The 131,919-nt window shown below is 45.6% G+C and overlaps 1 protein-coding gene across 1 annotated transcript; it reads right to left on the bottom strand.

The window, feature by feature from the left end:
- Positions 1 to 15,472: 15,472 nt before the first annotated feature.
- LOC144757626 (olfactory receptor 6Q1-like) lies at positions 15,473 to 116,105 on the bottom strand. The gene is made up of 3 exons (XM_078646390.1): positions 115,545 to 116,105; positions 28,628 to 29,554; positions 15,473 to 15,718 (listed from the first exon to the last, which is right to left on the bottom strand). Exons 1-3 carry the CDS (start codon positions 116,103 to 116,105, stop codon positions 15,473 to 15,475), a joined length of 1,734 nt encoding a protein of 577 aa, XP_078502516.1.
- Between the last annotated feature and the right edge of the window lie 15,814 nt (positions 116,106 to 131,919).

Raw genomic sequence — 131,919 nt, forward strand, 5'->3', positions numbered from 1 at the left:
TCTTCCTCCATTCGTTGTCCTGTTTCCGACAATACCATTAGTCTTCGGTTCCTCTATCTTAATACTCGGTCCTTGGTTAAGCACCAGCTAGACATCTTTTCACTGCTCTCCGCAGAAAAACCTGATGTATTCCTGATTACTGAAACTTGGCTGCCCGGGTATTTTAGCAGCTCTCCCTTCTGAGTATTATATTTTAAATTTGAACTGGTGGGTTAGACTATTAGTGGCCCCTCTGCGCGCCAGGCGCCATCAGATGTCACACTCCCCAATTTGGACCCTACACTGCATTCTACCCTTGATGGGGGCGGGGGGCGGGCATGAGAGCTGCTATGTTCCAACTTGTTGTGCTTGTCACATGTGGAGTGTCGCTCCTTTATGAGCAAGGGATCTGTGCTAGTGGACCTGTAACTAGATGTGTGGGCTGCGTCCCGGTCCACCACGACGTTCTATGTACTTCCCTGTAACTGTACTGCCTGGCTTGCCTTCTTGATTCTCGCTTGCTTATTGCTTTCCTTTTTTTTGCTATAATGTGTATTTTTTGTTTTTATTGCACTTTGTTCATTTCATGGCTTTATGATTCACCTATGTTTGGAAAAACCGGCACTTTGTATTACTGATCGAACCGGCCAGGACTTTCTCGCTCCTACTTTGCTTTTTTTCACCATTGCTTAGTATGCTGTCATCCACTGGCTCACACGTATTGTTCTGGTTTGTTGTAATTTGCTGTACATTCTCTTTTGGTGCTGAATAAAGTCTTTAAAAAAAAAAAAAAAAATAAATTTAATATTTTAAATTTGAACCGGCCCCCAGGAAAATCGGGCGGGGGTGTTGCTGCTATTATACATAAGAAATTTAATTTTACAGCTATGACTTCACTGGAATTGCCAGATGTAGAAAATATTGCCATTTCACTTGATTCTAATATGGGCTCTTTTGCTCTGGTGCTTATTTACCGTCCCCCTCAGAATATGCCTTCTTTTCCGCGTTCTTTAAGTGAACAAATGGCCAAGCTTGTGATGAACTATACAAGGGTTCTACTGATAGGGGATTTGAACTATTGGTTCAATGACGATCGACATTGGACCAAATCTGGTCTCACAATCTTACATTGTCAGTACCCCTGATATCTCCCTGCATCTGGTCGGACCATCATTTGGTTGATTTTACTGCCAGCCTCAATGGCAGGCCAAAGTCAACTAAGGTGGCGGGAGGACTAAAAAGAAAGTGGAGAACTATTGATAAACCGGACTTTATTGATACTCTGGCTGGCGCTCTCCCCACCTTTAATCCCAACGTTAATGCCATGGAAACTAATATTGCGGACTGGCTCAGGCTGGCAAGCGATAGACACGCCCACTTTCTCGCTCCAGATATCATGAGGCTCATAAATGGTTTTCCACTGAACTAAAAGTTCAAAAATTTACTTTACGACAACTATAGAGGAAATGGAGGCACTGCTATAATACGGAAGACAGACATCAGTTTCTGCTAGCCCGCACAGAATACAAGAAGGCTATATTGAATGCTAAAGCTGCTTATTTCTCAGCAAGATTACTCAATGCTCAGAATAAAACCAAGGAAATTTTCAAAATCGTCAACGACATTAGTAGTGATGAGAGAATATCACCCAATCAGGTCCCCACTCAAGAGATGTGTAATTCTCTAAATAACTTTTTTCTGGAGGGGCGTGGCTTGTGCGCCGCTACAGAATGGCGGTCTGCGCTTAGCTCCGGCGAGTCGGGAGCCGTCAGGGAGAATTGCAGTTCAGCCGAGAGGAGAAGTGTGCCTATGTTTACCGTAAACGGCATCGGAATATGCCGTGACCAGGTTGTGCAGATTTCCGCTTGAGCATTTTCTATCCTGCACTTCATTTTCGCCACAGAAGCCTTTCCTCACTACGAGCCGGGTGTCCGCCATTTTATAGTTTGGTGGTGCCGCTCCGCTTTTCGTCATCTGACAGGCAAGGAATTAATTATCCTTTCCTTTGCTGAGGAATTGGGGATATTACTCCTACGACATTTTTCTGTATTTGCTTAGAGGGCTGTTTTCATGCAAGTTTACCTCGTTTTTAATTCATTTTTGAGACGATGGTTTGAGTCTCCCTACGACGTCCATATGCAGCAATGAGGATATGTACTCCATACCAGACCATATGGTGAGCTATTGGCGCTATTTAGGTGTCTTTCATCACTCAACGTGATACCTTTTACAGCGCGGAGTCCTTGTCTACATTTCTTGGATACAAATGGCCACCTTTTTGTGCTCTGCAACAGTAAATGCAGTTTTTTTCCTCAGCTATTTTGTCTTATATTTTGCTGCATCTTTGTGAAACTCTCTTTTCACTATGTCCCTGCCAGTCTGCCACTAAGGAGTATTTTTTGGTCCTAGTTATTCCATCTTGTTTTCTATCTGTTCCATTTTGACTGTGTGGCAATGGTCCTATTCTGCTTGTAATGCAGTTTTGTATTTTATACTAAGGATAATTGCGTGTTTTTCCTTCCGCTCTTTGGTTGGCTCTTTCTGCTGAAACCTTATTAATATTTTGAGTCATCCGGATTTCATAACTTTTTGACCCTATTGCTGTCTTTAATGGCTGACAACATGGGCCTCTCTCCTAAGCCTAAAGACTCGAAAGGCAATCTAAAGAGGTCTAAATAGACTTCTCCTACCATGGAGGTAGCTCAAAAAGAAGCTGGTACCACGTTGGACACTATTTTATCTCGATTGAATGCTGTGCATGATATTGCACAATCCACTAAAACTAACACTGATTTACTTCAAGTCGAGGTTGCAGCTATTAGAAGTGATTTCAAGTCTTTATCACTTTGAGTCTCGACTGCTGAATCTCGGATAAGTAATGTGGAGGATACTGCGCAACAACATTCGCGGTCAATGCAACAGATGGAACGCTCTATGGCGGCGCTGAGGAGGGATCTTACGGAACAAGAGGATCGTAACCGCAGAAGCAACCTTTGTATTTTTGGTTTGCCCGAGGATGCGGAAAAGTCAGCGCCCTCATTATTGGACTTTTTATATCAATGGATACCTTCTGTTCTGCAGATTTCCTTTCAGAAGGATTTTGAAATTGAACGTGCTCATCGAGTGCCTACCTTTCGACCCAAATCTTCACCTCACCCCAGGGCAGTGATTTTTAAACCCATGCAACATCAACATTCGGAGCAAATTTTAGCGCAAATGAGGAAGATTAAAGCGGTCACATGGGAAGGTCACAGAATTTCGATTTCACAAGACTTTGCTAGGGATACTGTTATTAGGCGGAAGGGTTTCCTTAACCTGCGTCGAAGACAGCTCAACATGAACATTCCGTTCTCTTTTGCTGGTCCCTCAAGATTTCGCATCACCTTTAAAGGTCGTACTCAACTTTTTTATGTACCATCGGATCTTTCGACCTTCTTGGACAATCAGATGGAGTCTCAGATGGATGCTTCGCCTTCTCCTAATCCATCTGGTTCCTGAATCTGTGGTGACATAATGCTCCTTATGAGGCCTTTTTTGGGTTTGCATGCTTGATTGTTTAGATATTTGCCAATGCAATGGTTTTCAGGATTCTTGTTTGCATATGACCATGTCCTTACCTTTTGTTTGTGTTACAGTTTCAGGGATTTGTTTTTTCTTGTTTCTCTCATATTTTTATTTATTTATTTATTTATTTTTCTCAATCTATGTTGTTTGGTCTTATTGCTGTTATTTTGATATTTTCTGTCCTCTAATATGTGCTTTCTTCTTTTTTCATCTCTTCTGTTCACGTAGTTTTCAGGTTATTAATATCTTAATGTCCTTTGTTGTGGCTCTTTCTGTTTGTTATCTCGTCTTTTAGTTTCGTGTGAATTGGGTATTTCTTTTGTTTGTCAGTTCTATTTGTGATCTGGGATTCTTGTTTTCATCTCTCTTCATTCCTATTTTACCTGGTTTCATAAATATTGGTTATTGTTGACTATGTTATGGTTTCACTATGTAGCATATTAACATGGTTGCTTAAATATTTCTACATGATGCTGAACTCTGAACTACTTGGCGTGACCTGTATCTATTTCTATATTCAGTAATTGTTCTTGATATCTATATTTATCTCCTTCTCTGCAAACTTTGGCACTATACTATTTGTTCTTTACCAATTGTTCCTTTGTTTTATTATATCACACTGCACATTCACTCTGCTATACTATTTGTTCATAGCTTGTGATGTATGCGTTAATATTTTTTACAGTTTCATGTACTTTTTTGTTGCATTATATCCATTCTTAATTGTTACTTGCTGTAATATTCAATTTAGGATAATACTTTTACTGTTATCAATTCTACTTTTGTATGTTTATCCTGATGAATTTGTGGTTTTGCTCTTTGGAACTATTGTTCCTTAATACTGCTGTTTTTCTGGTATTATCTTGCAAATAGTCTTTCTCTATTGCCTGTATTCCTTCAGATTCCATGCTCCTTTTTTTTGCTGCTCTTGGATTTGACCGATTCTTCTTTTGCTTCTTCCTTCCGTCTAACTATTTTATACTACTGCTTTCCTACATCATATCTTTATATCCCTCTCCACTATATTTTCTGGTCTTTCCTCCTTCTCCCATATATGTAATTCTAGTTTTTCATATATCTTTTCTCCTTGCTGGCCTTCGATTTTCCTTACCATGTTCCCTCCGCGTATGGATTTGGTCTCTTTTAGACCTCCCCTGGTGGGTTTCTTTCTGGTGATCTTTATGTTTCTTTTTTCTAGACTTCTTTCTTTTCCTGAATCTCCTGTTGGCACCTCTTATCTGTTGGACTGTTCATGTTGTTGGTTTTGCGCTGTTTTGAGCTCTTTTCTGTCTGTTTCTGCTTTATCTTCTTTATTATCAGTGTTTAGTGTTTTTTCAGTTTTTCTGTTTTTATGCCTGATTTGAACGTTTTGTCCCTTAATGTTCGTGGATTGAATCACCCGGTGAAAAGGGCTAAGATTCTAGTCTATTGCAAGCATCTCTCTACAGATTTAGTGTTACTACAAGAAACGAAAATTTCTTATAAGGAGGCCTTATTATTGAGGAAAGAGTGGGTTCTTGATGTGGCGTGTTCTGATGCTTCTGGTAAAAAGAATGGTGTGATAACACTAATCTCTAAAAACTCAGGTTTGTCTTTTGTGTCTGCAGAACATGATTCGAAAGGACGATGGTTGTTGTCCCGCCTTACTAATGGTTCTCTTGATCTTTATGTTCTGAATATTTACGCTCCAAATATTGATGATCCATCGTTTTGGCGGTCACTCACCAAGAAAATCTCTGAGGTTCCTCATAAGGGCAATCTAATTGTTGGTGGAGATTTTAATCTCCCTATGGATCCCATTTTGGACAGACAATCTGCTTTTAAATTCCGTCCTCCTAGAGCTCACACGCAGATGCGTAATCTGTGTGCCTCTGCCAATCTGCACGATCTATGGCGTTTACATAATCCTACTGGCAGTGATTTCTCTTTTTTCTCTTCGCCTCATTCTAGTTTTTCTCGTATTGACTATCTTTTAGTTCATTCAACCCTCTTACCAGTTTCGTCGTCCCCTTATATACATTCTATCCTTGTGTCTGATCATGCCGCAATATCCTTTTCTCTTCTCAATCTCTCTGATAAAAAAGAACCTCGTACTTGGAGGTTAAATACGGAGATTCTGCATGACCAGACTCAAGTTGCGGCATTGAACGAAGAGATTGGCGCTTATTTCTCTGATAATGATGGCTCAGTTGACTCCCCAATAGTCTTGTGGGACGCTTTTAAATGTACGCTTAGAGGACACATTATTAAACGTATGGCAAAAAGAAACGCTGATATTAAGAATCAACTTACTGTTTTAGCTGATGACATTAAGAGACAAGAATTTCTCTATCGTACTTCTAAAGATACACAATTACTCCAAACTATTAAAAATTTGAAGTGTGCCTACAACACTATTGTTACTAAAAGAGCGCACATTGGGGTTCAAGCGCAGAAGTCCAAACGGTTACTTCTGAGGAACCGTGCAGGTAAATTATTGGCGGCAACCTTGAAATTTCAGGACTTCAACCCGAGGTCGACCCAGATTTCCTCCATTACTGATAGCTCTGGTGTCAAGAAGTTTCAAACTAAAGAGATACTTGAGGTTTTCCGTGATTTTTATAGTAAGTTGTATACTCCTGTTAATCCATCTTCTTTTGAACACTGCCAACAATTTTTAAACACGCTTCCTATTCAGACGGTTTCAGATGCAGATGGTGTGAAACTGGGTAGTCCGATCTCTTCTGTAGAGATTATACATGCAATTAAATCTACACGTTCAGGTAAAGCTCTGGGTCCGGATGGTTTTCCCATTATGTTCTACGTAACTTTTCTCGCTTCTGTCGTTCCTCGTCTAAAAGTTGTTTTCGACACCTTTATAACATCAGGTGCGGTCTCAGGTTCTGCCGCTGATGCTACTATCGTAGTGATTCTAAAAGATGGCAAGGATCTCTCAGACCCTAAGAACTTTCGCCCGATATCCCTTCTTAATATGGAGGCAAAGATTTTTGCACCAATTTTGGCCAAACGTTTAGAATCCTTTATCCCGTTACTTATTCATCCTTCTCAGACTGGCTTTGTCAAAGGACGATTGGCTAGAGACAATATTCGTACCTTTTGCCATATTATTGGGAAGGCTAAATTATCTCCTCTCCCAACAGCTGATCTTGCCCTTGATGCCGAAAAGGCTTTTGATAAGGTTTCCTGGCCTTTTTTACATGCAGTGCTTTGTGCTCACAATCTGGGTGATTCGTTTATTAACATGGTTATGTCTTTATATGTACGTCCGAGAGCAAATATCAGAGTTAATGGTGCTACGTCTTCTTTTTTTGATCTTTGTCAAGGGACTAGACAAGGGTGTCCCTTGTCACCTCTTCTGTTTTTGTTGTCTCCTTTTAAGGTTAATTAATCTTCATCAGGATATCAAAGGTTTTCATTTTGGATCACACTGCATAAAAACTGCTTATGCAGATGATGTACTTATTTTCTCTGATGACATCGTTTCTGCCGTTCCTGCTATTTCGGACACTATTAATCTTTTTTCTAGTGTCTCTGGATATTCTCTCAATAAAGATAAAACGGAAATGTTCCCGCTTAATGCTTATTGTTTTCCAGCCCATATGGGGAATGCTGGTTTTAAATGGCAGTCGAAACAACTTAAATATTTAGGGATTTGGTTCCGTAGTACTCTTTATGATACGGTAGCTTATAATGAGACTCAAACTTTACTCAAGGTTCGTCAACTTTTAGATAAATGGTCTCCTAAATATATTTCCTGGTGGGGACGTATTCAAACTTTAAAAATGATGATAACGCCTATTGTTAATTTTGTTTCTTCTATGCTTCCTCTTAGGTTATCTTCTTCTTTTTTTCATGAACTTGATTCTCTTACCTCTAAGTTCCTCTGGAGCGATAAAAGGGCGAGAATCCCTTATAGATCCTTAAGGAAGCCTTATGATATGGGTGGTTGCAATTTCCCTGATTGGGAGAAATACCAAGTGTCTTTTTTGGCGTCTCAGGGTGCCCTTTGGTTCTCTCCTGATACTTCCCATACGCCATCGTGGATATTTATCGAACAAGAACTCTCTTCCCCCTTACCTCTATCCTCTTTTTTAACGACATCCACATTGTCTATTCCTTTTTCTCGCTCCATTATTTTAGACACCATTACAGCGGTGAAAATTGTTGACAGGAAAACTTCGACGCCAATTTATAAAACCATGTGGTCCTCTTTGTGGCGCAATCCTAAAATAAAAATTACTATTGATCCTCGCTTAATGACTTATTGGGCTAATAAAGGCGTTACACTGGTTCATCACCTTTTTGATTCAAATAAGGATCCGTTGCCGTTTTCTTCTCTCCAGCGACTTTTCTCTCTTTCTAATTTAGATTTTTATACCTTTTTGAAGATTAAAGTGGCTCTTGCTAAGCTTCATCTTGATCCAGTTTCTCCTACTGTCACTCTTTTGCAGTTTTGGCTTAGATCTGGTCATGTTGCTTCTAAAATTTATAAGTTTTTATCCTCCAATCCTCCTGCCTTAATTACCGTGACTCAACAGAAATGGTTACACCATTTTGATCATGATCCTACTGCGCATATTTCCTCGGATACCTGGCAGATGATTGGGAGGTTTTCTCTTCGTAATAAGGTTGCCCCATCCCTGATCCAATCTAAATTTTTTTCTCTTAATTTACTTCATTGGACTCCGGCACGTTTACACTCTCTTGGTTTTAAAGATGATGATCAATGTTGGAGTTGCTGTTTGGGTGCAGGTACCTATCCTCATACGTTCTTCGAGTGTACTTTGCTCCAACCTTTTTGGGATTTGGTCCATAAACATCTCATGTAGATCTTTAAAATTCAGTTTAAGTTCTCCTTCATTATGGTATTGCTGGGACATTGGGCCTCTCCTACTCCATTACCTTTAGATTCTTTAGATTTGCAACTACTTGACCTACTATTGTCTATTGCGGTGAAAGTGATCCTGATGGAATGGAAATCTTTTAACTCCGTTTCTTATCATACTTGGTGGGCATGGGTATCTTTTTTACGTGGAGCTCATACTTCGGTCGATGAGGCTCATCTTTCCCCTTCTATCTCTAATAGGGTTTGGAGTGCCCTTGATGAATATATGGATTTGGCTTCAAAAGGCTTAGTGGAGCAATATCCTTTTGTAACGTCTTTGTGAGTGTATGATTTTCTTTATTTTATTATTATTATTATTATTTTTTTATTTTGTTTGGAGCTACAGGAGATTCTTCCTTTCTTCCTTTCTTCCTTTCTCTTCTTTCCTTCTTCCCCTTCTCTTTCTCTCTTCTTTCTGTCTTTAGTTTTTTCTCTCTTTCTCTTTTTTCTTTTTTCTCTTTCTCTAATTCCTTGTATTTATCACAAGTGATACCTGTTGATCTCTATCCTGTTTTTTTTTCGAAATTATTCTTTTTTGTCTCTCTTTTATAATTTATATACGACATATCTGAATAAATATAGGAGACATGTTTGAACTTTTTAGCTGATATTCTCTATATCCTCTTCGTTTTGCTGTATCACTTTCTTATTGTATTTAAATTTGTATATGCTTCCTTGCAACTTAATAAAAATTATTGAACAAAAAAAATAACTATTTTCTGAAAAAAATCGCCACCATCAAGTCCAGTATTCCCCTTTCTATTAATATGGAACCTCAGGATGATATTCTCAGAAACTCTGTCACTATGAACCACTTCTCAGTTGTATGCCCTAAAATCCTGTCCGACCTCCTGGCCCGTGTTAATTCGGGCTCTCCCGATGACTGCTCCCCACTCTCCATCCTTAAGGATGTTTTTTCAGCTTTGCCGAATAGTATCCTCCCCTTCCTGAATGAATCCTTAGTCAAGGGGGTGGTACCCAGGGCGTTTAAGGACGCTACGATAGTTCCTCTTTTGAAAAAGCCCGGGGCAGATCCTCTAACCTCTTCTAATTATCGCCCCATAGCCCTTCTCCCATGCTTGGCCAAAATTTTGGAAGCCCATGTGGCGAGATGTTTATCGAATTTCATCGAACAAACGGTATCCCTGGAGCCAAATCAGGCAGGTTTTCAGCCTGCCCATTCAACGGAGACCGTAGTACTTGCGGTACTGGACGCGCTAAGAGCTAATTCGGATAGAGGAACCCCCCAAGCTCTGGTGCTTCTGGATGTGTCGGCAGCATTCGACACGGTCGGCCATAACATCTTGTTGAACCGTGGCGAACAAGCAGGTATCCAAGGCCCGGCTTATAACTGGAACAAGTCGATTCTTACAAGCAGAACGCAAGCAGGCTTATAACTGGAACAAGTCGATTCTTACAAGCAGAACGCAAGCAGTACATCTGGGCACTTTTATGGCACCCAAAGTTACTACCGCTTGTGGTGTCCCGCAGGGCTCATCCCTGCCGCCACTGCTATTCAATCTCTATTTGAGGCCCCTTCTGCACTCACTCAAAAATCGGAACGTAACAATCTTCAACTTTGGCGATGACCTTCAGTTGATCTTCCCCCTGGACTCTCCTAATGCTGCTGTGGAATTTCAAAACACCATGCTCCACATTTAGCGTTGGATGAATAGTAACCATCTGAAAATCGACCCAGGCAAGACAGAACTTGTGTTGCCTGGGAAGAGCGAGGAGTTTTGGGGACCGCATTTCTGGCCTAGTGAATTGGGCCGCCCCACTCTTCTATAAAAAGTCTAAGGGTTGTAATCAACGCAGACCTCTCACTTAGAGGACAAGTGGGTGCTGTGATTACCACTAGCCTATATCAACTACGAAAAATTAGGAAGATCGCTCATTTGCTGACTCGTTCAGCTCTAATCCAAGTGGTGATAGCACTGGTTCTTTCCCGCCTGGATTTTTCTAACTCCCTTTACATCGGTCTCCCCCAGTTTTGGCTAAAACGTTTGCAAATAGTTCAGAACCAGGCGGCCAGATTAATTTATAAACAGCCAAAATGGCACTCTACTAAGTCCTTGCTGCTCAAGCTCCATTGGTTACCCGTGGAGCAACGCGTGGCAGTCAAGACTGGCTGTCTTATTTTCAAAGCATTGCATTGCAACATTCCGAAATTCATTAATATGCTGATTAACAAGCATGTCCCCCGGCGCAACTTACGCTCATCTCATCTCCATCTTTTATCTGTTCCGATCATTAAACTCAAACATTATGGAGGTTGCAGGTTCTCCTATCTGGCACCCACTTTTTGGAACTCCTTTCCTTTAACAATGAGACGCGGCGACAATCTAGTTGTTTTTTGAAAGGCGCTTAAAACATGGCTGTTCGGGCTAGCCTTCTAAATGGGTACTTACACCACAACCTGAAGCATGATTACCGCCATGAAACCTTTGGCGACCGTGCGCTCTACAAATTACTGATAACATAACAACCCGCACCCGAGCCTGCAGGGAGAGATAAGGGGCCATGATCCGGGCTATCATTAATGCTCCCAGCCCGATTTTGTGTAGGACAGCCCGAAGGAAGGTCCAATCCACTTGAACGCTTTTTCTGCAACGAGTGATAGTAAACATGCAGGTATGTTCCAATGATGTGTCTTCCCTATAAGGTGTGCAATACGACGCACATTATCCGCTCCCTGGCGATGCCGGATGAAGCCAACCAGGCCAGGTAGATGGGGATCAAGTCGCTTAGCCAATATTTTAGTGTATATTTTAAGGTCCGTATTCAAAAGGGGTATGGGGTGAAACGATGAACAGAGAGTTGCTCCTTGCCCGGTTTGGAAATGAGGGCAATCTCCCCCAGCCCCATAGAGGGAGACGGTCCAGCAGTGTGGGTAAAAGAATTAAAAAGACGTAGTAGGTGTGTCTGGAGCTGTGGTAAGAAGAGGGAAGGCCATCCGGGCCTAGTGATTTTTTTTTTGGGCAGAGTTTTATATAGCGCAAACTAGACCCGAACCGCATCAGGTATCAGAGCGCTTTACATAGCACCAGTTACGTTACATGAGGAAGGACACACATTCATTTTAGGCACGGGGAGATTAAGTGATTTGCCCAGAATCACAGGAGGTTTTGGCGTCGTTACCGAGACTCGAACCCAAGTCCCCAGGTCCGAGGTCGAGCGCCCTAGCCGTTAGGCCAACTCCTCTCCCCAATTTTCCGAGGGGTAGATCCTTCAGAGAGCTTGCAAGCTCCTCTCGGGTAAGTGGTTGCTCCAGCTGCTGAGTGTGTTATTGACTGATCGGTGTCCAGGTGCATTCGTCCAGAATAGCTTGTACCCGGCCCGGAGGTGGTGTGGTTTCGGCATAGAGTACCAAGTAATATGTATGGAAGGCGTCACGTGTAGCCTCCTCAGTAGTAACCTGCGTGCCATCACCATTCTGGATGTTGGCTATGTGCGCTTTGGCAGCTCGTGCCTGCAGGACCCTAGCCAGGACCGTACCCACGTTTTCTTCCCCTTTGAAATAGCGTTGCTTCAGTGCTAGAAGAGCCCGTTCAGCTTTATTAGTTCGATGAGAGCGCAGTTGGCCTCGGAGATTTGCCAGGCTCCTGGTCCTCTCTCTCAAGGGCCTTGCTATCCCTAGAAAGGTTATTTTCCAGGACGTGCATTTCTCGTGCCCGTGCAATTGCAAAAGACTTGATATGGCCTCAGATCGTGGCCTTGAATGCATCCCACATTATAGGGAAGGGGGTTCTGGGGATGTCATTAGTTGCAAAGTAAGACTCAATTGCAGCTCGCATGCTCGCCACATTCACTGGGTCCCGAAGGATATGCGGAGGTAGGCACCAACGAGGGGCCCGAGGGATACATGCAGCCAGATCTCTCAGGAGGACTTCAAGATGGGCATGATCTGAGACAGAAATGTCGAACATTGTGGCCGAGAGTGACTTGCGATCAGGGCGTGGAAGATAAAAATGTGGTCAATACGAGAATATGAGTGGTGCACATTTGAGTAGTAAGAATAATCACGTGTGTCGGGAGAATGATAGCACCAAGAGTCTAGCAGGCCAAGGTCAGATAGCTGCCTCTTAAGGGCCGAGGACATAGCCTCTGCCCCGTGAAATAAGGCATCACTGCGATCCATTGCGGCATCCCACACCATGTTAAAATCGCCCCTTATGATTAGTGAAGGATCCGCCTGCGGTATATGATCCTGCAGGAGTGCCCGGAGGTACAGGTCCTGCACCTGGTTAGGTGTATAAATATTGCACCAAGTAAAGGAGCGGTGTCCGATCTTTATCCCTGCCTTTACGAAGCGACCATCTTGGCTACAAAATACTTTGAAATTCCCCCTGTCTGATGCCAGGTCTACAGAGTATCTCCGCTCCAGCTGTTTTAGAGGGGGCCATAGCCCAGAATTGAAACGGATAGCGAGGGTGGGCCATTCAAAGGACATCAACCTTCATCAGGTCTCCTGTAGGAGGATGATGTCCGGGGTTATACACAGGAGGTAGCGCCATATCTGGTGCTGTTTTTTAGGGGAGTTAAGTCCCTTAACATTAACGGACAGGATCTTCAGGCAAGGGACAGTAGCCATGGTTGTGTCAGGGTCTGGGGCAACCTATTATGCCATAGCAAGGAGCGGGGCGTAGCAATAAGAGGGAAGGACAGAGGGATGTCGCTCCCGTTGAGAGGGTGGTCATCGTGGGGGGCACCCCATCCCACCATAGGGAGAGATAGAGAAGAAGGAAGGGGGAAGGAAAAAAGAAGAGATTAAGAGATTGAGATATAAAAAATACAACATTGGCCAACAGGGCCTCAGTGTCCTGTTCCATTCCAGGGATAATCATGGCCCAAAGGCACAGGTCATCCCGGGGAAGTCACTCTCCAAGGAGGGGGGGGGGTTGATCTTCAAAGTTTAGAGCATGACAACAAGAGAGACGACCCTGTGCCATCAGCCCTGACTGTATGGAGCTGAGAGATCGCGAACTCGCAGAGAGGGCCACCGACTCATCGTTTCCAGTTAGCTGGTGTGAGCGGTGTGCCAGAGCGAAACAGGCAGAAGCTGTTGTGCCTTCCCCTTAATTACCACAGGAGCCTGGAGTAGGATTTAACACGTCTTTATTCTTATGTGCCTACTCGCAACTGCCTTCCCACTTCGGTTCCCTGCTCCTCCCTTTCCTGCTCCTCCCTTTCCTGCTCCTCCCTCGAGTCTATCCCAAACACTAGACTGCTGCACACGATACTACATCTCCCCCTTTCTTAACAAAAATAGAATTAACTTCAAACATGTTTATAGTTCCTTGACTGGCCGCACAGGTCTGCGGATTGTCCGCATGGGTCATGGACACGTTGCCGCTCCAGGCTTAGACTCAGTCAGCTCCTCAGGCGTTGGCAAGGCATGGTCTGTTGGAGACACTGCATTGTTTGAGCTGTTAGCTGCCTTGACAAGAATATCCTTGACTGCGGGAGTGCGCCTTTGAAAGTGCGAGACACTGTGTGTGATTCTCTGATTCTCAGATTCGTTGCAGTTTCCAATAGTCTTCCGAGTTATCCACTCACTTACAGATTCTGGCGTGATCGTGGTTGTCTTTTGTGAAGTGACGGTTGATGGCTCAGCTCGATAGCGGCAATCTGTCTTTCTTGGTAGCCCTCGTTCGACTGACGCTCGAAGAGTGGACGGTGTTCTGGTTCTCTTCCGAACATCTGCGTGAGATGTTACTTCCTTTTGTCTCTTCCGGTCGGGGGCAGCAGTGTCCTCTTGTTCCGAGTCGTGCATACCAGGCAGTAAGACACTATCTGACATGGGTGGCTCGGTTTGGTCTTGGAACTCATTTGCTGACCCTGTTTGTCTCACCCACTCCCACTCGCATTTGGGACTGGTGGACTCTTTGATCATCCGGGCACGTGTGTGTTTCTTCCTTATCCACCCATTTTGCCTTCCTTGCTGAGTGGCAGGATAGTCCTTTCTCACCCGGTGGGTGCTGTCCCGTATGTCTGGTTTCCTTCTGCAAGCGCGTTGAGTCAGCCTCGCTGACCCCTTCAGAGGTACCGATATATTCCTTATGTCTTGAAATAACTGTGACTGACATGACGTGTTGTATTGTGGTGTGATCAAATATTCTGAGTCATTGATGTGAGATGTGCTGGTTGACCGGAGTGACTGTACAGACATGCTTTTTGAATTGGAGGAGCCTTTTGCTGATTTCCCCTGAGAATGTTTCTTTGCGATTGTTTTGACTGGTACATTTCTTGAGCTGGTAGTCTGTGATGACATGCTCCTGGAGTCAGAGTCATCCGTGATACATTTTTGTGAGTGTAGCTTTTGAGGTGTGTTATTGCTGTGGATAGGTTATTTGCTAGCCACGCGTTTATTTCTTTGGTCTGGTCGTGGAGCCCTTGGTCTCGGTCCCTCTCACATGACATTAACTGTCTCTCCCCAGTTTTCTCATTGTCGCGGATGTCTTTAGTGCACATGCCTATCCCTTTCCGGTGCCTGAGTGGCTTACCACACCTCATGTGATTTGTTTCTTCTTCTCGTTTGTTGGGTACACTAACGGCAGTGACACTTGTGTAATGTGTCTTCCTGTTTGGTGCTTCTTCAGAAGTGTCTACAACATTTGATGGGCAGTGGGTTGCTCAAGTGTGTTCGTATACCGGTGTCCAGAGTTGACGTGACTTGTCCACTCGTCTGTATTTGGTCCTTTCCACATATCCATTGAGCAGACTGTCATCTGTCTCCTTTGTGTGGTCTGTCCCACTTGATGCTTCATCCGAATAGTTTGTAATGTCTGTTGAGTGATTCAATGACGACGTATCAGTGAGACTGTCGTAATCATCCTTCACTGCCTTTTGTATTGTTAACTCAGGGTGTTTCACGTCACTCGGTTTCTTCCGCTGTCTTGTCTCTATTCTGCCTTCGCCCTCCCTCTTTCTGGTTTTGATTGTTTCCTGGGCTTTCTCAACAGACATGAGAGACGTCTCCATTCTTTTATCTTCGTGACTTGCATTCGGGTGTAGTTCTTTTGCTGATTGTCTTGCTTTAACTCACGCTCCAACGTCAGCCCTCCTGATGATTTCTTTTAGCGAGAACTGTCCTTGAAGGATCTTGCGTTTTGTTTCTGGTTTTGAGCAACCTTCAATTACCCGGAGTCGAACTGCTTCCTCATCTGTGAATGTGTTGAAATGGCAGTGGTGCACTAGACTTTGTAGCCTTGTTATGAAGTTTGGTAATGATTCTCCGGGTTCCTGCCGTGCCGCGTTGAAGGCGATGCGTTCGTGATCCACGTCATCCTTTGTGTCGAAATGAGCACATAGCGTCTCTTTGAGTTTTTCATATGTCTCTGTGTCTTTTGCTGAAAAAGTTCTGATTAAGCGTCGGCCTTCGTGACCTAATCAATCAATCAATCAATCAGAACATTTGTATAGCGCACTGCTCACCCGGAGGGTCTCAAGGCGCTGGGGGGGGGGTCCGCTACTGCGCGAACAGCCAGGTCTTGAGCTGCTTCCTGAAGGCGAGGTGGTCCTGGGTCAGGCGGAGGTGGGTCGGGAGGGAGTTCCAAGTCTTGGCGGCCAGGTAGGAGAAGGCCCTTCCTCCTGTGGTGGCTCTTCGGATGCGGGGGACGGCGGCGAGGGCGTGGCTGGTCGATCGAAGCTGGCGCGTGGGAGCGTAGAAGTTGAGGCGGCTGTTGAGGTATCCTGGTCCTTGGTTGTGTAGGGCTTTGTGTGCGTGGGTGAGGAGCCGGAAGGTGATTCTCTTGTTGACCGGGAGCCAGTGCAGGTCTCTCAGGTGTCCGGAGATGTGGCTGCGGCGGGGGATGTCCAGGATGAGTCGTGCTGAGGTGTTCTGGATCCGCTGGAGTCTCTTCTGGAGTTTGGCGGTGGTGCCGGCGTAGAGGGAGTTGCCGTAGTCCAGCCGGCTGGTGACGAGGGCCTGGGTGACCGTCTTCCTGGTTTCGGTGGGGATCCATCGGAAGATCTTGCGTAGCATTCGCAGGATGTTGAAGCACGACGAGGAGACGGCGTTGACTTGTCTGGTCATGGAGAGGGAGGAGTCCAGGATGAAGCCCAGGTTGTGTGCGTGGTCAGTTGGTTTGGGTGCGCTGCCCAGGGCGGGGGGCCACCAGGAGTCGTCCCAGGCGGAGGGTGAGGATCCCAGGATGAGGACTTCCGTCTTGTCCGAGTTCAGTTTCAGGCGGCTGTTCAACATCCATTTGGCTACGTCTGTCCTCCCTTCGTGCAGGTTGGCTCTGGCGGTGGCGGGGTCGTTGGTGAGGGAGAGGATCAGCTGGGTGTCGTCTGCGTAGGAGATGATGTTCAGGTTGTGCTGGCGTGCGATGGCTGCGAGGGGGCTCATGTAGACGTTGAAGAGAGTTGGGCTGAGCGAGGAGCCTTGAGGGACGCCGCAGATGACTTCGGTGGCTTCCGATCTGAACGGGGGGAGGCGGACTCTCTGTGTCCTTCCGGCGAGGAAGGAGGTGATCCACTCCAGTGCCTTCTCCTGGATTCCGACGTTGCTGAGGCGCTGTACTAGGGTGCGGTGGCAGACAGTGTCGAAGGCCGCGGAGAGGTCCAGGAGGATGAGGGCCGCTGTTTCTCCGTTGTCGAGCAGGGCTCGGATGTCATCTGTAGCTGCGATCAGGGCGGTCTCGGTGCTGTGGTTGGCCCGGAAGCCAGACTGCGAGAGGTCGAGGGAGCCGTTCGTCTCGAGGAAGGCGGCCAGTTGCTTGTTGACGGTCTTCTCGATGACTTTGGCTGGAAACGGGAGCAGCGATATGGGGCGGTAGTTCTTGAGGTCGGTAGGGTCTGCTGATGGTTTCTTGAGTAGAGCGCTGAGTTCGGCGTGCTTCCAGCTCTCCGGGAAGGTGGCGCTGTCGAAGGAGGTGTTGATGATGTCCCGCAGGTGGGGTGCGATGACAGTGTCGGCCTTGTTGAAGACGTGGTGAGGGCAGGGGTCTGTTGGAGATCCGGAGTGGATGGAGTTCATCGTGCGGATGGTGTCTTCGGTGCTGATCGGGGTCCAGGCGCGGAGGGTGGCGGTGGGGGGCGGTGGTTCGGTCGTGGCGTGCGTTGGTTGAGTGCTGAAGCTGTTGTGTATGTCCGCGATCTTGTTGTGGAAGTAGGAGGCGAGGGAGTTGCAGAGGTCTTGCGAAGGGGTGATGTCGTTGTTTCCGGCGTTGGGGTTGGAGAGCTCTTTCACGATGTTGAAGAGTTCCTTGCAGTTGTGTGCGTTGTTGTCCAGTCGTTCCTTGAATGCGGTTTTCTTGGTGGCGCGGATCAGCTGGTGGTGTTTTCGGGTGGCGAGCTTGAGGGCAGTCATGTTGTCCGGTGTTGGGTCTCTGCGCCAGGTTTTCTCGAGTGCTCTGCAGTTCTTCTTGGAGCTCTTGAGTTCGTCGTTAAACCATGGGGCTTTCTTGCTGCCGGGTCTGCTCGGCTGGGTCTTCAGAGGGGCGAGGTCGTCTGTGCAGTCGCTGATCCATTTCGTGAGGTTGGTGGCCGCTTGGCTGGGGTTCGTTGTGCTGGTGGGAGGGTTCTTGCTCAGGGAAGTAGTGAGCTGGTCTGCAGTGATCTTGTTCCAGCTTCTGCGGGGAGCCTGTTGCTGGAGATGGTGGAGCGTGGTCCTTCTCTAGCTGAAGTGGATGCAGCTGTGGTCCGTCCATTGGAGTCCCGTGGCGTGGCTGAAGGCGATGTCCTTGCTGGAAGAGAAGATCGGGTCGAGTGTGTGTCCGGCGTAGTGGGTGGGGGTGGTCACCAGTTGCTTGAGTCCGAGGTTGGTGAGGTTGTCCAGCAGGGTGGTGGTGTTGCGGTCGTTGTTGTTCTCCAGGTGGAAGTTGAGGTCTCCGAGGAGGATGTAGTCGGTTGAGGGGAGGGCGAGCGGGCTGACGAAGTCGGCGATGTCCTCGCTGAATTGTGCGCGTTGTCCCGGGGGTCTGTAGATGAGGGTGCCTCTGAGGGTGGTCTTGGGGTTGACGTGGATCTGGAAGTGCAGGTGTTCGGCGGGTGCGAGGTTGTCGTTGGTGTTGGTCGTGATGCGGATGGAGTTACTGTGGATGATGGCGATGCCTCCTCCTGTCTGGTTGACGCAGTCCCTCCGGATGATCTTCTAGCCGTCCGGGATGGCGATGGCGATGTCGGGCGCTGAGGAGGCGTTCATCCAGGTTTCCGTGAGGAAGGCGACGTCTGGGTCTGTGGTGTCGAGCAGGTTCCAGAGCTCGACGGCGTGTCTGTGGACGGAGCGGGTGTTGAGCAGGATGCACTTCAGGTGGGTGCTGCTGGAGTTTGGCTTGGTGGGTGCTGGTGTAGCGTGGGTCCGGTTGCAGGTGAACTTGCAGGAGTGGCAGCTGAAGGGTCCGTGGGTGCGTCTCGGTGTGGCTCGGTAGCAGCGCGGGGTTCGGCCGGTGTTGAGAGCGTTGAGTTCGGTGGAGTCGTAGGTTCGTCTGGTCGGCTTCCGGCGGTGGGGGCCAGGGGTCCTGGCACTGGGCGCGGTCCAGGCGCGGATGGGCGCAGACGGGCTTACCTTTGGCGCACCTTCGGCGCTCAATCGGTGCTCCCGCTGGGCGCGTCCGCTGCGTGGTCGCTCAGGGGGCGTCATAAGAAGGGGGACGGGAGGGCGGGTCTGCTGGGTTGGGAGAGCGTCCGGGCCAATGGGCCGGTGGTGGGCGGGGCCGCAGGGGCCAGCGGCGGGAAAAGTGGCGAGCGGCCGGCTCCGCTGTGGCTGGGCCGCTCGGGGGTGCTGGGGGGGCGGCGGTGGCGGCAGGCAGGCGGCAGGCAGGCAGGCAGGAGGCTGGCAAGGAGGCTGGCTAGCAGGGCAGCAGGCGAGTGAGGGGGGTGACCCGACCTACAAGCTGAAGTAGCAATAGTAGACGTTTTCCATCCCTTCGCTCACCGGTTGTTTCAAGAAAGTCATCCAGTGATTCTAGCCACCTGTTCCATCGGTAACTCAAACTCTGATCGTTGGTCTGCGTCACTGGGGTGGTATTTCAATGCAGGGTTTAGATGTGTGTGTTTCTACTCTCACTGACATGATGATGAAATGTATAACAATGTTACAGGACTGTTCCCTTTTCTTCCTGTCTTCTTTTGCTGACCTCCCCTCGGACGATAGTCTTTGTTTGGTCGTTTTCTTTGGTTTTGGTAAGATTCGCTGCGCTCGGGTGACTATTGAATGTTGTCCGCCCCTGGCGCGACTGTCTCGGTATGCTTCAGTGAGTTAGACTTGGATCTCCTGAGGTCAAATGGCCACCATTCAGCTGCACCATGCGGGACTCGTGGCTCTGCGAATTCCCGCTTTCGTTTCTTCTATTTTTAATCATTTGTCTTCACGTGGTTCTGAAGTTTACTTTGGTACTTGCCTTTGCTCGTGCTTGTTCCATTCGGGATATGCATTTGCTTGTGTTTGTTGCATTCGAGGTTTGTACTGGCGTGTGCTTGCCGTGTTTATCGTTGCCTTGACTTGCGCTTGTTGCTAAAGTCACTTCGATTTATCACACTTCTTGTTGCTCATATCAGTTATTGATTGTGCACAGGTCGTCTTTGTTCGTTGCTTGCGCTTGTTTACTTATTCTTGCATTTACTCATGGTTGCTTGCATTTGCTCTGATATTTGCTCGTGTTTTCACCCTTTTCTTTGCATATGTTTCTTCACTTGTTCAGCCTCTTGCATTGGCTTGGGCTTGTTGTATGTCTGGTCACTTTTATTCCTTTCACCACTTGTTGTTTGTACTTGTGCTTCTTTGTATTCAGCGTAGTCTTCACTCGTTTTCTGTATTTGCTTGCTTGGGCTGGTTGCGCTGTAATTCATGCACTTGCCAGTGCTTGATGTCACAAAGTCTGCTTGCTGTAGGCTTTCACAACCGCCTGACTCTAAGATGGCCGACACCAAAATCTCAATGGGTGTCTATGGGCAGTGCCTGACCTTAAGATGGCCGCCGCTCGGGACACGTGGCTTCATGTAAGTCTGTACTTGCACTTTTATCTGTCTTCGTAATCGCGAAACTCGCTTGCCAAGTCTTTGAATCAAGCTTCCAGGCCTTTGGGACTCACCCTTGCACCGCCGATCGTGGCAGTTTGTCCCCGGGCGCTCTCTGGCTTCTGTGCCACTTTCGTGCCGTTTTTTCTTTATTTCCGGCCGTTTCTCCCGAATTAGGGACGCTCCGGGTGGCCCTTCGACAGTGCAGGCAACTTTTCTTCGGTCACCGGTCGTTGGATCCTGGGGCAGCATTCAGGCGCGGCGTGTGGAGCATTCTGTTTCCGCGCTCTTCACAAGCTGCGCCGACACAGGCTGCAAGCTCTCTGTTCTTTGGCCGTTCACGGACGGCAGGGGTCTCAGGCAATGCGGGCTTCGGTACTCATCCCACCCTCGTCGCCATTGTCGTGCCTTCCCCTTAATTACCACAGGAGCCTGGAGTAGGATTTACCACGTCTTTATTCTTACGTGCCTACTCGCAACTGCCTTCCCACTTCGGTTCCCTGCTCCTCCCTTTCCTGCTCCTCCCTCGAGTCTATCCCAAACACTAGACTGCTGCACACGATACTACAGAAGCGTGTATCCATTCTTTCAGGGTGTGGAAGGTCAAGAGCTAGCTGGAGAATGGCTCTCTTCCATGGAGTGGATGTACTGGATGATGTCCTGTTTTGCTTGAGAGGAAGATTGCTCTCCTGAAAGCAGAGTTCTCCTAAAGCGGCGTACTTTGGACCAAGACAGCTTTGTAGGCTCCCAGGTGTGGAAGGGTAGGCGTGTTGGGCTTGATGGCGGTGTGAAGTGCAGGAGTTGTGCCGCTCCCTGGAAGGATTGCACTATCCGGCGTTTAGACTCCCATTGAAAGAAAAGCACGAAGGGGTTGCCCCACTGATAACGGATGTTCAGACTTCGCAGCTTATCCGTCACTGGTTTAAAATCCTGGCGTCTTCGCAGCGTAGCAGGAGCAAGGTCTTGGATGATCTGTATGTTGGCACCATTGTAACTTTGAGAATTGCCTCCTTCTCAGAAAAAAGTGGACTCTGGTCAAAATGTCAGGGATAAGGCCCACTCGGCTGGAAGTGCCCGATACTCGGTGTGCCCGGTCCAAAGCCAGTGTCCTGGGGTGCCGCAGAGTCCTTCCCCGATTTAGTGCGCATCATCTTCCCTCGAGGACGAGCACTCTCTGGCTCCTGATAAGTTGGCAGAGTCTCGCAAGGGGATGTTGGGGGTAAACCAAGGGCACCCGCAGTCCCCCGGGTGTTAGGGCGCAGGCTCCCACAAAAGGCACTGTAGGCAGTGATCCACAGGCTACGAGGTAGTAGGGGGGACGATCAACGCTGCAGGAGTCGATATTGCCGCAAAGGCCTTGTTCCAAGGGAGGCCAATCGCCGCATGGCCAAGTCGTAAAGGCCAGAGCCAACGTGGGCCACACTCCAAGAGGGAGGTAGAGAGGTTGTTCGGGACTCAGGAACCAATGTTGGACTACAGTGTTCAAGGCAACAGGACAGGCCACAGTGTTGGGGCCACTAGGCGATGTGGGGTGAGAGAATTACCCACAGCTGGTCAGCACTGACCTCAAGGAGATAAAAAGGTGCAGAGAATCCCATACCCTGCGTGGTGGTCGGTAGTGGAAAGTCCCATCAGCCCAGGCCTCGCCCACCAGAGCTGAAGGCCCAGCAAAAAGGCGATCCAGCAACAATATGATTGCGTGCCAGGCCAGAAAAGTCAGGCACGAGGAATCGGGGCGCGCGAAAGGCCCACCAACAATGGAAGGCACAGTCACTAAAAGTCCCTCGCTCTCGGGGTCAGCAGAACACCCAAGAGCACCAAGAGCAGTCCACAGGGGGGTTTCTAGGTCACTGCTGGGGTAGGCCTCAGATAAGTCCAACGCGCTGGTGACACATGCAGCTAGCGAGGAGCAGTCTCCAGGGAATGGTTCATAGCGCCCTGTCGAAGTGGGTCAGTCCATCGGAGCCTCAGTGGGCAGGGGAGCGCCCACCCCTACACCTCACCTGCACAGAACGTCGCATCACGGGAGCCCCATAGGGAGGTGGTGTGGAGTGGGCAGGGAGAAATGCAGGTTTGCGCACATCCACCGACCCGCCAGGCCGTGGGGGCTCTGCTCACAGGCCGGGTCTTTGAGGGAACACAGTCAGCACTTCCAAGGGCCAGTAGTCGCCAGGCGCCCCCTTGGATTTCCGCTGGTCATCCGGTCTCGTCAGCCGGTGCAGGAGAAAGCCACTGCTTCAGAGGATCACAGCAGCTGCTTCCCGTGCCGGGTCTGCTCCGGGTGAGGGATAGGCCCAAGATGGCAGCCGCCGCAGGTGAGGACGCCTGAGTGTCCTTTAGTCCAGCTGTGCCCCTGGCACGATGAAGCGCCAGACAAGGCCAGGGGCTCCATTTAGGTCAACAGGATCACCAGCGGGGCCAGTAAGGGTAAGTGGCGGCATTTCGTGCTGGAGGAGGCCTGGGACCACAGAAGACAAGATGGTGGCCGCTGCCGTCGGGTCTGGCTGTTGAGGGCAGGAGGTCCGCGCCCCCACGACGGGTCGACCCAAGCAGCCGTCCGCTCTCCAGAAGATGCCCCAACTGCTCTGCTACCCTTGCCCCCCGATTTGCCGCGCCAACAGGGTCCCAGCTCCGCTCTGTAGGCGGCTAAAGGTGGGGGTTTACGGGAGCTCCCTCAGCGCGCGTCTCACACTGTTCGCGGTGAGACCACGTCCCCGGCAAGGGAATTTTTAAGGTTTAGGGTGGATTTGGGTTTTTGGGTGGCAAGTGAAGTTTGAGGATTTAGGGTGGGTTTGGGCTTTTGGGTGGTAATGGTATTGTTAGTGCTTAGTTTGGGTTTGGGGTTTTGGGTGGTAAGTGAATTTCTACGGATTAGGGTGTTTGGGGTCTTGGGTGTGAATGAAATTTTTTGGGTTTTAGGGTGGGTTTGAGGTTTTGGATGGTTTGTGCATTTTTAGGGTTTTTTAGGGTTTCTAGGTTGAAAGGGAATTTTTAGGTTTTGGGGTTTTTGGTGGCAATGGAATTTTTAGGGTTTAGAGGGGGCATGGGATTTTTGAGTGGCACGGTTAATTTTAGGGTTTATGGTTGGTATGAGTTTTTGGATGGGAAGAAGCTTTAAGGGTTTAGGCTTAGCCTGGGCAGTGAACTCAGCTCCGCTCGCAAAGTTTGCAGATTTTTCTGTACTCCATGTTACTCGGAGCTCACAGAGTTCCAAAACACTTGCGGAAAGGAGTTTGTTTCCCCGCTCATGCTCGTCAACATCAAGTTGGCGAGTGCGAGTGAGGAAAATCCACCTCCAGTAGAGAATGTTCCTCATTTGCACTCATTACCATCAAATTGGCGAGCGCGAGTGAGGGAAATCAACTTCCCAGTGAGATTTTTCAACGAGGGCAGTCAGATTTCTCAATGCATGTGGCGCATATGACCGCGATCGCTCGCATTGAGAAACCATCTGCTCGCATTGAAGAAGCTGCCACTCGAGTAGAAAATCTACTCGAGCGGCATAAAGGAAGCAGTGCCCACTTGCGCTGTGCATGGTGCCATGTGCGATATTTTCACAGTGTAGGCAAATACCTGGTCCTTTAAATTACAGTTAACTGTATTTTTCAATCGCCCTATGCCGCTTAGGGAGCTCTGCATAGCGCGGCAGAGTTTTCTTTGCACTTTACGAAGTTCCGCATATCGGAACTCCGTGGACTCCGCCCAGGCTTAGTTTAGGGCGGTTTTGGGGTTTTGGGTGGTAATGGGTATTTAGGGGTGGGTGGATTTTGTGTAGTTGCACTACACAGAATTCTGTGGAGTTGCATTAGTACTGTGTGGAATTCGGCGGAGTTTCCTGTGTCCTATTTAGTAGCAACAAACATAAATAAATATGCACCGTAGACCACAAATGAGATCCCATTTGCCTCCCGTCACAGAAACATCCCTTATTACAAACTTAGCATGTGCTTCCCACATGCCACCAAGCTAGCGCTACCCTCGCAGTACCTATTGCAGCCATCACACGCCCCATCCTCGAAGAGAAACACATATGATGAAGCTCGGGCCGCCACCTCCCACTGTGGATGGACTCTCCGATGCCTCGTAGTAAACAAACAATTGCTAAATCGGACCAATCATAGAGAACGGCTTATTCCCACTGTTCTCTCGCTACCAATCGCAAATTGATGCAGTGACCCAGCCAGTCCCAAACGTGATTGGTTCGGAGCTTCCGGTTAGTTAATCCCTTCAGCCAGATTACTGTAATCAATTTACTTTTGTCCTCACAAAAGTATTACAGGGGAGGGGCAATGGCTGAAGCAGAAGGAAGGGGAGCCACACTAGATGGAAAAAGGTCCAGTTAGAACACAGCTTTCCAAACTTTTCATGTTGGTGACACACTTTTTGGAGATGCATCATTTTAGGACACAGTAAGGCAGTGTAGCGAGCGAGCCCAAACCACCTAAGGGGAGTTCGGGGGGGTGCTCACTCACTCTGTCTGTCTCTCTCTCTCTCTCTCTCTCTCTCTCTCTCTCTCTCTCTCTCTCTCACACACTGTCTCCCTCCCTCTCTCTCCCTCTGTCTCCCTGTCTGACTCCGTCTGTCTCCCTCTGTCTGTCTACCTCCCTCTGTCTCTCTCTGTCTGTCTCGCTCCCTCTGTCTCCCTCCCTCTGTCGCCCTCCTCCCTCTGTCTGTCTCCCTCTGTCTGTTGCCCTCTGTCTGTCTCCCTCCCTCTGTCTGTCGCCCTCTGTCTGTTGCCCTCTGTCTCGAGCTCTCTGTCTCCTGCTCTCTGTCTCCCTCTGTTTCCGTCCTTCTGTCTCCCTCCCTCTCCCTCTGTCTGTCTTCCTCTGTCAGTCTCCCTCTCCTTCCCTCTGTCTCCCCTGAATGTCTCCCTCTCTCTCTCTCTCTCTCTCTCTCTCTCTCTGTCTCCCTCTGTCTCCTTCTCCCTCTCTGTCTCTCTCTCTGCCTCTCTGTCTGTCTCAGTCTCTGCCTCTGTCTGTCCCTCTCCGTCTCTGTCTGTCTCTGCCTCTGTCTACCCCTGTCCCTGTCTCTGCCTTTATTTGTCTATGTCCCTGTCTCTGTCTGTCTCTGTCTCTATGTCTGTCTGTCTCTGTCTCTCTCTCTATCTCACTCACTCCCTCTGTGTCTCCCTCCCTCACTCTATCTCTCTCCCACTCTCTGTCTCCCTCCCCCCCTCTCTCCCTCTGTCTCCCTCCCTCTTGTCTGTCTCCCTCTTGTCTCTCTCCCTCACTTTGTCTACCTCCCTCCATCTGTCTTCCTCTATTTGTATCCCTCCCTCCCTCTGCCTCCCTCCTCCCTCTGTCGCCCTTCTCCCTCTGTCTATCTCCCTCCCTCTGTCTATCTCCCTCCCTCTCTCTATCTCCCTCCCTCTGTCTGTCTCCCTCTGTCTGTCTCCCTCTCTCTCTGTCTCCCTCGGTCTGTCTCCCTCCCTCTGTCTGTCTCCCTCTATCTCACTCTCTCTGTCTCCCTCTCCCTCCCTCTGTCTATCCCGGACTACCTCCCCATGTCTCCCTCTCTCTCTGTCTCCCATGGTTTCCCTCTCTTTCTGCCTCCCTCCCACTGTCTGTCTCCCTCGCTCTGTCTGTCTCCCTCTGCCTCTCTCTCTGTCTCCCTCTGACTCCATCCCTCTGTCTCCGCCCCTGTCTACCTCCCTCTCTCCCTCTCTGTCTCCCTCTCTTTGTCTCCCCCTCTTTCTTCTTCCCTCTTTCTCCCTCTGCCTGTCACCCTCTGTCTGTCACCCTCTGTCACCTCACCCCAGCTTCCCGGGCACACACACAGCCACGCCTGAGTACTTCGCAGGTCTTTAAAAGACCATTTACTTGTAAATGAGGCTTTGTTGTGAATCGCCCAGCCCCCGACCCCCGTAGAGCAGAGTGTCTCAGAGTCCGCGCTGCTGCGGCAGACTCCGAGACACTCTTTCAAAGGAATGCCTCTTAATTAGCAGCAGTTATGTGCTAATTGCCCTTGATACTGGTGTCATGCTGCGACACACCCACCATTTGCAGGCGACACAGTACTGTGTCGGGACACACAGTTTGGAAAGCTCTGAGTTAGAAAGTAGGGGCTTCTGTGTTACAATTCCGAGGGAATGGTTAGATCTGGTGTTAAGTTGTGGAGAGTGGGTCTGTGCACAGAAATGGTGTAGGGTGAGGAAAATCGTAGTAATCAAATCACTGGAAGGGCCATTGGTAATGATGGGCTGCACTAGGAAATCAGTACTGGATATGTTGCCAGCTGCCTCAGTTACCCACCTGTGTGGCCAAAATCATGACCTTCTTGCACTTGCACAGCCCACCAATGAGCTGCTAGCTCAGCATGGTATAGCACACCTGATGCAAGATTGGTCACCTCAGCTGCTCGCTGTGCCTGCAGCACTGAGAGGACCTCGCTCATCCTGCCACTGATTGCAGATTGGCGGCACTTACATGCACCACAGTGAAGCACGGAATTGGGAAAAGTGGCGGAGTAGAATTGACTGCCCACCTCTAGTTTAGAGGGGGGGTGGGGTCTCTGGAAGGTAAGTGGTGTTTAGGGTCTGGGTTGGCTATGGCCTTTCGGATGGTAAGGGTGAATGCATGTCTGTGTGTGTGTATATGTATATCTTTATATCTACCTAATAATATATATATATTAACGTAATAATATATATGTTTTAAATCGCTTAAAAGTCGTTGTAATGACTGCGTTGTAAAGTCGTGTGGTAATGGCTTGCGTGGTTCCATCATACATCCGTGAAGTAGCCCCAAGCTGAAGGGAAGGGTCAATAACAAGGGAGCAGGACTTTAACCCCTTGGCCGTGGGGGTAATTCCCCCGCTGTGCTGGGTGGCGAGGGGGCGCCCACTGTGCCCCGGTGCTCGTTACGAGCTCAGCTCGTCCTGAGCCACAGTGGTCGTGTGCTCATGACGAGCTGAGCTTGTTACGGCCACACCCGTTTCCTTGGAACGCTCAGCACAGGCTCGGAATTAGCCCCGCGTACAAGCGTTGGAGCTGTTATGACGAGCTCAGCTCGTCATGAGCACACAGCAACCATGGCTCATGGTGAGCTGAGCTCGTCATGAGCATGGGAGGGGTTAATGCGCGGTAGGGGGAAGCTACAAGGCTCTAAGAACAATTCTGTCCCATGACAACATGTTTTAACTGTAGAAGAAAAAACAAGAGACAGCAGTTTTACAACTGCTTTGCGCCTCTGAAAGTTCAGTCTCTTTAACTGCTCCTACTGTGTATACTTGACAGCTGATAGTGTGCGCACACAGCAGGAGTTGTGAAAAGAGGCTGAAGTCAATCTTTGATTCTCCCTTGGTTCAGCCAAACTCTTCCTGGGGCAGATCATAGGAAGACCCAGTTTTGGTGGCTCTCATGTTGGTCGCTACTACCTGGTCATCCTTCCCCTTCATGTCGACCCATGGGTACTATTCGTGCTCTCCTACACTTTCAGCACCTAGTCCTAACTTCGGGGTATATTAGCAAGAAATTGCGTTATTTATCGCAAAACTTGCTTAGCGCATTTTTTTATAACTTCCTATCGATTCATATCTTAGTGGAAAAACTTGCTATTAGCAACGTTTTTCTCCATTGTGCTAAAATATCCAGCGATAGCGGCGAAATGCGTGAATATCGCTGGAAATCCAGCGATATTCACGCATTAGCGCCAATGGGGGCTTAACCTGACATTCAACCTCCAATTGGATAACAGGTGAGTCATCTTTTTAGCAGGCGTTAAATTCTTGCGTTAATTGCGCTTAGCGCAACTTTTTTTATCGCTAAGCCTGCTTCGCTAATAGTCGATAGCTGTGTTAGCGACTGCTTTCAGTCGCTAACAGTTTGGGTATGCCCACTTTGCATGTCATTAGCGATAAATATCGCTGACATGCAAAGTTGTCTCCAAACAGTCACTATCGCCTAAAAGCTGTCGCTAACTGCTGTTATTGACAGCTTACTAATAGGGCGATAAAAAAATCGCCGCTTTAGCGGGAAAAAGTGCTGCTAATGCGGCGATCACTCCCTTGCTAATATGCCCCTTCATTTGTTACTGCATACCCTGTCAAGAAAGAAGAATGAGGCATCTAGAATGTGGAAATTGTTTTAATGGGTGTGAAGTGGGGGGTTTTGCTTGTTTATTTCCATTATTAATCTCCAACTCTTGCCTTCATTTATTTATGGTGTTGTGTTGCTACTTTGCAGCTGGAAGTAAAAAGAATTAATTTTAATGAAAATCTTGACCTTCTAAGAAATACTTTGTAGAACGCCTGCTTTACCTCCTTGTTGCGCAAACTATATATCATGGGGTTAAAGAAGGGAATGACCACAGTGTAAAAGACTGACACAACCTTGCTCAAGTCCATGGAAAGGAGGTTGGTGACCCCAGAGTACACGAAGACCATTGTTCCATAAAAGATTACCACCACAGTCAGATGGGAGGTGCAGGTGGAGAAGGCCTTCAAGCGTCCAGTTGTGGAAGGAATCGCCAAGATTGTGGTAATGATGCGCCCATATGACAACGCAATCACCAGCAGTGAGCTGAGGAGCACCACCATGGATACCAAGATGTCCACAAGCTGTTTGACACGGGTATCACTGCATGATAATCTGAGCAGTGGTGAGGCATCACAGAAAAAGTGGTTGATGATGTTGGGGCCACAGAAAGTCTGTAGGCACAGCAATAGGATGGGCAAAGCTGGAGTGAGAAAGCCGTTCAACCAGCAGCATGCGGCCAGCCGTGCACACATACTTCTGGTCATGATGGCTTGGTAGCGCAGTGCGTTGCAGATGGCTGCATAGCGATCGAAGGCCATGGCTGCCAGCAGAAAGCACTCTGTTGCTCCTAGGAATACAAAGCCGTACAACTGTGAGATGCAGCCAGTGTAGGAAATACTCTTTTTGCCAGAGAGCATGTTCACCAAGAGTTTGGGCAGCGTTACAGATATGTACCCGATTTCTATGATAGATAGGTTGATCAGAAAGATGTACATTGGCTTGTGAAGGCGGTAGTCCCAGCATATAAGAAAGACAATGATGATGTTCTCTGTGACTGTCAAGATGTAAATGAGTAGGAAAACCAGGAAGAGAAAGATCTCGTACTCCCATCTGGTGGGAAAACCGACAAGGATAAATTCTGTCACTGTGGTTTGATTGGCTGTACTCCTCCATGTTGGCGATACCATCTGCAGAGTTTAGAAAAACACTGAGTCAGAGGTGTGAACATTGGGGACACAACGTCTGGTCTGTACACAGCTACATGCACATTTATGCTTGACAATATTAGATTATGGTCTAGCTATAGTGTCCAAATTTCAATTAAATGGTAAAAGGTGATATATATTTATTCTATTTACTTGGGATCATACTCAAATGGTGGTATACCTTTCACAGTGGTGGTACAATGATTGAACTGCCAAATAGGGCGGTAGAGCATTTTGATATCTTTGCCCAGAAATAAAACAAATCTCTACTACATTTGTCCAAATTGACAAAGTGGGACAACCTTTGTAGAGACCAGGATAAACACAACCAATCTCCCCAGTATCTTCTCTTCCCACTCCCACATCCCATAATGACCTAATACAATTCTACAATGACTTAGTAAAGAATACCACATTTGCCTATCAAGGAGATCATTTAGTGTCTGGTGGAAACCTAAAAATCTCTAATTTGTTGAGGAAACTATTCTTTGTGTATAACTAAAGCTGTCAAGAACAATACTCTAGCTTACATATGAGAAGCATATGTGTCAAAAAATACAAAAAAAAGGAGGGAGTGCAAGGACTGCTTGCACTGTTTCCGAAAGGCACTCCGATGGGAGATAGGACTCCTGAATTATAATTTCATCGCAAAAATTCATGCAATTCAAACAAGCGTAGTCAATGGTAATCTTTTTTGAAGATTCATTTAATTGATGGGTCACATATTATATCCTCATAGTGACTTTTTCATGAAACAATGCTCCAAATGTATTTTGTATTGACATCAATTGATCAATGCATCATCCCTATGTACAATCAGAAATAGATTAACCAAAGCTCCTTTGGCAGCTCATTTTATTACACACCAGCACAACGTGAGCCAACTGAGGTTCCTTGTTTTGGAGGTTGTCCCACTGAGAGCAGGCGTGGATAACAGGAAACTACTACTCCAGAGGGAAACCGTGTGGATCAAGAGACTTGATGCTTGTCAGTCCAAGGGTCTCAACGATAGAATTGAATATAGTTGTTTCCTATAATTTGTTGTTGTCCCAATGTACATACAGTTGTTCCATATTTCTTTCTGAACGTACTTGTCTCCATTTCACCCCTTTGTTTCTCATTCCACGTCCTATCACCCGATGTCGTACACTCCTCTTCCTCACTTTCTTTCTTTGTATTTACTTAATTTCCACCTTTCCCATATGGCCATCACCTTTCTTTCATAGTCCAGGTTGCACCTGTTCATTACCCTTCCGGTCACTTTTTTTAATTTTGGCTTTCCGGTTATTTTTTCCTCTACCTTTGATTTTTTATACTTTTTAACCTACTTTTTCTATTCCATTATGACTTTTTTTCAAGCTCTCTTACCCTTATTGCTTCTATCATCTATTCATTTCCACATTTGTTACCGTTCTTACAGTGATTGTACACCACGATTGACCATTCCATGATGGCCGCCACCATCGATTCCGAGTGTTTGTTTGTTGTGTTTTTTCAATACTCATAATATTTTATCACTGTGTGTAACCGTCTTCTACGTTGTATGAAATTAGGCCGCGGCCAATATTAGATCATGACTGGTTTAGTTGCGCTTCGGATATATGGGCATGCCTATCACGCTACTAACATTTGCGATAGTCCTTTGTTTACCTTCACTATCACGGTCGTTTATTTACTTCCGCATTCACCGCATTGCACACTAACCGTCGGCTACCCTGCGCGTCGCGTGTCGCTTCAGAGAAGATTTGGTAAGCCCTCATTTGCACGATCTTCACTTTTTAGACCACTTTTTTTTGCCGTGCACATCGTTAAAGCACTTTTGAAGCGTTAATTGGGTTTGGCTTTTCCGGTTTACTTGAGGTCTATTTTTAAGTCCAGTATTCACGTAATGGGCGTTTTTGGTTTACCGTCCACACCATTGTCATGGCTGTTACTGTCCTCACCTCACACTGGGCCAACCTTACACCTTTTTACTTTTTCAACCCTTCTGTAGTGTGGATAATGCACGTATAATTTTATCTGCACTTGGTTAATCGTAATACTCATCTCGTGGTCGCGAGTTCCCTTCCTGATACCAATTCATTTATTTACAGATCTTTTGCTACCCCCTGATGAAGGGCCCCGCCCGAAATGCATAGGGATGATGCATTGATCAATTGATGTCAATACAAAATACATTTGGAGCATTGTTTCATGAAAAAGTCACTATGAGGATATAATATGTGACCCATCAATTAAATGAATCTTCAAAAAAGATTACCATTGACTACGCTTGTTTGAATTGCATGAATTATTGCGATGAAATTATAATTCAGGAGTCCTATCTCCCATCGGAGTGCCTTTCGGAAACAGTGCAAGCAGTCCTTGCACTCCCTCCTTTTTTTCATAATCAACAGTCCTTACCGGCCGGAAGGGACTATTTCCTGGCACCCTAAAAGTCTAACCTCAGTCTATATTTTTCACATTGATGAACAGTTCTCACCACGAGTGCCGCCAGTCCTATACAAATTTTGATTGTCAAAAAATACAAAAACATATTGTTAGAAATTGGGTCTCTAGTTGGCAGAGTTATGCACCTTGTCCAAGGAGAGACCATAGACCTATTCATGTTAAGCTAGACACTAAAAGATAACCTGTTCTCACCCTCTGGTAGCTTGGCACAGAACAGTCAGCCTTATCTAAAGAGGCCCTTCAAACCTTGTACAAGACCTAAAAGACATCATTGCCCCATCTTGGACCACAATCATCAACACCTCCCTTGCCACTGAAAGTGGCCCTTCAACTTGGTCAAATCTCCCCCATTATTAAAAACTCTATTGCCGTTCCTAATGACCTAAACAATCTCCGACCCATCTCTAACGTCCCCTTTCTTTTTAAAGCCCTCGAAAAATGTGTCTTGGACAAACAAATACAACATTTCAACCTTCTGGACCCCCTACAATCAGGCTTCAGAAAAGACTGCAGCACTGCAACTTCCATACTAAACATTGTTGATGACATCCACCCCTCCCTTGATAATGCTGAGACCTGTCTACTTATCCTCCTTGATCTCTCCGCAACTTTTGATACTGTCAACCACTCTGCCCTACTTAATGTGCTTCGGCCTCAATGGTACTACGCACAAATGGTTTGTCTCCTTTGTACAACATCGAACACAGCAAATCAAAATTCTAGACTGTCTATCTAACCCCACTCTGGTCTCCCTAGGAGTCCCCCAGGGATCTATTCTCTCTCCCTCTCTCTTTAACCTCTTTAAGGAAGCCCTCACCTTTATTCTAAAACAAGCTGGCGTCAACTACCACCTCTATGCCGGCAACACCCAACTCTAATATAAGATTAAAACCCATACCGACATCATACACCTTAACAACACCCTCACTAAGATCCAATCCTGGTTCCAATTAAATCATCCCAAACTCAACCCCCAATAAAACGAAATAATTCTCTTCTCCCCTAACAGCCTGGATCTCTGACCTCAATGCCCTCAACTGCTCACTCTCTTTGTCCAACACAGAATAATCTCTTGGTATCTCAATCGATAATAGCCTAAACCTCAATGTTCACATCAAAAATTTGGCCCAATGGGCCCTCTTCACTCTCCGTCATCTCATGAAAATGAAGATCTTTCTCCCAACTGAAGACTTTAAATCAGTAATTAAATCCCTGGTCCTTTCGTGAATTGATTACGGCAATGCCATCTTCACCAGAATTCCCAAAGTCCACCTTGCTCCACTCAAATCTGTACTCAACCTGGCATCCAGGATCATCATTGACTGGAAACGCTTTGACCACATCTCCCTAGCCCTCAAAACTCTTAACTGGATCCCCATCAAAGGCAGATCCACCTACAAAAACGCATGCATTACACACAAAGTCCTCCATCAAAATACACCACGTACCTCCCCAAAAAACTCTGCAAAGTGGGCAGCACACGACCTCTGAGAAGCACTAATGCTCTCCTTCTCCGGAAATGCCCCATAAATCTGGAATGCCCTCACCAAAGACCTACAATGCAACCCTTCCTATACCAGCTTTAAAAAAGACCTAAAAATGCACCTCCTTAATAAATATTGGGGGTGTTAACCTGCGCCTTGAATTTGAGCTTCTATGTTATATATGTACATAACTCTTTGCTCTTCCTATCTGTTTTACGTGATATGTATAATCTCAAACCGTTTTCTCTTTTGTTTTACTTGTTGGTATTCAATGATGTTGTAATTTAGTTTCTTACCGTAACTATCTCAGTCATGTAAAGTGCTCCGATACCTCTGGGACTAGCCAGCGCTTTATAAACCTCTAAAACAAAAACAAAAACATAAATATATTACACCTATCACAAAAAGAGCCACATGTCCGGAACTTAAGTCTGAGGGGCATGTGTAATGGGACAACCATTCTAAGGGAGGGGGTTCCCTTTTAAGGACGGTTCCCCTCACACACCAAAGGTGTCATGCTTCATCATAGGGTTACCTCCTCACGTTGAAAGCCTACTCTAAAAGCGGGCTACAACCTCGCTGCGAGGAAGGAGCTCAGGGATGTTTTGTGGAAGAGCGGGTTGCTCTAAAACTGGCAGGTTCTGATTAGCGGATTGCAATTCCCAAGATCCTCCATGACAGGAAGTACTTAACGGACTTGCGCGAGCACTCGGTGCGAGTTATTCTGCTTCCGGAGTTCTGACGTGGATTTGATCGGCTGCGCTGCTCCAGAGGCTGATTAGCGGTGCCGGAGAATTGGGCACACTGGAGCGGTCTTTTCCTGCTTGTGGGTAAGATTGACGAGGATGGAGGATAGTTCTTCCGAGTTCCCGTACAGTACCTGCTTTTCCTTCGGAGTGTGGAGTCCGTCTCGGCTCGCACTGCCGTTTCCTTTTGGTCAGCTGTTGGGGGATTCGGAGCAGAACACGGAGGTGGTCGAAACCTCGTGTTGCCGTTTCCTTTTGGTTTTTGGCTGTTGGGAGATTATCGGAGCGGAACACGGAGGTGGTCGAAACCTCGTGTTGCTGTTTCTGACATCAGAGACTATTTACAAAGGGTGCTTGACAGTTGAGTCGGGAGTGGTGGACGCAACCACTATGCTGCTGGTTTTGACACTAACCGCATCTGTGTACAGTGGAACTTGATTACCGGAGCGGGAGTGGTGGACGCAACCACACGCTACCAGTTTACATTATATTCCCTTATTTAACGGAGCGGAAGCGGTATTTGCGGCTTCAGGCTTCCGTGGGCTATAAAAGGAATACATTAGTTATTTTTCATTTATAGGGAAGTGGTGTTTGGCTTAGTACATTGAGCTGATATAGTCTCAACTTGCCCACTTATTTACCATCTTTTGTTTTGTTCTTCTGGGATTTTGAACCTATCTGTTTATAGTGATTACCAGAATCCATGTTACAAAGACTTGCTTCTGCAGGCTATGGTATGCTATAGAGCACAAATTGATTTCTATATAATAGCAGGGAGTACATATATTCTAGATATTACATGTGATATTTTTCTTACCTTACTGGAACTACATTTATATACACTGCTTAGGCTTGACTGCAACAAAGGGTTATACCAATCATTTCACAGGTATGCAAAACTAGCGAGAATTCATGAGAGTAGGGGTGTGTGTTTGACATTAGTTATATTGTCTGCTATTGTTTTGTTGTTTCAGGTTCTTGTCCCTGCTGACCCTTCCCTTTCCTTTCCCTCGCCTGATAGCTCGAACACCCTGTTTGATATTCAGGGTGTTGATGACTTCAGGAGGTGGACCCTTATTACGACGTCCGGATCCTGCGGAGCAAGACCTGACAAAAACCCTAGGTCAGCACTGTGTGCAATAGGATGGGTGCAGTGCTAGAGGGAATTGTGAGTTAAAACTGGCTACAAGGTTAGCTCTGGCAAGCTTTATTCAGCTACCTCAGGCCAGGATTTAAACCAGAGAGCTAGTAATGCAACTGCCAACATTAGAGACAGTTACATCAGACAATGATCAACATGTTTCGGCCCGGGAACCTATAAGAGTGTCTTGGCCTTTATCAGGATGAAGTGACAAGCTACTGTAGAAGGTTGAGCAAACAAATAAAGCGTATGGAAGTACAAAATATATATATGGCGGTGTGTATTACTAAACCAGTGGTCCTGAAGTGCACTGCTGGAACCTACAGAAGTTAGGAAATAAGCTGCATCTGTCCTGGGCAATGTGCCAAAGGTACATACGCCAACCAGCCCGCCCATCATGGCGTGGATAGTATGGGTGCATTTCCCTCCAGGAGCTATTAATGTTAAGGGTTGCCTGGCCAAAAATAATTCAAAACCGTTGTTTTCCTGCAGTAGGAGTGTGGTGTGATTGTGTGTGCTTCCACTTTTATACGGACTTTCTCCTTCCACATCAAACCATTATCCTTTGCCATATGTATGACTTCCGTTAGTACTCAATTAAAATGCTCTACTATTCACTTAGTTTCTGGGTGATAAAGCACACATTTTATGTCTTATGCCACATTCAGCTAAAAATGCCTCCATCTCTTTAGAAACAAACTGTAACTAATTGTCTGTTAGCAGCATTGTAGCAATACTTTCACTTCCAAATGTTTCTCTCAAAAATGTTACTGCATATTTAGTCTCAATCCCTTGTGTAAAATAAACTTACGGACACCTTGAATACATATCCATCAAAACAAGAAAAAATGTTTCACATCCCTCCCCATGTATTGAGACAATAATGTCTAATGCAACCTCCTCCCATGGTCTAGTTTGACGTTCTTTAATCTCCATTGGTTGTACCCTAGGATGCATGGGTTTCTCTCTCAGAGCACACAACATGCATTCTTGAATATTGTTTTTACTTGTAAATCCATGCCTGGCCACCAGTATGTCATTCTCAGCCTTTCTTTACTTTTAGACATCCCTTTATGGCCACAATAAGCTAAAGTCATTAGTTCTTCTCTCTCTGTGCAGGAAGGAACAAGTCTGATTCCCCTGAATAGCAATCGTTGATTTTCTGGTAATTCATCTTTAACTCCCTAAAAGGTTTTTCTTTCCCTACTCTTCTTATTGTTATTGCCCCATCCAGATTTCAGTAAGTGCAGAAACTCTTGGAAAGTTTTATCAAATTCTGATGTCTATCTCTCTTCTGACACAATGGCCATACTCATTTCACAGACCATTTCCTGAATAAACTCCTTGTATCATCTTAAGTGTTTCCACTTTGAGTCTGCTCATCTGAGGACTCTATCCAACATTGTTATCTACTCCTGGAATATATTTTATTTTAAAATCATATTCCTGAAGAGCTATGTCTTTTTTGATAATTCTATTAGAAACTGTATCTATGCCTTTCTCTTTATACATCTCACATAGTAGTTGTGGTCTATTCTGGTTTCAAATTTGCTGCCCCATAGAATGTATTTTAGTTTTCTGACAGCCATACTACTGCAAGTGTTCTGACAGTCCATAATACTGCAAGTGTCTCTCTGTGACTATAGGTTTTCTGATCCTTTCAAACTACTTGAAAGAAACAGTATTGTACATTCTGAGCACTGCTGTAAAACTGCTCCAAGGGCCAGATGTAGATAAATCTCATTTACCGATTCATAAATACCGAATTTTACCGATTCGGTATTTATGAATCGGTAATTAAGGTGTAGGTAATAATTCGGTATTTTATATACAATCGGTAAGATTCGGTATTTACCGATTCGGTAAATACTGAAGCGGTATTTCCTATTGAATCCTATGGGCCTTGAAGCCATAGGATTCAATAGCAAATACCGAATCGGTATTTACCGAATTGGTAAAAATACCGAATTGCAAAGGGGGACAGGGTGTCACTTTGACACCCTGTTGCACCCCTGATTCAGGCTTGTGTGCCATGTCACACACATACATGCCCTTAGGGCATGTCTGTGTGCCACATGGCACAGGTGTACATGCACAGATGTGCATGTACACAGGGATTCGGTATTTACCATGCAATTGTATTACATGGTAAATACCGAATCCTGAAAGGCCTGAAGCACTGTTCAAAGTGCTACCTACATCTGAAAATACAGATTCGGTAATTTTACCGATTGGTAAATTTACAGAATCTGTAAAATATACAGAATCTGTAATTTTACAGATTCTGTAATTTTACTGATTCGGTAAAATTACCGATTCGGTAAAATTACCGAATCTGTATGTTTTTTGAGCCCCTACATCTCCATAGCCCAATACCGGTCGGAAACGGCCGAAAATTGGTATTTTCGGCCGTTTACGACCGGTATTGGGCTACCTACATCTGGCCCCTAGGGCCAGATGTAGGTCGCCAAATACCGGTCGGTAACGGCCGAAATCGGCCGTTACCGACCGGTATCTGGCTTTTGAGATGTAGGTGGGTCTGAATTTACAGAATCGGTATATTTACCGATTCGGTAAATTTACCACTTCGGTATTTTACCGAATCGGTAAATATACCGAATCTGTAAATCCATATGTAGGTGACACTCCTAAGAGTGCCCCAGGCCCTTCAGATTCGGTATTTTACCACCCAATCCTATTGGGTGGTAAAATACCGAATACAGGTGTGCATGCACATCTGTGCATGCACACCTGTGCCATGTGACACACAGACATGCCCTTAGGGCATGTCTGTGTGCCACATGGCACACATGCCTGTACTTGGGGTGCTAGAGGGTGTCAAAGTGACACCCCCTGCACCCTTGCAGGATTCGGTATTTACCGAATCTGTAAATACCGATTCGGTATTTCACATTGATTCCTATGGGCTTCAAGGCCCATAGGAATCAATGTGAAATACCGAATCGGTATTTACAGATTCGGTAAATACCGACTCTTACAGAATCGGTAATTTTTTACCTACATCTGCCTCCTTCCTATTTACCGACTCTTAAATACCGATTCGGTATGAGTCGGTATTTAAGAGTCGGTAAATAGGAATTACCTACATCTGGCCCGTAGTCCCTTAAGACTCACATATGTTGTAAGTACTGGATTCTTCTTGGGTTCAAATGTCTTCAGTTTAGGTGCTCCACTCAACTTTTCATTCACTTCCTTAAACTCTGCCTCACACACAGAGTCCCAATTGAAATATGTTCCTTTCTTGAGTAACTTTCTCATTGCTGATCAATTTTCTGCTAAACCCCACACAAATTTACGGTCGTATTCTGCCAGTGTGACAGATGCCAGGTAACTCAGGATACAAGGTGCATATTTTGAAGTATTTGGTATCTACATTAAAAGGTCTTATCCAGATAGATCAGATGCCATCATAGTTCACAAGATACCATCAATGTGAGATAACAGCAGTGCTGTACCACACACACAATCATATCTCCCTGTAATGTATATATTACAAGCAGTCACTTCCAAAACGTGTCTTCAAGGACTCACCCGAGGAAAGGTCCTGTTGGGAGTGCAGACATGCCATCAGTCACATCCATAGAATTTCTTCAAGTGCTCACCAGAGGACAGGTCCTGCTGGGAGTGCACACCTGCAAGCAGTCAGATCAATAACATGTCTTCAAGGGCTTACCAGAGGACAGGTCCTGCTGGGAGTGCACACCTGCCAGCAGTCACTTCCCAAAAGTGTCTTTAACGACTCACACAAGGAAAGGTCCTGCTGGGAGTGCACACATGCCATCAGTCACATCCATAACATTTCTTCAAGTGCTCACCAGAGGACAGGTCCTGCTGGGAGTGCACACCTGCCAGCAGTCACTTCCCAAAAGTGTCTTTAACGACTCACACGAGGAGAGGTCCTGCAGGGAGTGCACACCAGCAAGCAGTCAGATCAATACCATGTCTTCAAGGGCTTACCAGAGGACAGGTCCTGCAGGGAGTGCACACTGGCAAGCAGTTACTTCCATATTGTGTCTTCAAGAGCTCTTCAGAGTAGAGGTCCTGCAGGGAGTCATGTTACTCTACTAAAAGTGTGAATTAAATGCTACCAGGCAATCAATCAAAATAGTCTTCAATTTTCTAATTGGTAATTTTTATTTCCTTCTAAGTATTCTGATAATCATGTTTATTTCTTTTCTTATGATTTTAAAGTAATTTATTTTAAGCATGAAATCTGTTTAAACAGCTTTCTAGGCAGTCACTTTCTATGCCATGTTTAAATTTAATTCTGATCTGTCTTTGACTATGATTTTAACTAAACTTAATTGCTCTAGGAAGAAATGTATGGTGCTTATAATTACAACCATCCTGTTAGTTCAGCTTTTTTATTCAATAAAGTTAAATACTGTTGAAAATAAAGTAGTCATGTAATAAACCACAGTGTTATTTACACTCTCTGTATTGCCATTTCATTTTGTCCCACAATGTTATTACCTGGATCCCCTGCTGTGCAGTCACAGCAATGAGAGGACACATGCAATATATAGCTCTCTTTAATGCTCATAACATCAAGGGGTGGCCATTCCCTTTTGGGGCTGGGTCTCTTTAATTTGTGGATTTACAGTGTGTGAACCAGACCCAAGAAGTAATCTAATGTGATGAGTCAATGTGAAAACAGTGGAAATAAAACACAAGAGCTATACACAGCTACCATCAGGAGAAAAGAATGTTACTATCAGGAGACTAGACATGCACATGTACAGGTCCATGATACTAACTCAGAAGATGCGAGTTACTGACTGGTGTGGCTACATCATGTGGGTCAGCAGACCTCTCTTCTCGGGGTTACTTACCTGGAGTTAAGCTTAGAAATCTTGTTCTAATCGGAGGATGATTAGCTGGTATATGGAAGCCCTGACACCCTGGCTTGTTCTGGTGGCTCAGGGGGGGCTCTTGACTACTTCATGATAGGAAGTTTGTAGTATCCTGCATATATATTGTAAGGTGTGTTACAAGCCTCTGCCTGTGCTCTGACTCAGAATGTGGAGTTTGATGATGCCTCGGAATGTTGCGACTGAGAGAGGCAGAGTGAGTTGTTCATGGGCTGAGCAGCTGACAGGCAGCTCCTGGTGGGGCTCTGATCTACCACATATTTACTTGATGTTCTTTACCTTACGACTTGTTATCTACATAGTATAAATCATCTTGAATTACTACCTCCTGTGTGGACATTCATCACTACAAAGTTCAAGAAGTAGAGAGTCTGAGCTGGTTGGGAGCAGAAGCCTCCTAAGGTGGCGAGTGAGGTTTTCAGCTTGCAAGTGAGGGTGCGGGAATGAAGAGCCTTGCGGTACAAAAGGAGGTGGTGATGGACGGAGCATCTGAACCAATCAAACACTCACACCCAGTCAAGAGATCTGGGTTGAATCCGAAACCTGTCCCAGGATGCTTGATTCCGGTCCAGGGAAGACATGGCTTGGCAGTTCGGGCTGGACTGTTCCCATGAGGCACAGGGTCAGACTGATTTGCATATGGCCATGTCTGAACTCGGGTGGCAGAGTGGGCTAAAGAAAGATGATGGATTAAACCCGGGTCAGTTGACTGGGGGTGAGTGTTTGATTTGCTCAAACGCTCTGTCCATCATCCCCTTTTGTATCGGAATGAAGAGCCTTGGCCACTATGAAGGAAGTCTGGCTTCTAGTGACTAGGCTAGTTGTAACATGGAGTGTCGTCCTTCGTAGGGGATGGTATACTTTAGGGGTATCGACCAGAGATGAGTTTTCATATTCAATATTGGGGGTACCAGAGATGTGGCCACAGTTTTAAAGATGTCTTCTTGGATTTAATGTTTTAGCCAGTTGAGGAGATGGGTTTCATGTTGAAAATTGTAATCTATTGAATTATTGTGCCTGTGCTGATGTAAGCCGGTGGTAGCGATGCTTGTGACGGTCATAATGAAGTGGAGATTTCTGAGAGTATCATATTGAGGTTGAATGCGTGCAGTTGACAGGTGGTGGAGATATCTATGAGTGTGATATTGAGGTGGATATGTATGTGAAGGTTAAATTGAGTTGGAAATGTCTGTTAATCTTCCACTGAGGTGAAGATGTCTAAGAGTGTCATGAGGTGGAAAGGGTGATGTTGATGGCGGTGGGGTTGTGTATGAATGTCATATTGTGGTGGAGAGGGTGCAGTTGACATGTGGTACAGATGTTATTAAGGAGTAAAGAACAGGTGATAATATGTCAATGTCTATTGAGGTGGAGTGGGTGAAGTTGACAGGTGTTGGAATGGCTGTGAACATCATATTGAGGTAGAGGTGTATGTGAATGTCATATCGAGGTAGAACGTGTGCAGTTCGCAGGTGGTGGAGATATCTATGCATGTTATACTGAGGTGGAGATGTCTGTGAGTGTGATGAGTTGGAAGGGGTGAAATTGATGGTGGTGGATTTGTCTATGAATGTCATATTGAGGTGGAGATGTCACTGAGTGTCATATTGAGCTGCAAAGGGCACAGTTGATAGGCATTGGAGATGGGTTGAAGAAGTAAAGTACAGGTGATAATGTGTGTACGTCTATTGAGGTGGAGCGGGTGAAGTAGATGGGTGATGTAGATGTCTGTGAAGGTCATATTGAGGTGAAGGTGTGTGTGAGTGTCATATTGAGGTGACGATGTCTGTGAATGTCATACTGAGGTGGAACATGTGCAGTTGGCATGTAGTGGAGATGTCTATGCATGTTATATTGTAGTGGATATGTCTGTGAATGTAATATTGAGGTAGAGATGTGAATGAGCATCATATTGAGATGGAGATGTCTGCGAGTGTCATAATGAGGTAACAGATCACAGCTCAATCTCTACTCAATCTCTACATAATATAAAGTTACATCTCTGTTGTATATTAAAAGTTCACTGGTGTCCAATCTAAGACTGTTTGATTGATTCATTCATTATTTGTACTCAGCACTCATTACCTGCAGGTTACTATCCTCATTTGTCTGCACCGACTTTCCATCACAAGATTTAAATGGAAATTCCACTCACATTATTCCTTACCTCGGAAACACCTGCATGACATCCTTTGTCACTGTAATGGTCATTTAACTGTCCCAACTGAGCCCCCGGTCAACGCTTAAGCACATCAAGAAATGCCCTGGTACACCAACCACCATCCATCTGTGCCCATCACAGAAATACACATCCTGCTTCACAGGTACTAGCCCACCTTATAACAACACACAGAGATTTTCCCTTTTAGAGTCACCAACTCGCACTGCACTGTAACACAGCATTCACAGGCAAACCTGACACCTTACGACTGTACCCACTCCACCTCTATATGACATTAACAGACACCTCCACATCAATGTGGCATTCATAGACATCACCACCTCAATCTGACGTCATTGACAGACATCACCACCTCAATGTGGCATTCATAGACATCACCACCTCAATGTGGCATTCACAGACGTCTCCACCTCAATGCAACATTCATAGACATCTACAACTCAATGTGACATCATTGACAGACATCACCACCTCAATGTGGCATTCATGGACATCCACCTCAATGTGACATTCACAGACGTCTCCACCTCAATGCAACATTCATAGACATCTACAACTCAATGTGACATCATTGACAGACATCACCACCTCAATGTGGCATTCATGGACATCCACCTCAATGTGACATTCACAGACGTCTCCACCTCAATGCAACATTCATAGACATCTACAACTCAATGTGACATCATTGACAGACATCACCACCTCAATGTGGCATTCATGGACATCCACCTCAATGTGACATTCACAGACGTCTCCACCTCAATGCAACATTCATAGACATCTACAACTCAATGTGACATCATTGACAGACATCACCACCTCAATGTGGCATTCATGGACATCCACCTCAATGTGACATTCACAGACGTCTCCACCTCAATGCAACATTCATAGACATCTACAACTCAATGTGACATCATTGACAGACATCACCACCTCAATGTGGCATTCATGGACATCCACCTCAATGTGACATTCACAGACGTCTCAACCTCAATGCAACATTCATAGACATCTCTGACACCGGTCAACTGCACCTGCTTCACCTCAATATGACACTCATAGACGTCGCAGACATCTCTACCTCAATATGACATTGACAAACATCTCAGACTCAATATGACACTCACAGACATCTGAATCCCCACACATTTACAGACACCTCCATCTCTTTCAATTGCAGATATTACACCCAAAAGTGACTTTCATAGATATCTCTATGGCCACAACTACCCGCACCAATCAGAAAGCCACAGACTCTCCTGCTGGCTGCACACTGCCCTCCTCCCCACCCTCAGCCAGCACCTCTGTTCACTTGCAGGGAGTGTTATATCCACAAAGAAGCGCAGGCTAATCTCTAATAACAAACTAGTGAAGAGCACCCAATCAATGGCAATCAAACCACCTGCTGGATGTAAAAATTCTCTACATCTTCCCCTACCCTGGATGACAACATTCTCTGCATATTCCCCTATTCTGGATGTAAATATTCTCTAGCTTCTTCTCCTTTATGATTATGTACGACCGAGTAATTAAGAGTAATTTAGGGGAAAGCAATTGATCACGTTTAACTGCTGTTTATGTACTATTGCATTTTCATAGCGCAAAATTTATCTGCACATCCATTTTTCATGGAAGGGCACATTTTGCACTAGAAACTTGCGATAAATGCTGGGAGTAACTTGGGGGGGGACACTCCTACCCCAGATGCAATTCCAATATGCCCTTGTAATGTTTTCTTTAAGTCCTCGTTTTATTCTTTGAAAATTGCAACTTTGCCCTAAAACGTTTTAGAAATAGTGAATCATAGAGTCTCTATAACGGTGTCACATCCTGTTCTAGGTTACACAGGGCAAGTAGTGACTATTGGGTGTCCACCATGGAGGTTGAAGTCATTTACCATTAATATCCGAGGGTCGAGCCTGTTACTGCTTTGCAAGTTGGGCCCAGTGCAAACCAGTGAGGACTTGACTCTCAGTGCTAGCGATGGAGAGGGATATAGGCCACTCCGGGAGGTAGAATGGGGTACTTGAGCTCAGAACTCAACAAACACATTAGTGTACTGAATCACTTCCTTTCCAAAAATAAGTACTTTAATCCCTCCCATGCTCATGACGAGGTCAGCTCATCATGAGCCATGGCGCTCCGGTGCTCATGACGAGCTGAGCTCGTCATGGCGCATTGAACACTCACACGCGGGGATAATTCCCCCGCTGTGCTTAGCGTTCCATTAAACGGGCGTGGTCGTGACGAGCTCAGCTCGTCATGAGCACACGAGCGCCGTGGCTCATGACGAGCTGACCTTGTCATGAGCACCAGGGCGCTGTGCGCGCCCCCCCCCCACACCCCAGCACAGCAGGGGAATAGTCCCAGCAGTCAAGGGGTTAATGTACACTAGAAGGAAATACTACACACAAAATAAACACGATTCAACCCAGGGCCTTGTTTACAATCTTTTGATGTAGGGCAGTGCCACAAGCCTTCCTGATTATATGCATTTTAGCATGTAATAACAGAGTTACTTGTCGTGTTCCGAGGGTATGTGAGGTTTCTGTTTTATTAATTGTGGTGAAACGGAATTGAGTTGCGGAACCAAATTCACAGAGATGTTGATCAATTTAGCAGAATTCCGTGTAGTGGTAGTCCACCAGTTTTGCCCACCCTTTTTCACCACCAATTGCAACCCGGCCTCCCACATTCCATTATCTCATAGTTCACCAAGATTCCATCAATGTGAGATGACAGATGTGCTGTACCACACGCACAGCTATATCTCACTGTATGTATATATTCTTTGTGCCCTTATTACATCTCTATATACATCCCCTGAGATCTCAAAGCTCCTGTCCTCATGATGCCAGCCCACATGCCCAACAGTGCTAAACCTTCTCATTCCACCCCCACTGACCTCACACACCCTACACACAAGAGCCCCCCTTCTGCAACAAACACTGAGCATTCCCTATCACCCTCATCCCCTAACAGTGTTCCCCCTCACCCCAATAACCCAGACCCTACATAACATTGCACGCAATCTCTCTAAGATGACGAATGAACAAACTCGAAAATTTGAAATCCCTCAACTCCAGAACCCTACTCACACGTGCAAATTCCCCCTACTCCAGCCATAAAAACCCCACTAACTACAATCATCATCATTGGAATACTTCCCTCCTCCGCTGCCGTATGCATAGGCCTTGCCGCACCTCGAGCCACCTTTCCCCATCTGACATTTCCGACCTATGCAACTCTTACCATCCTAGTACTTTAATCAACAACCCCCCTACTCCAACATCCTCGTTATTCTAGGGACCAACAGAATTCCTTCAGCTCCCGCCTCCCCTAGATCCCCTCCTCAACTCACCACCATCCTCTCTTGCCCTCCCCCAAAGCTACCCCAAACCACTCGTCTGCATGCTTGTGAACTGTCGATCTGCTGTCCGCCACGCCACTGAAATTTCTGAATCTATCCTAATTGAATCCATTGACATCACGTTCCTCACGGAAACCTGGCTCAATGACCACTCAACGAGCATGCTTGACCTACTCTCCTCCGCCCGGATACTCTATCCTCAGAAAAGACAGACCCAACAGAATAGGGGGTGGCTTGGCCATAATCTTCAAAAACGAACTTCAGCTCTCCCTTGTTAACAACTCTGGCCACTCGACCTTCAAATACCTTGAAGCTGAACTCAAAGTTCAAGGTACCCACCCAATTCATCTACACAATATCTACCACCCTCCTTGTGATCCTCACCCCTTTTTTGATTAACTTTCTGACCTTCTGACACAATCGTCAATATCCAACTCAAAAAATCTCTTCCTTGGAGACCTCAACCTCCACTTGAATGACAACAACGATCCCACAACCACCCTCCTCACCAACCTTCTCAAGATCAATGACCTCAAACAACTCTGTCAGTCCCCGACCCACACCAAAGGAGCCATCCTGGATGCCATTATTTCCAACAATTGACTTGACCTTCCTGACCAATATCATCCCCATTGACTGGTCTGACCACCACCTCATACTGTTCACCATTGCCACCATACCCCCCCCCCCACTAAACTCATTAAACCTATAAAAGGGACAAGAAATCTAAAATGTACCCCCCTGATGAACTTGTGTTCAAACTCCAAGCTCAACTGTTCCTCACCCCTGTCTCACAAAATGCAAATGAGCTCATGGATCACTGATGTCCTTGACCAACTGGCCCCGTCTAAACTCAAAAGTTAAAAAAATATCCCTTCCAAAGCATGGTTTAACTTAGAATTTATCAACCAAATATTCTTATTAAGACTGATGGGAAGAACTTGGAGACAGCATCCCTCTCCCTCAAATCTGACACTCCTCAGTTTAGCGAGGTCTATATACAAGAAACACATTTTTAAAGACAAGGCATCCTTCTTCCGTACACAGCTTGATTGGGCCAAAAATCGACCTGGAGAGCTGTTCAACATTATCCGTAAACAAACCTCCTCTGCTCCACCTAACCCGATGGCCTTGACCGCTAGAAGAAACTGCCCTCTTCTTCTCTGAAAAAATCACCAGAATAGATCATTCCTTCCTTTCAACTCAGATCCTAATTAACCCCCTACTTACTTCTGGCATCACCTCTAAAGCACACACCACATTCCCAACACCCCTGATCTCACTCATATTTGCCCGTTACTTCACCTCACCCTAACTTCTTTTCACACATTCCTACACCTACACCCCCTAAACTACTCCCCACACCTTCCCACGACTGCTCCTCTTGTACTTAATCACTCAAATTCACAACTAAAAAACAATGCCTCCTCGCATAATTTCCTCCCTGTAGCTAAGCAAGAAGTTCACAACATCATTGCTACACTAAAACAATCCTCCCATACCAAAGACCCCCTCCCTTCAAACCTTGTACAAGACCTAAAACACATCATTGCCCCATCTTGGACCACAATCATCAACACCTCCCTTGCCACTGAAAGTGTCTATTCAACTTGGTCAAATCTCCCCCATTATTAGCAACTCTATTGCCGATCCTAATGACCTAAACAATCTGCGACCCATCTCTAACCTCCCCTTTCTTTTTAAAGCCCTAGAAAAATGTGTCTTGCTCCTATTGGACAAACAGATACAAAATGTCAACCTTCTGGACCCCCTACAATCAGGCTTCAGAAAAGGCTGCAGCACTGCAACTGCCATATTAAACATTGTTGATGACATCCACCCCTCCCTTGATAATGCTGAGACCTGTCTACTTATCCTCCTTGATCTCTCCGCAGCGTTTGACACTGTCAACCACTCCGCCCTACTTAATGTGCTTCGGCCTCAATGGACTACGCACAAATGGTTTGTCTCCTATCTACAACATCGAACACAGAAAATCAAAATTCAAGACTGTCTTTTTAACCCCACTCTGGTCTCCCTTAGGAGTCCCCCAGGGATCTATTCTCTCTCCTTCTCTCTTTAACCTCTTTAAGGAAGCCCTCGCCTTTATTCTAAAACAAGCTGGTATCAACTACCACCTCTATGCCGGCAACACCCAACTCTAATATAAGATTAAAACCCACGCTGACATCATACACCTTAACAACACCCTCACTAAGATCCAATCCTGGTTCCAATTAAATCATCCCAAACTCAACCCCCAATAAAACGAAATAATTCTCTTCTCCCCTAACAGCCTGGATCTCTGACCTCAAAGCCCTCAACTGCTCACTCTCCTTGTCCAACTCAGAAAAATCTCTTGGTATCTCAATCGATAATAGCCTAAACCTCAATGTTCACATCAAACATTTGGCCCAATGGGCCCTCTTCACTCTCCGTCATCTCATGAAAATGAAGATCTTTCTCCCAACTGAAGACTTTAAATCAGTAATTAAATCCCTGGTCCTTTCGTGAATTGATTACGGCAATGCCATCTTCACCAGAATTCCCAAAGTCCACCTTGCTCCACTCAAATCTGTACTCAACCTGGCATCCAGGATCATCATTGACTGGAAACGCTTTGACCACATCTCCCTAGCCCTCAAAACTCTTAACTGGATCCCCATCAAAGGCAGATCCACCTACAAAAACGCATGCATTACACACAAAGTCCTCCATCAAAATACACCACGTACCTCCCCAAAAAACTCTGCAAAGTGGGCAGCACACGACCTCTGAGAAGCACTAATGCTCTCCTTCTCCGGAAATGCCCCATAAATCTGGAATGCCCTCACCAAAGACCTACAATGCAACCCTTCCTATACCAGCTTTAAAAAAGACCTAAAAATGCACCTCCTTAATAAATATTGGGGGTGTTAACCTGCGCCTTGAATTTGAGCTTCTATGTTATATATGTACATAACTCTTTGCTCTTCCTATCTGTTTTACGTGATATGTATAATCTCAAACCGTTTTCTCTTTTGTTTTACTTGTTGGTATTCAATGATGTTGTAATTTTGTTTCTTACCGTAACTATCTCAGTCATGTAAAGTGCTCCGATACCTCTGGGACTAGCCAGCGCTTTATAAACCTCTAAAATAAAAACAAAAACATAAATATATTACACCTATCACAAAAAGAGCCACATGTCCGGAACTTCAGTCTGAGGGGCATGTGTAATGGGACAACCATTCTAAAGGAGGGGGTTCCCTTTTAAGGACGGTTCCCCTCACACACCAAAGGTGTCATGCTTCATCATAGGGTTACCTCCTCACGTTGAAAGCCTACTCTAAAAGCGGGCTACAACCTCGCTGCGAGGAAGGAGCTCAGGGATGTTTTGTGGAAGAGCGGGTTGCTCTAAAACTGGCAGGTTCTGATTAGCGGATTACAATTCCCAAGATCCTCCACGACAGGAAGTACTTAACGGACTTGCGCGAGCACTCGGTGCGAGTTATTCTGCTTCCGGAGTTCTGATGTGGATTTGATCGGCTGCGCTGCTCCAGAGGCTGATTAGCGGTGCCGGAGAATTGGGCACACTGGAGCGGTCTTTTCCTGCTTGTGGGTAAGATTGACGAGGACGGAGGATAGTTCTTCCGAGTTCCCGTACGGTACCCGCTTTTCCTTCAGAGTGTGGAGTCCGTCTCGGCTCGCACTGCCGTTTCCTTTTGGTCAGCTGTTGGGGGATTCGGAGCAGAACACGAAGGTGGTCGAAACCTCGTGTTGCCGTTTCCTTTTGGTTTTTGGCTGTTGGGAGATTATCGGAGCGGAACACAGAGGTGGTCGAAACCTCGTGTTGCAGTTTCTGACATCAGAGACTATTTACAAAGGGTGCTTGACAGTTGAGTCTGTTACTAGCACATGTGTATATGTACTCTTTCCAGTGGAAATTGATTACCGGAGCGGGAGTGGTGGACGCAACCACATGCTGCCGGTTTTGACACCAACGCCATCTGTGTACAGTGGAACATGATTACCGGAGCGGGAGTGGTGGAAGCAACCACACGCTACTGGTTTACATTATATTCCCTTATTTAACGGAGCGGAAGAGGTATTCGCAGCCTCAGCCTTCCGTGGACCATAAAAGGAATACATTAGTTATTTTTCATTTATAGGGAAGTGGTGTTTGGCGTAGTACATTGAGCTGATATAGACTCAACTTTCCCACTTATTTACCATCTTTTGTTTGTTCTTCTGGGATTTTGAACCTATCTGTTTATAGTGATTACCAGAATCCATGTTACAAAGACTTGCTTCTGCAGGCTATGGTATGCTATAGAGCACAAATTGATTTCTATATAATAGCAGGGAGCACATATATTCTAGATATTACATGTGATATTTTTCTTACCTTACAGGAACTACATGTATATACACTGCTTAGGCTTGACTGCAACCAAGGGTTATACCAATCATTTCACAGGTATGCAAAACTAGCGAGAATTCATGGGAGTAGGGGTGTGTGTTTGACATTATTTATATTGTCTGCTATTGTTTTGTTGTTTCAGGTTCTTGTCCCTGCTGACCCTTCCCTTTCCTTTCCCTCGCCTGATAGCTCGAACACCCTGTATGATATTCAGGGTGTTGGTGACGTCAGGAGGTGGACCCTTATTACGACGTCCGGATCCTATAGGGGCAAGACCTGACAGAATAACTCGCCCACGAATACTGCTCCGCCCGATCAGGTTGTCGGAAATAATGGCCTCTATGTAGGATGTCCTTCAGGTCTTTTTGTTAGTACAGCAGGAGCTAGCAGCTTCTAGAGCTGAAACCACCGCCCTGAGAGAAAGGGTGGACAAGTTAACCAGGAATCCATTTGACGCCTCCACCTCCAATCCTCCGATTCAGGTTACGGTTCCTCCACCCATTCCTTTGGCCAGCCCTGAACGTTATTCAGGGGATCCCTCTAAAACACAGGTGATCTTAACTAAAATCCTATTGCATTTCTCCTGTAAACCAACTTCATTTCTGAATAACCATTCAAGGGTGGCTTTCGCCATCTCTTATTTGATTGGAGATGCGGCTAATTGGGCTGTTTTCTTGTGAGGAATAATGATGCGGTGTTGTCTGACTGTTCAGCTTTTAGAGCAGAATTCGAAAGGGTTTTTGATAGATGGGCAACCACTTTCAGTGCAGACAAAGAGCTGTTGGAACTGCGGCAGGGTAGGAATGATCTTTTTACGTATTTAACCACATTTAACAGATTGGTGGCAGAGACCTCTAGGCCCGAAGAGAAACGTATGTCGATTTTCTATCAGGGGTTGAGAGAGGGGTTAAAAGATATAATAGCCCAGATAGATCAACCTAACACTCCGATTGGATGGACGTTTAGCAGAAAGAGGGGGTGAGAGGAGAAGATGAGACAGAGGCTATCTTAGGAGTGAAAACGTTCCATGTAAAGTCATGTCCCCTCAGGCCGAAGGAAGCGAGCCAATGGAAATAGACACTGTTCGAGCTCCTTTATCCAGGGAAGAAAGAGAATCCTGCAGAGTACAGGGACTTTGTATGTACAGCGGTAAAAAAGGGCATTAAGTAAGAGAATGCCCTGCTACACCAAAAAATACGGAAGGATGGTCTAGGAAAAAAGTAGCGGTGTCCTCCATGGGCAGTGATAGTAGGAAGACAGTAGAGAATAAGGAGGACATAGAAAAGGTTCAGCTTTAGCAGGTTCCTTCTTTGACGGTCGAGACAGTGCGGGACTCAGTTTCTCACATAGTGCTACCCCATGTGCTTAGAGAGTAACCAGGAAGTATACAACAACAAGGATACACTGTTCCTCAAAAAGTAGAAAGAAATTAAAAGAACCAATCAAAAGTGGGAAAGGAGGGGGAAGCCTCCTTTCGGAACTAAAACCCTCACACACCCAGCAAGCTAGGTGTCATGCTTCATCATCCGGGTTCTGCTCCTCGTCAGACTGTCGCTGCAATGTCTGACAGGCACCCACGAAGGAGCTCTTTATCGGAGATCTTTTGTTCCTGCCAGTTGGTGCATGTGGGTGTGAGGGCTCTAGGTGAAGTGTAGGCGTGAAGGGAAGTGGTGCTAATGAAAAAGGTTAGGTAATCCACAAGGAATTTAATGGTGTGGTTAACTACCTTACTAAAAACAGGAGTGAGAACATACACACTGGTACAAAGATCCAATGGTGTGTGTTCTACCTAGTGATCGGTCAACATGTTTCATGCATCATTAGCAATTCATTAGGACCTAAATAAGACAACTGTACTACATGTGGGTGGACGGGGAATTTTACTACCTTCCACAGGAGACTTGAAGGCAGGCCAGTGGGACCTAGTGGGACCTTACTAGGGACAAGATATGGCGTCAACGCACTTCTCCCAAGTGTAGGCACTACGGCTGATGGTACCTGTCCGCTGTACGGACAAAGTCTCTGAACCTACCCACACGCGGTCGGGAAGGGAGGAGAGAAGCCGTAGCCGAAACCTACCATTTGAAAGAATATTTGGAGCACTATCAAAAGCTAGGATTCATTAGACCTTACAAATCCCCAGCTGCCTCCCCTTTGTTTTTTATTGCTAAAAGCATGTGTAGACTACAGAATGTTAAACAAATACACAGTCCGCAATAGATATCCCTTGCCACTTATTTCAGTACTTTTGGATCAAATAAGAGATGAGAGGATATACACCAGGTTAGATTTGCGGGGGCCGTACCATTTGATGCGCGTCCGCGAGGGAGTTGAATGGAAGACTGCCTTCAAAACACATTATGGATTATACGAATACACTGTAATGCCGTTCGGGTTGTGTAACGCCCCAGCTGTATTCCAGTTTTTTCTTAACAATGTTTTGAAGGAGTACTTGGATGTCAGCGTTGTGGTGTATATCGATGATATCCTCATCTACTCAGATGACGTCCGGTTGCACACTAAACATGTTGTTCAGGTTTTGCAGCGTTTGAGAGACCATAGCCTCTTCTGCAAACTGAGCAAGTGCCAGTTCGGAGTTGAGAAGGTGGAAATCTTGGGAGTGATGCTTTGTTCTATTGGTCTGCAAATGGCTGAAAGAAAGGTACAGGCATTACAGAATTGGCCAGTCCCTAAAAGCGTGAGGGATGTGCAATGCTTTTTGGGATTTGCCAATTATTACAGATGTTTTATCCTGCATTTTTCACAGGTGGCAGTCCCTTTGTCCTGATTACTTAGAAAAGGAGTTACATTTAGTTGGGCCTCAGAAGCTGAGACGCCTTTGCATTCCTGAAACAAGCCTTCATTTCCGCACCCATATTGGCTCATCCAAAACCTGAGTTCCCTTTCATTGTTGAGGCTGATGCTTCGGATGAGGCTATTCCATATTGTCCCAACGTGATCAACATACCGGACAACTGCATCCGGTGGCTTATCTGTCAAAAAAGCTAAGTGACGCAGAGAAGAACTATACAATTGCCGAAAAAGAACTGTTGGCAATCAAACGAGCATTTCAGGAGTGGAGGCAATATCGGTGGAGGCGGTGTTTCCAGTTACAGTCTATTCGGATCACGTAACCTACAGTATATGAAAACGGCTAGACACTTGACGCAGAGACAAATGAGGTGGATGCTATTTTTTGCAGGCTATGATTTTGTTATCACTTTTCGGCCAGGTGGTGATAACCAAAAAGCAGACACCTTGTCTCGCTTACACAGCAGGGAGGAGATATGTGGAAATCCTGTTTTGGCGGCTATTGTGGATCCAGCTAAAGTAATTTGTGTGCTAAGAGCTGATAACTTCATGGATAGTATCAAGGAATACAAAACCCTGAATGCTTGGGTGTCTTGGAGTACTAACGCTGCTGGTCGCTCTTTGAAACAAGGGTTGCCTTTCGTGAATAACAAACTGTTATTGCCTTCAAGGGTGATTCAGAAGAAGGCTTTTGAGTGGTGTCATAAAACTCCAACGACGGGACACCAGGGGGTGAAGAAGACTATGCTTTTGATGATAAGACATTTCTGGTGGGAATCCATGAAATCCGATGTAACTTTGTGGGTGTCTGAATGTGAAATCTGTGCTTGTGCTAAAAGTGTAACCTGCAGGGGTAAAGGAAAACTCATGATTATGCCTATGCCACAGAGGCCTTGGCAGAACATAAGTTTGGATTTTATCACTGGATTACCTCCTGATCTGGGGAAAACGGCTGTGTTGGTGGTTATTGACAGTTTGACCAAGATGGGATATTTCATACCCTGCAGGAATCTTCCCACAGCAGGTCAAATATCTGCAGTGTTATGCTTTGGAATCCCAAGAATCTTGGGTATCTTTGTTGTGGATGGCAGAATTGGTTTATAACAATGCATGGCATAGTTCGGTGGGGATGTCACCTTTCCGTGCTAATTATAGTTTTGATGCTAAGATTCTACCCATATGTATTCCGGAGGAGGTGGCGAACCAACCATCGGTTATGGGTTTGGTCAGACGGATGCATACCATCCAACGGAAGGTGAAGAGTCATTTGCTGAAGGCCAAACAAGAATACAAACGTTGGGTGATAGACACAGGTCCGAGGGGCCCGTGTTTCAGGTGGGCGACAGAGTCTGGTTGTCCACTCGGAACTTCCGTTTCAAGTTGAGGAGCGTTTTTCACCCCCGTTATGTTGGCCCATACACTGTTTTGAAACATGTAAACCCTGTGGCTTATAAATTGAAGCTTCCCTTGTCACTCAGGATTCACCCTCTCTTTCACTGCAGTTTATTGAAGCCGGCCCAGGCTGCCCGTTGCCGTGCTCCTCCGCCTGTGGTGTGTGATGGAGGGTTGGAGTATGTGGTGAAATGCATCAAGGATTCGAAATAGCGTAGGGGTGTCTTGTGGTATTTGGTGTCCTGGAAAGGGTACTCTGCTGAGGATGATTCATGGGAGCCTGTACTAATGTGCACGCCCCTGTTGTTGTGCGTTCCTTCCATAGGCGTTTCCCTGCGAAGCCTGGCCATAGGAGGCGCTAGGGAGGGTGGACATGATGTCAGGTTCTGTGTTGCAAAACGCTAGCTGCACAGAGAAGCACAGAGCGCTGTGAGATCCTTGGACTTTGATTCATTCTTTGTTTTACCTAAAGCAGATTGAAGCTGAACGGTGTGGGCATCTGAAAAATAGAAACACTCGCTGAGCGAGGGCCGCTCGCTCTCCCCACAAGGGGCGCCCAGGCGCGCATATTAATAACCACACTGGACCCAGACTAAAAGACTTTAAGAACAATAGGACTTCCGATCAAGGACACACGGCCCTGCCCACAGGAATCAACATAAAATAGGGAAAAGGGGAGCTGCTGAACCGGCAGGATCCAGCTACACTCGTGCATAAGATCAAGGAACAAAGTGAAAAAGCCCTGATGAGACCGTGTTGATTTAATTAACCGGTTGAAACGCGTCGGCAGTAAGAAGGCCCCTCTTAAAAAATACGAAGAAATGATTGCGATATAATATTAATTTATTTATATCCATTCGCCTTCTTGTAAAAAATCTTTTTCTCATTAGAATCACTGTATTGTTTCATGATTGATATGTGTTATTAGTATAAATACTTTTTGTTGTTTTTTCACCACCTTAAGATACATTATCACTGTAAATAACGTGCAAAAAAATGTTTTGTATTGTATGACTTTGTGTATTTGTAAAAGAATGTGGAATTGTCAAAATTTTTGGTTTATGACTATTTGTGTAGTGTTTTTCTTGTACATATCAAAACTCTTAAATTTGAAATACCTTTGAAAAAAAGCAAGGGCTAAAATAAATAAGCCTACATAATCAGAAATTGTCCTGATTATTGTTTTTCTCTAAATAACGAGTTCCAAGCACAGGTGTGGGGGTCAAATTGTATGTTTATATTAGGTTCTGATTAGCGGCGCCTGCCTAGGTATTAGACAAAGACTACAATTCCCAAGATCCTCCACGACAGGAAGTACTTAACGGACTTGCGCGAGCCCTCGGTACGAGTTATTCCGTTTCCGGAGTTCTGATGTGGATTTGATCGGCTGCGTTGCTCCAGAGGTTGATTAGCGGTGCCGGTGAATTGGGCACACTGGAACGGTCTTGTCCTGCTTGTGGGTAAGATGGACGAGGACGGAGGATAGTTCTTCCGAGTTCCCGTACAGTACCTGCTTTTCCTTCGGAGTGTGGAGTCCGTCTCGGCTCGCACTGCCGTTTCCTTTTGGTCAGCTGTTGGGGGATTCGGAGCAGAACACGGAGGTGGTCGAAACCTCGTGTTGCCGTTTCCTTTTGGTTTTTGGCTGTTGGGAGATTATCGGAGCGGAACACGGAGGTGGTCGAAACCTCGTGTTGCTGTTTCTGACATCAGAGACTATTTACAAAGGGTGCTTGACAGTTGAGTCGGGAGTGGTGGACGCAACCACTATGCTGCTGGTTTTGACACTAACCACATCTGTGTACAGTGGAACTTGATTACCGGAGCGGGAGTGGTGGACGCAACCACACGCTACCAGTTTACATTATATTCCCTTATTTAACGGAGCGGAAGCGGTATTTGCGGCTTCAGGCTTCCGTGGGCTATAAAAGGAATACATTAGTTATTTTTCATTTATAGGGAAGTGGTGTTTGGCTTAGTACATTGAGCTGATATAGTCTCAACTTGCCCACTTATTTACCATCTTTTGTTTTGTTCTTCTGGGATTTTGAACCTATCTGTTTATAGTGATTACCAGAATCCATGTTACAAAGACTTGCTTCTGCAGGCTATGGTATGCTATAGAGCACAAATTGATTTCTATATAATAGCAGGGAGTACATATATTCTAGATATTACATGTGATATTTTTCTTACCTTACTGGAACTACATTTATATACACTGCTTAGGCTTGACTGCAACAAAGGGTTATACCAATCATTTCACAGGTATGCAAAACTAACGAGAATTCATGAGAGTAGGGGTGTGTGTTTGACATTAGTTATATTGTCTGCTATTGTTTTGTTGTTTCAGGTTCTTGTCCCTGCTGACCCTTCCCTTTCCTTTCCCTCGCCTGATAGCTCGAACACCCTGTTTGATATTCAGGGTGTTGATGACTTCAGGAGGTGGACCCTTATTCCGATGTCCGGATCCTGCGGAGCAAGACCTGACAAAAACCCTAGGTCAGCACTGTGTGCAATAGGATGGGTGCAGTGCTAGAGGGAATTGTGAGTTAAAACTGGCTACAAGGTTAGCTCTGGCAAGCTTTATTCAGCTACCTCAGGCCAGGATTTAAACCAGAGAGCTAGTAATGCAACTGCCAACATTAGAGACAGTTACATCAGACAATGATCAACATGTTTCGGCCCGGGAACCTATAAGAGTGTCTTGGCCTTTATCAGGATGAAGTGACAAGCTACTGTAGAAGGTTGAGCAAACAAATAAAGCGTATGGAAGTACAAAATATATATATGGCGGTGTGTATTACTAAACCAGTGGTCCTGAAGTGCACTGCTGGAACCTACAGAAGTTAGGAAATAAGCTGCATCTGTCCTGGGCAGTGTGCCAAAGGTACATACGCCAACCAGCCCGCCCATCATGGCGTGGATAGTGTGGGTGCATTTCCCTCCAGGAGCTATTAATGTTAAGGGTTGCCTGGCCAAAAATAATTCAAAACCGTTTTTTTTCCTGCAGTAGGAGTGTGGTGTGATTGTGTGTGCTTCCACTTTTATACGGACTTTCTCCTTCCACATCAAACCATTATCCTTTGCCATATGTATGACTTCCGTTAGTACTCAATTAAAATGCTCTACTATTCACTTAGTTTCTGGGTGATAAAGCACACATTTTATGTCTTATGCCACATTCAGCTAAAAATGCCTCCATCTCTTTAGAAACAAACTGTAACTAATTGTCTGTTAGCAGCATTGTAGCAATACTTTCACTTCCAAATGTTTCTCTCAAAAATGTTACTGCATATTTAGTCTCAATCCCTTGTGTAAAATAAACTTACGGACACCTTGAATACATATCCATCAAAACAAGAAAAAATGTTTCACATCCCTCCCCATGTATTGAGACAATAATGTCTAATGCAACCTCCTCCCATGGTCTAGTTTGACGTTCTTTAATCTCCATTGGTTGTACCCTAGGATGCATGGGTTTCTCTCTCAGAGCACACAACATGCATTCTTGAATATTGTTTTTACTTGTAAATCCATGCCTGGCCACCAGTATGTCATTCTCAGCCTTTCTTTACTTTTAGACATCCCTTTATGGCCACAATAAGCTAAAGTCATTAGTTCTTCTCTCTCTGTGCAGGAAGGAACAAGCCTGATTCCCCTGAATAGCAATCGTTGATTTTCTGGTAATTCATCTTTAACTCCCTAAAAGGTTTTTCTTTCCCTACTCTTCTTATTGTTATTGCCCCATCCAGATTTCAGTAAGTGCAGAAACTCTTGTAAAGTTTTATCAAATTCTGATGTCTATCTCTCTTCTGACTCAATGGCCATACTCATTTCACAGACCATTTCCTGAATAAACTCCTTGTATCATCTTAAGTGTTTCCACTTTGAGTCTGCTCATCTGAGGACTCTATCCAACATTGTTATCTACTCCTGGAATATATTTTATTTTAAAATCATATTCCTGAAGAGCTATGTCTTTTTTGATAATTCTATTAGAAACTGTATCTATGCCTTTCTCTTTATACATCTCACATAGTAGTTGTGGTCTATTCTGGTTTCAAATTTGCTGCCCCATAGAATGTATTTTAGTTTTCTGACAGCCATACTACTGCAAGTGTTCTGACAGTCCATAATACTGCAAGTGTCTCTCTGTGACTATAGGTTTTCTGATCCTTTCAAACTACTTGAAAGAAACAGTATTGTACATTCTGAGCACTGCTGTAAAACTGCTCCAAGGGCCAGATGTAGATAAATCTCATTTACCGATTCATAAATACCGAATTTTACCGATTCGGTATTTATGAATCGGTAATTAAGGTGTAGGTAATAATTCGGTATTTTATATACAATCGGTAAGATTCGGTATTTACCGATTCGGTAAATACTGAAGCGGTATTTCCTATTGAATCCTATGGGCCTTGAAGCCATAGGATTCAATAGCAAATACCGAATCGGTATTTACCGAATTGGTAAAAATACCGAATTGCAAAGGGGGACAGGGTGTCACTTTGACACCCTGTTGCACCCCTGATTCAGGCTTGTGTGCCATGTCACACACATACATGCCCTTAGGGCATGTCTGTGTGCCACATGGCACAGGTGTACATGCACAGATGTGCATGTACACAGGGATTCGGTATTTACCATGCAATTGTATTACATGGTACATACCGAATCCTGAAAGGCCTGAAGCACTGTTCAAAGTGCTACCTACATCTGAAAATACAGATTCGGTAATTTTACCGATTGGTAAATTTACAGAATCTGTAAAATATACAGAATCTGTAATTTTACAGATTCTGTAATTTTACTGATTCGGTAAAATTACCGATTCGGTAAAATTACCGAATCTGTATGTTTTTTGAGCCCCTACATCTCCATAGCCCAATACCGGTCGGAAACGGCCGAAAATTGGTATTTTCGGCCGTTTACGACCGGTATTGGGCTACCTACATCTGGCCCCTAGGGCCAGATGTAGGTCGCCAAATACCGGTCGGTAACGGCCGAAATCGGCCGTTACCGACCGGTATCTGGCTTTTGAGATGTAGGTGGGTCTGAATTTACAGAATCGGTATATTTACCGATTCGGTAAATTTACCACTTCGGTATTTTACCGAATCGGTAAATATACCGAATCTGTAAATCCATATGTAGGTGACACTCCTAAGAGTGCCCCAGGCCCTTCAGATTCGGTATTTTACCACCCAATCCTATTGGGTGGTAAAATACCGAATACAGGTGTGCATGCACATCTGTGCATGCACACCTGTGCCATGTGGCACACAGACATGCCCTTAGGGCATGTCTGTGTGCCACATGGCACACATGCCTGTACTTGGGGTGCTAGAGGGTGTCAAAGTGACACCCCCTGCACCCTTGCAGGATTCGGTATTTACCGAATCTGTAAATACCGATTCGGTATTTCACATTGATTCCTATGGGCTTCAAGGCCCATAGGAATCAATGTGAAATACCGAATCGGTATTTACAGATTCGGTAAATACCGACTCTTACAGAATCGGTAATTTTTTACCTACATCTGCCTCCTTCCTATTTACCGACTCTTAAATACCGATTCGGTATGAGTCGGTATTTAAGAGTCGGTAAATAGGAATTACCTACATCTGGCCCGTAGTCCCTTAAGACTCATATATGTTGTAAGTACTGGATTCTTCTTGGGTTCAAATGTCTTCAGTTTAGGTGCTCCACTCAACTTTTCATTCACTTCCTTAAACTCTGCCTCACACACAGAGTCCCAATTGAAATATGTTCCTTTCTTGAGTAACTTTCTCATTGCTGATCAATTTTCTGCTAAACCCCTCACAAATTTACGGTCGTATTCTGCCAGTGTGACAGATGCCAGGTAACTCAGGATACAAGGTGCATATTTTGAAGTATTTGGTATCTACATTAAAAGGTCTTATCCAGATAGATCAGATGCCATCATAGTTCACAAGATACCATCAATGTGAGATAACAGCAGTGCTGTACCACACACACAATCATATCTCCCTGTAATGTATATATTACAAGCAGTCACTTCCAAAACGTGTCTTCAAGGACTCACCCGAGGAAAGGTCCTGTTGGGAGTGCAGACATGCCATCAGTCACATCCATAAAATTTCTTCAAGTGCTCACCAGAGGACAGGTCCTGCTGGGAGTGCACACCTGCAAGCAGTCAGATCAATAGCATGTCTTCAAGGGCTTACCAGAGGACAGGTCCTGCTGGGAGTGCACACCTGCCAGCAGTCACTTCCCAAAAGTGTCTTTAACGACTCACACAAGGAAAGGTCCTGCTGGGAGTGCACACATGCCATCAGTCACATCCATAACATTTCTTCAAGTGCTCACCAGAGGACAGGTCCTGCTGGGAGTGCACACCTGCCAGCAGTCACTTCCCAAAAGTGTCTTTAACGACTCACACGAGGAGAGGTCCTGCAGGGAGTGCACACCAGCAAGCAGTCAGATCAATACCATGTCTTCAAGGGCTTACCAGAGGACAGGTCCTGCAGGGAGTGCACACTGGCAAGCAGTTACTTCCATATTGTGTCTTCAAGAGCTCTTCAGAGTAGAGGTCCTGCAGGGAGTCATGTTACTCTACTAAAAGTGTGAATTAAATGCTACCAGGCAATCAATCAAAATAGTCTTCAATTTTCTAATTGGTAATTTTTATTTCCTTCTAAGTATTCTGATAATCATGTTTATTTCTTTTCTTATGATTTTAAAGTAATTTATTTTAAGCATGAAATCTGTTTAAACAGCTTTCTAGGCAGTCACTTTCTATGCCATGTTTAAATTTAATTCTGATCTGTCTTTGACTATGATTTTAACTAAACTTAATTGCTCTAGGAAGAAATGTATGGTGCTTATAATTACAACCATCCTGTTAGTTCAGCTTTTTTATTCAATAAAGTTAAATACTGTTGAAAATAAAGTAGTCATGTAATAAACCACAGTGTTATTTACACTCTCTGTATTGCCATTTCATTTTGTCCCACAATGTTATTACCTGGATCCCCTGCTGTGCAGTCACAGCAATGAGAGGACACATGCAATATATAGCTCTCTTTAATGCTCATAACATCAAGGGGTGGCCATTCCCTTTTGGGGCTGGGTCTCTTTAATTTGTGGATTTACAGTGTGTGAACCAGACCCAAGAAGTAATCTAATGTGATGAGTCAATGTGAAAACAGTGGAAATAAAACACAAGAGCTATACACAGCTACCATCGGGAGAAAAAAATGTTACTATCAGGAGACTAGATATGCACATGTACAAAGTCTGTGAGGGTCCATGATACTAACTCAGAAGATGCGAGTTACTGACTGGTGTGGCTACATCATGTGGGTCAGCAGACCTCTCTTCTCGGGGTTACTTACCTGGAGTCAAGCTTAGAAATCTTGTTGTAATCGGAGGATGTTTAGCTGGTATATGGAAGCCCTGACACCCTGGCTTGTTCTGGTGGCTGAGGGTGGGCACTTGACTTCTTCATGATAGAAAGTTTGTAGTATCCTGCATATATATTGTAAGGTGTGTTACCAGCCCTGCTCAGCCAGTGCCTGTGCTCTGACTCATTAGAATGTTGGAGTCTGGTGATGCCTGTGAATTTTGGGACTGAGAGAGGCAGAGTGAGTTGTTCATGGGCCGAGCAGCTGACAGGCAGCTCCTGGTGGGGCTCTGATCTATCACATATTTACTTGGTGTCTTGTACCTTACTGCTTGTTATCTAAATTGAATAAATCATCTTGAATTACTACCTCCTGCGTGAACCTTCATCACTACAAAGTTCAAGAAGTAGAGAGTCTGAGCTGGTTGGGAGCAGAAGCCTCCTGGGGTGGGGAGTGAGGTTTTCAGCTTGCAAGTCAGGGTGCTGGAATGAAGAGCCTTGGCCACTATGAAGGAAGTCTGGCTTCTAGTGACTAGGCTAGTTGTAACATGGAGTGTCGTCCTTCGTAGGGGATGGTATACTTTAGGGGTATCGACCAGAGATGAGTTTTCATATTCAATATTGGGGGTACCAGAGATGTGGCCACAGTTTTAAAGATGTCTTCGTGGATTCAATGTTTTAACCAGTTGAGGAGATGGGTTTCATGTTGAAAATTGTAATCTATTGAATTCTTGTACCTGTGCTGATGTAAGCCGGTGGTAGCGATGCCTGTGACGGTCATGATGAGGTGGAGATGTCTGAGACTATCATATTGAGGTTGAATGTGTGCAGTTGACAGGTGGTGGAGATATCTATGCATGTTATACTGAGGTGGAGATGTCTGTGAGTGTGATGAGTTGGAAGGGGTGAAATTGATGGTGGTGGATTTGTCTATGAATGTCATATTGAGGTGGAGATGTCACTGAGTGTCATATTGAGCTGCAAAGGGCACAGTTGATAGGCATTGGAGATGGGATGAAGAAGTAAAGTACTGGTGATAATGTGTGTACGTCTATTGAGGTGGAGCGGGTGAAGTAGATGGGTGATGTAGATGTCTGTGAAAGTCATATTGAGGTGAAGGTGTGTGTGAGTGTCATATTGAGGTGAAGATGTCTGTGAATATCATACTGAGGTGGAACATGTGCAGTTGGCATGTAGTGGAGATGTCTGTGCATGTTATATTGCAGCGGATAGGTCTGTGAATGTAATATTGAGGTAGAGATATGACCGAGTATCATATTGAGATGGAGATGTCTGCGAGTGTCATAATAAAGTAACAGATCACGGCTCAAACTCTACTCAATCTCTACATAATATAAAGTTACATCTCTGTTGTATATTAAAAGTTCGCTGGTGTCCAAACTAAGACTGTTTGATTGATTAATTCATTACTTATACTCAGCACTCATTACCTGTAGGTTACCATCCTCATTTGTCTGCACCGACTTTCCATCACAAGACATAAATGGAAAGTCCACTCACATTATTCCTTACCCCGGAAACACCTGCATGACATCCTTTGTCACTGTAATGGTCATTTAACTGTCCCAACTGAGCCCCCGGTCAACGCTTAAGCACATCAAGAAATGCCCTGGTACACCAACCACCATCCATCTGTGCCCGTCACAGAAATACACATCCTGCTTCACAGGTACTAGCCCACCTTATAACAACACACAGAGATTTTCCCTTTTAGAGTCACCAACTCGCACTGCACTGCAACACAGCATTCACAGGCACACCGGGCACCTTACGACTGTACCCACCCTACCTCTATATGACATTAACAGACACCTCCACATCAATGTGGCATTCATAGACATCTACAACTCAATGTGACATTCACAGACGTCTCCGCCTCAATGCAACATTGACAGACATCTCTGCCACCTGTCAAGTGCACCTGCTTCCCTTCAATATGACACTCATAGACGTCGTAGACATCTCTACCTCAATATGACATTCACAAACATCTCAGACTCAATATGACACTCACAGACATCTGAATCCCCACACATTTACAGACACCTCCATCTCTTTCAATTGCAGATATTACACCCAAAAGTGACTTTCATAGATATCTCTATGGCCACAACTACCCACACCAATCTGAAAGCCACAGACTCTCCTGCTGGCTGCACACTGCCCTCCTCCCCACCCTCAGCCAGCACCTTTATTCACTTGCAGGGAGTGTTATATCCACAAAGAAGCGCAGGCTAATCTCTAATAACAAACGAGTGACGAGCACCCAATCAATGGCAATCAAACCACCTGCTGGATGTAAAAATTCTCTACATCTTCCCCTACCCTGGATGTCAACATTCTCTGCATATTATATATTCCGGATGTAAATATTCTCTAGCTTCTTCTCCAAACCTGGATGTAAACATTCTTTGCATCTTCACCTACCCTGGATGTAAACATTCTCTAACTTCTTTCCCAAACCTGGATGTGAGCATTCTTTACAGCTTCACCTGCACTCGATGTACACATTCGCTGGATCTTCCCCTATCCTGGATGTAAATATTCTCTAATTTCTTCTACAAGTCTGGATGTAAACATCCTCTGCATCTTCCCCCACCCTGGAGGTAAACATTCTCTGCATTATGGAATATCAATATGATGGCAGTGGTGACCAAGAGAAGAGTCAGCACCTCTGTTAACATATTGCACAAGTATATACTAATATGTCATGTGGCGTGCTCAATGTTAACACTGAGCCATCCGCAGTGTCCCCCTGTGCAGAAAGGAAACTTCCTCCATTCATGTGCAATCTAGAAAGCCAAAAACAGAGTACAACACCAATATAAGTACCACCTGACCAGCAAAAGTCAGTAATGTATTTTAATTGCCCAATTACATCAGGACTCAAAACAATCCAAATGGCAAGAACATAAGCAGAGTATATTTATTTAAACAAGTTGACACGTAGTTGTAGAACATCCACAGCCGATATGTGTCTCGTCGCTAGATGACTTTCTCATGGCTGTTGATAAAACAAATACATCTTATTGTCTAATTTATCAAAGAAGCATAATGATACGAAAGGGAAAACTTGCTAACGTCTATCAATTTCAACATTAGAATATCACCTTAACTTAATCAGTGCAACACCGAAAATATTTGTGCAGAAAGTGCCAATATAAAAATAACCAAGAGCAGGAGAGACCCATTCAAAGGAAAAAACGTGAAATCAGAAAAGAAAAACATAGAAAAAACGATATTGAAGACAGTCCCTACCCCACCTTTATAGAAATACGTGATCACACGAAAGAGTGCTTACAGACTATTAGTGCGTAAAGGGGACCACCACCATGACACACCTCCACATAAGTTCAGATCTCCCACATCATGTGAGGTTAAGAAGAAACAAAGGTTCAAGAGGCTGTCAAGTATGTGTACCTGAAAGTTGCATCGAAGTGTTTACGGTTGTAATTTCGCAACGGTACTAGGCAGTCTCTACTGATCCGTATGAGTAAAGACCTGGCAACAAAATGGAAGATGTGAAAAGGGGAGGCAGCGGAACTGGTAAATGACATAGTAAATAGGTAATCTATTCTCGATTGACCTCGCTCTGAAGTGAACCTAGCATACCTTTAGAAATATCATGAAGTCGGGAAATCCATATAGGCACCCCCTTTTTCCTCTCTGATTGCGACTTCTCTGAAGTAATAGAAATAGTTGTAACGTTCTGTGGGCATAAGAACTAATAATGCTTGGTCTGAATAGAAACCGTCTGCTGACCCTCAAAGCTAAGACAAAGAACAACAATAAATATAAAGAGAGGGTGTCTCTGGTTACCACCTACAACTCAGCCAGCAATGTATTCTACAGAATTGTTCATAAGCATTGGCATGTACTAACTACTGGACAGAATTGGGAGTGTCAAATATAATACACCAACAGAGCATAGGATTAAATCCTTTATAAATTGTAACACAAAATTCATAGTCTATTGTATTGTCTGGATATGTAAAGGAATCTACGTGGGTAGTACAATATTGCCAGTGAAAGAAAGGATACAGGAACACTTACAGGTGATCAGAAATGGAAACGCAAGTTATCCATTAGCAATGCATTTTAATGCTATTTCGTTGTGAGATTTCCTGGGCTGGAGACATTTTGTGGGTAATCCAAGAGGGGGGGGGGGACACAGATCAGCACTTACGGAAACTAGAGGCCTCTTGGATTTGTAAATTGAGATCTGTAGACCAGGGCCTCAACACTGACAGAGAAATGTATGTATTTCTTAGGGACTGAACCCTATGTAGAGTTCCACCTGCTTATTACCATAAATGGGGTACTTGTAATGTGTCTGTGAATCATATGATAAGTACCTGTTATGAGATCCATCTGTCAACATTAGGAAATTTGATGTTTAGGTGTTGTGTGGTCTCAGACATACCGTTCAAGTTGCAATATTGTGTGTTCCCTCCCTCAATAGAAACTTTGTAATGTTTACAATGATGTACAACAATGAGACATAATTATCACCTCCTTATAGCTATTTCTATGGGACATTTCTCCTCTAATAACTAATACCGCATATACTTGTGACATCACTTAGACAGGGAATTGCTTAGTGATTTGGTTACGTTTAGATTCTTTGATGGCCGTGTTCTCTACACTATCTATTTACTTTACTAGATAGGACATGTTACTGTTATCCATTAGTCTCGGTATTTCTCCGTTAGATTGATCAATTCTTCACATTACTAGACCCATTTTTTAACTTTGTGTAACCTACCTTATTATTTGCTCACTCTAGAATTCTAGACTTCTTAGCGCACACACACACACACACACACACACACTTTAATCAAACTTTGCCACTTATAATTAAGTTGTGTTGGGTAAAGCCCGTCGGTCTGTGGAATTGCTACAATGATCGTGAACAGAAGCATAAGGGTGGCTCAACTATGGATTGCCACTTGATGACAGAGTCAATAAACAGACTGAATTTTAACCTACTATAAGAATGAGCAACAATCATTTATAAACACAATTGTTCACGTTACTAGACTCATTCATAAACTCTGTGTAACTTACCTTATTACTTGCTTGTTCTAGAAGTTTAGACTTAATGTACATTGGTAGTGTCGTATTTTTTACCGAACATTGCCACTTATTACAATTAAGTCAAATTGGGTCAATCCCGTCGGTCAGTGGAATTGCTACAATGGTCGTGAACAGAAGCACAACGGCGGCTCAAATCCGCAGGACCACTTGCTGATAGATTCAATAAACAGACTGAATTTTAACCTACTTTTAGAACAAGCAACAATCATTTTTAAATGCATCACGTAGTTAGATGGGGATCTACTAAAACTACAAGTATGGCAGTGGACTGTGGCACCGTGCATATTACGACACAAGCACGTCACTCCGTTTTCGACACACGCTAAATGCGTCCTGCTTTATAGACAGTGCCGACCTAGCAAACGGTTGCACTTTTTTTAACACGTCGGGATCCAGTTTAGCACACAGTACGGGTGAGTGTTAAGGCAAGGGGTGGTAATGGCTAAGTTTCCAAATTGGATTGGGATGGACTGCTTGAGAGGAGTTGAAATATACTGCCACATTGTTTTCTTTTTGTACTACCGTCATATAGATGTCAGGGCAAGACAGATAACCAATTGAGGAGCCCTTGACGCTGGTTCTTTTTTAAACGTCCAATGTAACAGAGACCGTGCGGCATGTGTGTGTGAAAAATGCACTTAAAGTTATATTTCAGGGGTGCAGGGGGGGTCCTTTGGACCCCCCGCTGCACCCTTGAAATTGCATTTTCAATTTGCGATTCGCAAATTGCTAATTGCAAATTGAAAATGACTTCCCATTCATTCCTATGGGCCTATAGGCCCATAGGAATCAATGGGAACGGATTCCTTAATTGCGATTCGCATATTGTGAATCGCAATTAAGGAAATTTAAGAAATCGCAAAAAAAATGCGATTTCCTAATGCATAGCCTTTTCCGATTTCTTAATTGCGATTCCTTAATTTTCACAATTAAGCAATCGCAAACGGCAACAATGATGCATGTGGCCGTTAGTCTCTCCATGCAGAGCGGCCTATTGCGAAGTGTTAACAGCAGTATATTAAAAGCGGAGCAACACTGTTTTCATATTCTTGCAATTATTTTTGTAGATTTTGGGGAATAGACTGATAATCTACCAAGGAGCTTTTGTTGACGTTGTCTTTTGCATAGACTATCGTAACAGGGAATTTGGAACTTACTTTCACTATTCAAGTAAGATAACGAAATACCTATGTCAATAATAAAAAGGGTTTTTAGAGCTGGGTAAATAGAGAGGCTGTGTTTGGTCATACTCTCTTGCTTTGTGACGTTGCCTTTGGGATAATAATAAGTACACGCCGGGGGAGGTTTCAAGTTTGGGTCGATACAATCGGTCTTCACACTTTTTGATTAAGCACTATTGGTTCTTGTGCCCACAGAATATTATAGCTACTTCTATTACTTCAGGGAAGTCACAATCAGAGAGGGAGAGAGGAAAAAGGGGGTGCCTATGTGGATTTCCCGACTTCATGATATTTCTAAAGGTATGCTAGGTTCACTTCGGAACGAGGTCAATCGAGAATAGATTACCTATTTACTATGTTATTTACCAGTTCTGTTTCCTCCCCTTTTCACATCTTCCTTTTTGCTGCCAGGTCTTTACTCATATGGATCAGTAGAGACTGCCTAGTACTATTGAGAAATTTCGACCGTAAACTAAATAGCCTGTGTTGGTGGATCCTTACAACACTTCGATGCAACTTTAAGGTACACATACTTGACAGTCTCTTGAACCTTTGTTTCTTCTTAATCTCACATGATGGGGAAGATATGGACTTATGTGGAGATGTGACATAGTGGTGGTCCCTTTTACGCACTTATAGTCTGTAAGCACTCTGCTGTACTCTGTACTTGAAGACACTTGTAGCCATGTTGTAAGTTTCTTAGTTCTCTTTATTAAATCAAAATCAAGAGGTATCAATCAAGGTTCAGCCATATAAAAGCTCCTACACCAGCCCCACCAGCAGCAGACTGCCTAGCTGCTCAGCCCATCTCCAACTGTCACCACTCATCCGCACAGGCACCCAGGCATTCCACGCATCACAGTCAGACCAACATTCCGTCACCATCTCTCACTCTGGCTGAGCAGCTAGGAGGACCTAGGCTGATTTACATATAAATGTAAACCTTGGGATATAAGTGTGATCCTGTATTTCTGTAAGGTTGGGGTTGGGCATGTCTTCAATATCGTCTTTTCTTTGTTTTTCTTTTCTGAATTCACATTTTTTTCCTTTGAATGGGTCTCTCCGGCTCTTGGTTATTCTTTTATTGGCACTTTGTGTGAAAATATTTTCGGTGTTGTACGGATTAAGTTAAGGTGATAATCTAATGTTGAAATTGATAGACGTTAGCAAGTTTTCCCTCTTGGATCATTATGCTTCTTTGATAAATTAGACAATCAGATGTATTTGTTTTATCAACAGCCTTGCGAAAGTCGTTTATCGACGAAACACGTGTCGGCTGTGGATGTTCTACAACTATGTGTCAACGTGTTTAAATAAATATATGCTGTTTATCTTTTTGCCATTTGGATTGCTTTGAGTCATGATGTACTAGGGCAATTAAATTACATTACTGACTTTTGCTGGTCAGGTTGTACTTATATTGGTGCTGTGCTCTGTTTTTAGCTTTCTGGATTCTCTGCATCTTCCTTAACTCTGGATGTAAACATTCTCTAACTTCTTCCCCAGAGCTGGATGTGAACATTCTTTACAGCTTCCCCTACCCTGGATGTACACATTCTCTGGATCTTCCCCTATATTGGATGTAAATATTCCCTAAATTCTTCCACAAGCCTGGCTGTAAACATCCTCTGCATCTTCCCCTACCCTGGAGGTAAACATTCTCTGCATCTTCCTTAACTCTGGATATAAACATTCTGTAACTTCTTCCCCTACCCTGGATGGAAACATCCTCTGCACCTTCCTTCTGAAAAGCAAGACTAATGCCACATTCTTCAAAAATAAATATGGAAAATATACGTTGGAATACTTTACTTCTCTTCCTCCAGGAAACCTACTTTTAGCAGTATTTCACCCCTTTTCTTAGTAAGAAGTATCACGACGTTCAGCAAAGTTTATAAAACGTCTATGAATGAAGAGGCGAAGAGACAGATTTGAATAGTTTTCATTGGACGGCAGGGCCCTGACCGTCCCGCGGTTTACAGGTGCAGCCCACGGTGTCCACAGGATCTGTGTGTGAGGGTGCACGGGCTCTCACTCCTTATAGCTCCACGAAGCCCAGGGGAATGCCCCCAGGTGGGTTGACGGAGATCAGCAGCTGAACCTCAACCACAAAAATTGCGCATTAATTAGTGTTTTCATTTGTGTAACATCTCGTACCACATCAAACTCAAGGTGCAATGGACGTGCAATCTTTGAGAGTGCAATTAGTGTGAGACCTTTGGGAAGGCAGTTGTGTGTGACCTCTGGGAGTGCAGTTAGCTTTCTCCCTAATCATCTGTTGTGCTGCACAAGTCTCTTTCCGATATCTGTGTTAATTCATTGTTCCACATGTATATTTGCTTTCCATTTAAAAAAACATGTTTAATGGTTTATATTTCTATTTACAGTCTTCACAGACACAGGGTCAAACCGGTCCTGTGTGTAGAATTTAGTTGCTGCAGCAGTATTTCTCTTGCTGGCGGGTTCATTGTCCCTCTTGCTCCCTTTTATTTTTACCTCTTCTGTTGTCTTTATTTGAGTTCGCACAATACCCGCAGATTTACAGGACTCCTTTCGGGTGTGGTCACTCTAGACCCGCTGAGTGACAGGGCTCCTCTCGGGTGTGGTCACTCAAAACATGCTGAGTGATAGGACTTCTCTATGGGGTGGTGCGTGGCCTGTACACGGAGGCCCTGGGAGTTCGCTCAACACCCACTGAGTGACAGGATCTCTCTCAGGGGTGGTCACTCAACACCCGCTGAGTGACAGGACACTCTCAAGTGTGGTCACTCAACACCCGCTAAGTGACAGATCCTTCTCCTACCTCGCCGCCAAGACCAGGATCGCTCTCCCCACCAACCTACGACAGACTCAGGACCTGTTGACCTTCAGAAGACTTCTCAAGGCCAGGCTCTTCGATCAGTAGCAGCCCACCCCGCCCCCACGCCCCCCAGCGCCTTGAGACCCTCACGGGTATGGAGTGCGCTTTAGAAATGCAGTGATTGATTGATTGATTGATTGACAGGACGCTCTCCAGTGTGGTCACTCAACACCCGCTGAGTGACAGGACACTCTCAGGTGTGGTCACTCAACACCCACTGAGTGACAGGATCTCTCTCAGGGGTGGTCACTCAACACCCGCTAAGTGACAGGACGCTCTCCATTGTGGTCACTCAACACCCGCTGAGTGACAGGACACTCTCAGGTGTGCTCACTCAACACCCACTGAGTGACAGGACATCTCTCTGGGGTGGTGCATTGCAATTACATAGAGACACTGAGAGTTCACCCAACACCCGCTGAGTGACAGGACGCTCTCAAGTGTGGTCACTCAACACCCTCTCAGTGACAGAACTCCTCGCAGGGGTGGTGCATGGCCTTTACATGAAGGCCCAGAGAGTTCACTCAACACCCGCTCAGTGACAGGACTCCTCTGGGGTGTGGTGCGGGGCCCTCTACATGGAGGTGCTGGGATTTCAATTAACATCTACTGAGTGACAGGACTCCTCTCAGGGGTGATGTGTAGGCTGTACTTGTAGACCCAGGGAGTTCACTCAACACCCGCTCAGTGACAGGAATCCTCTCAGGAGTGGTCACTGAACACTTGATCATTGGCAGGACTTCTCAAGGGGAGGTGTCCGGCATGTTCTTGTAGACCCCGTGAGTTCATCCAACATCCGCACAGTGACAGGACTCCTCTCAGGGGTAGTGCGTGGCTTTTACATGGAAGCCCTGTGATTCAACTCAAAAGTCGGTGTGTGACAGAACTACTCTCCCGTGTGGTCACTCAACACCCACCGAATGACAGGACTCCCCTTCGGTGTGGCGCTTAACACCCGCTGTGTGACAGGATTCCTCTCGGGTGTGGTGCGTGGCCTTTACATGGAGGTCCTGGGAGTTCATGCAACACCTCCTCATTGACAGCTCTCCTCTCTGCTGTGGTGCATGGCCTGCATGTGGGGACACGGTGAGTCCACCCAACACCCACTCAGTAAATGTAAGTGTATGTGTCTTGTAAAGCGCACTGCTGCCCTGAGGCGTCGTGGCGCTGTAGACCGCTGGGGAATCCGTGTGAGATGGTCCCTTCTGTGTATCTCCAAGGTAAAACCAGGCATCCCCGGCGAATGTGGGGGGCCGTTGTAGAGATGAGGCAAGCTAATGCCCAGAGTTGCCGGGTGTGATCCCTGGTTAGAGTAGGCACCGGGGCGAGAATTATCGACTCCGCTGACCCTGGTCCACGACCCTGCCGCGTCGGGAATTGAACCCTGGTCCCGGGCCGTTCTCTGCTTCTGGGTCTGCCGCCTCTAACCAGTGAGCCACACCACTCCAGTGACACTATTCCTCCCAGGGGTGGTCACTCAACATCCAATCATGATAGAACTCCTCTCTGCTGTGGTCACTCAACACTAGCTGAGTGACAGGACTTCTCTAAGGTATGTTCACTCAAAACCCACTCAGTGACAGGATTCCTCTCAGGGGTAGTGTGTGGCCTTCCCATGGATGCCATCAGAATTCATTGAACACCCGCTTAGTGACAGGACTTCTCCCAGGTATCATCCATGACCTTTACATGAAGGCCCAGGGATCTGCAAAGCGGTGAATTTTCAAATGGAAAAAATTTGCTCTGTCTCCCCAGCCCGATTTATTTAATTGACTTGTGCTTTAATAAATCTAAATGTGCCCAACTAGGTTCTTTCTGAACTGGATGGTTGAACTCTGCCCTTAGTGGCACAAAGCCTTTTTACGTGCTCATGAATACTTAACAAAGTCTTCCACACTTCAGGCATAACATTTGTTAGTGTTGAAGTTTCTCAAATTCTAAATCAGGTCCACAGGCTCAGAATATGCTTCTCTTCCTCTAATGAACTTTACAGCAGCCAATCACAATGTACTAAACACAAACTTCACTTCCCGTGATCCACGTTACACTACTGTCCACCAATCAGCACATACATATCCCCACCAAGAAGGTCAGCATCACCTTGAAGGCCTATTTATTTGTTGCTCACCTGCAGTCAAGATTAGTTTTGCTTTTTTATTTTCTCTAATAATAAGTCTTTATTGATTGATGGTGGCTTTATTTGATTAATGTTTTCACTTGCTAAAAATTATATCGGTTATTTTAGCATGCATCCCTCAGATCGCTTAGTGTGGGAGTCTGTGCTGTGCTGACTTGTTTGAGAAAGCATTTTTCTCAACAATATTTCTTTCTCCCTAAGTAGGGTGCACTTCTTTGCAGCTTCCCTCATCTCTTTCAATCTCTTGGACAGTTGATTTTGTGATGGGAGCCTAAGGTACTCCAGATGGGTGCAGTCCTATTCCATCTGTGCGTCTTTGCTTTCTCACCCTAAGTACACTAGGTATGCCCAGAGGTGGGACGTGGGCTCACTGTGCCAATGAATTCAACATAGCCTGGCTGATGAGGGATGATGCCCCGAAACCAGTCCCAGGACGCTTGTTTCCGGTCCAGGGAAGACCTGGCTTCGCAGTTCAGTCTAGACTGTTCCCATGAGGCACAGGGTCAAGTCTGATTTGCATATCACTGGGTCTAAACTGGGGTGGCATGGTGAGCAAAAGAACGCTGGATGTAACTTAGATTTAATGACTGGGGGTAAATGTTTGATTTGCTCTGCATTCCATCGAACATCTGTGTGTCTTCTGAGTCCCATTTCCTTCAGCTTTCAATGTGGGCTGAATTTGATTTGATTCGGAAGTCCACACCTCGGCCCAGGGCTGTAAAATATGAACCGGATCGATTGGACGCATGTTCTGTGAGTACTTTAGTCCCCAGATTACCTTTAAAGAGGAGAATTTAACTGCGAATGTTGCCATTATCGCCCTCTGACATCCTTAAGTCCAGATCAAGGGCTGCAAAGATTCCATTGAGGTAAATCTCTAGAGCTGAATACTGCTCCTCCATGCCTGACAACTATATGTATTTTTTTGGTCCTAACTATAACCACCTACTGACGACTGCCATCTGATAATATTATAGCCTTATAGCCTGCCGTAGCGGGCTATACCAGCTATTAAAGGCCCGCTGAATCGTTAAAGGCCCGAGCCGAAGGCGAGGGACTTTAACGAAACAGCGGGACTTTAATAGCCGTATAGCCCTGCTACGAAGGGCTATAAGGCTATTAGAACATTCTGCCACTGGAGGGCAGAATGTTCTAACAAATTAAACAAAGGGTTCTCGAAGCTCGAGGGGATATAAATCCCCTCGAACTTCGAGAAGCCTTTGTAGAACATTGGAATGTTGCTCTGTGGGCCTTTACCAGCCCGTAGAAGCAGGGAGCACTCCATTGTCTGCAATAGAGCTCCCACCATTCCACTGTTCTAAATAGGTATATATTTCCAAGTGTCGGTCGCCAGTAGGTAGTTATAGTTAGGACCATAGGAAAATCATCTTTTGTTTTGGCAATAACTTTAGTGCTGTGTGACGAATGTGTTGAAAGTTTTGGGGTGATCCGTCAAGTGCGGCCCAAGACAAAAGGGGGATACTGAAATTATTAAAATTTGAGTCTGACAACACTTCAACCAGGAAGTGTTGGCAGACATCTTGGTACTCAGCTAGAAGCCAAGTCCCACAAAACAGTGAAACGTTAAGAAATGGGGGCAGGGTAGGAATAACCTGACCTCCCAGATATGGTCTCACAGTGAACCCACCGGTGTTTTAAAGCATTTACTTAGTACATGTTGCAGTGAATTTGGGGTTGGATACACGTATTCAAGACAACATTTTAAAAAAAAGATGTGTTTCATTTATAACAAGCCACGAGTAGGCCAAATCCAATAGGCATGTTTTGTAATATTGTGGGCGGTGTCCATTTGAACCGCCGTACCCCGGGGATCTCCATCTCCCGGAGAAACAAGCAAAGTGATGCAGGAGGGCCCATACACACCCACCCCCGCAGTCACAGGGAACACCACCTCCCCAGGGCTAATGTTGTTTCAATAGAGGGGCCCACTAGGCCCTCCCGCAGCCTCTGGGGCTGCCACCTCCCCAGGGCAATGAATGATAAAAAGAAACGTGGGGGGCCCGGTAGGCCACCCCACAACCCTAGAGACCGCCACCTCCATGGGGCAATGGATATTAGAAATGTGGGGGGCCTGCTAGCCACCCCGTCCCGTAACCCATTAGACCACCACTTCTACAGGGCTAATAAAGAGCTGTAAAAATGCTCTACTAGAAGTGGAGCAGCATAGCTTTTGGGCAGAGGGAGCTGAATGCTCAGCAACTTCCTCTGTCCATAAGCAATGCAGGGTCTTGCAGGGACAACGGGGGGCCTTCAGGATCCCCTTCCAGTTCCCAATAGAGTGTCTAAGTGCCCTAGGTGGGACCACGGCTCCCAGACTAGAGGCCAGTCACCAGGGCATGGAGGTCCCTGGGGCTGAAATCAGCCAAGAGGGGTGCAGTGGCACCCTTCTTTTGAAAACAAAAAAAGGACAGGTACCGGGAAATGGGGTCCCCAGGGCCAAAATCAGTTCGAGGTGGGGGGCTGAGTGGAATCCTCTATTTTAAAGCAAATAAATAAATTAAAATAAGTAGCAGGCCCGAGGCAAAATCGGCACAGGAGGGGGGCGTGCTGCCCCGCTCCACATTAAAAATAGGTCTGTCCCTGTAAAATGGGGTCCCTGGGGCCGAAAATGGCCCAGGGAAGGGGGGGCCACGCAGCTCCTTCCTTAAAGAAATCTCTGGATAGTCACCACAGGCCAAGCCCCCTTCACCTCCACTCTGCAACTGTCACTACTGGTGCACTGCTGGTTGGGGGATTAAGTCCCCTAGGGTTCACAGGCGCTTGGTGGCCAACAAGCCCCCCAGTTACTTCCAGTAAGTCCCATGCAGTGGGATTGTTGACAAGTCTTCGGAAGCCATGTTTGTTTTCTATACCACTCTCCAAATGCATCTCCTGGCGCACTGCTCATTGGAGGATGAAACCCTGTTGGCTCCAGAGGGTCCTTGGGGAGCAACGACCACTGCTGCTACCCCCAGTAAGTGCCGCACAGCCTGATTGCTGAGGGGACTTCAGAGGCCAGACCCCCTTTCTCCACCACTCTGCAAACACACCTCCTGGCACAATGCTGGTTGGGAAAGGAAATCCCCATGGCTCCGGAGTATACTTGGGGACCAACTACCCCTCATGTTAGCTCCAGTAAGTCCTACACAGTGGGATTGCTGAAATATTATCAGAGGCAACGGCCCCTTTCAGCCACCACTCTGGAAACACACCTCCGGGCGCAATGCTGGTTGGAGGATGAAGTCTCCTTGGCTCCAGAGGGTCCTTGGGGACAAACTACCCCTCCAGCAAGTCCCACACAGCACGGTTGCTGACAGGTCTTTGGAAGCAATTGCCCTTTTCTCCACCACTATTCAAACACACCTCCTGGTGCACTGTTGATTGGGGGATGAAGTCCCCTTGGCTTCAGAGGGTCCTTGGGGACCGAATACCCCTCCTGTTACCTCCATTAAGTCCCACACAGATGGGGTTGCTGGGAGGTTATCGGAGTCCATGGGCCGTTTCCACACCAGTCAGCAAATGCACCTCTTGGCAATCTACTGCTTGGGGGATGAAGACATCTTGGTTCCAGAGGGTCCTTGGGGGCCAAGAAGCCCTCCTGGTACCTTCTGTAAGTGCTTGGGGGTTGAAGTTCACTTCTGTCCTACGGTCATCAGGACACAAGAGGACCTGATCGTCCCACCATCAGTGCGCCAAGAGGCACGTTTGCAGAGTGGTGTAAAAAGGAGCATGGCCTCAGACCACCTCTCTGCAATCCAGCTGTGTGGTGCTTACTGGAGTGACCTGGTGGGGTAGATTGCCTCCAGAGACTCTCAGTATTCAAGGGGACTTAATTGCCCAACATAGAACGCGAGTTACCGGTTTCTTTTTTCTTTTTCTTAAATTTGTAATTTTATGGGAGGGGAGACGCCCCCGCCCCTTCCCTGAGCCACTTTTGGCCCGGGTACACTAACTCCTGGGGCATGGCAACCTTTTTGTTTTGTTTTTTCATTTTGATGAGGGGGGCTGCGTGGCCGCCCTCTAGAGGCCAATTATGGCCGTGGGGACTCCATCCCCTGGGTCCTAGCCAGCCTTCTTTTTTTATTTGGGAGGGGGCCGCGTCACCCCCCTCCTCAGTCCAATTGTGGACCCGGGGACCCCATCCCATGGGCCCGGCCTTTCCGTTTTATATGTTTTTATTTATTACAGGGGAGGGGGCTGTGTTGCCCAATGCTGGGGACTGGCATCACCTTTGAGGTCGTGAGGAGAGCCCCAATAGCCCTACGGTCCCAGCCGGCTCCCCGCCTCCTGCGGAGATGGCATTGCTTTTGTACAAGGGTAGCTGCTGACATGCAGCTCCCCTTGGGCAAAAGCAAGCTGCTTTGGTTTTTGGAAGCAAGAAAAGGTTTCCTGCTCGCGCATCCAAAAACCAAAGCAGAGTTTCCTATGACAGGGCAGGAGCATAGCTCCTGCCCTCCCATAGCAAACAGCAATGTCTCTGGGGTGGCCACCTGGGACATTGCAGGAGCCGGCCCTGGGGGTTGCAGGCCCCAGAGCTATCAATGTTACCTGGAGGGGGGCCATGCGGCTCCCTCCCATCATTTGAAAATCCCCAGGGAGGTGGTGTCCCACGGGGCTTGTGGTGCCCACGAGGCCCCCTCGTTATTTAAAGAAGCCCCGTGGAGGTGGTGGTCGCCCGGGGCTTGGTGGGGCCCACAAGGCCCCCCTCATTATTCTAAAAGCCCCAGGGAGGAGGTGGACTCCAGGGCTTGGGATGCCTGCGAGGGACCTTCCTAAGTATTCAAAGAAGCCCCTAGGAGGTGGTGGGCCCCAGGGCTTGGGTGTGCCTGCAAGGCACCCCCTTTACTTATATAGCCCCGGGGAGGTGGCGGTCACCAGGGCTGCGGGGACCCCCATGTGCCCCCCCATACATTATGAATATTGCCCCTGTGACCTGGCCCCCCCGGGGGCTTAAGGATAATGAAGTGTGGTCAGTGATGTCATCAGTGATGTCATTTGAGATGTCATCAGTGATGTCATGAGTGATGTCACTGACCATGTCATGAGTGATGTAATATGTGATGTCATCAGCAGTGCATTGCGGGTGCGCGAGTTATAGTTAGCTGAACTAACTATAACGTTTTGTGTGAGTGAAATGTCCAGCTAACTATAACATGTGTGAAACGTATGGTTTTTTCAGTGAATTTATAAGGTTTTTAAATGCTAATTCCTAACTATGACGTGTGTGAAACCTATGGTTTTTTTCGTGAATTTGCAAGGTTTTTTAAATGCCAATTCCTAACTATAACGTGGCTGAAACCTATGTTTTTTTTCAGTGAATTTCAAAGGTTTTGTAAGTGATAATTTTAAATGTAATTATTATTATATTTCTTTCTTTTTATACTAATTTCTTACATATTTATTATAAATATTTATATTTATTTTATTTTTAAATTATATTTCACATTCTTTTTTTTGATAATCAACTTTATTGACATTTTTAAAACAGGGAAAAGAGTTCATTGGTCGCAGCTCATGAAATATTGGGAACCGTGAGATGAGAAAAACATCATTACATATAGGCAAGGGTAGATCAGTCCAGTCCGACATCTCAGTTACCAGTTCCGGGTACGCAGCTGGGTTTACGGTGGAATCATGTTAAACCACTTCCCCCATATTCTAGGGAACATTTCTGGGGCACCTCGGGATTCAAAGAGGGCCTCCTCTTGGGCTCCACACCAGTCCACCCACCGCCTCCATCCCCCCACCGGGGGGGCCGAGTCCCGCAGCCAGTTATGCGCGATGTCACGCTTGGCCACGGCCACCGCGGTCCGCAACAGGCGTTTGTATGATCTATTGCCATCTAGGCCATCCAAGATGCCCAGCAACAGCCGCAGCGGGTCGTGGGGGACCTCCTAGCCCAATCTTTCACATTCTTAATGTAAAAAAATAACAAAACTAAATCCCAAAATATTTTTTTGTATTAATTAAATGTTTTAATAGTATATTAAAATTACATTTTGTTATAATTCCTTTTTCAATTTTTTTCGGTAATCGACAGTACGAGTACGATAATGGAATTACTACACATTCATTCTGAGAAACTTTAATTCACTAACATAGAAATATAGTTCTTTCTTTGACCAGTAAAGGTAGTTCTAAAAAGAACTGTTTTTATTTGTGTTTTTAGTTTTCTTTGGGTTTTTTTGGTGTTTTGTCAACAAGTTTTTTATAAAACAAAAAAATTTAACTGGAACTCAAAAAGTGTCCAACAGTAACAAAAGAATGAAAAAAAAGAACTAATGTCAAGGGCAGCAATGCTCCTGAATCCTGCGTCTTATCAGTTCGATAAGCTGCATAACACAAAAGTTTATCGCAATACATGCATACAATTATAACTTCACCAAAATCACGATCAATTTGTGGGTGTGGACTGCTTGCTGAAAATGTTGCTGCAGCAGTTGATGTGCTTGGTGCAGTAGAAGGTGGGCTGTCCTGCAACTCCCGTCTTGCAGCTCGAGCAAAGTTGTTGGGGCGCAAGTTCTTCACGTGTCGCACCATATTTGCTGTGCCAAAGGAGTATTTTATAGATGGATCACCCCATGAAAGAGTTGTTTGGCAAATTTTACAGGTTACTTTTGGAGCATTAACCTTTTTTTGCCCTTCTGGAAAAGTAAAAAACTTCCAAATTAGAGCTTCTTTCCTCTTTTTTGGAGGTTTTTCAGGAATGAAAGGTCTCTCTGAAGAATGACTGGAAGATGAGTCCATTGCTGTTATTATGGTGGTCTTCCTTCTATCTGACAAGATTATCAGAAGAGATGCTCTTTCTTAGAAAGTCAAAGTCGAATGATTAAACTGGGACGGAACTTTCACAGTTGCAATAGGAAGTGTTAGGAACCAAACAAATCTCTTCTTTTAAAGTCACATGGATTTCCGTACGCTCACGGTGTGCTTACGGTGCTCTTACGATAGAATAACGCATTACATTCTACCATGATTTGTGTAGTTGTTGTTAAAAGATACGATTGTTAAAAGTTAAAAAAAATATTTTCATAATTATCCCAGATAATGTCTTCCCTTAGTATGTACATTAAATACATAAATATATGTTTTTAAAGAACTAGAAACATTGGCGCCTTACGTGTACAGCACGCCGTACGTGACGTCACACAAAAACTTTGATGCAACATAGAACATCAAAGCATATTCGTAACATATACGCGTGTACGCTGAATATGATTAGCAGTACAAAGTATGATGCGATCAGCCTCTCAGTGGCAAATCAGAGCACAGGGCGCGCTAACGAGATTGATTAGAAGTGGTCACTCATTGGAGATCCGATTCTGGGCCTGCCTCTGCGCACATGATAACCTCGCCCCGTCTCTCTCTGTTGTTAATTGTTGGTGCACACACTCACACTTGCACATGCGCGGTGCACGTCCGTCCACTCTCCCCAGATGCCACCACCTAGGGCGCTTGCTGTCACTAAGATTTGAAAGCAATACATTAACCAATGGAAGGTCCCACAGGGACATCATTCTTGTAGAGCGCAAAAACGCTACCAATGAAGGCCCAGGGCTTGGTTTGGTCAGCCCCCGTGGTACCTATATAATGTGGGCACTGACGTGACCACGCGCTCCATTGCCTGCCTGTGTTGCGATGACAGACACACTATCGTCGTCAATTGTACTACGAACTGTTTGGTCGAGCGGCGGAGGACTTGTGACACTCGACGTGGTGTCACTGCTGCTGCCGCGCAGCCAGAACACCATAGGCGCGGAGGCGGTGGCGCCCGCGCGCAGCCCACCACAGGCCCAGCCAAAGCCCCAGCCTTTGAAGACAAGAGAAGAGTCGACAGAAGCAAAGGTAGGAGAAGCAGTCACAACATCAGCCTCCGCTGTAAATTGTACCTGCATGATAGTATTTTTTTTACTGCGTCACGTGGCCCTCCCAGCTCTGATTTGGTTTACGTGTGCTTCATCCTATTTACTCCCTCCTAATCCTCCCGTGGCTTTTACTATTTATTATTACCTCATGTGGCCTCCCCAGCCTTCTATTCTTATTCATCGTACTTGGATGATTCTAATATTTAATTCCTTCAGCGTCATGGGGTCCTCCTAGGCCTTTCTTTAATAAATTGTGCTTGCATGAGTTTTTGGGTTGTATTTTTTAAATGTCACGTGCTTTTGTGTCTGTTCTTAGAAATTTTACGTGCTTCATGATATTTTTTTCTACGTCAAGTAGCCCTCCCAGCTCTGTTTTGCTTTATTTTTTAGGGGTTTTTTGCTTTGTGGTTCATCGTATTACCTCCCTCCTAATTCTCCCATGACTTTTAACATTTATTACTGCCTCACGTGGCCTTTCCAGGCCTCTATTCTTATTGATCGTACTTGCATGATCCTAATATTTAATTCCTTCTACGTCACAGGGACCTCCTAGGTCTTTCTTTAATAAATTGCATGAAATTCTCGGTCGTATTTTTGAAGTGTGTCACGTGCTTTCGTGTCTGTTCTAAAAAAAATTACATGCTTTATGGTATTGTTTTTCTGCGTCACGTGGCCCTCATAGCTCTACTTTGCTTTATTTTTGTGGGGTACGTGCTTTGTGATTCATCGTATTAGCTCCATCCTAATTCTTCCATGACTTTTAATATTTATTACTGCCTCACATGGCCTTTCCAGGCCTCTATTCTTATTGATCGTACTTGCATGATCCTATTATTTAATTCCTTCTGCGTCATGGGGCTCTCCTAGGCCTTTTTTAATAAATTGTGCTTGCATGAATTTCTCGGTTGTATTATTTAAATGTCACGTGCTTTCATCTCTCTTCTTATAAATTTTACGTGCTTGATGGTATTTTTTTTCTGCGTCACGTGGCCCTCCTAGCTCTGTTTTGCTTTATTTTTGTGGGGTAGGTGCTTTTTGCTTCATTGTATTAGCTCCCTCCTAATTCTTCCATGACTTTTAATATTTATTACTGCCTCACGTGGCCTTCCCAGGCCTCTATTCTTAATAATCGTAATATTTTTTCTTTCTACGTCACGGGGCACTCCTAGGCCTTTCTTTAATAAATTATGCGTGCATGAATTTCTGGGTTCTATTTTTGAAGTGTCACGTGCTTTCGTATCTGTTCTTAAAAATTTTATATGCTTGATGGGTTTTTTTTTCTGCATCACGTGGCCTCCGCAGCCCACTATTCTTATTGATCGTACTTGCATGATCCTATTAATTCCTTCTGCGTCACGGGGCCCTCCTAGGCCTTTCTTTAATAAATTGTGTGTGCATGAATTTCTAGGTCGTATTTTTGAAGTGTCACATGGTTTCGTGTCTGTTCTTAAAAATTTTACGTGCTTGATGGTATTTTTTTTCGGTATCACGGGGCCCTCCCAGCTCTCTCTTGCTTTAATTTTGTGCAGTACGTGCTTTGTGGATCATCGTATTTCCTCCCTCCTTATTCTCCCATGACTTTTAATATTTATTACTGCCTCACTTACCCTTCCCAGCCGTCTATTGTTATTGATCGTACTTGCATGATCCTATTCCTTCATGTGGCCCTCCCAGCCCTGCATTCTTATTGAACGTACTTGCATGATCCTATTAATTCCTTCTGCGTCACGGGGCCCATCTAGGCCTTTCTTTAATAAATTGTGCGTGCATGAATTTCTAGGTCGTATTTTTGAAGTGTCACGTGCTTTTGTGTCTGTTCTTAAAAATTTTACGTACTTGATGGTATTAGTTTCTGCGTCACATGGACCTCCTAGCTCTGTTTTGCTTTATTTTTGAAGGGTATGTGCTTTGTGGTTCATCGTATTAGCTCCCTCCTAATTCGTCCATGACTTTTAATATTTATTACTGCCTCACGTGGCCTTCCCAGGTCTCTATTCTTAATTATCGTTATATTTTTTTTCTTTTTGCGTCACCGGGCACTCCTAGGCCTTTCTTTAATAAATTATCCGTGCATGAATTTCTGAGTCCTATTTTTGAAGTGTGTCACGTGCTTTCGTGTCTGTTCTTAAAAATTCTACATTCCTGATGGTATTTTTTTTACTGCGTCACGTGGCCTTCCCACCCCTGTATTCTTATTGAACGTACTTGCATGATCCTATTATTTCCTTCTGCATCACGGGGCCCTCCTAGGCCTTTCTTTAATAAATTGTGCGTGCATGAATTTCTAGGTCGTATTTTTGAAATGTCACATGCTTCGTGTCTGTTCTTAAAAAATGTACGTGCTTGATGGTATTTTTTTGTACGTCATATGGCCCTCCCAGCTCTCCTTTGCTTTATTTTTGTGCGGTATGTGCTTTGTGGTTCAACGTATTTCCTCCCTCCTTATTCTCCCATGACTTTTAATATTTATTACTGCCTCACGTGCCCTTCCCAGCCCTCTATTCTTATTGATCGTACTTGCATGATCCTATTCCTTCTGCATCATGGGGCCCTCCTATGCCTTTCTTATAAATTTTACGTACTTGATGGTATTTGTTGTGCGTCACGTGCCCCTTCCAGCTCTGTTTTGCTTTTTTTTTTTCTCCTATGCATGTTAATATTTATTACTGCCTCACATGGCCTTCCAAGGCCTGTTTTCTTATATATTGTGCTTTCATAAATATATATGTTGCATTTTTGTGCTACGCCATGTGCTTTGTGTTTCAACCTACGTACGCTCTCCTAATCATCATATTTGCTCCCTTTTAATCCTCCGCTGACCTTTAACATTTCTTGCTTCCTGACGTGGCCTATACTTATTTTTTTATGTGCTCTAGTTGGCGTACAAAACTTTTGCCTCCTCAGACTGGCATATGTTTCATTCATAAGCATTGTTGGATTTGTAAACTTGGCACTGCGGTGTTGTATTGGCCCTTTATTTGGTTTACGTTCCCTAACCATTTTTCTCTGTATCATACATCGTTTTATGACATGCTTTCGCCAAAATACATGTTTTGGACACTTCACCACTTCATGATCACTCTTTAAGTGTAATTGCTTCCTTTTTAAACTGTATTGGTAATAGTTTGTCCATGATTAAAATGTTAGTCTTGATAGTTATGTATACTATGTATACCAAGGCTGCTCATGTAAATGCTACTACTCGGCCTACAGCAGTAATTGTGCCACCCACACAAGAAACTCTAAATATAAAAATCAAGCCTATCACTGCAGGGCCTGAGCGCCCTTTGTTAAACTGTCATGTTTTCAAACTGCATCCATTTGACAGGCCATACCTCTGTATTTGTATAGACTGTACTCTATATCCCTCGCTTAAACTTTCTGCACAGGGCATATTTTTCAAAGTACATTAATATAAGAAAGGTATTTGTCATATACTTTTTTATATGAGAAACGTTTGTGGTAGGTTGTTAAACTAATTTTTTCTTTAAGAAATGTTACTTTTTCAAAATTAATTTGCAGTAAGCATAACCAGTGATAATTCACCAGCACCTGTTCCATCTTCAGGACCTGTTCCATCTTCAGGACCTGTTCCATTTTCAGGACCTGTACCAGGTACACCACGTTCTGCTACATGTAAATTGTGTATATTATGGCTAATAGCGTATGATGTGCATATTGGTTCCTCTTTACAAGCTCATGTGCTTTCATATATTTTTGCAAGTAATCGATGCCTTCCTCTCAAAAAGATGTCTCTCAACACCAAACATAAGTATATTTTCATTCCTATTACAGTAACTTATCTTTAAGTAATAATTTCCCATCGATGTGTGTACTGAAATTCTCTGCTCTGAAACCTATCATTGCTTTAACATTCAGGTACGACTTTTGCTCAACATATACATTTGTTATTATGTTTTCAGTTTGCAGAATGCTACCCAACTTAGCAGCCAGTTGCCCAAATTTTTACTAATGTAATATTTGTGTGCAATTATAGACTGAAAATTGCAATGAACCTAATGGAGTTATCACGTTTGACTTTAACATTTCAATGATAAATAAGGTCTCAGACTCTAGTGTTGTCCTGAACATTGGATTCTTCTTTATTTTGTTTTTTCATACACGATATTTCATAGATAAAGACATATCATTACTTTTTAACAAAGTACAGTAAGATATTGTCATTATAGTTGTGAATTTTCAATTTTGTTTGTACTGAAGCCATTTGAATATGTTTGCAACAGGTGTAACTGTCTCTAATCCTGGATCTGAAAACACCTAGACTCATGCATAATATATTGCAAACTAAGTTTTTAATTGTTAGCATTGCTGTTATGATGTGCTAATGTACATATTTGTTTACATTTAGAGTCTGTTCAAAAGTATTGTGGTGTCTGCAACCAAGATACTTCAACAACATACGTGCAAAAGTTAATGGTAAGTACCCTTAATGAGTGTAAATGCAGAATATCAAAATTAAAAGATATAAGTCCTTGGAGTCTTTAGAACGCATAAAGGGGCCGATTAGGATGGCGGTTTTTCCGCATCCTCCGGGCCGGCGGAAGTGTCCGCCGGCCTGGAGGATGCGGAAAAACCGCGGCGGAGACTCCAAAGACCCACCGCCAAATTAGGATGGCTGGTGGGTCTGGAATTCCGTCCGCCGCTTTTCCGCCGCGGTCGGCTTCCGACCGCGGCGGAAAAGCTATAACATGGCAGGCGGTGTCTATGAGACACCGTCCGCCATATTATGATGTTGGTGTAAGTATGCTTTTCCACGGCGGCTTTTCCGCCATGGAAAAGCATACGGACATTCACTTTGGGGGCCCGTTGCGGGCCCCCTGGGTGAATGGGGGGTGGGGGGTGCACATGGGGGGTACCTATGGTACCCCCCTGCATTTGCGTACACAAAGCAGCAGGCACCGTGCGGTGCCTGCCGCTTTGTGCATGTAAATGCAACACATGCATTTTTAACATTGCGGCGGGTGCAGCTTGAAGCTGCACCCGCCGCAATGTTAAAAATAGAGGATGTGACCGCCACCCTGGCGGTCACATCCTAATTGCCATGGAGGGACCGCCGCTGCCCATGCGGACGGTCCCTCCTACTCAGGGGTGGCGGACGGACGCAAGTCCGTCCGCCATCCTAATCGGCCCCTAAGTCTCCAGTTCACATTTGTCTGATACAGACTGTATATCAGCATGACTCAGATAACTGAGGCATTTGCAAGGTTCTTTTTAGAGTTACGTCCACCAGGTTGGTAAGCTGGCTATGCACCCTTCCAAGTTATGTAATCATTACCACGTTTTCCACTAAGTGTTGAGAGATCACTATGTTTACCATGTAAATACATATAAAGTTTTCATTTCAAAAAGCAATTCACCTTTAAACAATGCAACGTTAATAACAAGTTACTTTTCACTATCTTCCAAACAGGCCCAATGTTTTGAATGCAGCAGAGGAGTCCACCTTGAATTTATGAAAACAAATGTCCAGACAGATGGTAAAGAGATTGCTTGATTGCTAGGCAGCTCTTGCCTCGCCCGATTTTTTAAACCTTGTATGAATTTTAAAACTTGCATGTACTGTACAAATTGAATATTGAAACTTACAAGCCAGCATTTTGCACGCGAGCACCTGAGCACTTTAGAACTGGTAGCAAAGAACGAGACTGACTGATTTTAAAAGCCAGCTTGCACCTTGTATTTTAACTGTGCTGCGCCGTGTTTTTAAAGAAGGCACCCTTTGTAATCATTTCCACAACGATCGAAACTTTATTGTGTTAAAATTGAATTTGTGCCCCTGATTACCTGTTGGACACCCGATCCGTCACGGCTTGTGCCGCTAGCACGGCGGGGTCCTTCCTCCCACAACAGCGCTTCGGGTAGCCCACACCGGTCAGCGATCTAGACTCCCCGGAAGGCAGTCCCGCCCACTCCGGCATATAGCGGAGTGCGTAGACGGACTCGCCCAGACAGATGGTAAAGAGATTGCTTGATTGCTAGGCAGCTCTTGCCTCGCCCGATTTTTTAAACCTTGTATGAATTTTAAAACTTGCATGTACTGTACAAATTTAATATTGAAACTTACAAGCCAGCATTTTGCACGCGAGCACCTGAGCACTTTAGAACTGGTAGCAAAGAACGAGACTGACTGATTTTAAAAGCCAGCTTGCACCTTGTATTTTAACTGTGCTGTGCCGTGTTTTTAAAGAAGGCACCCTTTGTAATCATTTCCACAACGATCGAAACTTTATTGTGTTAAAATTGAATTTGTGCCCCTGATTACCTGTTGGACAACCGATCTGTCACGGCTTGTGCCGCTAGCACGGCGGGGTCCTTCCTCCCACAACAGCGCTTCCGGTAACCCACACCGGTCAGCGATCTAGACTCCCCGGAAGGCAGTCCCGCCCACTCCGGCATATAGCGGAGTGCGTAGAGCTGACTCGCGCAGCGACGCGCAGGCAGCGCGCCTAAGTCGCGCCAAAGTGAAGCCCTGCCTGTCTAGGCCTGTCTGCGCCAGGCCGGCGACAGGCCCTTCCTTTTCTCTTGACCCCCGACAGTCCGTCGTCTACAAACAGGTAAAAACAATTATAAATTATAAAATGATTACCTATACTCGTTCAGAGCTCCTGTCCCTCAACTCGACCCAGTTTACAAACGTAGAGCCTCCTACTAAACCTGGCCCCCCACCTACACGCAAACTACTGTCCTGCCTCTATGGAAACGTGAGGTCGCTCCCTAAGCATACACTGGAGATCTGGGACATACTGGATCAAGAAGCCCCGGATCTTTTCTTTATAACCGAGACCTGGCTAATGGAAACATCAGGCCCGGACATTGCGGCAGCTTTGCCCTCAGATTACAAAATAGCCAGACTTGATAGAACCGGGAAACGAGGGGGAGGGACCGCGATAATTTACAAAACGGAGATTGAAATTAACATCATCGCCACTCATCTAGACACCTGGGGAGAGTTCTTAATCTTCTCTCTCACCCTCAATAGGAAGGAGTCATGGAAAGGAGCCTTGATTTACCGACCCCCTGAAACCAAAGCCAATTTTGCCACCCAACTTATTGACATCTTGGCAACTCATATATTAGCCTGTAAAAACTTCCTGCTGTTAGGCGATCTGAACCACCGCATGTAAAAAAACGAGGACCCTTACACAATGGAACTAATGAACAGCATAGAGTCCCTGGATCTAAGACTTCTTGAAACCGACCCCACACACAAAGCGGGTCACACGCTAGACATTGTATGCACCAACTCTCTAGAAACACATATAAATCAACTAATTCCTGTCTTATTGTCAGACCATGTAATAATCAAATTCACTATCAAAACCAGTGAGCCCGCTCCGGTTCACCTTAAAGAACAAAAGCTGAGTCGCCCATGGAATAAGATTAACCCAGAAGCGTTCTCCAAAACCTTTGCACCCCCGAGAGTAAGTGAGGACATAGAGCTAGATAAGTCGGTACTAGACTTTGATTCCGCAATCAGTAAGACTCTGGATCTCATAGCCCCTAAACGCCAAATAAATTGTCCGAAAACGAAATCGCCATGGTTCAATGATGAATTGAAAATCACTCAACAACATACTAGGAAAGCTGAACGACAATGGCGCAAATCAAAAAACACTAATGACAAAATACAATATAAAATTGCACATAAAGAATACATGAGCAAAATAGCCATTGCCAAAAAAACTATCTTGGGGAAAAAATCAAAGCAGCCGGAAATTCACAGAAAGAACTCTATGCTATCGTAAAAGATTTCGCAAACCCCCTTGCCTGCCAAAAGGCCGATCAGGAGTCTCAGGACTGGGCTGATAAATTAGCTACCTATTTCAAAGATAAAATAAATATAATCCATGAATCATTCCCTACAGAAACAGGCACAACAAATGAAGTATGCCATGCAGACCACTTTTCCACAAACTCCATAAAGCACAACTTAGCTGACTTTGGAACAATTTCTGAGGACGAAGTAGCTGACAGACTAAAAAAGGCTAGTTCAGGTTCTCCTAAAGACCCAGCGTCCGCCAAAATCTTAGCAAAACTAGCTCCTGCCCTGGCTCCCACACTAACATCTATTTTTAATGCGTCCTTAACACGAGCCACCTTCCCTCCTCCTTGAAAGAAGCCATTGTGAGGCCAATCCGGAGGAAAAATAACGCAGACCCTAAGCAACCGATAAATTACCGCCCCATATCACTATTACCACTTTTTGGTAAATTAATGGAATCCATTATTAACGCGAGGCTAGTCAAATACCTTGAAAAACATATGCTTTTGGATTCCTCGCAGTCAGGATTCAGAGCTTCCCATAGCACAGATACTGCACTGATTGAGGTGGTTGACAACGTCCGACTGGCACTGGACTCCAAACAGTCGGCTATCCTCATCCTGCTAGATCTTTCTGCGGCCTTCGACACCATATCCCACGGAGTCCTATTAAAGCGACTGGCAGGGATAGGTGTCGAAGGCCAAGCCCTAGGTTGGATACAAAACTATCTTGCAGGACGTAGCTCTAGGGTCAATTCAGGACCTTTTTCATCAAGGGCGACCGACAACGATAAGGGAGTGCCACAGGGCTCAATTCTAAGCCCGACCTTATTCAACGTTTAGTTATCACCATTGGCCAAAATAATTAGGGACTTCGGCTTCGACACAGTGTCGTACGCCGACGATACTCAAATCCTCATTACCCTTGGCCCAGAGCCATTAGAGACAAGAGTGAGATTCAGGAATTGCATGCTGGAGATAAAGGGCTGGATGACCAACAATTTCCTGATGCTCAATGCAGGCAAATCCGAAATAATGCTTTTTGGCGCTGCCAAATCCATCTGGTCTCAAGAGTGGTGGCCACAGGAACTCAGACCCTGTCCACCTCCGAAAAGCACTGTTCGGAATTTGGGTTTCACCCTAGACGACAAGCTGGCCATGGCACCCCACATAGACAAAGTAGTTCACACCTGCATAGGTCTTATGAGAAGCCTGAGGAAAATATTCAAATGGTTACCCTTGCTTTACTGTAAACCACTGATACAAGGCCTAATCACCAGCCGCTTAGATTATGGCAATGCACTTCTGGCTGATGCGAATGAAGGCGCATTAACTAAACTGCAGACACTCCAAAATGCAGCTGCCAGACTGTCTCTCGACCTGCCCCCACGCACTCCCTCTGCCCCGTGCCTGAAGAAACTGCACTGGCTCCCAGTCAGAAAACGCATTAGGTTCAAGATCTGTTGCCTAGTGCATAAATCAATAAATGGACAAGGCCCCAAATATCTAAATACCAAACTTCAGGGATACTGTCCGGAAAGGACACTGCGCTCCTCAAATAAAAATCTCCTAAAAATACCAAGAGTTCGAACGGTTCGAAATGTAGATAGGAGTTTCTCGAAGGTTGGCCCTACGGCATGGAACTCCCTGCCTACAGCCTTAAGATCTAACCAGAATCATAAAATCTTCCGGAGAGAACTTAAAACCCTACTATTCAAGGCAATTACATAATTTCCCTTCTTCTTGCATCTTCCAAACCCTCTGTCAGCGCTGTGAGACCGAATGGTGATATGTGCGCTTTATAAAAATAAATACATACATACATACATGTAAATCCTACTTACCTTTTTATATGTATAAAATGTATTTTTTAAAGCAACATGTGATCGCATGCAAGATGTCTAATTAGATATTCGCACACTCCTGCAATCTAGTGTTGTGTCCAGATATCATGAAAAGTAATGTTGAGATACATTTATTTCAGCTGTCACGATTTGCACAATCCTTTTGGAGTTGGACCAGACTTCCTCTAACATTCCTACTTAATTTACTTTTTGAAATTGAGCAATTATTTTGTTTAGCTGTTGAAATATAAATTTAAATCTTCCTCCTCTTTGAAAGTCAACAAGCAATATCGCTCCTGTACACATTATTGTTCAATGGTAGTCTAAAAAGTAGTGGTAATTCAAATTCAAAATGCAGGCCCTTTATTAAGCCTTCTTGGTAACTACTACCCATGAATGTCAGTGAGTAATTTCCACACTTGCGTCTTTCTACCGCACAGTGTGTGTACTTTGTGCCCTTGCATTATTTGCTTAGATGTGATACCCATTTCTCAGGCTCCCACTGCGGACTCCGACGCACTGTCTGTATAATGGACTGGAAAACCAAACACCCACATCCTTTACAAAGCAGTGGGTAGTTTGCACGTCAGCTGCCTTTCTTCATTTTCACCTCATTCTGCATCCACTAGCACAAACACACCTACCAGCTGCCTTTCTTGACTATCTTTGCCAACTATTATTCTAATTCAAAGTAGTGGCCCTGGAAAGGACCCGCTGTTGTTATTTTTCAGCACTACCGCCCAGAGTGTGAACGTAGTGCACTTGCTTTGATTCCTTAAATGTGCTAGTCATTTCTCAGCCTCCCACTGTGGAATCTGTCACCCTGTCTGTATAATGAGAAGGATATCCAAAGATCTACTTCTCTGACAAGGCAGAGGGTAGTTTGCGTATCTGCTGCCTTTCTTATTTTTCACCTTATTCATCTTCTACTCGATCAAGACATCATGCACACGTACACACACTTACTTGCGGCCTTTTTTGGCTGGGGTTATCAATTACTCTTCAATTTCATATTCAGATTCAAACTCATGGCCCTTTAGCCAGCCTTTTTGTTGTAACTACTTCCCCGGCTAAAGGCACTGGGTAATTTGAACACTTTTACAGCCTTTCTTATTTTTCATGTAGGTACTGCCCGGCCAGAAGGCAGTGGGTAATTTGCGCACTTGCTGCCTTTCCTCGCTGGGGTTATCAACTATTCTTCAATTTCATATTCTGATTCAAAGTGCAGGCCCTTTATTGAGCGTTTTGTTGTATTAACTACCCCGGCTGAACGCACTGGGTAATTTGCACACTTTTGCAGCCTTTCTTATTATTTACATTATTCATCTTCCACTCAATCAACACATCATCTACACGTACACACACCTATTTACTGCCTTTCTTGGCAATGGTTATCAACTATTCTTCTATTTCATATTCGTATTCAAAGCACAGGCCTTTTATTGAGCCTTTTTGTTGTAACAACTACCCCAGCCAAAGGCAGTAAGAAATGTACACACTTGCTGCCTTTCTTGGCTGGTGTTATCAATTATGCTTGCATTTCATATTCTCATTTAAAGTCAAGGCCCTTTATCGAGCCTTTTTGTTGTAGCTACTACCCCGGCCAAAGACAATGGGAAATTTGCACACTTGCTGCCTTTCTTGACTAGGGTTATCAATTATTTTTCTTGTAATACAAATTAAAAGTGATAGCCCTTTATTGAGCCTTCTCAGTAACTACTACCCATGAATGGCAGTGGGTAACATGCGCACTTGCAGCCTTTCTTATTTTTTAACATTATTCATCTTCTACTCAATCAACACATCATCTACACATACACACACCTACTTGCTGCCTTTCATGGCTATGGTTATGAACTATTCTATTTCATATTCAAAGTGCAGGCCCTTTATCGAGTCTTTTTGTTGCAACAATCACCCCAGCCGAAGGCAGTAAAAAATTGCACATTTGCTGCCTTTCTTGGCTGGGGTTATCAATTATTCTTGAATTTCATATTCTGATTCAAAATCGAAACCCTTTATCGAACCATTTTGTTGTACCTACTACCCCGGCCAAAGGCAGTGGGAAATTTGCACACCTGCTGCCTTTCTTGGCTGGTGTTATCAATTATGCTTGCATTTCATATTTTGATTTAAAGTAAAGGCCCTTTATCTAGCTTTTTTGTTGTAGCTACTACCCCGGCCAAAGACAATGGGAAATTTGCACACTTGCTGCCTTTCTTGACTAGGGTTATCAATTATTCTTCTTGTAATACAAATTAAAAGTGATAGCCCTTTATTGAGCCTTCTCAGTAACTCCTACCCATGAATGGCAGTGGGTAACTTGCGCACTTGCAGCCTTTCTTATTTGTTAACAGTATTCATCTTCTACTCAACCAACACATCATCTACACATACACACACCTACTTGCTGCCTTTCTTGGCTATGGTTATGAACTATTCTATTTCATATTCAAAGTGCAGGCCCTTTATCGAGTCTTTTTGTTGTAACAACTACCCCAGCCGAAGGCAGTAAACAATTGCACACTTGCTGCCTTTCTTGGCTGGCGTTATCAATTATTCTTGAATTTCATATTCTGATTCAAAATCCAAACCCTTTATCGAACCATTTTGTTGTACCTACTACCCCGACCAAAGGCAGTGGGAAATTTGCACACCTGCTGCCTTTTTTGGCTAGGGTTATCAATTATTCTAAAATTAATACAAATTCAAAATGCACGCCCTTTATTGAGCATTCTTTTATTTTTTATATATATTTTTTATTTTAACAGTAAGACAAGAGGAGGCATTACAGATATCAGGCGTCAAACAGTAAAATGCAGATCAGGGACAGGCGGGGGAATTATACTTACAAATAACCGTCGTAAGGAACACACGACCTATTGCGATTTCGCATATAAGAGAAAGAGAAATAAACAGTCTATTGTACGATCAAAGGCAATCCCACCCGCGCTACCTCGTCCTCAATGGTATTGGATAGATAGAGCCAATGTAGACACCCGGACAAGAAAGGATCCATGGAGAAGAAACAGCCCACCTCTCGTAAAAAGGAAAAAGGAAAGAGAAAAGGGCCATAGAACAAAACAAAGGCAAAATAAAAAAACCCTCCCCGAACCCCCCACCCTGCACCCCTGCAATGGCTACGGCCTAACCCCACTAGCAGCGTGCCTGTCGCCCAAGAACTACCCTAAAAGAAGGGAAAAAGAGAGAAAATGGAGGAGGAAAAAGCAAACACACTCCCGGTCTCCCATACCCCCCGCCAGTAGCGACCCCCCCGGAACATAGTAAAATCAATATCCAGCAAAATATACAAACCCGTCGGGGGAGTATAGTCAATAACCACCCGACTCCTGTCACATCATAGGCACAACCCCGGCATTGTATAAAGTTCTTGTATCAGGTCCAGGCGATCAAGCTCAGCCCTGGCCAGTACGATCTTTCATAAGAGTCTTTTTCACTCGAGCCGCCATCTTGATGGAAAAGGCAGAGCGTTCATAAAAGTTCACGTCAGTGCAGAAGGATCGAAAACAGGATAAAAGTTCACGAAATCCACCAGTCGAACGAGGAAAGGTGTCCAGGAACAACGAATATCTCCAACAGTCACTGAGAAACTTGTTACCACACAGAAAACCGTCTATAGATGTATTAGGCGGCGGCGGATTCGCGCAGGAGACACTGGCGATAAACACGGGCTGGCTTGTTGTTAATGGGGGACCGCCAAGGCTTATTAAATCCGGGATCTGCACGGGGACCTCGATCTCAGATGTGCAATACAATGCTGGTACCACAGCTAGCTGGAAAGTTAACGGAAAATCGTCCTCCGGTCCCAGGATACCGTCCACTTTTACAATCAGTGTCCGGAACACAGCGATGGTGTGCGATTGGAGCGCACCAATGGCGGCCATGACGGCCTGCAGCGATGGCGTGCCTTCCGTCTGCTCCATCCCCTCTCAATAGGCGATAGAGCAGGACTTGAACCCCGGAGGCCGGCTACTCCGGGGTAACAGGCCACGCAAATCCGATGTCGAACAATGGGCGCTCCTCGTCTGGCAGAACACACCGTCGCCGGTAGCGAGGGCCCCAGCCCGTCGACCCCGAGAGGGTAGCAAGGTCTCCGGGCACCAGACCCCCACCACGGCAGCCGGCGTGGCACGCTGGTGCGTCCTCGGTGTAGACTGTGCGCAGGATCGTCACCAAAAATCAACAATTCACGGCACACTTCGGGTGACCGGGCTCAGTCCAGGTCTCACGGCCGATGTTGATCAATTCCGATCCAGATAGACTAGAAATCGAGGCCCCGGCTTCCACACGTTAGGCCGATAATGGAAACACGGCGTATCTTCGTCTGCGGAAGAGGTAGAAAACTCGGGATTGCACCTTTAGAAGCAGAAAAACTTCATGAACACGGAAATCTGGTGTGAGTCCAGGATTAAAGGCAGGATATTCGAGCTGCTGATGGAGGTCGGCGGAGCTAACGTAGCTCCTCCCTCTATTGAGCATTCTTGATAACTACTACCCGTGAATGGCAGTGAGTAATTTGCACACTTGCGTTCTTTCTACCGCATAGTGTGTGTACTTTGTGCACTTGCATTGTTTGCATAGATGTGATACCCATTTCTCAGGCTCCCACTGCGGAATCCAATGCACATTCTGTGTAATGGACTGGAAAACCAAACACCCACTTCCTTTACAAGGCAGTGGGTAGTTTGCACGTCTGCTACCTTTCTTAATTTTCACCTTATTCTACATCCACTAGCAGAAACACACCTACCTGCTGCCTTTCTTGACTGTCTTTGCCAACTATTATTCTAATTCAAAGTAGTGGCCCTGGAAAGGGCCCGGTGTTGTTACTTTTCAGCACTACCGCCCAGAGTGGGAACTTAGTGCACTTGCTTTGCTTCCTCAGATGTGGGAGCCATTTCTCAGCATCCCACTGCGGAATCCGACACCCGGACTGTATAATGAGAAGGATATCCAAAGATCCACTTCCCTGACAAGGCAGTGGGTAGTTTGCGTATCTGCAGCCTTTCTTATTTTTCACCTTATTCATCTTCTACTCGATCAAGACATCATGCACACGTACACACACTTACTTGCTGCCTTTTTTGGCTGGGGTTATAAATTACTCTTCAATTTCATATTCTGATTCAAACTCATGGCCCTTTATCGAGCCTTTTTCATGTAGGTACTGTCCGGCCAGAAGGCAGTGGGTAATTTATTTTATTTATTTATTTATTTTTATTTTTTTTTTATTACTGCCTCACGTGGCCTTCCCAGGCCTCTATTCTTAATAATCGTAATATTTTTTCTTTCTACGTCACGGGGCACTCCTAGGCCTTTCTTTAATAAATTATGCGTGCATGAATTTCTGGGTTCTATTTTTGAAGTGTCACGTGCTTTCGTATCTGTTCTTAAAAATTTTATATGCCTGATGGTTTTTTTTTTCTGCATCACGTGGCCTCCGCAGCCCACTATTCTTATTGATCGTACTTGCATGATCCTATTAATTCCTTCTGCGTCACGGGGCCCTCCTAGGCCTTTCTTTAATAAATTGTGTGTGCATGAATTTCTAGGTCGTATTTTTGAAGTGTCACATGGTTTCGTGTCTGTTCTTAAAAATTTTACGTGCTTGATGGTATTTTTTTTCGGTATCACGGGGCCCTCCCAGCTCTCTCTTGCTTTAATTTTGTGCAGTACGTGCTTTGTGGATCATCGTATTTCCTCCCTCCTTATTCTCCCATGACTTTTAATATTTATTACTGCCTCACTTACCCTTCCCAGCCGTCTATTCTTATTGATCGTACTTGCATGATCCTATTCCTTCATGTGGCCCTCCCAGCCCTGCATTCTTATTGAACGTACTTGCATGATCCTATTAATTCCTTCTGCGTCACGGGGCCCATCTAGGCCTTTCTTTAATAAATTGTGCGTGCATGAATTTCTAGGTCGTATTTTTGAAGTGTCACGTGCTTTTGTGTCTGTTCTTAAAAATTTTACGTACTTGATGGTATTAGTTTCTGCGTCACATGGACCTCCTAGCTCTGTTTTGCTTTATTTTTGAAGGGTACGTGCTTTGTGGTTCATCGTATTAGCTCCCTCCTAATTCGTCCATGACTTTTAATATTTATTACTGCCTCACGTGGCCTTCCCAGGTCTCTATTCTTAATTATCGTTATATTTTTTTTCTTTTTGCGTCACCGGGCACTCCTAGGCCTTTCTTTAATAAATTATCCGTGCATGAATTTCTGAGTCCTATTTTTGAAGTGTGTCACGTGCTTTCGTGTCTGTTCTTAAAAATTCTACATTCCTGATGGTATTTTTTTTACTGCGTCACGTGGCCTTCCCACCCCTGTATTCTTATTGAACGTACTTGCATGATCCTATTATTTCCTTCTGCATCACGGGGCCCTCCTAGGCCTTTCTTTAATAAATTGTGCGTGCATGAATTTCTAGGTCGTATTTTTGAAATGTCACATGCTTCGTGTCTGTTCTTAAAAAATGTACGTGCTTGATGGTATTTTTTTGTACGTCATATGGCCCTCCCAGCTCTCCTTTGCTTTATTTTTGTGCGGTATGTGCTTTGTGATTCAACGTATTTCCTCCCTCCTTATTCTCCCATGACTTTTAATATTTATTACTGCCTCACGTGACCTTCCCAGCCCTCTATTCTTATTGATCGTACTTGCATGATCCTATTCCTTCTGCATCATGGGGCCCTCCTATGCCTTTCTTATAAATTTTACGTACTTGATGGTATTTGTTGTGCGTCACGTGCCCCTTCCAGCTCTGCTTTGCTTTTTTTTTTCCTCCTATGCATGTTAATATTTATTACTGCCTCACATGGCCTTCCAAGGCCTGTTTTCTTATATATTGTGCTTTCATAAATATATATGTTGCATTTTTGTGCTACGCCATGTGCTTTGTGTTTCAACCTACGTACGCTCTCCTAATCATCATATTTGCTCCCTTTTAATCCTCCGCTGACCTTTAACATTTCTTGCTTCCTCACGTGGCCTATACTTATTTTTTTATGTGCTCTAGTTGGCGTACAAAACTTTTGCCTCCTCAGACTGGCATATGTTTCATTCATAAGCATTGTTGGATTTGTAAACTTGGCACTGCGGTGTTGTATTGGCCCTTTATTTGGTTTACGTTCCCTAACCATTTTTCTCTGTATCATACATCGTTTTATGACATGCTTTCGCCAAAATACATGTTTTGGACACTTCACCACTTCATGATCACTCTTTAAGTGTAATTGCTTCCTTTTTAAACTGTATTGGTAATAGTTTGTCCATGATTAAAATGTTAGTCTTGATAGTTATGTATACTATGTATACCAAGGCTGCTCATGTAAATGCTACTACTCGGCCTACAGCAGTAATTGTGCCACCCACACAAGAAACTCTAAATATAAAAATCAAGCCTATCACTGCAGGGCCTGAGCGCCCTTTGTTAAACTGTCATGTTTTCAAACTGCATCCATTTGACAGGCCATACCTCTTTATTTGTATAGACTGTACTCCATATCCCTCGCTTAAACTTTCTGCACAGGGCATATTTTTCAAAGTACATTAATATAAGAAAGGTATTTGTCATATACTTTTTTATATGAGAAACGTTTGTGGTAGGTTGTTAAACTAGTTTTTCTTTAAGAAATGTTACTTTTTCAAAATTAATTTGCAGTAAGCATAACCAGTGATAATTCACCAGCACCTGTTCCATCTTCAGGACCTGTTCCATCTTCAGGACCTGTTCCATTTTCAGGACCTGTACCAGGTACACCACGTTCTGCTACATGTAAATTGTGTATATTATGGCTAATAGCGTATGATGTGCATATTGGTTCCTCTTTACAAGCTCATGTGCTTTCATATATTTTTACAAGTAATCGATGCCTTCCTCTCAAAAAGATGTCTCTCAACACCAAACATAAGTATATTTTCATTCCTATTACAGTAACTTATCTTTAAGTAATAATTTCCCATCGATGTGTGTACTGAAATTCTCTGCTCTGAAACCTATCATTGCTTTAACATTCAGGTACGACTTTTGCTCAACATATTCATTTGTTATTATGTTTTCAGTTTGCAGAATGCTACCCAACTTAGCAGCCAGTTGCCCAAATTTTTACTAATGTAATATTTCTGTGCAATTATAGACTGAAAATTGTAATGAACCTAATGGAGTTATCACGTTTGACTTTAACATTTCAATCATAAATAAGGTTTCACACTCTAGTGTTGTCCTGAACATTGGATTCTTCTTTATTTTGTTTTTTCATACACGATCTTTCATAGATAAAGACATATCATTACTTTTTAACAAAGTACAGTAAGATATTGTCATTAGAGTTGTGAATTTTCAATTTTGTTTGTACTGAAGCCATTTGAATATGTTTGCAACGGGTGTAACTGTCTCTAATCCTGGATCTGAAAACACCTAGACTCATGCATAATATATTGCAAACTAAGTTTTTAATTGTTAGCATTGCTGTTATGATGTGCTAATGTACATATTTTTTTACATTTAGAGTCTGTTCAAAAGTATTGTGGTGTCTGCAACCATGATACTTCAACAACATACGTGCAAAAGTTAATGGTAAGTACCCTTAATGAGTGTAAATGCAGAATATCAAAATTAAAAGATATAAGTCCTTGGAGTCTTTAGAACGCATTAAGTCTCCAGTTCACATTTGTCTGATACAGGCTGTATATCAGCATGACTCAGATAACTGAGGCATTTGAAAGGTTCTTTTTAGAGTTACGTCCACCAGGTTGGTAAGCTGGCTATGCAACCTTCCAAGTTATGTAATCATTACCACGTTTTCCACTAAGTGTTGAGAGATCACTATGTTTACCATGTAAATACATATAAAGTTTTCATTTCAAAAAGCAATTCACCTTTAAACAATGCAACGTTAATAACAAGTTACTTTTCACTATCTTTCAAACAGGCCCAATGTTTTGAATGCAGCAGAGGAGTTCACCTTGAATTTATGAAAACAAATGTCCAGACAGATGGTAAAGAGATTGCTTGATTGCTAGGCAGCTCTTGCCTCGCCCGATTTTTTAAACCTTGTATGAATTTTAAAACTTGCATGTACTGTACAAATTGAATATTGAAACTTACAAGCCAGCATTTTGCACGCGAGCACCTGAGCACTTTAGAACTGGTAGCAAAGAACGAGACTGACTGATTTTAAAAGCCAGCTTGCACCTTGTATTTTAACTGTGCTGCGCCGTGTTTTTAAAGAAGGCACCCTTTGTAATCATTTCCACAACGATCGAAACTTTATTGTGTTAAAATTGAATTTGTGCCCCTGATTACCTGTTGGACACCCGATCCGTCACGGCTTGTGCCGCTAGCACGGCGGGGTCCTTCCTCCCACAACAGCGCTTCCGGTAGCCCACACCGGGCAGCGATCTAGACTCCCCGGAAGGCAGTCCCGCCCACTCCGGCATATAGCGGAGTGCGTAGAGATGACTCGCGCAGCGACGCGCAGGTAGCGCGCCTAAGTCGCGCCAAAGTCAAGCCCTGCCTGTCTGCACCTGTCCGCGCCAGGCCGGCGACAGGCCCATCCTTTTCTCCTAACCCCCGACAGTCCGTCGTCTACAAACAGGTAAAAACAATTATAAATTCTAAAATGATTACCTATACTCGTTCAGAGCTCCTGTCCCTCAACTCGACCCAGTTTACAAACGTAGAGCCTCCTACTAAACCTGGCCCCCCACCTACACGCAAACTACTGTCCTGCCTCTATGGAAACGTGAGGTCGCTCCCTAAGCATACACTGGAGATCTGGGACATACTGGATGAAGAAGCCCCGGATCTTTTCTTTATAACCGAGACCTGGCTAATGGAAACATCAGGCCCGGACATTGCGGCAGCTTTGCCCTCAGATTACAAAATAGCCAGACTTGATAGAACCGGGAAACGAGGGGGAGGGACCGCGATAATTTACAAAACGGAGATTGAAATTAACATCATCGCCACTCATCTAGACACCTGGGGAGAGTTCTTAATCTTCTCTCTCACCCTCAATAGGAAGGAGTCATGGAAAGGAGCCTTGATTTACCGACCCCCTGAAACCAAAGCCAATTTTGCCACCCAACTTATTGACATCTTGGCACCCCATATATTAGCCTGTAAAAACTTCCTGCTGTTAGGCGATCTGAACCACCACATGGAAAAAAACGAGGACCCTTACACAATGGAACTAATGAACAGCATAGAGTCCCTGGATCTAAGACTTCTTGAAACCGACCCCACACACAAAGCGGGTCACACGCTAGACATTGTATGCACCAACTCTCTAGAAACACATATAAATCAACTAATTCCTGTCTTATGATCAGACCATGTAATAATCAAATTCACTATCAAAACCAGTGAGCCCGCTCCGGTTCACCTTAAAGAACAAAAGCTGAGTCGCCCATGGAATAAGATTAACCCAGAAGCGTTCTCCAAAACCTTTGCACCCCCGAGAGTAAGTGAGGACATAGAGCTAGATAAGTCGGTACTAGACTTTGATTCCGCAATCAGTAAGACTCTGGATCTCATAGCCCCTAAACGCCAAATAAATTGTCCGAAAACGAAATCGCCATGGTTCAATGATGAATTGAAAATCACTCAACAACATACTAGGAAAGCTGAACGACAATGGCGCAAATCAAAAAACACTAATGACAAAATACAATATAAAATTGCACATAAAGAATACATGAGCAAAATAGCCATTGCCCAAAAAACCTATCTTGGGGAAAAAATCAAAGCAGCCGGAAATTCACAGAAAGAACTCTATGCTATCGTAAAAGATTTCGCAAACCCCCTTGCCTGCCAAAAGGCCGATCAGGAGTCTCAGGACTGGGCTGATAAATTAGCTACCTATTTCAAAGATAAAATAAATATAATCCATGAATCATTCCCTACAGAAACAGGCACAACAAATGAAGTATGCCATGCAGACCACTTTTCCGCAAACTCCATAAAGCACAACTTAGCTGACTTTGGAACAATTTCTGAGGACGAAGTAGCTGACAAACTAAAAAAGGCTAAATCAGGATCTCCTAAAGACCCAGCGTCCACCAAAATCTTAGCAAAACTAGCTCCTGCCCTGGCTCCCACACTAACATCTATTTTTAATGCGTCCTTAACACGAGCCACCTTCCCTACTCCTTGAAAGAAGCCATTGTGAGGCCAATTCGGAAGAAAAATAACGCAGACCCTAAGCAACCGATAAATTACCGCCCCATATCACTATTACCACTTTTTGGTAAATTAATGGAATCCATTATTAACGCGAGGCTAGTCAAATACCTTGAAAAGCATATGCTTTTGGATTCCTCGCAGTCAGGATTCAGAGCTTCCCATAGCACAGAGACTGCACTGATTGAGGTGGTTGACAACGTCCGACTGGCACTGGACTCCAAACAGTCGGCTATCCTCATCCTGCTAGATCTCTCTGCGGCCTTCGACACCATATCCCACGGAGTCCTATTAAAGCGACTGGCAGGGATAGGTGTCGAAGGCCAAGCCCTAGGTTGGATACAAAACTATCTTGCAGGACGTAGCTCTAGGGTCAATTCAGGACCTTTTTCATCAAGGGCGACCGACAACGATAAGGGAGTGCCACAGGGCTCAATTCTAAGCCCGACCTTATTCAACGTTTACTTATCACCATTGGCCAAAATAATTAGGGACTTCGGCTTCGACACAGTGTCGTACGCCGACGATACTCAAATCCTCATTACCCTTGGCCCAGAGCCATTAGAGACAAGAGTGAGATTCAGGAATTGCATGCTGGAGATAAAGGGCTGGATGACCAACAATTTCCTGATGCTCAATGCAGGCAAATCCGAAATAATGCTTTTTGGCGCTGCCAAATCCATCTGGTCTCAAGAGTGGTGGCCACAGGAACTCAGACCCTGTCCACCTCCGAAAAGCACTGTTCGGAATTTGGGTTTCACCCTAGACGACAAGCTGGCCATGGCACCCCACATAGACAAAGTAGTTCACACCTGCATAGGTCTTATGAGAAGCCTGAGGAAAATATTCAAATGGTTACCCTTGCTTTACTGTAAACCACTGATACAAGGCCTAATCACCAGCCGCTTAGATTATGGCAATGCACTTCTGGCTGATGCGAATGAAGGCGCATTAACTAAACTGCAGACACTCCAAAATGCAGCTGCCAGACTGTCTCTCGACCTGCCCCCACGCACTCCCTCTGCCCCGTGCCTGAAGAAACTGCACTGGCTCCCAGTCAGAAAACGCATTAGGTTCAAGATCTGTTGCCTAGTGCATAAATCAATAAATGGACAAGGCCCCAAATATCTAAATACCAAACTTCAGGGATACTGTCCGGAAAGGACACTGCGCTCCTCAAATAAAAATCTCCTAAAAATACCAAGAGTTCGAACGGTTCGAAATGTAGATAGGAGTTTCTCGAAGGTTGGCCCTACGGCATGGAACTCCCTGCCTACAGCCTTAAGATCTAACCAGAATCATAAAATCTTCCGGAGAGAACTTAAAACCCTACTATTCAAGGCAATTACATAATTTCCCTTCTTCTTGCATCTTCCAAACCCTCTGTCAGCGCTGTGAGACCGAATGGTGATATGTGCGCTTTATAAAAATAAATACATACATACATACATGTAAATCCTACTTACCTTTTTATATGTATAAAATGTATTTTTTAAAGCAACATGTGATCGCATGCAAGATGTCTAATTAGATATTCGCACACTCCTGCAATCTAGTGTTGTGTCCAGATATCATGAAAAGTAATGTTGAGATACATTTATTTCAGCTGTCACGATTTGCACAATCCTTTTGGAGTTGGACCAGACTTCCTCTAACATTCCTACTTAATTTACTTTTTGAAATTGAGCAATTATTTTGTTTAGCTGTTGAAATATAAATTTAAATCTTCCTCCTCTTTGAAAGTCAACAAGCAATATCGCTCCTGTACACATTATTGTTCAATGGTAGTCTAAAAAGTAGTGGTAATTCAAATTCAAAATGCAGGCCCTTTATTAAGCCTTCTTGGTAACTACTACCCATGAATGTCAGTGAGTAATTTCCACACTTGCGTCTTTCTACCGCACAGTGTGTGTACTTTGTGCCCTTGCATTATTTGCTTAGATGTGATACCCATTTCTCAGGCTCCCACTGCGGACTCCGACGCACTGTCTGTATAATGGACTGGAAAACCAAACACCCACATCCTTTACAAAGCAGTGGGTAGTTTGCACGTCAGCTGCCTTTCTTCATTTTCACCTCATTCTGCATCCACTAGCACAAACACACCTACCAGCTGCCTTTCTTGACTATCTTTGCCAACTATTATTCTAATTCAAAGTAGTGGCCCTGGAAAGGACCCGCTGTTGTTATTTTTCAGCACTACCGCCCAGAGTGTGAACGTAGTGCACTTGCTTTGGTTCCTTAAATGTGCTAGTCATTTCTCAGCCTCCCACTGTGGAATCTGTCACCCTGTCTGTATAATGAGAAGGATATCCAAAGATCTACTTCTCTGACAAGGCAGAGGGTAGTTTGCGTATCTGCTGCCTTTCTTATTTTTCACCTTATTCATCTTCTACTCGATCAAGACATCATGCACACGTACACACACTTACTTGCTGCCTTTTTTGGCTGGGGTTATCAATTACTCTTCAATTTCATATTCAGATTCAAACTCATGGCCCTTTAGCCAGCCTTTTTGTTGTAACTACTTCCCCGGCTAAAGGCACTGGGTAATTTGAACACTTTTACAGCCTTTCTTATTTTTCATGTAGGTACTGCCCGGCCAGAAGGCAGTGGGTAATTTGCGCACTTGCTGCCTTTCCTCGCTGGGGTTATCAACTATTCTTCAATTTCATATTCTGATTCAAAGTGCAGGCCCTTTATTGAGCGTTTTGTTGTATTAACTACCCCGGCTGAACGCACTGGGTAATTTGCACACTTTTGCAGCCTTTCTTATTATTTACATTATTCATCTTCCACTCAATCAACACATCATCTACACGTACACACACCTATTTACTGCCTTTCTTGGCAATGGTTATCAACTATTCTTCTATTTCATATTCGTATTCAAAGCACAGGCCTTTTATTGAGCCTTTTTGTTGTAACAACTACCCCAGCCAAAGGCAGTAAGAAATGTACACACTTGCTGCCTTTCTTGGCTGGTGTTATCAATTATGCTTGCATTTCATATTCTCATTTAAAGTCAAGGCCCTTTATCGAGCCTTTTTGTTGTAGCTACTACCCCGGCCAAAGACAATGGGAAATTTGCACACTTGCTGCCTTTCTTGACTAGGGTTATCAATTATTTTTCTTGTAATACAAATTAAAAGTGATAGCCCTTTATTGAGCCTTCTCAGTAACTACTACCCATGAATGGCAGTGGGTAACATGCGCACTTGCAGCCTTTCTTATTTTTTAACATTATTCATCTTCTACTCAATCAACACATCATCTACACATACACACACCTACTTGCTGCCTTTCATGGCTATGGTTATGAACTATTCTATTTCATATTCAAAGTGCAGGCCCTTTATCGAGTCTTTTTGTTGCAACAATCACCCCAGCCGAAGGCAGTAAAAAATTGCACATTTGCTGCCTTTCTTGGCTGGGGTTATCAATTATTCTTGAATTTCATATTCTGATTCAAAATCGAAACCCTTTATCGAACCATTTTGTTGTACCTACTACCCCGGCCAAAGGCAGTGGGAAATTTGCACACCTGCTGCCTTTCTTGGCTGGTGTTATCAATTATGCTTGCATTTCATATTTTGATTTAAAGTCAAGGCCCTTTATCTAGCTTTTTTGTTGTAGCTACTACCCCGGCCAAAGACAATGGGAAATTTGCACACTTGCTGCCTTTCTTGACTAGGGTTATCAATTATTCTTCTTGTAATACAAATTAAAAGTGATAGCCCTTTATTGAGCCTTCTCAGTAACTACTACCCATGAATGGCAGTGGGTAACTTGCGCACTTGCAGCCTTTCTTATTTGTTAACAGTATTCATCTTTTACTCAACCAACACATCATCTACACATACACACACCTACTTGCTGCCTTTCTTGGCTATGGTTATGAACTATTCTATTTCATATTCAAAGTGCAGGCCCTTTATCGAGTCTTTTTGTTGTAACAACTACCCCAGCCGAAGGCAGTAAACAATTGCACACTTGCTGCCTTTCTTGGCTGGCGTTATCAATTATTCTTGAATTTCATATTCTGATTCAAAATCCAAACCCTTTATCGAACCATTTTGTTGTACCTACTACCCCGACCAAAGGCAGTGGGAAATTTGCACACCTGCTGCCTTTTTTGGCTAGGGTTATCAATTATTCTAAAATTAATACAAATTCAAAATGCACGCCCTTTATTGAGCATTCTTTTATTTTTTATATATATTTTTTATTTTAACAGTAAGACAAGAGGAGGCATTACAGATATCAGGCGTCAAACAGTAAAATGCAGATCAGGGACAGGCGGGGGAATTATACTTACAAATAACCGTCGTAAGGAACACACGACCTATTGCGATTTCGCATATAAGAGAAAGAGAAATAAACAGTCTATTGTACGATCAAAGGCAATCCCACCCGCGCTACCTCGTCCTCAATGGTATTGGATAGATAGAGCCAATGTAGACACCCGGACAAGAAAGGATCCATGGAGAAGAAACAGCCCACCTCTCGTAAAAAGGAAAAAGGAAAGAGAAAAGGGCCATAGAACAAAACAAAGGCAAAATAAAAAAACCCTCCCCGAACCCCCCACCCTGCACCCCTGCAATGGCTACGGCCTAACCCCACTAGCAGCGTGCCTGTCGCCCAAGAACTACCCTAAAAGAAGGGAAAAAGAGAGAAAATGGAGGAGGAAAAAGCAAACACACTCCCGGTCTCCCATACCCCCCGCCAGTAGCGACCCCCCCGGAACATAGTAAAATCAATATCCAGCAAAATATACAAACACGTCGGGGGAGTATAGTCAATAACCACCCGACTCCTGTCACATCATAGGCACAACCCCGGCATTGTATAAAGTTCTTGTATCAGGTCCAGGCGATCAAGCTCAGCCCTGGCCAGTACGATCTTTCATAAGAGTCTTTTTCACTCGAGCCGCCATCTTGATGGAAAAGGCAGAGCGTTCATAAAAGTTCACGTCAGTGCAGAAGGATCGAAAACAGGATAAAAGTTCACGAAATCCACCAGTCGAACGAGGAAAGGTGTCCAGGAACAACGAATATCTCCAACAGTCACTGAGAAACTTGTTACCACACAGAAAACCGTCTATAGATGTATTAGGCGGCGGCGGATTCGCGCAGGAGACACTGGCGATAAACACGGGCTGGCTTGTTGTTAATGGGGGACCGCCAAGGCTTATTAAATCCGGGATCTGCACGGGGACCTCGATCTCAGATGTGCAATACAATGCTGGTACCACAGCTAGCTGGAAAGTTAACGGAAAATCGTCCTCCGGTCCCAGGATACCGTCCACTTTTACAATCAGTGTCCGGAACACAGCGATGGTGTGCGATTGGAGCGCACCAATGGCGGCCATGACGGCCTGCAGCGATGGCGTGCCTTCCGTCTGCTCCATCCCCTCTCAATAGGCGATAGAGCAGGACTTGAACCCCGGAGGCCGGCTACTCCGGGGTAACAGGCCACGCAAATCCGATGTCGAACAATGGGCGCTCCTCGTCTGGCAGAACACACCGTCGCCGGTAGCGAGGGCCCCAGCCCGTCGACCCCGAGAGGGTAGCAAGGTCTCCGGGCACCAGACCCCCACCACGGCAGCCGGCGTGGCACGCTGGTGCGTCCTCGGTGTAGACTGTGCGCAGGATCGTCACCAAAAATCAACAATTCGCGGCACACTTCGGGTGACCGGGCTCAGTCCAGGTCTCACGGCCGATGTTGATCAATTCCGATCCAGATAGACTAGAAATCGAGGCCCCGGCTTCCACACGTTGTTAGGCCGATAATGGAAACACGGCGTATCTTCGTCTGCGGAAGAGGTAGAAAACTCGGGATTGCACCTTTAGAAGCAGAAAAACTTCATGAACACGGAAATCTGGTGTGAGTCCAGGATTAAAGGCAGGATATTCGAGCTGCTGATGGAGGTCGGCGGAGCCGGGAGCTTACCCGGCCATCTTGGTTGCTAACGTAGCTCCTCCCTCTATTGAGCATTCTTGATAACTACTACCCGTGAATGGCAGTGAGTAATTTGCACACTTGCGTTCTTTCTACCGCATAGTGTGTGTACTTTGTGCACTTGCATTGTTTGCATAGATGTGATACCCATTTCTCAGGCTCCCACTGCGGAATCCAATGCACATTCTGTGTAATGGACTGGAAAACCAAACACCCACTTCCTTTACAAGGCAGTGGGTAGTTTGCACGTCTGCTACCTTTCTTAATTTTCACCTTATTCTACATCCACTAGCAGAAACACACCTACCTGCTGCCTTTCTTGACTGTCTTTGCCAACTATTATTCTAATTCAAAGTAGTGGCCCTGGAAAGGGCCCGGTGTTGTTACTTTTCAGCACTACCGCCCAGAGTGGGAACTTAGTGCACTTGCTTTGCTTCCTCAGATGTGGGAGCCATTTCTCAGCATCCCACTGCGGAATCCGACACCCGGACTGTATAATGAGAAGGATATCCAAAGATCCACTTCCCTGACAAGGCAGTGGGTAGTTTGCGTATCTGCAGCCTTTCTTATTTTTCACCTTATTCATCTTCTACTCGATCAAGACATCATGCACACGTACACACACTTACTTGCTGCCTTTTTTGGCTGGGGTTATAAATTACTCTTCAATTTCATATTCTGATTCAAACTCATGGCCCTTTATCGAGCCTTTTTCATGTAGGTACTGTCCGGCCAGAAGGCAGTGGGTAATTTATTTTATTTATTTATTTTATTTTTTTTTTTTTTTATTACTGCCTCACGTGGCCTTCCCAGGCCTCTATTCTTAATAATCGTAATATTTTTTCTTTCTACGTCACGGGGCACTCCTAGGCCTTTCTTTAATAAATTATGCGTGCATGAATTTCTGGGTTCTATTTTTGAAGTGTCACGTGCTTTCGTATCTGTTCTTAAAAATTTTATATGCTTGATGTTTTTTTTTTTCTGCATCACGTGGCCTCCGCAGCCCACTATTCTTATTGATCGTACTTGCATGATCCTATTAATTCCTTCTGCGTCACGGGGCCCTCCTAGGCCTTTCTTTAATAAATTGTGTGTGCATGAATTTCTAGGTCGTATTTTTGAAGTGTCACATGGTTTCGTGTCTGTTCTTAAAAATTTTACGTGCTTGATGGTATTTTTTTTCGGTATCACGGGGCCCTCCCAGCTCTCTCTTGCTTTAATTTTGTGCAGTACGTGCTTTGTGGATCATCGTATTTCCTCCCTCCTTATTCTCCCATGACTTTTAATATTTATTACTGCCTCACTTACCCTTCCCAGCCGTCTATTCTTATTGATCGTACTTGCATGATCCTATTCCTTCATGTGGCCCTCCCAGCCCTGCATTCTTATTGAACGTACTTGCATGATCCTATTAATTCCTTCTGCGTCACGGGGCCCATCTAGGCCTTTCTTTAATAAATTGTGCGTGCATGAATTTCTAGGTCGTATTTTTGAAGTGTCACGTGCTTTTGTGTCTGTTCTTAAAAAATTTACGTACTTGATGGTATTAGTTTCTGCGTCACATGGACCTCCTAGCTCTGTTTTGCTTTATTTTTGAAGGGTACGTGCTTTGTGGTTCATCGTATTAGCTCCCTCCTAATTCGTCCATGACTTTTAATATTTATTACTGCCTCACGTGGCCTTCCCAGGTCTCTATTCTTAATTATCGTTATATTTTTTTTCTTTTTGCGTCACCGGGCACTCCTAGGCCTTTCTTTAATAAATTATCCGTGCATGAATTTCTGAGTCCTATTTTTGAAGTGTGTCACGTGCTTTCGTGTCTGTTCTTAAAAATTCTACATTCCTGATGGTATTTTTATTACTGCGTCACGTGGCCTTCCCACCCCTGTATTCTTATTGAACGTACTTGCATGATCCTATTATTTCCTTCTGCATCACGGGGCCCTCCTAGGCCTTTCTTTAATAAATTGTGCGTGCATGAATTTCTAGGTCGTATTTTTGAAATGTCACATGCTTCGTGTCTGTTCTTAAAAAATGTACGTGCTTGATGGTATTTTTTTGTACGTCATATGGCCCTCCCAGCTCTCCTTTGCTTTATTTTTGTGCGGTATGTGCTTTGTGGTTCAACGTATTTCCTCCCTCCTTATTCTCCCATGACTTTTAATATTTATTACTGCCTCACGTGCCCTTCCCAGCCCTCTATTCTTATTGATCGTACTTGCATGATCCTATTCCTTCTGCATCATGGGGCCCTCCTATGCCTTTCTTATAAATTTTACGTACTTGATGGTATTTGTTGTGCGTCACGTGCCCCTTCCAGCTCTGTTTTGCTTTTTTTTTTCCTCCTATGCATGTTAATATTTATTACTGCCTCACATGGCCTTCCAAGGCCTGTTTTCTTATATATTGTGCTTTCATAAATATATATGTTGCATTTTTGTGCTACGCCATGTGCTTTGTGTTTCAACCTACGTACGCTCTCCTAATCATCATATTTGCTCCCTTTTAATCCTCCGCTGACCTTTAACATTTCTTGCTTCCTCACGTGGCCTATACTTATTTTTTTATGTGCTCTAGTTGGCGTACAAAACGTTTGCCTCCTCAGACTGGCATATGTTTCATTCATAAGCATTGTTGGATTTGTAAACTTGGCACTGCGGTGTTGTATTGGCCCTTTATTTGGTTTACGTTCCCTAACCATTTTTCTCTGTATCATACATCGTTTTATGACATGCTTTCGCCAAAATACATGTTTTGGACACTTCACCACTTCATGATCACTCTTTAAGTGTAATTGCTTCCTTTTTAAACTGTATTGGTAATAGTTTGTCCATGATTAAAATGTTAGTCTTGATAGTTATGTATACTATGTATACCAAGGCTGCTCATGTAAATGCTACTACTCGGCCTACAGCAGTAATTGTGCCACCCACACAAGAAACTCTAAATATAAAAATCAAGCCTATCACTGCAGGGCCTGAGCGCCCTTTGTTAAACTGTCATGTTTTCAAACTGCATCCATTTGACAGGCCATACCTCTGTATTTGTATAGACTGTACTCCATATCCCTCGCTTAAACTTTCTGCACAGGGCATATTTTTCAAAGTACATTAATATAAGAAAGGTATTTGTCATATACTTTTTTATATGAGAAACGTTTGTGGTAGGTTGTTAAACTAGTTTTTCTTTAAGAAATGTTACTTTTTCAAAATTAATTTGCAGTAAGCATAACCAGTGATAATTCACCAGCACCTGTTCCATCTTCAGGACCTGTTCCATCTTCAGGACCTGTTCCATTTTCAGGACCTGTACCAGGTACACCACGTTCTACTACATGTAAATTGTGTATATTATGGCTAATAGCGTATGATGTGCATATTGGTTCCTCTTTACAAGCTCATGTGCTTTCATATATTTTTGCAAGTAATCGATGCCTTCCTCTCAAAAAGATGTCTCTCAACACCAAACATAAGTATATTTTCATTCCTATTACAGTAACTTATCTTTAAGTAATAATTTCCCATCGATGTGTGTCCTGAAATTCTCTGCTCTGAAACCTATCATTGCTTTAACATTCAGGTACGACTTTTGCTCAACATATACATTTGTTATTATGTTTTCAGTTTGCAGAATGCTACCCAACTTAGCAGCCAGTTGCCCAAATTTTTACTAATGTAATATTTGTGTGCAATTATAGACTGAAACTTGCAATGAACCTAATGGAGTTATCACGTTTGACTTTAACATTTCAATGATAAATAAGGTCTCAGACTCTAGTGTTGTCCTGAACATTGGATTCTTCTTTATTTTGTTTTTTCATACACGATATTTCATAGATAAAGACATATCATTACTTTTTAACAAAGTACAGTAAGATATTGTCATTATAGTTGTGAATTTTCAATTTTGTTTGTACTGAAGCCATTTGAATATGTTTGCAACAGGTGTAACTGTCTCTAATCCTGGATCTGAAAACACCTAGACTCATGCATAATATATTGCAGACTAAGTTTTTAATTGTTAGCATTGCTGTTATGATGTGCTAATGTACATCTTTTTTTACATTTAGAGTCTGTTCAAAAGTATTGTGGTGTCTGCAACCAAGATACTTCAACAACATACGTGCAAAAGTTAATGGTAAGTACCCTTAATGAGTGTAAATGCAGAATATCAAAATTAAAAGATATAAGTCCTTGGAGTCTTTAGAACGCAGTTCACATTTGTCTGATACAGGCTGTATATCAGTATGACTCAGATAACTGAGGCATTTGCAAGGTTCTTTTTAGAGTAACGTCCACCATGTTGGAAAGCTGGCTATGCACCCTTCCAAGTTATGGAGTCATTACCACGTTTTCCACTAAGTGTTGAGAGATCATTATGTTTACCATGTAAATACATATAAAGTTTTCATTTCAAAAAGCTATTCACCTTTAAACAATGCAACGTAATAACAAGTTACTTTTCACTATCTTCCCAACAGGCCCAATGTTTTGAATGCAGCAGAGGAGTCCACCTTGAATTTATGAAAACAAATGTAAATCCTACTTACCTTTTACTGGTTATATATGTATAAAATGTATTTTTTTAAAGCAACATGTGATCGCATGCAAGATGTCTAATTAGATATTCACACACTCCTGCAATCTAGTGTTGTGTCCAGATATCATGAAAAGTAATGTTGAGATACATTTATTTCAGCTGTCACGATTTGCACAATCCTTTTGGAGTTGGACCAGACTTCCTCTAACTTTTTTTTTGTTGTTGTTATATTTTAAGACCTTTATTATTCAACGTGCATGGTACACAGCATTTAGCTTACAACCCATCCGGGCCAGCCGCGTATATCTTTAACTGTATAACGAATGGTAGATGAACACAGTCTCAAGGCCGACAACCCTGATGTCCGGCGGCATAAATTTTTCCATTTCAGCACTTCACAATCATCCAAACATTTAGTAATACAGAGGTATATGTATAGGCCTGTAGGGTTTTCTCTTTTTTATGTGAACCCGTATATTTAGAGCTATGCTAGCACTCATCAACTCCTTCAAGCGGATAGTGGCCCGCCCTAACACATGTGGGTCGTGAGGAAAAGTGTCAGCTAAGCTTGCCCTCCAAGAGGGCGCGGGGCAACGGTAGCGGAGGATGAGGCTGCACGACTTCTTAGGTGTGTCAGTGAGCCAGTATCTAGACAGCTTATCATTCCCAATAAGAGTGTCTGATGTTTGTATTGGTGTTCAGGTAGGATCACCTCGGCTATGGCTGCTACTCTCAAAGGCCCCTTGGTGTAGTGTGTACAGTAGCCAACTTCAAAGAGCCTGGTCAAAAAGGAGGTGGGACCAGTGCGTCAAGAAACTTCAAAACAGTAACATGGGAAGTATACTTTAAAGGGAGGGGGAGTGTGGGTAGATATAGCCATGTGTTCAGGGAAGGAAGTGCGGTGCCATGGTGTCGGTAGTGGCCAAGTGGGCGGGTAGGCAGGAGAGTATGGTGTGCGGCCCGCCCGCATGTAAAGCATGCAAGGGGGGATCACCACCATAAGGGCGTGTCAAGCGCGGTAGTATAGTATGGTTCGTGAGGTAGCCCTTGGCAGGACTCCCGGTAATAGTTGGGTGTGTGGGGACGTAAGCGTGGGAGGGCCGATGTATACGTCATTGTGAAACAGCCAGGCATGTGGCGTGTGTTGATCTTGACGTGGGAGTCGTGCAGGTAACGATCAGTGTGGCATGTGTGATGGTGCAATGATGCGTGGGCGTCGGGGAGAGGGGAAAAGGAAAATTATATGTGAGTAGGGAAGGCAGCTAGGTGTAGATGCAGGGAGAGGTACGGGGGGGGTAGCATATATCTCTTCACGTGATCCCCTGTTCCACACATTTCTGTTGAAAGGATTGGAGGATGTCATCCCATTGCTGTGCAATTGGGAATTTCCTAAGGCTCGCCGTCTCTTCTCGCCGCAGGACTGTGCTCTCTGCTCGCGCCCAGTTTATGAGCGATAGGCTCCAGTGACGTATGTGCGGAGGTGTGTCGGCTTTCCACCGCTTGGTGAGCAGTCGCTTGGCCGTAATCAGTCCGAGATCCCAGTATCGGGCCTGGACTTTATTCAGCTGTGTGCGTTTGTATAATCCCAGTATGCAGGCCTCCCAAGTCCTCGGCACGTGTTCTTTAGTGCAATGCGTAAGCAGTGCAGTCACCCCATCCCAGTAGTGCTGAAGGGCAGGACAGAGCCAGAGCATATGGAGGAGGTCCGCCCCCACCAAGGAGCAGCGGCTGCAGGCAGTGTCTGTGACTAAAAAATATCTGTTTATTTTGTCTGGGGTGAGGTATGCACGGTGTAGTATGTAGAGTTGTATAATTTTGAAGCGAGGGTTACGTGGGACATTAACCGGACCAACCAGGACCATCGCCCACTCCTTATCTGTCCAGTCCCTCCCCCTGTCCGTCGCCCATTTCTCTCTCAGTTGCACGGTGGCGGGACGAATGTGAAGAAGGAGAACCTGTGCTAGCCAGTGGATTATGTGTGTGCCATTACTCATAACATGAAGGTACTGTATAAAATGAAGTATGGGCAACTCGTCAGATATGTCACCCCAGGCGGCAGTCAGCGTGTGGGTGAGGGAACTGTCCAGCCGGGAAGAATGTGTCTTCCACAAGATTGGCGAAAGGGAGGAGGGCGCCATCGGAGTACAGATCCCCTAGCGTTTCCACTCCCGCAGTGATCCAGCTGTCAAGCTGTGCAGCCGTCAATGCCCCCGTCACAGTCGGGGTGCCCAGTAGGGGAAGTATCGGGGCATATGGTATTGTCATTCGGGTGAGGCGCAGGCAGCGCAGGAAACATCTGCGCGCTACCGCAAGATACAGCTGCGAGGGGCGGGTAGTCCGGGTCAGTGGGTGAAACAGCACTTGAATCTGCAACTGGGACCAGACAGCGGTGTCCGTGGCGGTGTCTCCCAAGTTCTTACCACCTAGCCATCCCGACACCCACTGCATTTGCGCCGCCAGGTAATACAGCTCCATGTTGGGAACAGCCAGTCCTCCCGCTTCAGAAGGCATATATAGTTTCGTCAGCGCAATGCGTGGCCGACCTTTATTCCAAATCAGGTCTCGTAGTAGGACTTCAAGGTCTCGGAACACCCGGTTGGGGACATAGGATGGAATATTGGCAAAGTAGTACAGCAGCCTTGGCAAAACTATCATTTTCGCCAGGGCTACGCGGCTGGGAACGTTCAGCGGTAGAGTTTTCCAGAACCAAACTTGTGATCGGATGGAGGCAATCGCTCGCATCAGGTTCCCCTCCAATATATCCGCAGGGTCACGGTAAATGCGAATCCCAAGGTATCTGAAAGTCGTGGGATACCATTGTAGTCTCTCACCGCCGATGCGTATATCACTCTCGGGCGTATCCGGGTCAAAGGAATAGGCCCCTGATTTGGCCCAATTTACTTTTAAACCCGACATTTCCTCAAATGTGCAGAAAATGTCAGTAAGGGATGCCGGAACATCACTCAGATCCTTGATATAAAGAAGGAGATCATCTGCATATAATGACACCGCATGAAGGCCATCCGCCATCGGTATACCCCACTCCGTACCTCGGGACCTGAGTATCGCAGCCAGGGGTTCCACAGCCAAGGAGAACAGCAAGGGCGACAGGGGGCAGCCCTGTCTGGTGCCCCTCTGCACACGAATAGGGTCAGAAAGCAACGTACCAGTCCGGACTCGGACTGTGGGTCTGTGGTACAAGAGGCCAACCATAGTCTCGTAGTCGTCCCCCAAATCAAATTTGTCCATGACTGCTCGCAGGTAAGGCCATTCCACCGAGTCAAATGCTTTCTCCAGGTCCAGCACCAGGCACCCGGCGCGTAGCCATTGTCGTGTGGCGTACTCCTGTATGCGGAATAGACGGCGGATGTTATGGGACGTGTGGCGTGTTGGTACAAACCCGTTCTGGTCGTGATGTAGCAGGGTGGGTACTATGGGGGCCAGTCGTCGGGCAAGCGTAGAGGCGAGGATTTTATAGTCCGTGTTGAGGAGGGCTAGGGGGCGGTAGGATCCCATCCGCTCGCTATCTCTGTCAGGTTTGAGCAGAGATATGAGGGTAGCCTCATTAAGCGTCGGGGGCAGGGAGAAGTCGTCCGTGGCTGCAGTGTACATTTTCACCAGGTGGGGAATAAGAATGTCTGAGGCGGCCTTGTAGAATTCGGCCGGCAAGCCATCCGGTCCTGGAGACTTGCCATTCGAGAGATTGAAAATGGTGTAGCGGAGTTCCTCGGGGTCTAGCGGTGCTCCGAGGTCATCTTGTTGCGCAGCCATTAGGGCGGGCAACTGTAGGGGTGATAGATACTCGGCTATGTTAGGCAGTGGGATACTCAGCTAGGAGCGATATAACCCCGAGTAGTGACCAGAGAACGCCCCATGTATTTGGCGCTGGGTGTAAAGTAATTCACCTCCCTCTGCCCGTATTGCTGAAATGGGGGTCGAGCGGTCCTCCCGTGCAATCAGCCAGGTCAACAGCTTGCCAGGCCTATCACCCTGTTGATGCGTGCGGGCAGAGTGTGCCGCGAAGTTAATATTGCGTAAGCCTTCCAAGAGGCGACCATGTTCCGCTGTGGCCTCTGTTAGGCGATTGCCTGCATCCCCCTCCGCATTGTGTTCATGATCTAGCAGCTCAGTCTCTAGTCGCATCAGATCATCTTCAAGTTGTCGCCGCATGCGCCCCTGTGTGCCCAGACAGAGTCCCCGAGTCACCACTTTAAACGCGTCGCATCCGGTCTGGGGGGAGGATGCCGTGCCAGCATTGAGCTCAAAGTATTGAGCCGTCTGTGTGAGTAGGGAATCGCGGAAGGTCGTGGCTAGTTAGAGGTCTGGTTGAAGGCGCCATTTGGGGATAGGCGAGTGGGGGAGTTCCCAAGCGATCGCCAGCGTGTGGGGGTTATGATTTGAGTGTGTGCGGCTCATATATTGCGTGTCCTTGACCAATGGGAGAAGATCAGTGGTGATCATGTATCGGTCTAAGCTCACATGTAGGGCATGCGCACCTGACCAGTAGGAATATGTTCGTGTTGTTGGGTTGCGTGTCCTCCATGCATCATGGAGATCCCATTGCATGGCCCAATTGACGAGGGTTTTCGTGGTGTTGTGCGTCTGGGCATTGGCCGGGGGTGCGGAAGATCTGTCCAGATTCACATCCAGGACACAGTTGTAGTCGCCCCCAAGAATCCACGGGATTCCATGCCAGGTCGCCAGCATCGTTGAGAGGCCGTCAAAGAATTTGCCCTGGTCAGTGTTTGGGTAGTACAAAGAGGCAAGTACTACAGGGTGTCCATCAAGTCTGCCTTGGGCTATCACGTATCTACCCTCTGTGTCTATCTGCGTGTCTATGACCGCCCACGGGGTGCCCGGTCTGATCCATATGAGTGTCCCGCGGGCAAAGGAAGAGTACTCCGTGGCGTAAAGCTGTCCGCGCCATCTACGGCGTAGTGTGTGTAACTCAGCCCTATTTAAGTGTGTTTCCTGTAACAGTGCTACGTGAAATTTGTGACGTTTCAGATAAGAATAGATTTGGTAGCACCTCGACGGTGTGTGCATGTCTCTGATATTCCACGTACATATCTTGATCTCAGCCATATTCACCGCTTCGGCAAGAAGTAACCACTCCACCCACCTCCCGTCTCCCAGGCGAGAACTCCCACAGATCCCCCGGCCTCTTCCCCCCACTCAGACCAGACACAGGCACCGGCACATGGAGGAACAGTCTAGGCAAATCTCCAAGGGTGAGGGCGGGATAAGAGTCATAAAGGCCAAACAATGCAAAACAGTAACAAATACCAAAAGGTCGGTGTCGTAACATGTCGCCGTCCAAACACACCAAAGAGGCAAAGAAACAATACTCAAGTCTAGGGGGTAACGTGTGGTAGTACAGTCTCAGCGGTCTACGTATTCAAGTAAGGAAGGAGATCGTTGGTCCTCCCCCGGGCCATATGTGTTGTATGCCACGCAGCCAAAGTCATTGCTCGGGGAGACAGCGCCGCCCCCGTTTCGGGGCCTCAGTTTGGCTAATCATTCAAGGGGAAAGTAAAGTAGATCTCACACCCCAAGTCTCTGGTACAGGAAGGTCACTGGGCGTTAGGGGCAGCGGGCAGGGGGGAGAGAGGGGGAGGGACAGCAGCGCGATCCCACCATCGCCTTACCTTCACAGCGTCTATGTGGCTGGGGGGATACTCACTGCGTCAAGTTCACTCCGTCCATCACCGGGGCGACGGGAGACACCCCGGGCGATGTCCAGTACTTACAACGTCTCAGTGTCCATCTGGCCCCCAATCTGTCCCTGCCGGCCCGGCAGGGTTCGTTAGGACTACTTGCGTGGTTTCAGTGAAGCAAGTCAGCTGTCTGCGGTGTGACATCTGGCAGGTCTACGGACAGCTGGGAGTCCGGTATTCCGTATATAGCCTCATCATCACTTGGAACTATCCGCGAGCGGGTGTCCTGTATGCCGTCCGATGTTGGTGAATTGCTCAGCTGGGAGACTCTTCGGAGTGCATCTTGCTGTTCCTGTATTATTTGGTCAGCGGGCGGGGAGTGGCGCGTCGCTTCCTCTGGGCGGCGGGTCTGTTGGTCTCTGTTCCTGTGACGACGCCTTGGCCCACTTGCCGGTGGTCTCGCCTCATAGCTCTGTGTCTGCCTGGGCGCCGCGTCTGTGCCGCTGTCGAGCCATTCGCTGACTTCTTCAGGAGTATTAAAGAAGTAGGTCTTGTCCCGTGCCACCACTCTCAGCTTCGCAGGGAAGAGTAGGGAATACTTGAGGCCGGCTGTGTGGAGCCTCCGTTTGACCTCCAAAAAAGAGTGTCTTTGACGTTGCACCTGTATAGTGTAGTCCGGGAAGAACATCACAGTGGCATTATCTATACGAATCTCCCCGAGTCTTCTAGTTTCCCTCAGGACTGTGTCTCTGTCTTGATAGTTCAGTATCTTGAAGAGCAGCGGTCTCGGGTTAGAGCCCGTGGTATGTGGTCTTGTGGGTACGCGGTGCGCCCGTTCCACCACGAAGTAAGGCGAGAGTGTGTCTTCTGGTAGCATGTCTCGTAGCCAGTCCTCCGCACGTTGGGCAGGATTATTGCCCTCCCATTTTTCCGGGACCCCCACGAGCCTGATGTTGTTGCGTCCTGCCTCCAGGAACTCCACTCTGTTCAGGAGGTCCTGTACTTGTTTATCCGTCTGGGTGACTCTGGGTTTGAGTTCCGTCACAGTTCCCTCTAGAGTCTTGGTCCGATCAGTCAATTTCCTGTGGTCGTCTCTCAGGTGGGTGAGATCTATGGCGACGCTGTCTATTTTGGATTCCAAGGATGTTCTGGTCAATTGAAGCGACTGTTCCATGCGTTCCATGGCGGCGAGCACGCTATCTAGTCTCGTGGTTACCTGATCGGCAGCCATCTTTTTCAGCGATTTTTCAGTCTTCCCTTTCGGCGGGGCACCTCCAGTTCCAGTGTGAGTCCTTACCCCTCCGGACATGTGCAGGGCTACCTGGCTATCAGCCCAGCCCGGTTCACAGGAGGATGAGGCGACCACTGACTTGCGATTTTGGTGATGGCCGAGTACGGCGGTACGTTGCTGCTCGCGTTAGCTCCAGTGCGGCTGGCCAGTCGGTGTCACACGCGCCGTCTACGTCGTCCCGCCGAGCAGGCAGGTGTGGCAGTATTACATAGCAGGCGCCAATAACAGCTCCGATAGTGCATGGACATATGGTAGGCAACTGGTCGTGAGGCAGCAAACTGTTCAACGTCAGCGAGATCCACAGCACCTCCGGGGCAGGTGGGGCAGGTAGGATGTCCGCGTGGGGACTCCAGAGGGTCCAGAGATATGTGACTGCAGCTTCGCTGCCCCTCCGCGTGTCACCGGGAAGCCAGGCTCCTTCCGGTGTGGAAAGCTGCAGCACAGGGTCTCTCTGTTAACACGAGGGCCTCCCTCCCCTGCTAGGTCCAAGGCCTTCACCCAGTGTCCTACGCGCCTCCGACGGTATCGATCTCTCGGCAGAGGTGCAGCTGGACGATTCCCGCCGGACCCCCACAGGCCAGCCGATCGTGGGGAGCTCAGGGGGGAGCCCGCAGTGGCCGGAGCCAGGCAGCTTCTCCACCAGCGGGGCGTGTGTCCCACTGTGGGGGTTCAGCACCAGTGGGTCCTCGGCGCCTTCCCCGTGTAGGCCCTGGCATCTGATTCAGGCCTCCAGCAGCATCCGCAGTTCACTGCAGCATCATACCTGTGTGAGGGGGGGGCCTCGCTGGGTGTTCACGACCGCTTGGCAAGACTCGGAGGGGGGGGCTTGTTCTCCCGGTCTCTCAGCGTCACCAGTGTTCCGCTGGTCGCACCTCAGGGGGTCGCTATGCCTCCGGACGCGGTACCTGGCAGTCAAGTGGTCGCGCCTCGGGCCCGGGCCCTTACCGGTTTGGCGGCTGGTGTCTGTAGGCCAGGCCCTCGCTCTCCTCAGGCTCAGCCCCACTACAGTTCCCGGGGAACAATGATGAAATCTGGTCGGAGCTGTGGAGGGTTCCCAGGGCTTGTTTCCGGTGGGCGGGGAGGCCGTGCACGTTAGTCCGTGGGCCACATGTGTAGGCCCAAGTGCCAGGCCCAAGCCGCGGCCTCTCGTGGCCTCCTCTGCCGGTCGGGCAGCAGCGAGTCCCGCAGTAGGCCTCTAGGAAAGTCCGGTGCGGACAGGGTCGGTCGTCCGGAGCAAAAAACGGCCAGAATGTCGATACCCACTCCGTGGTGATCCGCCCGCAGTTTCAGGTGGCTGCAAGGAGATTTGACGGAGAATCGGCCCAGGGAAGGGGAGCTCGGCCCGGAGCTCTACCCGGTTGCGACCTCCGCCATTGCGTGCCTAGCCACGCCCCCACCAGACTTCCTCTAACATTCCTACTTAATTTACTTTTTGAAATTGAGCAATTATTTTGTTTAGCTGTTGAAATATAAATTTAAATCTTCCTCCTCTTTGAAAGTCAACAAGCAATACCGCTCCTGTACACATTATTGTTCAATGGTAGTCTAAAAAGTAGTCGTAATTCAAATTCAAAATGCAGGCCCTTTATTAAGCCTTCTGAATGAATGAATAAAGTATTTAATAAAGCGCACGGTGGCCAAGCGGCTTCCTGGCGCTGGGGACCTGATCAGAGCTCAGCAGAGGGAACCCAGGGAATTTAGGAGGGGAATGCCTGAGAGAAAAGAAAGGTTTTCAGAGCTTTGCGAAAGTGAGTGTAGATAGGAATGGAGCGGATGGAGAGAGGAAGACTGTTCCAGAACTGGGGGGCCAGGACAGAGAACCGAGTGCCCCCTGTTCTGGATTTACGGAAGCGAGGGATATGAAGAAGAGAGAGAGAAGAAGAGCGAAGAGTGCGGATCGGGGCATGAGAAGAGACAAGAGAAATGATAAACAGGGGCGCAGAACGGAAATTAGCCCGAAAGGCTAGACAGGCCAATTTGAAAAAGGATCTGTAGTGAACTGGAAGCCAGTGAAGTGATTGGAGAACCGGGGTGATATGAGAAGATTTGGGGAGGGAAAGGATAAGGCGAGCAGCTTGATTTTGAATGGCCTGCAGGCGGCGGGATTCGTAAGCAGGTATGCCCACGTACAGACCATTACCATAGTCAAGGCGGGAGTTGTCGAGGGCCATGACTATGGATTTAAGTGCATCAGTAGAAAAAAAACGTCAAATTTTCCGGATTAAACGAAGAGAAAGAAAGCAAGAAGACACGACGGAGCTGATCTGACTGTGCATGGATAAGTCATGACTGACTTTAATACCAAGAGTGCGAACAGAGGAGGCGGGCACCGGGGGGGGGACCAAAAGAAAGGGGCCAATGTGCAGGGGACATGGGGTTGGAGGGACCACCAGTGAGGACAAGTTCCGTCTTGTCTGGATTGAGCTTCAGATGGTTAGCGCTCATCCAGTCAGAGATAAAAACTAAAGTGGAACAGAACTTGGGAAGAGAATCAGGGGTAGCGGAAAGATCAAAGACGAGCTGGAGGTCATCTGCGTAATTATACACAGAGACCCCCATCTCAAGAAGAGAGGTGATGAGGGGGTGAATATAAAGATTGAAGAGAAGGGGGGAGAGAGAGGAACCTTGGGGGACATCGCAAGTGACAGGGCGGGGGGGAGCAGAGAAACCGGGGAGATGGACTGCCTGGGACCTATCCCGCAAGAAGGACGCCAGCCAGGAGAAGGCCGCGCCCCGAATGCCCGCTGCGCTGACACGGTCGAGGAGGATGGAATGGTCAACCGTGTCAAACGCAGCGGACAGATCGAGAAGGACCAGGGCCTGGGGGAGGTTGGAGTCGGCCTTCCCCTTAAGCTCGTCCAAAACCGCCAGGACCACCATCTCCGTGGAGTGGCCCGGACGGAATACCGCCTGATGGGATGCAAGGAGGCCGTTCTCCTCTATATAAGTGGAGAGGCAGGAAGTAACGTGAGCTTCAAGGATCTTGCCGAGGTAGGGAAGAAGGGAAATGGGACGGAAATTGGAGGGAAGAGAGGGATCTAGACCGTTTTTTTTTAAATAGGGAGGACTATAGAGGATTTAAAAGAAGAGGGAACCGATCCTAAAGCCAGAGAAGAATTGAGAAGAGCAAGAGGGGGAGCAGGACAGTTGGTGAAGAGAGTTTTGAGGATGCGTGCTGGGGCGCAATCCGCAGGAGAGCCGGACTTGGTTTTAACCAAAAGTTTTAAGAATAAATCGGTGGAAATGGGAGGGAAGAGGGCAAAGGAGGAAGGGGGACAGATGGAGAAACAAGTGGGACAGGGTTGAGGCACTGTGGGAATATTGGCTTTGATCTTCACGATCTTGTCGATAAAAAAGTCGTTAAGTGAGGAACAGAGGGACTGTGAGGGAACTAAACTAGGAGTGGAGCGATCAGAGGTGGCAAGATTGTGGACCAGAGAGAAAATTTCACGGGGTTTGTTGGCCGCGAGAGCTACTCTCTCAGTGAAGTATGCGGTTTTAGCCGCTAGGATCGCTTTTTTATATTCTGTGAGGAGTGATTTCTATTTGACGCGCAAAGAGGGGCAATAGGTCCGTCTCCAGTGGCGTTCCGACCGCCTAAGATCGAGTTTAAGAGTTTTAAGTTCTGGGGAGAACCATTTGTGCGCGTCATGTGGACGGACCGCCTTGATCTTTCTGAGCGGGGCGACTAGATCGCACGAAGAGGAGAGCCATGTGCCGATAGCGTTAACCTGGGATTCAAGATGAAGATAAGTGAGATTGGGGGCAGAGGAGGCCAAAGTGAGCGAGAGGGAGTCAAGGTCGGTACGGTTCCAATTGCGAGCTAAGATGTTTTTCGGACGAGGGAACTTATCGACCGCTCCCAGATGGATAGAGAAGGAAATTATAAAATGATCCGACCAAACGCATGGGGATATGTGAGGAGGTGAGACAAAGGGACGTGAAGACCAAATTTGGTCCAAGATGTGACCCTGGGCGTGAGTAGGGACTGAGACATGGGATGTGAAATTTAGGCATTGAAGAGTGCCCGAAAAATCTTTAGAGGGGAGGTCTTCCCTAGGGTCGCCCGGCCAATAATTAAAATCGCCGAGCAGAAGGACGGAGGAATTGTTGACCACAAGAGTGGCCATAAGGTCCTGAAGAGAGGCTACAAAGGAAGGCATAGATTGGGGGGGGCGGTACACAAGGACTACAGTGAGGGGAGTGGAAAGATTAAGAGAGCGAGCCACAAGGTAGTCCACATTGGGTATGGGGGGGTAGTTGAGAAGTTGAAATTTGAGGGACAACCCAATGATCATCGCCACCCCTCCCCCCACCTTACCATCCGGGCGATCCGCCCGGAGGGCATAATGGGTGTCAGGGAGAATGGCTAAGAGGTCGGGAAGGGAGTCGGCGGTGAACCAAGTTTCGGTCAGAAAAAGGAAATCCGGGGAGTCGGTGGTTAGGAGGTTGAAGAGAGCTGTCTGATGTTTGACAGCAGAGCGGGTGTTAAGCAGTGAGGCAGAGGCTACGGTGGGGGCGGGGACGACGGGGAAACAAGGGACAAGAAGAGAGTCAGCAGCAAGTGGAGTGGGACTAGAGTAAGCTGGAGTCGGGTGGAGAGGGGAAGAGACGAGAATGCCAAGTGTGTCCAAGTGTTGCAAGAGTGATGGTGAGGGAGGGAAGACAGGAGTGAGAGCGATAAGTTGAGCTGAGGTGTATACCAAAAGAGGGGCAGGGTGCATGGCCCCTGGTCCCAGCCCGTCGCGGACGGGCGCAGACGGGCTTGCCTTAGGTGCGCCTTCGGCGCGCAAACGGCGCGCCCGCTGCGCCCATCTGCTGCGCGTACGGGGAGGCACATGATTTGTAGTGGCGTTCAGGGCGTGGCCTGGAGGAGGTGGGCGTGGCTAAGGGGCGGCTCGCTGGTGGCGGCGAGCGAAGGAAGCCTGACCCGCTGCAGCGTCAACCTCGGCTGCGCGGGGGGCCACGGAGCAGGAGACAGGTCCCTGAAGGGGACAGAAGTAAGTTTTAAAAAATGAAGCAAAATAAGAGTAAAAAAGGTTTAAAATGCAGGGCTTCGCTGGTCTGAGCTCCCGCGGAAGGCAGGGGAGGATCAGGTGAGTTGAGCTTGTAATCAGCTCCTCCCTATAAGGACAGAGTGGGCGTGGCCTGGCGGAGGTGGGCGTGGCTAAGGGGCGGCTCGCTGGTGGCGGCGAGCAAAGGAAGCCTGACCCGCTGCAGCGTCAACCTCGGCTGCGCGGGGGGCCACGGAGCAGGAGACAGGTCCCTGAAGGGGACAGAAGTACGTTTTAAAAAATGAAGCAAAATAAGAGTAAAAAAGGTTTAAAATGCAGGTCTTCGCTGGTCTGAGCTCCCGCGGAAGGCAGGGGAGGATCAGGTGACTTCTTGGTAACTACTACCCATGAATGTCAGTGAGTAATTTCCACACTTGCGTCTTTCTACCGCTCAGTGTGTGTACTTTGTGCCCTTGCATTATTTGCTTAGATGTGATACCCATTTCTCAGGCTCCCACTGCGGACTCCGACGCACTGTCTGTATAATGGACTGGAAAACCAAACACCCACATCCTTTACAAAGCAGTGGGTAGTTTGCACGTCAGCTGCCTTTCTTCATTTTCACCTCATTCTGCATCCACTAGCACAAACACACCTACCAGCTGCCTTTCTTGACTATCTTTGCCAACTATTATTCTGATTCAAAGTAGTGGCCCTGGAAAGGACCCGCTGTTGTTACTTTTCAGCACTACCGCCCAGAGTGGGAACTTAGTGCACTTGCTTTACTTCCTCAGATGTGGTAGCCATTTCTCAGCCTCCCACTGCGGAATCCGACACCCGGACTGTATAATGAGAAGGATATCCAAAGATCCACTTCCCTGACAAGGCAGTGGGTAGTTTGCGTATCTGCAGCCTTTCTTATTTTTCACCTTATTCATCTTCTACTCGATCAAGACATCATGAACACGTACACACACTTACTTGCTGCCTTTTTTGGCTGGGGTTATCAATTACTCTTCAATTTCATATTCTGATTCAAACTCATGGCCCTTTATCGAGCCTTTTTCATGTAGGTACTGTCCGGCCAGAAGGCAGTGGGTAATTTATTTTATTTATTTATTTATTTTGAAGGTTTTATATAGCGCTACTGGACCCAGGAGTATCAGAGCGCTTTACAGGCAGATAAACATCAAGAATCAAGTAAACATCGAGAAGCAAGTAAAATTTACACAACATTGCAGGGCGAGTAACAATTCACAATGGGAGAAATTGTCTGTCAGTTAGATGAGGGAATTGAGGAAAGAGAAGAAGAAAGAAGGGATAGAGAGGGGAAGAAGGAGAGGGGGAGCAAAGGAAAGTGAAAAAGAAGGAGTGTGCTGATGAGAATAAAAACTGAGGAAAAACATCGAAATAGAAGTGTTAGGTACCCCAATACTTGTTGAGAAGAAGCAACTTGAGTCTTTTTTTGAAGAGAGGGAAGGATGGGCTACAGCGAAGATCTTTGGGGAGAGAGTTCCAGATCGTCGGGGCATTACCAGAGAAAGCACGTGATTGAGTCTTTTTGCATTTGAGTTTCGGGGGGATGAGGACAAGGGCATTAGTGCTTCTCAAGGACCTAGAGCAGCCCGCTTTTTGTAGTTTGTCCGAGAGGTAGGAGGGGGTGTTTTGGTGGAGGGCTTTGTGAGTAATGCAAGCCATCTTGAAGGTAGATCTACCTTCGATTGGGAGCCAGTCAAGGTTTTTGAGGATAGGAGAAATGTGATCAAATCGTTTACAATCAGAGATAAGTCTGGCAGCCAGGTTGAGGACAGATTTAATAGGGGAAAGGTGGATTTTTGGGGTGCCTACAAGGGTGGCATTGCCATAGTCAATCCTGGAAAGTACAAGAGACTGGACAACTATTTTGAAGTCATCCGCTGGAATGAAAGGTTTGATTTTTTTAAGGTGGAGAAGGGAGAAGAGAGCACCTTTTGCAGCGTTTTTAATGTGAGGGATGAGAGTAAGATTTTTATCAGCACTGATGCCCAAGGATTTGACAGAGTTCGAGGTGGAGAGGGTGTAGTTGAGTGCTTTTATGTCATTGATCCAGAGTTGAATCGGCAGGGGACTATTTTTGGGACTGAAAAGGATGATTTCAGTTTTTTGGGATTAAGTTTGAGATGGTTAAGATGGAACCAGGCTTGGACTTTGTTCAAGGTATCATTGAGGAGAAGAATGTCATGGTGGGATTTGATCTTGCAATAAAGTTGTGTGTCGTCAGCATAGAGGTGGTAATTGATATTAGCTTGTTTGAGAATAAGGGTGAGTGGTTCCATGAATAGATTAAAGAGGGTAGGAGAAAGGATAGAGCCTTGTGGGACCCCAAGTGAGACAGGTTGTGGTTTGGAGAGGCAATGACTGAGTTTGATTTGTTGGGATCTATTTGGAGATAAGAGGTAAACCATTTGTGAACAATGCCATCAAGCCCAAAACGGTCTTTGAGAGTATTAAGAAGGGTAGGATGGTGGACAGTATCAAATGCAGCAGAAAGGTCAAGGAGGATCAGAATGTAGGATTCACCTTTATCAAGAGAGCAATGGATATCATCAGTGATACTGAGCATGGCAGTTTCCGTGCTGCAGCCTCTTCTAAAACCGGATTGGATAACGTCAAGGAGATTGAATGAGGTGACATGTTTGTCTGACTGGGAAAGTACACATTTTTCAAGGGCTTTGGAGAGGAAGGGAAGATTAGAGATTGGGTGAAGATTGTTAAAGTCATTAGGGTAAGCGGTGGGGTTTTTGAGGAGGGGGGAGATTTGACCTAGTTGAAGGGATGCAGGGACACAGCCGGAGGTAAGGGAGGAGTTGATGATATTAGTCCAGGTGGGGGCGATGATGTGCTTGAGTTTCTGAACCAACTGGGCAGGAAGAGGATCATTGGAGTGGGAGTAAGGTTTAAGTTTTGAGATAATGTTAAGGACAGTGGATTCAGAAACTGGACAAAATTCACTCCAGGAGGCATTATTTTTGGTAGAGGTGTCTTTAGAGAAAGAGTCAGGATGGGGTGAGGTAGGGAGGAGAGGGAGGGGGTTTTGGTATGAGGGGTCAGAGGAGCAAGGTGAAGTAGGAGTATTAGCGAGGAGGTGTTGGCTAGAGGTAGATTGATATGGGAGAGGAGGAGAGGAGAAGGATAGTTCGATCGAGTTTACTTTATTCGCAAAGAAGCTGGCGATTTCTTCACATCTTTTAACAGTGGCTCGTATTTTAGGGGGACCAGAGGAGGTTTGTCTTTTAACGAGGCTAAAGAGTTCTCTAGGACGGTTTTTTGCCTGGTCAAGTTGTGAGCGGAGGAAGGAAGCTTTTTCAGTGAAGATATGCTTCTTGTACAGGATGACGATTTATGCTCTGGCTTTTCTCACATTACAACGCGGCCGGCCCGGATGGGTTGTAGGCGCAACGCTGTGTTAACTAATTGCGCCTCGCCACATCGGGATTGAAATATTGACTCTGGTTGTTGCTGCCGGCCTGGCATACCAGGTTGTAGGCATAAAGCTGCACTGAATAAAGGTTTGGAAAAAAAAAAAAAAGATATGCTTCTTGTATTTGGCTCCTGTATTAGGTTATCAGGGGAGGGATGACTCCTCCAAGAGCGTTCAGATTGTCTGAGGGCCCTTCTTTCATTATTAAGGTCAGAGTTAAACCAGGATTTAGGGGGTAAATTATTTTGATGTTTAAGTTTGATTGGGGCAATTTGGTCAAGCACTTGAAGGATAGAGTTATTGTAGTGATCAGTAAGGTCATTGGTGCTGAGAGAGGGGGGTGGAGGAGTAAGCAGGTTTTGATAGGAGATTCCAACTCACCAGGAGGGATAAGGTGAAGATTGCGGGTGTGTTTCAAGGGTAATAAGCCGATAGGGGTGGGGATAGTAATGGAGCAGTTCAAGGAGAATAATATAAGGTGATGATCAGACCAGTCGACTGGCAGAATCGTGTAGAGAGAGGCCAAGTCTTTGCTAGTAATAATAGCATCAAGGGTGGCGCCTTTAGAGTGAGTAGGGGCTTGGCAGAGTTGTGTCAGGTCAGTAATGTCCATGATTTCTTTAAGTAACATGACAGACGGTTCGTCGTCGTTATTCCAGTGGATGTTATAGTCACCAAGAAAGAGATTCTTGGGGTGAGTGAGCAGAGATTGGGTGATGAGATCCGATAGTTCTTCGGTAAAGGGGATGGGATTGCCGGGGGGATGGTAGATAGTATGGAGACGGACGGTGGGGGAGTTAGGAGCGATAAGATCAACGCAGAGGTATTCAAAGGTAGTAGGTTCCTGGAGGTGAACAAGTGTGAGATTGATGTTATTTTTAAACATTAGGGCAAGGTCACCTCCTATTTGCTTAATTCTGTCTTTCCTAATGATGGAATATCCAGGAGGTAAGAGCAAGTCTAGGATAGGAGTCGAGTGGGGGTTGAGCCAGGTTTCCGCAAGGAAAGCAATATCTATGTTTTCATTTAGAATGGTTTCAGCAATATCAGTTGCGTGGCAGAATGCGGATCGGCAGTTAATCAACATGCAGTGAAGTGGGGAGAGGTCAGGGTATTTAGTGGAGGGATCAAGGAGAATGGGGGTTAGTTGTTGAGGAGGTCTAGGAGATGTTGGGTAAAGGGAGAGTCGACTCGTTCCTAGAAGAACAGGGATAGTGGACTGTGGGAAAGGGTTATAGGAGGATGAAGAGGGAGGGAGGGAGGCTGTGGGGTTCGAGGATAAATTAACCTGCACAGGAATTGGGTATGACGCATGATGGAAGGTTGGAGTCGTGGATGTTGTGTGGGGTTGGGGAGGAAAGGAGGGATCAGTCGGTTTGGGTGGGGTCATGCAGTTTGTAGGGAGGAGGGATCCGTGAGAAGAGGAATCGACGATACCAGTGCAGGGGGAGCTGTTAGTGGAGGGGGTGCGGGAGGGGGTGGTGTGTGGAGATGTGCTAGTATGGTCAGAGGTGTGAGCTTTCGTAAAGAGTGAGAAATCGGATCGTAGGGAGGAGAGTTCTGAAACAAGGGACGAAAGGAGAAGTTCAACGTTAAGGAGTGATAGGGTAAGAAGTGAGGATTGGGGTAGGTCAGGGATTATTGGGGGTAGAGAAAGGTAGAGGATAGGATTGTGGTGAGGGAGGGGGAGGTAACCGGGGGGGGAGGAGAAGGGGGTTGGGACGGGTGGGAGGTTTCGTATTGGGGAGGGGAGGGGCTAAGGAAGTGGGAGTAATTGAGGCATTCACTTTGGTAAAAAAAAGTTAGTTACATGTGGGGGAGGGATGTTCGTAGATGTAGGTGTGCTGAGGGTTGCAGGAGAGATCAAGGGCGAGTGAGAGGGAGTGTCCAGGGGAGTAGAAGTAAGAGTTACTGGGGGAGTAAGGGGGGCGATAGAACTAGGGGGGGAGGATGAGGAACATCAAAGGGGAGGATGTTACTAGAGTCCGAAGATGTGAGGTAAGGGGATGAGGGTGTATTGTTGAGGAGAGGGGGGATAGGGGGGTCAAGGAGAGGGGCTTGAGGAGACGAGGGAGAGTGGTAAGAAGAGGAGGATGAAGGAGATTTGCTAGTGGCGTCGGAAGCGTTTCTAAAGTTAGGAGTAGGGGTGGTAAGAAGTGATTGAGGGAGAGCATCCAGGGTCGTGGAAGATGTGGGGGAGACGGTAAGGAGAGGAAGGGTGGAATGTGGGTGAAAAGAGACAGAGCTGGTGAAAAGGCAGTCAATTAAGGGGGACAGCTGTGGTTGGGTGAGGGCAACCGGGCTGGGTGGGGGAATGGAAGAATCAGAGAGGGGGGAACATGAGTCTGAGGGGAGTAGGGAGTCGATGCTACTATCAGTGGAGAGAGTTCGAGTAGATAGTATAGGATGGGAGTAGAGGACAGTGTTGGGAGAGGTGGTAGGGATATCAGAGAGAGGAGTTGTAAGGGTAGGAGATGAGGGGGGAGATAATGGAATTAGGGGATGAGGGGGTGGGAGGGAGGGAGGGAAGGGTTAAGGGACTGATTGAGGGATTGACATAAGGTACTAAAGTGAATTTCAAGATGTAGAGGTGGTTTTCAGAGGCTTGGATGAGGATTTTGCCGGATTTGAAGATGGAAATATCAATTTCTCCAGGAAAGGAAGAGGAGGGGGTAGTGGAGAGTTTAATACCATAAGGAATGTTGCGAGAGTTAGAGATAGGGAGGGTTTGAAGAAATAGTCTTTTCCATTTAGAAGGACGTTTGGAGAAGAAAATGTAGTTGGTGATTGTGGAGGAGTTAGGTGTATTATGGAAATCAGCAAATAGGGTTTCCGAGTGGAGACAGAGGAGTTTGCGTTTTAAGTTTTTCTTACCATGTTTGGTGAGGTGGGAAGGATAGAGGATAGACCAGGAATTGGGGCCGATTTTCGAGATAGGCGATACAGAGGAGGAAGGGGAGAGAGAGAGGGGAGGCATGTTTGGGAGAGACTGGAGAGAGAGCGGGGAAGGAAGAATAAAGGTTAAAACATATAAATAAATAAATCAGAACGGAACAAGTGAATGGAAAGACGGAGTTAAGGAAGAGATAGTTTAAGCCAGGGAAAAAATCACAGGGAAATGAGGGAGGGCAGGGTAAGATAACAACCAAAAGGGGGGCAGCCAAGTCAGATCGAATAAGGCAACAAGAAAAGAAAGCATAGTTATAGGTACATTAAATAATTAAATAGTAGGATTGCGAAATAAGTGTAGTAGACTAAAGAAGGAAAGTAAGTGACTAGGTTGAGGAGGAGAGATAAAGTAACTAAACAAAAGAGATATAGAAGTCACCGCCTAGATAATGCACAGAGTATAAGTTATTATATGTCAGAGTGTTTAGGTCAAAGAGAGTTTAGATAATGCACATAATTCGAGGGGAGATTGTCTAGGGAATAAATACATATAGAAACTTATATAATAAATAAGAATGACAGTCTAGTGGGGAGTCAAAGTATAAGGTAATTCAAGGGAACAAAAAAAAAATACAAAAGACATTTAGCTTCAAACATTGACATAAAATTTGCGCACTTGCTGCCTTTCCTCGCTGGGGTTATCAACTATTCTTCAATTTCATATTCTGATTCAAAGTGCAGGCCCTTTATTGAGCCTTTTGTTGTATCAACTACCCCGGCTGAACGCACTGGGTAATTTGCACACTTTTGCAGCCTTTCTTATTTTTTACATTATTCATCTTCCACTCAATCAACACATCATCTACACGTACACACACCTACTTACTGCCTTTCTTGGCAATGGTTATCAACTATTCTTCTATTTCATATTCGTATTCAAAGCACAGGCCTTTTATTGAGCCTTTTTGTTGTAACAACTACCCCAGCCAAAGGCAGTAAGAAATGTACACACTTGCTGGCCTTTCTTGGCTGGTGTTATCAATTATTCTTGCATTTCATATTCTGAATTAAAGTCAAGGCCATTTATCGAGCCTTTTTGTTGTAGCTACTACCCCGGCCAAAGACAATGGGAAATTTGCACACTTGCTGCCTTTCTTGGCTAGGGTTATCAATTATTCTTCTTGTAATACAAATTAAAATTGATAGCCCTTTATTGAGCCTTCTCAGTAACTACTACCCATGAATGGCAGTGGGTAACATGCGCACTTGCAGCCTTTCTTATTTTTTAACATTA

The sequence above is a fragment of the Lissotriton helveticus genome, chromosome 1_1 (assembly GCF_964261635.1).
Source record: "Lissotriton helveticus chromosome 1_1, aLisHel1.1, whole genome shotgun sequence".
Taxonomy (NCBI): Eukaryota; Metazoa; Chordata; class Amphibia; order Caudata; family Salamandridae; genus Lissotriton; species Lissotriton helveticus.

Coding starts and splice junctions, on each gene's coding strand:
- LOC144757626 (XM_078646390.1), bottom strand. CDS start 116,105: ATGGCTGCGCAACAAGATGACCTCGGAGCACCGCTAGACCCCGAGGAA. Junction 29,555..115,544: donor GGGACGACTACGAGACTATG/GTTGGCCTCTTG, acceptor TAAACTCTGCAG/ATGGTATCGCCAACATGGAG. Junction 15,719..28,627: donor TAAAGCAGGCGTTCTACAAA/GTATTTCTTAGA, acceptor TTCGACACAAAG/GATGACGTGGATCACGAACG.